The sequence below is a fragment of the Ischnura elegans genome, chromosome 6 (genome assembly GCF_921293095.1).
Source record: "Ischnura elegans chromosome 6, ioIscEleg1.1, whole genome shotgun sequence".
NCBI lineage: Eukaryota > Metazoa > Arthropoda > Insecta > Odonata > Coenagrionidae > Ischnura > Ischnura elegans.
In genome coordinates this window covers 50788966-50933144 of record NC_060251.1, presented here as the reverse complement: position 1 = coordinate 50933144, position 144179 = coordinate 50788966, and the positions used below count along the sequence as shown (strand labels likewise).

General features: G+C 40.7%; 1 protein-coding gene across 1 annotated transcript; it reads left to right on the top strand.

Moving 5' to 3' along the window:
- The first annotated feature begins 30516 nt into the window (after window positions 1-30516).
- On the top strand, window positions 30517-138999 carry LOC124160646 (zinc finger protein ZIC 1-like). Its single transcript, XM_046536564.1, has 3 exons — window positions 30517-31350; window positions 31667-32873; window positions 136507-138999. The coding sequence occupies exons 1-3, from the start codon at window positions 31333-31335 to the stop codon at window positions 137271-137273; spliced, it is 1992 nt and encodes a 663-aa protein (XP_046392520.1). The 5' UTR covers window positions 30517-31332; the 3' UTR covers window positions 137274-138999.
- The last annotated feature ends 5180 nt before the right edge of the window (window positions 139000-144179 follow it).

Genomic DNA, 144179 nt, shown 5'->3' with positions numbered 1-144179 from the left:
TTCGAACTTTTGTTGGTTTTCTCATTTTCATTTAAGCACATGTATTTATTACACACATTCGTTCCCTCATTAATGACCTTGAAGATTTCCTCATAACCTTTCTATTCTCGTAAGGAGAAGTTTTAAAAAACTTTCTCTTACCGATGACATGAAGTTTCATACCCATAAGGCATATGGTTAGGCGTTAGAGCACTTCATTTTTTTTTTTAGTTGTATACGGCTGGTGTCCTAACACCCCCTGCCACACGCCTTTTAGGCGGCTTGCGGGTTATTGTGTAGATGTAGATGGTTAACAACAAAATGCATATGAATAATATTTTTAAAATATAAATTATCAAACCGGTGAATATGAGGGTTATTATATATTTATAGAGGTAATGCCTGAAAATATTGAAGCCCTGATAATACCACACAAAAAATACTCTACAAACAGAAAAATAAAGAACCAAAATTTGTAAAATATTGGCAAAATTTCGATTAGATGCACAAAATAAAACAAACTAACAAATAAGTGATAATCCATGACGTAATTAAGAGCCATTAATTTGTACAGATACGGGGATCGTACCGCTGCCACGAAAGAAACCGTAAGTTTTATTTTTTCCGAATTTTTTCAGCATTGATAACAGGTTTTTTTTCTTTGGCAGATATTTTTTTGAAACTCAAGTAATAGGTATATAGCAAAAAATAGTACTTAGCAATTACCACAATTAGACTGAAATAAAATGACTTTTTCCCGAGATATGATTCCAAAGTGGTGCTTCGCTTGAATATCGTCCAAAACGGTTTTTTCTTAAAACGGAGATAAAATCATGACGCTGCGGTAATCACAATTAAATTTCAATCTAACCTAATTCAGAACTGAAAAATTAAAACTTTCGTGTAATTGAGTGTTTGAAATCTTTGTTATCGATTTTGAATCCCCACAGGAGTTTCGCTATTCTTCTGTAGAACCAAATAAGTCAAAATTTGACACTGCCCAACTCATTGCGGTACCTCAGGCATTCAGTCAACTGTAAAACGTCTGATAGAATGGTTGTATCCGAGAGTTCTTCCTTTTGTTTCGTTATAAAGCAACATTCTGAAGTCTGTGTTTTAATTATCGTGATCCGCCTCGTCCTTCGGAATTGAATTTAGTATCTTTCGCGTGCAGTAAGTTTCCTGAATACCTTTCACTTACAGGGTACGTAATTTCTGCGCCGAGTGTATTAGGAGCGATGCTACAACCCTCACTACAATACTCATGAGGTCTGCACTCAGTGTTGCGTTGATAAGACCCTTAGCACGCGCGCTAAAGGGCGGCGCGAGAGGACCTAGCCTAACCCGTCCCTCGGCATCTCCAGCCTCGCCCGCCTCTATCTCCAACCCCGCCACCACAGGGGGTCAGACAAGAGTCCACCTTTCAGCCTCACGAAGAGAATGAAGGACTTGACTGCCCCACAGGGTCATGTATTTCAAGAAGAAAAAAAAAACATAAGGGAAACGGCACACACACGCACGCATATCTACTTTTTTCCGCAGCCTAACCAACCAACCTACTTTGCATCACTCTCCTGGGCCATCATTTGTTACTTTTCCTTCACGCGCCGAAAAAAAAGAGAGGAAAAACCTTTCTAGAAGGTTTATAGGAAACCATTAGGTTCAAGTTCAGGGGTTAACAATAAAAATGCGTTCTTTTTTTTCCTCCACCATCCCCGTTCAGGGCGGCAGAATTATTTTTTCCACTTGTAGGAGGGAGGGGGATATATAGGAAGGGTTGGGAGAGTGGGAAATTCCTTTGTAGGCTTTGACTGGAATATAAAAGGGACAAGATGAAAAATAAAATGCGAGAAAGGTGGCAAAGGGAAATGGAAGTATCTAGGGACGGTGGTGAACTGAGAATGAGGCTCTGTATGGGAGGTTAGATATTATTCTTGAGCATTCATATTTTTTTAGAGATGAGACAAAGATAAACATCGTGGTCAAGATTTGATGAGGGATACAGATAAGCGAGGGATAAATTGCAAGAAAAATTGGGGTGTCAGACACTCCCTGCAAGTCGTTATATAGTCAGGTCATTGTTATAGAATTAGTTTGTTATTCAGGCAGAGAATAGATGGAGAGACAGTCGAAGTATCGTCGGAATTCAATTCTAGGCAGGCGTATATCTCAAGTTTGGGAGATGCCACTATCCATAGCCACGTTTAAATAACCGAGAGGATACCCATCAGTTTGGGCTATTTTGACATGAAGAGATGATATTTATTTGAAGATAGGTAAAGATGAACTGTGCAATGGAAAATATTTTACAAGCTCATTACACTCACGAGTCTCGCAAAAGTAATATTTACAAGAATCATGAAGTAATCAATTTATACCTACTAATTAAGCTTAAATCTACAGCTTTGAAAATGGATGTGCATGGTTTGATTCACTGAGTAGGTGAAATGTTTCAAGAAATGACTGGGTCCCTGTTTTTCACCCATCGTAACTTTATATCATATAAACAAACATTAAAAATGTATGGTACTTATTTAGGTAAGTTTTCCTCACATTATGGAATTTCCTTTTCATTTCATAATAAGGCCAAGGTATCAAGTAAGGACTTTTATGTTTGTATTTATGAAAAATTGTCGAAAGAGAACTAGTACGCATAAGAACTACACTATTTTATATATTATGGCTCCATCTCCGCAGGTGGATGCACCATACACTGGTTTCCGAAAATACGTAATTGCAGATAATATTGATAAGGTATTTTCTCCATAAATGGCACTTGAATTAAATTTCTCTAGAAGCGTGACGGAAAAGACTTCACTCTTGAGAACCAACGCTTGCGATACTCTCATTAGGTTAATGATATATTCGTAATGAAGGAAAGGCAATGCTTTCGCATTTATTGCCTCCATAATATAACGAATAACGACACAACAGGAGGCCTATCCCACCCTTCCACATACCGGACTCGTTGCCGGCTGAGTTAAATGCGATACTTTGACATAAAAGTTGTCTTAGCTCACCCCAGCGAGTCATGCATCTAATCCTTAAGCACGCTCGCTACATAAATAAACTAATCCTCTCCATTCCAACTGAACTCCCACAGAGACGGCCGAATAGCTTCAAAACCTCTCTCTACACATTAAAGTAATGCGTGTGGAAGAAGATGGGTCCAAAGGCTTCCTCATTGAGGTAGGATTGAGTATCATCCCTTATCTTTTTTCATTTTAATAGAGCGTCGCATACCACGCCTCCCCCACACTCCGGCCACCAGCCTGCCTCCTCTCCACCACCTTGGCTCCTGGTATTATCCGGCGGAAACCCGGGGAGATGCCAATTAGGCTACCGTGGAGGAAGACTCAGGAGGTACTCTCCTCATTGGCTCACCAACGCACGGAGATAGTGACGGGGAGGGATGTGGCAGAGTTTGAAGACGTTGAGTGAGTGGGGGTGGTACGCGGTAGCGTTGGTTCGTTCCGGGTGGATTCGTTCGAAAAACGAATCAAATTGATGAACGAGAATGAACGAATCCAGCAGCGTGGACAGAAATTTAAAATTAGCTTGAAGGTGAAATATTTCCAAGTATGTAAGAGTACTTAAGATAGCGCGCCCTATTTATTTCTTCTGTGAAATAATAACTCATTGATTCAACACAAATGTTTGCTTTGACAAGAGAAGTTAGAGCTCACTCCGGACGTTTCACACATTTAGGGTTGGGTGACCAATCCCTTATCAGGCCAGTCAGAAGCCATTCGCTCTAAGCAGTAGGCTACGGAGCTTTCCTACTAATGAATGGTGATAGTAATTAAGGAATTGTTATCCATAAACTTCAGTATGAATATTATTGATATTATATCATATTAATGGAGAAAAAAGTGTAGTTTTCTAGGTGCGTAATAAAGGCTTAATTGGGAGGAGATAATTGAATTTATACTAAGCACGAAGTGTATCAATTTTTCCGTAACCTACGTAAATCCGATACAAGAAACCCAGCTACAAACTCATTTATGATGTTCATTATAATTTTTTTCTTTAAGTAAATCACATTGCTTCCTAGCACTATGATGGCACACCTGAAACCTGGGGTATATAAAAAAATAACTTCTATGATCAAAGATCTATCTAGTTCCGTATGATTGCAGAATTACCTAATTAGGTTGAAGTGGTTACCCAGATAATTATCAAAGACAGATAAGGCCATATAATTTTTTCCGAAAATATTGTAAATGAGGGCCAATATCTCTTGCGTACGGGAGGATTAAAATTTTAAAATTAAAACTGTAGAAATTAATAATTAAAAAGTAAAAATTGATAACGTTAGGTCGAAGCGAGCGGGAGTAGATTTCGGGGGGTTCGGATCTCTTACCCCCCGAAATGTTTGGGGGATACAATCTTAAGTCCACTTTCGCCATAAGATTTCCCCCGCGAAACTTTTATTGGGTATTGCCTTGTGATGTGTTGACGTCTCGCGGAAGAGACCTAAAAGAACGAAATCGAACATTTAGAACCGAACAATTAGACATCAAGTCGTTCGCGTAAAGGTATCGTGTATCCATACCTTTACAATCATTGATTTTGGTAAAAAGATCTAAAAGAACGAAACCGAACAATTATACATTAACTCATACGTGTAAATGTACTTGTACGTGTACGCCGCCCTCGGAGGCGGTGGGGTAAAGTCCTCGACTGCCAAACCGTGGATCGCGGGTTCGAATCCCACCTTGGTGGGTGGTCCCTATCCAGGGCATGGATGTTTGTACCATAATTTGTTAATTCCTCCGTTGTAGAGGCCTCTATGTGCTGTTTACGGGAAAGTTGAAAATAAATAAATGAATCGTGTAATCAAGCCTTTACACTCATTCCTTTGGTGAACGAGACCTAAAAGAACGAAACCAAAAAATGAATGAAACTAGCCATCTTTTGTTCAGAGATACCAGGGTGTATGCATGGAGGGGGTGAGCTTCAAAAACAGGCAGGTGCCCTGGAGATGGAAGGTGAGTACTGGACGGGGGTTGAAATGAGGTATATTGGGGAGGTAAGAACACGGGGGAGGGGAGAGGGGGAGGGAGAGATACGGAGCCGAACCCGCGTGCCTATTTAAGAGACTCAGATATATAGCGAGCCCATGGACCGCTGTGAGACTGACAAGGATCTTCATTACTCATTTTTTCCCATTTCCCTAGAGGCTGCCTACCCGCCCCTCCATCTTCCAACCCTTTCCACTCCAGACGTCTTCCCTGAGTCGGAGTTGGAGGGAAGAAGGCATTCCAAAAGTAAGTGAGTCGAACTCATAAAATATAACTATCATGCGATTCGATTTCGTGAGCGTAATGCGGAGCTCATGACAGCAGCGATTCAGGCAGGGATTATTATTCATCTCAATTTCCGGACGATGGGTTTTAAATTATCTCAAACGGGAGGTTTAATTTGCATGGAATATTCCATTACATTTCGCTGGAATGCTTAAAGACTGATTAGAGAATTTGAGTACCGACCGCACTCACATTTACAGTGGCGTGGCTACAAAAAGACTCATGGAATCTAGGGTGTGGGGGGTTGAAAGGGTTCCACTATCATAAACGCTTCTCAGCAAAAGAAACTACTGCCGCTTCGTGCCAAAAATTTTAAACGAATAGAGGAAATACTTTCAACACCATTTTGATATGGAGTTTAAATCATTAGCTCGTTTTCTCTTGGTTTTACCCCAACTTTAATGAGACCAAACCCAGCTTTTTCCTACCACCTTGCTACGACGCTGGAATTCAAACGCCTAAATGACATTTCTACATCTATATAGTGACCTCCGAGCCACCGCTCGGGTGTTTGGCAGCATAAATCAACAGCATGCAATATGCAAGCAGATTTCAACATACACACTACACATAAAATGTTACACATAATAACAAATTATACTTCCACATTCATGCAAAGGCAAAACTTGCCTACAACTTGTAAGACAATCTGCTATGGAAAAATGATACACGGTAAAACTGTGGACGTTTTTAAATCATCTTAGTAAGTCATGAAGTAAACCAGTTAGCTAATTCAAGAACTGGCTTCTCAGAAGAGTTTTAATGAAGCATAGGTCTAGGATATACATATTTAAGTCGATGATACAACAAGAAAGAAAACCGTAATTGAGACCCAACGCAAAAGCAAAAGCTATCTTTTAAGGGATCATGCTCACAACGTATCGTGAAACAAGAAGTTTACTATTCCAAATTATTTCTACACTACAGGTATTTTTGCGGAACTTCCTCTATGTCACTCATTTCCCGAGTATTTTAAGTGAAATAAAATTAATTTTCCTTGCGCAAAATAAAATTATTGTTCCCGCGAAATTTAGGATATTCCACTCTACCTTGTCCACCCATATCGAATAAAACGCCTACCCCGGAAATAACTAATCTTTACTTCTACGTTTTGGAACAATGGTACACATCTGAGAACAAAATCGTGAAGAGAGAGAATGGCCATGGAAAATGCAAAAGTGAGGGGAATAGGATCCGATCGGTCAAAAATTATGCATGAGAAAAGAATTTCAAAAGTCCTACGGGATGAGTAGCTACCACCTAGCGAAAAATGCATGAGAATGACTTATTCGCGACGTGAAGACGGAAAGGGTAGTCATGCGGAAAACACCCAATATTTAGCTAAAATATAAAATATTTACTTCACACGTATTTTCCGCAAATTTTTCTCATAACACTTGCAGCAAACTTGTATTTCGAAATAGTTTTTATGAGGTCGATTCTGATACTGGAGAAAGAATAACTACTGGGGCCCTAAGATATCAAAACTCTGGTTGTTTTGAGTATTACTTTTGTAAATTTTGCGTATTCTGGTAAAATCTTTTAGTCTTTACTTTTCCACAAAGAGGTTTCGATGACAACAATATTGTCTAAGCCTCGGTCGAGAGGAATAAATTCGGAGTATTTAATACTTTCTATGTACACGTCTCGTGGCGTTCATTCTTTAGTTCAAATAAATCTCATTACATGACATATCATTTAATCATACACAGATAAAAAACGCTGGCATTGCCTAAAAGTAAAATATTACAAGCGTACAACCGAGGTGTGAAAGGATGATGTGAATGAGAGAAGGAAATGTCATCTTGTCTCCATGTTGTAATTCTTCAGTGAAATCCGTAACACTAGAGGCTCAGAATGGTGCGGTGGCTAAAGGAGTTGACTTCTCTCACAGTGGGTCTCGGATCCAATACCGTCAACGGTGATGTTTCCATGTCTTTCCCATCCATTCTTGAGTTTATTTCAGAGAGCTCCGCCAGTACAGCATTACATCCATTGGATGGGAAATTAAGCCGTGGTCCCATAGGCACCTTTCGTTAAGATAAGGCAGCTGCCGACGCTTTTCTTTTTTCTCCACCCGTCCATCCTTACCCTCCCCTGAAGCGCAAAGGCCTACTATAACCTGTGTAGCACCTTCTGAAAATATCTATCTACTTCCCAATTATACGTGTGCTGTATTATTATAAGGTGATTATGAAAATATAAGGGCAAGTTTTATGTCTTGTTAAAATTTTGTTATAAAGCCGAAATAAACGAATCATCCCATCTAAGTGTTTAACAAAAAGTTATCTTGAACTACTTACCGTCGTTAACTTTCAAATGGGAATCGGGTTAGAGTGTTGGCTTTCCACCCTGTGAGTTCAGACTCAAATCCCGGCGGTGAAAGAGAATTTTCAAAGGGTTCCCGATCCCTGCTTGAATTGTGTGCGGAGAACATTTCAAGCGCAACAATCCCTCCGCTGGATGGGACGTAAAGCCATGGTCCCCTTGGCGCCTTTCGTTAAGAGCAGGCTAATGCCGACGCCGCGCCGGGTTCTTCTCTACTCTTCCTTCCATACATACCCTTCCCTCTGGCGCAAATGACCTCAGCTGCAGGCCGCCTCCTCCAAAGACTACTACCAACTTTCAAATACACTTAAGCCCCTATGACACTTCCCAATTTAATGGCCAATCCACTGGATATTGGATTGTGGTCCAACTGACATAAACCAATTTCTAGTCCAATATCCTTTTCACAATATTGGGCACAATTTCTTGCCCAATTTGGAATTTAGAACTGGTTCTATTTTCTCGCATCCAATCTCCAATCAGAAGTCAGTGTTGTTGACTCCTAGTGGCCAAAACTAGAAGCTCTTTGCAAAACATTTGGTTACCGTAAAACATTGTTTATTCCCGAAAATTCGCTTTAAGTTTCTAAAATATGGACGAAAGAAGTTGTTTCACAATTGAATGAAGCGTACAAATCACACGGATGCTTATGCAACGTAAAAAAACATCGAAATACAGTGGCGTCCTCTATCGGGATATTAGAACACTAGTTCGGCCAATATTGGTGCAAATATTGACGCGTGTCGTGCGGTACATAACGCCCAATATTTTGACCAATATTGCGCGCCGATTTATTGGCCAATAAATTGGATAGTGTCATACGGCCTTTGAGCTATGGTTACAGCTGTACCATGTTCCGGTAAACGTTAACCAGAAAATATAAATCCGGCCTTGAGAGACGAAACAGCTCCGGCAAAACGTCTTGCATCCACTCACCCATTCTTGATGCCCTCTACTTCCACTTCTCCAGCTCTTCTCCGCATCATCCCTCTTGAGTGAGGGGAGCACCAACCCCCTTCTCGACGGCCGTATCTCTCTCCACTTGGTCATCACAACATGCATGCCTTTCAAGGGGCAACACCCACAACACTTCTCGTGCGTGGTCGCATTCCATTCCGAAGTCTCAAACATTCCTCTCTCGCCGCAAGGATCCATCTTTTGCCCCACCTGTCTCTCGACTCGGCTTTAATTTTTCACTTCCACGGTCGTGCTTCGCAACCAGAGCCATCTCGCATGCGCTAATCATAAATGTCGACAATGAACGCAAATGGGAGTACCTGATGTAGGAGGGGTGACAACTAATTATCCGTGAAATATCTAGGAGTTAGACTCAATAATGATCTATCGTGGAATAAACATATTCGAGAAATAACCGGTCAAGCTAATCGTATAATGGGTTTTGTTAAAAGAATATTAGGAAAGTGCGACGACAAAGTGAGAGAAATTAGCTACTTTTCCCTCGTTAGACCACATTTGGAATACGCTGCCAGTGTTTGGGACCCTCATGAAAAAGGCTTAATAGCAGAGTTAGAACGCGTGCAAAGAAGAGCTGCCAGGTATGTGAAAGGTCGTAACGATAGTCTTGTTAGTGCAACTGACCTCTGAGATAAACTCGGATGGGAATCTCTGTCGGACCGTAGATTGAAAAATAGACTAAACCTTTTAGATAAATTCAAGAGCAGTGTCTTTTCTGACGAAGTTAACCATATCTTACGGACGCCAACATACTACGGAAGATCAGATGATATAAATAAAATAAGAGAGATAGATTGTAGAACAGACAGATTCCGAATGTCATTTTTTCCACGATCAATAAGAGATTATAACGGCAGCAATAGAACTCGTAAATAGATTGCATGACTTGTAGTGTAGCCTACTAACCTATGTAAAAATTAATGCATGTTTCTTAATTCAATTATTATTTCTAACAGCATATAGTAGTATAGTTTGTTAGTATACGGGACGTTTTTTGGACGGTGTGGTGTGCATGTGGGAGTCCAAATGCATGCTGCATGCTGGTGATTGATCACCCCCTGCCAAACACCCTACAGGTGGCTCACAGGATATTATGTAGATGTAATAAATGCATAAAAGGAGCCCCTACTTTAAACGAAGAACCATTACGTTGCATCGTTGTCGTAAGAGAACTACTAACTTTTCCAAAAGATTAGCATGTCTTATTGAGGAATAGTTTAGAATCTAGCAAATATGTTGATCAAATGAGTGAATATACTTCCGTTGTCAGAGGAACTTACTACCAACTTTACGTAAAAGAATAGCTATCCATACAAATCGAATTTTGAGCATCATTACAAAACATTCAAATTGCAATTCTAAAGGGTTTTTGCAACTTCAATTAAAATACTTGGCAATTTTAAATAATTTATTAGCATTTAATTCCAATAGGAGCAAATTCAAATGGGAAAAGAGACGTCGTTATCCAATTTTCATGACGTGACATAAGTACGTCGTAATTATCACTTTTGGCATCAGTCGTGACAATAGCGTCACCTATAAATTGGGATGTAAATGCTGAGAATTTAAAAATCACACGGAATATACAATCTACTTATAAGGGTCAATTAGATAGTTAAATTAGGCCTTTCTCAGAATTTCAATGTTTTTATATAAAGGCAACAACTAAAATGCCACAACACTAAAAAAACATCCTGGGTATCAGTAAACTTAATACAACGGCAATGGTTAGGATAACACCCTGTCATGCCCACATCTTTTCTATAAGCAAAAATCCTCATAAAAGTACAAGTTTACACTAGTCCTAAATTATACTCGATTCCTAAGATTTTACCTCATATACATTCCTAATGAAATGGCATATTATTCTTATAAAAGTATTCTACCGATTAAGTTAAGTTCCCATGGATAACTTAAGAAAAATTCTGGAGTCTCCCCTTCCTTCAAGCACTTCCCTCTTCAATTCACTATAAAGCCTACTCCCTTTCATTTTGTCTAAAAATCTTATTCACTCCCTTCCTCCCCCTCTTTTACCTAACATTCTATCCTGTAACACTGTTTTCAACATTCCCATCTCGCAAAGTGGTCGCATACATACCTTCTGTCTCCTCCATATCTCATCTAAAAGCTGCCTCTCCTCATCCAGCATGTCCAGCACTTCGTCGTTCTTCCTCCTCTCCGTCCACTTCACCTTCACCAGTCTTCTCCACAACCACATCTCGAATGCCTCCAGTCTTCTCTCGTCCTCCTACCTAAGTTACCACGTTTATGCACCGTAACGCGCTACACTTCAGATCAGACTCTTCACTAACCTTTTCTTTAAATTCTTACATAGCGAACTTCTCATAAGTTCCTCCCTGATCATGAACAGGGGGGAGCTTATGAGGAGAAAAAGGAGGCAAAAGGAAACTCTCTACAAGAAACGCGAAATTGGTTTGAAAAGCAAGATGATACTTGATTCACCAGATTTGCTTCTCAAAGACGGAAGAATAAAATAGTGTCTTACCTCAGTGATATTCGTGGAATTGATACTATCGTAAATGATTAGATATGGAAGACGTCTAGGGGACATATGTGGTCACTATGCAGGTACCCTGTGACCAGATAAGATAAGACATCACTTTCATCGATGACAAATATGCGAAAGTTCCTCATTAAAACAAAGATAAAAGGACTGGGGAGTAACCAAGCTTAAGTCTCGATAAGGCCTGCCTTTGTCAAATTCTACGAATATTATTTCAGGCAAGTAGAAGTGATAAATATGACTTTAACAACAGATAATTATACATTCAAAATGCAATTAGACAATTGGTGAATGCTTCTATATCCCCAAGGATCCTTCTAAACCTCTGAATGAAAAGAGGCCTCGTCAGACATCAAAGCATGTGGGTGAGGTACCAGAAAAATAGAGACTCCGGTCTTCCACAATCAATCCGTTTAGAGTTCATATAAAAAGTATTGGGAGCAAGATTTTCTAAATACATGTACAGTAAATTGTTATGAATTCATACCACTCATGGGGAGAGAGTTTCTATCCTAAGAGTTTCGGAAGTCATTCGGGATTTGAAAGCGGTACCCTTCGGTCAACAGCATAACGCTCTACTCACCGGGATACCATATTCCCCTGGGAAAATATGCAGCGATATGAATAACTATTTGCAGTCAGATATTTTCACTGCTTGACCTACTGAGGTTGATAGAGAAATTAATCCACTTGGCCAGCCAGAATGTACATTACCAAATTCTCTTTTTGCCTACGACCCATCGATCTCCTGCATGGGCGGGTGGTAAGGAATATCATGACTGATTGTGAGCCAAGTACGTGAAAAGGAATGCTAGGAGTGATATTGGACGTATACTTATTATGGTCGTTTTGTAGGTCTATTTCCAGAGAATAAAACGAATTTGCGTAGTACCAATCATGCGTAGAATCTTCTGAGCAGTATAAACTTTTACTGTCAGACCAAGAGACATTATACGTTCCAAAAAAATAACATATCGGAAAAAAGCTATCTTAGGTCGATGATCACCTCGCGAGTGTTTGGCAGAGGGTGAGTACTATCACCTAACATGTCCAAATCTACATTTTACACGGCTACCACAATTATACGTGCACTCTCATGCACTACCTCAATAATAAGTACAGATATGTAGCATTTAGTACTGACATTGCATGCACCAATGGCGCATTGCACCATCTCTTAGTTGTACGAATCGTTGGCATACAGTGACCCACGTGGAGATAGGATAAAGAATGTACAGGCTGGAAACGAGATGAAGAAAATGGAAGCAATATGTATTTGCGCTGCGATGAGGAAGAGGGAGGGAAAGAGAGAGAAACAAAAGAGAGAAAGAGAGAGTGGGAGGAGACGGATAGACCGATGGGAGATACCTGCTTCCCATGACAACTCTTGGACAATGACAAATGAAGAGCGGGCGGGTAAATATGGCGCGCGAGGGAGGGAGCGCGGGAGGACGGGATGGAATTGTGGGAAGGGAATGGCGGGAATGGTTAGGGGAGCGAAGGAGGGGTGTAGACGAGCAAGGAGTAGGGCGGAGGCCTCTGATACAACTATTCCTCCCGTTATATCACACAATTGCAGGAAAAAACGGGGGATGAAGGGATGGAGATGGATTGTGTAGGTACGAACGCAAGAGATCCAATGGAAAGCGTGGACCTATTACATCCTTTTTTCTCTACCCTTCTACTGGATATTGTTTCATTACCACTAAACCATCCAGAGCAGCTCTCAGACTGTGAGGTTTTAAGCGAACGCATCGCTGCCACACGACTGATCGTATTATTTTTTATATTTCATTATGACACAATACTCGTTCAAAAATTAAGGTAGTCTTGAAATATTCAGTATACGTGAAGTAAACCCTTTCCAACATTTAGCTGCACCCAAATTATAAAAAAAACTGTATTTAAGTAAATGCTTTTTAGTAACATTGGGACTGTTAATTAGGACAGACAAATTTTGTCAATGATATATTCTGTATGATCACAAAATTTCAAGATTTTTGAGAATTTTATGAGAACGATAATTTGAGCTTTGGAATGGGTTTGCCACAGGATATCTTCAGGATAACATTACCTAAGGAAATTGATTACGTGGTGGTAAGACTGTGGAATAGAGCTGAATGAAATGAGCAAGAAAAACATTCAAGAATATAAATTCTTATACCAAATACCCTAATGCGACTGAAACCTCTTTTGCTGACCCTTAAAATAAACCATCGAATAGAAATTCTACAGAATAACTCCGTATTAATTAAAACACTCGCAATCGAATCACATAAAACCTATGGACACCCAACCAAAGTCTTCGATTTTCTGGCACTTTTCCTGCATAAATATGTAATTAGTTATGAGTAAGTACATAAATAGCACACAAGATGTGTGTCACACCATAGCATGAAACAATTCATTCTTTCCCAAATCTTTAGCGTACATTACGAAGATCACTTTACTCCGACAACGCGTCGCTAGTGTTATGCCAAAAGGATTAAACTGATCACAAAAAGAATGGAGGAAAAAATAGCAGTCAGTAATTCCACAGATAAAAATTTTTCCGAGATAATCTCATCTTAGACGACTGATTAACTAACGATGTCTTATAACGGTATAAAAAATAACATCATAAGTTATCACTCAATTAGCGACGCGTCACTAGAGAAAAGGGAGGAGAAAATCGAACGACTTTAATGAGCAAATAAATCATCACCAGCCTAAGTCGCTTTTTTTTTCGTTTTCCCACTCCCTGGAAGGAAAAAGTCATCATCCAATTATGCGAGGTAACCCGCATTGGTGACAGTGGCATGTTAATGTATTCCTAGAGCAGAAGCGGTGGGCGTTGGATGACGTCCTCCGGACTGGAGTTGAGGCTTTGGGAGACTGCGGGTGTGACGACGACGTGGGCGGAGCGGGACAGCTATAAACACATGTAGGCACAAAAAACAATTGACGATAGCCTTTCGTATGCCAAATGGAATTCTCGCCCGCCCTGCGAAAGCACAATCTATTTAACAAGAGGCATGGAATTTTTTAAATCTGCAATGAAGTGTTCAGTTAATGAATATCATCAACTATAAACTGAATCATTATCTTACGCGCCGCTAGGCGCGTTAAAGCCGTACCGGTAAACCATGTTCACCACAACCAGCCAGATTACAATAGAATAATTTTTTGCGCATTTGTTTGTGTTGTTTGAGTTCGTGAGTGTTTGCGTTAACAGAAGCTTACATACTAAACATTTGGGTTAAAGAATTTTTTTTAATACATAGATAAAGTGCACAATTATTTATTATTATTATTATTTTTTTTTAATATTTTTTTTGGAATTTGTTTTATTTATCTATTTTTAATATTTTTTAGCATTTTATTATTATTATTTTTTATAAGTTCTTTTTTTTAAACTTATTATCTTTTTTTCTAGTTTTGTCTCTTTTGATTAAATATTTATTAGTTAATATATATTTTCTTTTTGTTTGCAGTCCAGTAACATATCATTTGACACCAGTTTATTTGAATAATAACCATCTAGAAGAAAGAAGGACATAGGATAGACTCATAGAAGAGTAGTTTGTCCTTACTCTTATAATAGCTTATCTCTTTCACCTTTCTCCGGCATTTACTGAGAATTCTTTTTACAAATCCCAGTTTACGGCTTTCCCGCATACTTCGCACATTTATTGACCCCACGAAAGATTCACTAGTAAGTCACCCTTAAGTGTTTTACGAACTCGGCATTCGATAGTTGAATCCCGTTAGCGGCTTAACTCCTTGTCCAAATAAATAACCGATGACCAAATGCCATACCTTTCCGGAGTCAATAGCAAGTGCACGTTAATAGCGGAAATTCCAATGCGAAAAAAAAGTTTCGCCATGACCACAATTCAAATCTTGATCTTACGAATTCGCCACAGGTGTTTTACTGCTTACACTACCAAGGCATCTCCTTCCATCCTGCAATACCGAGTGACATTATATGTCTAGCAGCTTAAAACGCATTGTTCTTTAAAGCCAACAAAACTCTGCAGAGGAATCAATGTGTTTACTGATGTCCATGATTGTAAAACTGACTACAAAAATGTCTAAAGGCCATTGGAAATACATTTATACAGGCATGTTTAAGGGCGTTTATGGAATTTACTGTTGTTGAATGAGTAATCGTGCTTTACGAATATGCATTTCTTCTACGCCTAATACTCTCCATCTAAACTTGACTCTTAAATTAGAATGGGAGATCAACAGGATGTAAGATCGCGGTTCGTCAAAAACCGCAATGCGCGTACAGACAGTGTTACCCAGATGTTAAGCGAATTAGGCTGGGAGCCGCTTGAGACTCGGTGGCTGCGCGCTGGGCTTAGATTGCTCGAAAAATTGAGAATGGATATCTTTAAGAGCGACACAGAGAACATAATATTAGAGCCACACTATATTCCCAAGTCCGATAGAAGCGATAAATTAAGAGAGATGTTTTTCCAAACGGATAGAGGTGGGAATTCGTGTTTCCACCGAACCATAAGCATAAACCATATAATAGCATATAGTTGTTAATTTGCTAGTATACGTGACGTTTTTTGGACGGTGTGGTGTGCATGTGGGAGTCCAATGCATGCTGCATGTGGGAGTCCAATGCATGCTGCATGTGGGAGTCCAATGCATGCTGCATGCTGGTGATTGATCACCCCCTGCCAAACACCCTAGAGGTGGCTCGCAGGGTATTATGTAGATGTAGATAAAGGACTTAATAAACGCTAATCCCAATTTCGTTATATCACTTCATTTTTTTTAAAGCTGTAAACGGCTGGTGTCCTAACACCTCCAGCCACAAGCCTTTTAGGCGGCTTGCGGGGTGTTATGTAGATGTAGATGAAGATGTTTAGTGATTAAAAAATACCCAGTTGACTGACAGACTTTTCGCCACATAAATCTTACAGAGTAGGTACACCCAGCGCTGCACTCTTGCAGCAATTGATTGCAGCTATCAGTCCTACTTCAAAAGAGTTCCACACACTATTTAGCAGCATATTCGAAGTGACGCGTTGAAGATAGCATATCTATTTCACCTTTCTATGGCATTTATCGAGAGTTATTTTTTTAAATCCCAGTTTACGGTTGGCATCCGCGTATACTTCGCATGCGTTTTCTCCACGAACGATCCCGAATAATGCTCACCCTTAAGTATTTTACGAACTCTGCATTCGATAGTTGAATCCTGTTAGCGTTATATGCATCTTCTTCTCGAATAGATATTCTTTTCCCAAAAATTCATTACCATACACTTCTCAAGATTTAAATCTAACTCCATAGTACTGCACCATTAATTTTTGGCAGCGATGTCCTTTTCTATTGCCAGTCTATGACAATGGCCATGAATTTCTCTGTACACTACATACACTAGGCGGATTCTGCTCGTGACCGCAGTGATAATATTATTTATGTAAAGAAGGAAACAAGAGGATCTATTACACCTCCTTGGGGTACACCTGCGGTAGCTTGAATAGTATCCAAGCTAATCTCATCCACATCAACCCTCTTTTCGCGACCGTTTTTAGAAATCCTTGATCCATCCTTTTAAGTGCTCATCTTTACCGTATGCATCCAACTTTTGAATCAGCATTGAATGTGGAACCTCATCAAATGCATATCTGAAGTAAAAAAATATGACTTAATATTGAACATGTCTCTCACCCGCGCCTAAGATATAATAGCCAAAAAGAGCTGTGTTTCACAAAACCTTCCTTTTTCTTAATCCGTGTTGTTCTTCTGTTGATATATTTTGGCTATCTTTATGGTCCATTATCGAACTGAAAATAATACGCTCCAAGATTTTGCAAGAAATGCAATTAAGTGAGATAGGCCTGTAATTACTAGGATTTCCCAATCCTCTCTCTTATAAATGTGTGTGAAGTTCGCGGTTTTCCAATCTTCGGGGATAAGGTTCGCTCAGGAATTTTTGAAAACCAATCTTCAAGTAGGGCGCTATCTCTTGCTGACTACTTATATACTCGAGCTGGAATGAATTCAGTGGCTGGAGATTTCTTTGGATTAATGGATCTGAGTTGTTTTTCGGAAGTATTCGGTGACTACAACGTATATTATACTCCAATTTTACACATACTAGCTATGAGAGTGAGGGCAAATTAGTGTGTCATCCCTTCCCTTACTATCATGAAAGCATGTTGCGTCTACTTAATGCATCATCCGATTAAATTCGGCATTAGAAGTTGGTATGGCCCCTCAGAGTTTTGCGAATCCGAATGAGCAATTTCATATTTTTGTAGATCATACATAAGATGAAGCGGTTCCAAAACCTTTTTCAATCGAATAGAACACCACAAATACCACACCAACACTAAATATCCCGTAAAATAACGCAATTATGCGTGAATAACTGAAACCGTGAAATGATGAGTCCAAGAAATTAGCTATTAGCCATTACGTATCAAGGAACGACATAACCATCAGCGATTTGCGTGGCTAACAAATTATGAGCAATTCCTTCCTTCAAAAGGACCATTTCTGTTCGGCGAGTTCAACAGCAGTCCTTTCCAAGGTTTAAGGCGCCATCTACATCTACTTAATACCCTGCGAGCCACCTCTAGGTTGTTTGGCAGGGGAAGATCAATCACAAGCATGCAGCATGGAATAGGATTTCCACATGCACACCACACGGACAAAAAATGTCGCGAATACTAGCAAATTATACTTCCACATTCATGCAAAGGCATTCTGTAATCTTTAATTTGGCACCCTGAATGTCATAGCTCTATTTTGGGGAGTTATTGTTTTCATAAATTCATTACTACTCATTTTTTCAAATGTAACTCGTAACTCCCAAGCATCGCACCGTACTTGGAGGTCGTTCGTTAGTTCATCCTTATATTTGCTGCAACGGACTTCCCTGTAAAATCCCTGAATAAGAACCCTACCTCAATATGAACAGAAAGAAACTGTCGTTGCATTCGGGCTTGATTAAACTGCTGGCAAGAATCATGAGAGTGCGACAAGTGGGGTATGGCCTGCTAGGAAGAGCCACGAAAGACCAAAGCACGCACGGAAGGAGAGAGGAGGGAATGCGTGCCGTGTTTCTCACGACCTCACAGTGACTTATGCGCCCCGCTATCGTCACATGTTTGTCCCTGTCTCTGTTCCTCCTATCTCTCGACGCGAAAATTGCAGAGTCACCATCGCGTTGAGAGAAGCAGTACTCGGTGAGCTTCCCTCTCTTATTTTTCTCCCGGTTGTTTATACGTATTTTCCAACCCTCCACTATTCCTTTCGGCTTTCTTACGATCCCTATCGTTACGGAGTCGTCATCTTTCGCGTTCGCACGAATTATACGCGTCTGAGCCCTGCAGGATGGGCGAACGGAAGTTTATGCGGCGCCAAAATACTGTTAATCAAGTGAAAGGGAGCTGCGGAGGTTGTAGATCGCTTCGATGGATAAATAAAATTCGAATCCAAAAATGCTCTCCAAAATTTAATCCAGCCCGAGTTCCACGAAGGAAATGATGGTGCGATTAATGGTGCGGACACTGTCATGCCTCACATTAACGTCAAAGCACAATGAGCCTTTGGATTAATTTTTGCGCAATTTTTCCATTAAAATGATAAGATACTATCACAAACGCTCGCGCCTTTTTCGGGTGTCCATCGCCATAGCGGCAAAAATAACGCCGAAATAATTAATTAGAAGCATGACATATCGCATATGCCTACACTCGAAACTAAAAAAACCGCCAAATGACACGAATAAAAGAAGGAAGTGATCATCCATCATCTTCACAGCGCATATCTTAAATTTAAACTTGTGTGAATCATATGGTAAGGATATCGTAAACGTCGATGTGTCAAACAATATATCAAAACAGTCGTTAACTCTAAAGCATGTTTCCTCATTTTTGGAGATCGTACGGTTCTAAAACCTTTCTAAATCGAATAAAAAATTGCAAATAACACGCCAACACTAAACATTGCGTAGAAAACGCAATTATGCGTGAATAACTAAAAAATTGAAATGGGAAGTTCTAGAAATTAGCTATTACATTGTTTTATTAGTTTTGCCCATTTAAAACGCAACGAGGATAAGTCCCCGACTGCCAAACAAAAGGTCGCGGGTTCGAGTCCAGGCTGGGTAGGTTGCCTCTACCCAAGGCACGTGCACGTGTAACTAGCTAGCCGCATACAATGAACGCCCGAATGGTTATAGTCCACGAAACCTGCTGACCACTCCCATACTATTCGGGTACACTCGAGACCTTGAAAACGTATTTGCAGTGAAAGGAGCGTTGTGGTGGTCGACCAAAGTTTGTGTGCCTATATTGCCGTGTGCAGTTTGAGATAAAGAGATACCATCCCCTTGATCGTTTCTTGGAAAGCCGCTCATTTAGCAGAGAACAACCTACAGCAATATACAAACAAAAGAACGTAACAAAAGGTCTCGGTGGGGCTCGGCTGCTTCCACGAGACCCTGAGGGAAGACAGAGCCGGTAATCTTGGTCGTGGGTGACCCTGGGATATGCTGGAATTTGCTCGTCGTTGCAGGCTATGAAGAAAGCGAAGGGGAAGGGATGGACGATAAAGGAAAGTAAGAGGGTTGGTTGAGACGGAGGAAGTGTGGATTACCGACGCCGCGACGGCAAGACGACCGAGACAAGTAAAGGTCAGGAAAGAAAGGATCGCGGATAATATGAATCTTTCCTAACAACAGCCAGGAGCCCAGAACTGAGGATACCGCGAGGAAAATATTTCAGCCGACCAACTCAGGGAAAACCCTTCACCTGAAAAAGCTCCCATAAATGCCTCTCAAGGGTCCTTTGTTTAGGGCGGGAAAACCCCAGCTAATGGTATTTTTGGAAGAAAAAAAACCTCTAGTAGTCGAAATTGGTTTCGCCCATTCAAATAGCAAGGAGGGAAACTGAAAATTCCCACAAGGATCCAATGGTTTCGTTTACTGTAATTTCCTGTGATAATTGCAAACCCCGTAGGTATGTAAAATGCAAAGGTATTGTATATCATTTGTTGAAAATGGATTTTTATTCTTAAAGATAAAAATTCTTCAAAATTTTTGTTTCCGTTGAAATAATGGGTGTAAGTTTTTCAAATGTCTCAATACAGGGAGCGTATTTTACATCTACAGAGTGTCCCATTTATCTTGACCACCCAAAATAACTTTTTTTCCAGATGCAAATTCAAAAATGTGTCAAACAAATGTTCATTAGCTGTCAGGAGGACATTAATCGGCACGATTGTCTTCCTTGTAACTTTGTTATTTGCAAAGATAAGAACAGATGTCTTTTTTAAATGGCACCCTATATTTTTTATTCGGCAATTCATTTCCCCTCCTAAAGAGTTATTAAAAAATGTAGCACAGTGGACCATTAACATAAACACAGTGTTATGAAAAATGACTGACTCTCTAGCACTCAGTGCAGGTACGAGGGGACTACTCCACTTGCTGACGTTGGCAGTGAACAAATGAAAACATAGTAAAGTTATTTCGGGTGGTCACGATAAATGGGACACCCTGTATATCTACATACTATACTTGACACTTTTTGAACCCCCTGCCAAACACCCTAGACGTGGCTCGCAGGGTATTATGTAGATGTAAATACTACCACGCAAGCCGCCTAAAAAAGGCATGTGGCAGGGGGCGTTAGGACACCAGCCGTCAACATATTAAAAGCAAATGCTAAAGCAAAATCATGAACTCAGTAGGTATTCAAGGAAAAATGTCTATCATTAGACACACCAGTATATGCCGCCAATTTTACTTACTAATTATTATAACCGATCGTTACATTTAATGTACGTACCAGTAGCTTATTAGGGGCACACGTGAAATATGTCAGACCATTCTTTCCGCAAGAATGGAGATTTGAGGTTCATATTAATAAAGTTTCTATCGCTTATGATTCATATATTTTAGTCGGAAATCCAAAAAGCTACCAAAAATTGATGACGAATGTACAACAATACAGCTCCCTACTTTAACATATCACTATAGATATCACGCCTTAATCAAAATTATTATCTCTATTTATGTCAGAAATTGTGGAAATGCGTTGAAGATGGGCCAAAGAAAAAACAAACAAAGGGCTTAAATATTAATAAGCAAAAACCTTAAGCAATATGATCTTTCTGTATCCCATTGTGATCGCGAACAAAAGAAATAAATAATGCGGCTCTCCCACAGCTGACGATTAATTAGCGGCTGCTTCGGCATTTAATTTATGCATTCTCCATTCATCAAAGCCCCATTGAGTGCTATGAGGATATGAGTTATCATTACGGCATCATTCCTCGGCACAGTTCCGGGAATTGAGGTCTACAAAGCCCTTTCTTTTTTTTCTTTTTAACAGACTCTCCTCCCCTTGTTTCTCGCAATGGCCATTCCTTTCGTTCTCGATTCGCTACTTTGGGGACCCCTTTGTAATCAATTAGGCCCAAATATTATAATATGCCAAGGTTTACTATCTTCCCGAACTATGTTACCTGTTTTTACTTTAAAATTTTCGCAGACCAAATAGTGAATCTATAAATAACTAATTTCGCCAAAAATAAAGATATAATTTTCCAGCACTTACGTGGCGACACTAAGGCGAATAATAATCTGCTCGCAATAAGTATTAAATGATGAACTTAACTCAAACACTCACGAAGGAAAATGCAAAAACTTTCCTTCTTATCGCACTAAAATGGGAGTAAAAAAGCAATTTCAGAAGAAAAGTCTACAGAGACTAAACTTTCAGTGACAGATAAAAGATAATTTTACTCCGAACAGGATAACTCGCTACCAAACATTAACTGCCAATATGATATGTGTACCATGCCTGCCTTCAAACACTTTTCACGTTAAGCTATCAATCTAAGAAATCTATTATATCGCCTTCCCAACGCAAGTTATTGAAGAAATTAATTTGTAATACAACAATGATAATATTTAAAGCACTATTGTTACTCCAACGATACCTTGTTGCCAATGTTTCAATCTCAGATATCTCAATGATGGACTATGGCCATGGAGAACCCCAGAACATGGTATCCTGAAATTCAATGACAGAAATATAGACTCAAAACTTTTTCGGAAACTAAAAGTGAAGTTAGTAAATTTTCTAGCCGGTAATAGAGGCGTTAACCAGCAATGGAAGGCTTTGCCTACTGAATCTGGGACCATATTATTTGCCACGCTCCATGCAATTACAGGGATGCTTCAGGGGATTATTAAAAAAAAAACAATAAATGATTTCGAGTGCAAGAGGCATGGGTGGGACTTCGTCCTTTGGCGTACTGAAAGGTAGTTTTGTCCCAAAAAACTGACTATACAAAAAAGTCAGCATTCAAACTGACGACTATTCATTGAATCGGCAAAAGTAAGTATTCCCTTGGATAGGCTACTCACCTGATAAGTTCAACGGAGGAATACGAATGTATTAATTTCATTAGAGGGACAAGTACCGTCCATATTGACCTACAAGGCATTAATAAATCAATAAGATAGTGGCGCTGATTTCGCCGTAGCGATAAATTATTTACGACCATGCTTAAACTATTAGAATCCCAAAAAGTTTACTACTGCACGTAATGAACTACTTGTGGGAAACCGAAGTGATAAAATGTCAGCCCCTTCTAAGGAATCAAGCAACAATATTCTAAATAATAAATTCAAAAATATTGTAATAAACCTACCTCTTAAAAGGATAGTCAAGACGTTTCTGCCGGTCTAGGGTACCTAAATATTTGCTGACTAAGCTACCACTACTATTAACTACCTTTACTGTAGAACTAATGTTGCATGCTCAGTTAGACCTTTTACTAGTCACGTATTTTCATGTTATTTTAGTGGCACGTTAAACAATATAATAAGTATCGTAAATAATATTGGGTAATGCAGCTCGTCCCCTGTAATGTATCCAAAACGTGGTTAGCAGGATTGTATATTTTACCTCATTATACTCAATGTGATGGATTCTTAGCAATTTCACATTCAAATACCCATCTCTAAACACTACGCAGAAAGGATTAATGCCTATTTAAAGATACGAAAAAATATACATTCCATTATTCTAGAGAGAAAGGCGATTTATTTCGTACAATTCACAACTTAAAATTTCCCTAATAGTTTGAGAAAATAATGGTAGATAAAAATCACATACTAAAGGTGGTTAATTCATTTTATCTTCTCCAAATTCCATTTTCCACCTTAGTACGACGGATCCTATGGTATGGTCACAATGAATTTCAGTTAGGTGATATCTCTTCCGATTAAAATTACTAAGTTTGAGACGGACACCTAACTGCTTACAATCAGGTTACATCTACATCCTGCAGAGGTGCATGACACGGGGAGAACCATCACCAACGTGCAACAGAGGATTAAAATTTACTTCCATAAATATGCGCTACGCGTCATGGACGCTACATGTGGCACACGATCCACTGTTTCCTACTTACGAAGGCAATCCGCCAATGAGGCTAGAACTAGGAAAATACAGAAACACATATTAAGAAATGAACATGTTAGTAAGCTACACAAATAGTCAACTATTTCAATTATCAACTATATCAATCCCCCTGCCAAACACCCTAGAGGTAGCTCGCCGGGTAATGTGTAGATGTAGATGTATTTCTAAGTCACTTCTGTTATGGCGTTAGAGGTTGCTCGCAGGGTATTATGTAGATATAGATGTAGATGGCCTCATATGGATCTCGAAAAAAAAAACGACCTTCTAAATTTATCTCTTCTACTATCTACCTTTCTTATTTTATTATATTAATAAATTTGAACTGCACTTGATCGTCACTAACGATAGAAACTTCCATTCTTTGACTCAAGCATGAAAAAAGCATAGCCACGGAATTGCATAAACTCTCAGAAAATTTTTCTTGTCTTTCAGCGGGCATTGATTATGAAGCGAACGAAGAGGGCAGCAACCAATTTGGCAACGTGAAAATTACTCACCCACGCAGCTACTCACCCTCAAGCCCCTCAAGCTATATCCGACCCTTTCACTTTCCATTGTCCTCAGCTGAGCCTCCGACCAGTATGCGGTTCCGCGAACCATTCGAATTCTGTAGACAACCGAAGTCCAATACTCTCCCGCTGAGGTTCCCCGCACGGAGGACGAAAGGATTACGAGATGGGCCGCAGTTGTGACGACTTTAAACACATCTTCTTATCAATAAGGACATAAATGCTACGCAGAAATGCGGCGATGAAAGCAAAACCGCTAGCGGCGTATAACGACATATTGATCCTCTCAGGGAAATGAGGAATCTGGATAACGTAATGGTCTGCGTAGTGGCACGGAAAGCCAAAGCTCCGTGGTTCGATCCCCAGTAAAGGGGAATTTTTCATGGCAATTTATGTTGGTTTCACTGCCGTTCACGCGGTAGGATTCGAAATATTACACGATATATTGATGGTGGCCAAGTGGGAATAGCGTTTGGCTTAAAGTCCTGGGTTCAAACCCCGGGTAAATCCTATGAACACCCTCATACCCAGTTTGAAGTTAATCGAGATTGCTCAAGGAATTTGTTGGTAGTGCAGTGCAAGATTTTACAAGGCAGCAATAAGGCTAATGTCATTTTCTTGAAGGCGCTGCATGACCCCTCGTTGGAGAACATTTCCAGCTTGTATTAATATTATACGAGTATGTCATATGAAACCTAAAAACTCACTCGCAGCGCGAGGTGGCTAAGAGGAAGCTGCTAACCTCCTGAATGCGCAGTATTCATATGGACATTACTTAGTTTAAGGCGACCTCTAACTTTACCACCGACTAAGCTAACACACCTACACATAACCTCCCAAAGGGTAGAAACCCTGAGTGAGATGTAAATATTACCAAATCCAGCCTAAAAAATTTTTCAAAGTAATTGGCAACAAAAACAAATTAGAATATAACTGACCATTAAAAGCGAATAGTTTTCAGGAATTCGCTCAAAATATATAATTGAGACACAATAATATAAGCTTAAAATGGGTGATATTACGCAATCGTACTACTTATCAATACTCGCTCAAAGCTATCGTTTAATAAAGCTCAAAGATCAATTGTTACATACAGTTATAATCGCGCATTTATGTCCAACCTTAATTATTTAATGTCCTTAAAAATCCGGAATATTAAATAAAATTTCGAAAAGGCTGGGTACCTAAGAAAAACCGTTTTCATGGTAACTGCAAAGTGGACCAAAGAAAATTTTTGCGTAGCCATAGCTCAGTAACTAAGGAGTTGCGAACCTTAGTTTACAGACAAAAATGCTTATAAATGTTTCCCCTACCACCTTCTGAAGTATTGCAGGTTCCTCCTGTAAAACCCTGTATACCGACACGCTATAGCTCAGGCTGACGCGGCGGTTATTTAGCAAGGCCAGAAGTAGTCTCCGCGCTTACGACTGATTGCAGAATAATCCGTAGAAGTTGGGTTCACCTTATCTGATTAAAAAAGCATGGAACACTTTATTTCTCCCCTATTATAATTATCTCTGTAGCTCAATTTACGCTCTATCCCCATCAGTCTACACATCAACCTTATTCTCAACCACCCTCTACCGATTTGGCCAAACGCCTAACTCCTTCACACGGTTTTTATAATCCTCCCTATAATTCAGTGCATTTGTAATTATATCAAGAAGAGAAAAACATAATGTCCTTTCGAAATGCATGGAAATCAATAACAAGTATTTGAAATAAGACGAGACACGTTGTATAACTTAGTAGTGTATGGAATATACTTACAAACAAATTCAGTAAAAATTCGTCAAAGTACGTACGTTCATGATTATTATGTCTGCACAGTTTAATTGAAAGGTAAAATATTACTAATATTTCGCATAAAGTGAATATTTATCAGCCGATATCTCATGGAATGGATGAGTAGGTATAACAGCCCTGCTAATGTCTGACAGTCGTAAGTTGGCACTTGGGCTTTTAAACCTCCCTCATCCGTTCCAGCAAAGATATAGATGAACTAACGAATGATCTTGCTGCTATCCAAGCTTGGTGCGATGCTTGGCAGTTAGAATTAAATTTGGAAAAATGCGTCGTAATGAATTTCTGGAAGAAGAATAACTCCCTACAACGTAGCTATATCATTCGGGGCACCCAATTAAAGGCAGTTGAATCCGTGAAATATCTAGGAGTTAGACTCAATAATGATCTATGGTGGAATAAACATATTCGAGAAATAGACGGTCAAGCTAATCGTAAAATGGGTTTTGTTAAAAGAATATTAAATGCGATGGTGGTTGGCGTAACATGGTGAAACTCCTTCATGATGCACAAAGGTTAAGAAAACACTTAGCTGTTTCACAAAATAAAATATATTGCGACCGGTTTTGATACAGCGTATCATCATCGATACGCTGTATCGAAACCGGTCGCAATATATTTTATTTTGTGAAACAGCTAAGTGTTTTCTTAACCTTTGTGCATCAGCAAAAGAATATTAGGAAAGTGCTACGACAAAGTGAGAGAAATTAGCTACTTTTCCCTCGTTAGACCACATTTGGAATACGCTGCCAGTGTTTGGGACCCTCATGAAAAAGGCTTAATAACAGAGTTAGAACGCGTGCAAAGAAGAGCTGCCAGGTATGTGAAAGGTCGTCACGATAGTCTTGTTAGTGTAACTGACCTCTTAGATAAACTCGGATGGGAATCTCTGTCGGACCGTAGATTGAAAAATAGACTAAACCTTTTAGATAAATTCAAGAGCAGTGTCTTTTCTGACGAAGTTAACCATATCTTGCGGACGCCAACGTACTACGGAAGATCAGATCATATAAATAAAATAAGAGAGATAGATTGCAGAACAGACAGATTCCGAATGTCATTTTTTCCACGATCAATAAGAGATTATAACGGCAGCAATAGACCTCGTAAATAGATTGCATGACTTGTAGTGTAGCCTACCAACCTATGTAAAAATTAATGCATGTTTCTTAATTCAATTATTATTTCTAACAGCATATAGTAGTATGGTTTTTTAGTATACGGGACGTTTTTTGGACGGTGTGGTGTGCATGTGGGAGTCCAAATGCATGCTGCATGCTGGTGATTGATCACCCCCTGCCAAACACCCTAGATGTGGCTCGCAGGGTATTATGCAGATGTAGATGTAGATGAAAAGGATGCCCGATTTCAATGTATTCGGTTGCGGCAGACGTCTGGTAGCCTCCATCCCAGTGTGGGGTGGGGGTTACTCCAAGTGATTCTAATTTATCATAATTATTATTGTATTTCATCAAGGTCGTGATTATACACGTTTGATTAAAGCAGAACTAAGATTATAACTCAGCATCACACTGGGGTGCCGACTTATAAAAATTATTGGGGGAGGGACATAATGGGGGTCTGGCCCCGGAACATTTTATAAATAGCGAATTTTAATTTTTTTACCATTTTAGAAGAGTCATTTAGTCAACATTAGAACCCTGATAGCTCGAATCTCGATAACTTGACACCCCGGGGAAAATCGAAAAGCTTCACACACCTTTTCCTCCCCCCGATCTCGATTTTTTGAGGGGCCTCGGGCCCCCCCAGGCCCCATGGATTTGGCGCCACTGGCATCACAACATTACAACTACGTCACTATTCTTTCAGGTGTAAAGAAATAACTCTCGCATTACGATTCATGACAAGGTTGACGCCGATCGACACAGTCAAATGATGAATGAGATTTTTAAATATTATGAGATTTTCAATACAATGAGATTTTTAATATAATATCCGATTACCTATTATAGTTTTTGGTATAAAATTATACCGTCAACGAAATAGTGCGCGTCTCGCGAGACATTTTTTTATTATTAAAATTGCGTCGACAATAAGGTTTGACCGTTCCTCACGGTCATTGTCACCCGAATGGGATATTAAAATGTTAACGAGAAATCGTGAAGTAGGGAGTTAGCTCGATAATTTTATAGTTTAATAATTGTTTAATGACTAATGAGCAAATGATTGCAAGGATTAGAATGACCATCGTCTCCGACAAAAGCTCCATCCCAGTGTAAGGTAGGGAGTACTCCAAGTGATTCTAATTTATCATAATTATTATTGTATTTCATCACAGTCATGAACATATACGTTTGATTAAAGCAGAACTAAGATTATAACTCAGCATCACAATCTAAAGGAAGTTTACTATTCTTTGAGGTTTAAATTGCAGGGATTTTAAATTTTGAACAAGAAATCGAGAAGCAGGGAGTTAGCGTAACTCTTTTTATTTCACACACCACCTAAACCTGCACTGTTCGGCCTTTACATCGGTGTTGGTAACATTTAGCAATCAAGTATTCACAAATATCCATGCCCTGGATAAGGGTAACTTACCCAGGCGGGACTCGAACCCGATACCTTTGGTTATAGTATAATAATAGTTTTAAGACTAATGAGCGATTGATTGAAAGGACTAGACTGATTATCGTCTCCGACAAAAGCTCAATGACTATAATTTGCGGTCCAAATCACCGTTATTTGTGAAGGAAACAATGCGACGAAAAATCAAACAAAACCTGGTAAAATTGAAATTACTAAACAATGCATAAATATTGAACGGAACATGAGATGTTATTATCTCCAAAGAACATAAGACATCATTGAAATACCACTCAGTGGAAACCTAACGCATCTTTGATGAGAGCTCATTTCCCGCAAAATGTATTGTCATTCCCCAAGCATAAGAGGAAATCAACCTAGAACCATAAAAGTTTCTTCGATATTTAACTTACAATTAGGACTGATTATTTGAAGTTTCATGGAAACTAATTGCAGTGTTTGCTTTATTGGCTGTCGTAATTGCCGAGAAGAAAAACCGACATAAAAGAAATTCAAGTAATTTCTTGCGTTAAAATTTATTATTGACATGTAATTTAAGAGAGAAGAAGAGAAGGGATTATTAGTAATGCAAGCTGAAATCCAGTCGTCTGCATTGCCTACGCGTAAATACGTCCGTCACCACGTTATTGCAGACATGTAGGCGATGTAAGTAAGCAGTTTCTTTTCAAAGCAATAAAGATAAAACAGCTACATTGTGACGGAACAGTATTGTTTCCTCAATTACGTAAGGGAAACTATGAACATAACGTTGACACTATCAACTGAAGTAAAATAAAACTGCCATATTTGCTACCAATGGTACCTCACTCTACAGTTATGAAAAGCTTTAACTAATTAGTTGACTGTCAAATTCCGTACGACGGTTTGGCAACAATAGACATGTTTTCAAGTTTCTCATCAGACAGGTTTCTAGAATTTGAACACACCAAATACAATGGCTGGGGAAATAATGCAAATTGATGTTACTTAGTCATGAATAGTTGAGGTTGCTTCGTGTAACTCGAAAAAAGCCAACTAAAAATTGCGTTTATTAGGTGTCGTGAAAGTTCAGCAAAGTTAAAAATAAATCCTCAAAATATGATGGATGTAGTAGAAACTATAGTTCTGATCCGTCAAGTATACTCATGCGAATCTTATTGCATGGGGCATCATAAACTCAAAGGACGATACACCCAATAATGAATCAATGGGTGAGAACTGAGTCCTCAATCATCAAAGCGATGTATAAAATAGGAGATGATATTAAGAATCAATATTTCAGAGAGGTAATTGGCAATCTCCTTATGCTCAAAACCACATACAGCCTTCTTGTCGTGAGTTCATCGAGCAAAACGAAGACCGGAACGTACGTAACATCCACACCCTGAGGCAATCTCTACTAGACTGAGATTCTGGTGGGAGGGGTCCAGACACGAATCCGACAGCACCGAGACCACGCCCCTTACCCCGAGCCCGCTTCTCTATTGGCGAAGGACCACCCCGATACGAACCAACCACGCGCCGGGCATCTCGCCCCGCGGACGAATCCAATGGCGGGAAGCACGGCGACTGGGCGAAGACCGCCAGGAGGCGTCATCGCAACGGCTTCGAGTGGGGGAAACCAGATGGCGTTGGCGAACGCGTGCTGAGGTTCGCTACCTCTTCGAAGGCGTGCCTCACGATCGGGGAAGGAGGGGAAAGATTCAGAGCTGGAGAAGAAGATGAGAAAAAAGAGATCGAAGTGGGAGGGGGAACAAACAATTGACTCACGCCACGCCGAAGGAGCTTGGAAGCTCTTACCCTGGCCTTGAGGGGGTGTGGGCAACTGAGCGACCGTGCATGGAAGGCGGAGCCCCGAAGGGACGGGAGGGGAGGCACCGCATAAGGGGATCTAAAAAGGATGGGGGTACGTAGAACACGAGAGTGTATTCGGGGGGAGTGGGGGTGGGGAGTGCCGGCTTTCGGGAAGGGATGAGGGGTAGGGGTTGAAAACGCTCATGGGGTTGTCGGTGTGGGCCCGTGCGGGGAAGGGGAGGTAGGCAGGGGGCCTGCGGTATCCCGTAGTGGCGTACCAGCAAGCAGTCTGGGCCAAAGGGTCGCACGGGTACTACCATACTCTCCCTTGGAGCGCAGAATATTCACACACGATTTCTTCCTCCGATTTATACACACACGACACAGCTGGGGGGCCGGACATCCAGTACGGGCCGGTGCATGAGCTTCCACTTCGAGGACTGCCGTAATAATTTTTTTTCATCTCGACCCGCCTCCGAAGTTGCACGATTTCTGCTACAGTTGTGGACCTTATTTTTGTGACCCGCGCGTTAAGATTTTTCGCGACCCGGTGTGATCGCCCGCATCAACAGGCCTGGATATTGGTAAAACAATCCCCATCGATTCGCGGCGACTTGTCTGGACATCAGGGGAGACACTTGCCTAGGATTTTTGACTTCGAGCCTCGAAGAAAGTGTGTTGATCGAGAGTTGACGAAGTGGAAGGACGGAACACGTGAGGATTCTCAGCCGAGAATCAAAACGGACTACTTCGAATAGCCCTGTCGTCAAAATACTCCCGCGCACGGGGAGGTGATTTCCTCGGCAAAGGACGGCCCCACCTGCCGGCGGAGGGAAGCGTTGGACCTCGGGAAAGTGGCGCACAGCTGGGAATGAGGAAGGGCTGCAAAATTAATCCTCACCCGTGAGTCACATTGTGTCTGACTAATTCGACGACGTCGTGGGGTAGGTAGTGAACGTTGGAAAATACTCGATCCACGGACACCACTCAGTGATATCCATATCAGTGCCGCTTTACAATGTGTTGAATCGATTTCTTTAAAAGTTGCTTTGCCTATTTCTCTCTAGAAATAATTTTGAACCCCTGACGAAGATTTATAATAATTTAAAAATATGGACTCACAGGACAAGGTATGTAAACAATATTCTCCCTCCTTTTGACTCAACCTAGTGTTTAGAAGGTGCTAGATATACGAAGTAAATGAACCGCTACCTTAGTTTCAATAACAATACATATTATGGTTCATGAGGACGTGGTAGTTCGATGTAAAAATAACGCTGGACTGCGACGAGTATCTGAATGAGATATCATGTGAGAGATTCCGGGAAACTGGTGCTCGATCAGAAATGTGCCCGCATCTTTGAGACCGCGTTAGGTTTCAAACATTCTCCAAAATAACAGACTGACGCCCACTTACCTTTTCCCGGTTATCTCCCCTTCCGCAAGAGATTTCAACGGATCAAGACCGAAGTGGGTGCGGAGATGCTCAACGCGTTTATGGACTCGGGCCCCCACCATCCGAGTCACCACCACCACGTTCACCCCATTGGCATCAAGCTGAGCCCCACCTCGGCGCAGACCGGGGGCGGAGGCGGCGGAGGACCCGGGGGCGGCACCGCGGGGACACCGTCCATGATGGGGGCCTCCGGCGGAGGCGGCGACCAACACTCGCACTTTGTCGCGGCCGCCATGGGCCACCACCATCACCACCACCACCCCGGGATGCACCCGCACCACGCCGCCTACGCCGCAAGGGACTTCCTACTCCGAAGGGAACACGCCGAGCACGGCGCCTTCATGGCCGCCGCGGCGGCCGCTGCCCCCGGCGGTGCCCCAGCTTCAGGCGCCGCCGTCCCGCCTTCCTCCTCGCCCACCTCCGCATCCGACCCTCATCATCCCTCGGCCCTCTCCGCCATCTCCGCCCAGCTCCTCTTCCCCGGCTTGCAGCAGTCGGACCAGACGGTGCCGACGGCCGCGGGCGCCGCCAACCCGCTCTCCGCATCCCCCGCCGGCTCTCCCGCCAACCCCCACATGCGCCTCTCGGGCATGGACGTCTACTCCCGCGAACACCACCCGCACCACCACTTCGCCGCCGCCAACCCCATGGGCCACCACACCTACCATCACCACCATCAACAGTTCCACCACCCGCACCACGCTGGGGTGATGGCTGCGGCGGCGGCAGCCATGGGGCACCACGCGCCTCAACCTCCGCCACCGCACCATCCGTACCACCCGCACGGCGCCTTCTTCCGCTACATGCGCCCGCCCATCAAGACGGAGATGACGTGCATGTGGATCGACCAGGAGGGTTCGCCCCTGGGCATGGGGTTCCCGCACCACCATCACCATAGGCTGCACCACCACCAGCCCCTGCCGCCGTCCAACAAGCCGTGCGGCAAGTCGTTCACGTCCATGCACGAGATAGTGACACACCTGACGGTGGAGCACGTAGGGGGCCCTGAGTGCACGACGCACGCGTGCTTCTGGCAGGGGTGCCCGCGGAACGGTAGGCCGTTCAAGGCCAAGTACAAGCTAGTCAACCACATCCGAGTGCACACGGGAGAGAAGCCGTTTCCCTGTCCCTTCCCCGGCTGCGGCAAGGTGTTCGCTCGCTCCGAGAACCTCAAGATCCACAAGAGGACGCATACCGGTGAGTCCTAATTGCTGAGCCAATTTTTTCTGTCTCACTAGTGGGGGAGGTGTATGGACTCCTTATCATAGTTTTATATACCCAGTCGTGATCTGCAAATCACAATCAATTTAGAGTCTGATTTCCATGTCTGGTTGCCAGAGGTAATTACGTGCTCTTGTATTTCCTGAAAGTCTTCCTCATTATGTGTCTGTTAGACGTTGCTTTCCATGATGAGATTCGAAAGCATTAAAGACATTGCGATTTATCAAATCTTAGTAGTAAGTTTTTCAGTCGTTCAAAGCAGTAAAAGGCATTCATGAAACAATTACGGCGGTGTTAGATTCCTTGGGGAGAGGTGAACTGTTTACCTATGTAGAATCCTAGGCATAGTTCTAAAATCCTAATCATAAACCGCGTTCTATTACGCGTTCAAAAGAGTAAATATAACCCATTTGGCATCAGCGACAGTGGCGAAGGGGATAGCATTGTTTTTTATCCCTTTTTATATAAACCAAACTTCTCGTGTCTCCAAATTCTTTAAGGTTTTCATAAAAAGACATAAATATAGGTCTTACGTGGAAGGTTAACGAAAAGAAAATGTGGAATGTGTGCGTGAGTCATAATGTTTACCATGACATTTGTTTTCACTTCATTCCCGACCTATGAAGCTTAGTTTAAGAGTTAAAAGCAGCAGAAAGAAATCAAATCGTTCGATTGCATTTTTTCATCTGTACGAAACTGATGGCCGAATGTTTACAGGTAGCCAAAAGTGGTTAACTTTCTTTCATGAATATTAGCTATTTCAAAACGTTGAAATATTATTTTTTATCTCAGAATTTCCAAGGTTGTCAATCAAACCTATGTGATTACGACACTTGTGTTAGCTTTGCAGTAGTGTTTTAATTATATTACCGATTCAGTCAACAGCGATATGGTTGCATTTTCAAAAGAAAGGGCAAATGAATGGTATTAGTACTACGACCACGACGTATTAATACGTTCAAGTTTGTACGAGATTTTGTCAGTAAAAAAAGTGTTAGAGTTGAAAGCGCCGCAGGAGCCAAAAATTTTATTTAGGGTAATGTGCCGAATTTAGAAAAAGTGGACGAGAAGCCTTTAAAAAAGTAAATAAATCAGATTGCTCGGGTTTTAAATTTCCTATACAGATTCCCCATTTCATCTCAGCTTTGTTTTATGGTTGCGCCATTTGATACGCAAGAAGTGATGTTTATGCTGGTCGAGATCTGAGCGGCTGCTAAGACTTTAGTTACAGTCCTATTTTGCTTCAGGCATCAGTTCGATTCGGTGCACTAAAAAAATTAAACGATGACAAATTCTCATTGGATGCGCGCCTCTAAAACCATTTTTCATCCATCCCATCCATCAGGTTCTGATGATGAGATAAGCAATAGAACATCTATCACGAACCGAAATCGATCAGGTTTTCTCTCAGTTTTGGCAGTCTTTGAATTTGAATAAGTATACAGAAACAATAGAATGTATCATTTTCCCTTATTAACTAACATACCGATTTTGTCATACTCCTCTGCTGTACGTGGTATCCTAATCTTGAATAGGGTGACGCTATCAACACCAACAGCACCCTCGACATGACACCACGAAACTGTCACGCGATAGGCCAGAATATAGTTTAGGCTTAGAAGGTATTTTATAGCTTTTCTGACGAAGTTAACCATATCTTGCGGACGCCAACGTACTACGGAAGATCAGATCATATAAATAAAATAAGAGAGATAGATTGCAGAACAGACAGATTCCGAATGTCATTTTTTCCACGATCAATAAGAGATTATAACGGCAGCAATAGAACGCGTAAATAGATTGCATGACTTGTAGTGTAGCCTACTAACCTATGTAAAACTTACTGCATGTTTCTGAATTTCTATTCTATATTCTATTTCTAACAGCATATAGTAGTATAGTTTGTTATTATACGGGACGTTTCTTGGACGGTGTGGTGTGCATGTGGGAGTCCAAATGCATGCTGCATGCTGGTGATTGATCACCCCCTGCCAAACACCCTAGAGGTGGCTCGCAGGGTAATTTGTAGATGTAGATGTAGATGTATCTACTTCCGAGATGATACCGAGAAGCATGTAAACTTGGAGAGAATGGTTTATGCAATGGCATGAATGGAATTAATGGAGAAAAAGTAATTTCTGTTACCGTTAGGTATGATTCCAAACATCTGAACCGTAGTCGTCAAGTATTGCTCAAATAAAGTGACATCCGATTTGAGTCTAGTGCTGAGTTAGCAGGATTAGAATATGGGCGCACACAACATGTAAACTACTGGTGCCGGTAGAACTATAGTAATGATTGCCCAACGGCATGAGAAAGAAAAAAAAAGTATTTTCCCCCTAATGAAAGTGAGAGCAACGAGAAAGTGTTCGATGCATCGCACGTCATGTGGGCGTAATTTGCGCGGCCGTCGATGATTGACAGGTCGCTAATGACGATGGCACACAAGGACTGAGTCGGGGGCGCTTCAAATGAAAATTGCGTCGGCCAATGCTTCTTCATCTAGGGCGAGCGGTTGCGGTGCCTAATCAGGCGCCGCAAGTTCTACGGGATCAGTGATTACCGCGTCCCACACTCAGCCTTGGCGAAATCCCTTTTTTCCTCCCATGCATGCGCGAACGAGTCTGGATAATCGAAATGTCATATGATAAGAAACAGACTCGCCGGAATTGAGCGTCGCTAACTCTTCACGTAGCAGCCCATCAATGAGGTCAATCTAAGAGACAAATAGCGTTCACAATCGCAGCAACAAGCACAGAATTCTATCCCTTAGTTGGTATAATAATAGTGACATTTATTCCGTCTTGTGCCTCCAAACAGACTTCTATTTTAAGTGTGCCGGCTAGTTTCCCTTGATAAATACTACGCGGAAGTATCATCCATCTCTTAGCCACTCTCAATCGGCATTCCTTGCTTGTAATTTCTCCGCAGAAGAAAGGTTTCAGAATTGGCACATCAAAATCTGCAATTTCTCACTTTGGAGTACCTACCGCCTGAGTTGAAAACAGCATGCAAAAGAGAGTTCGTTCGGTGAAATGTCAGGGGTTTAGAATGGTGGCGGATAATTGAGAACTTCATTATACGAGTGAGGAATACATCAAAATCTTCTACTACTTCTACATACTTCAAAATCACCTACACTAAAGACTGCTGCAATCGAAATTCAATCCATTGAAATGCCACGAATGTTCCACAATTTGTTTACCTTTTGGCAAAAACTGCCATTTACATCTACGTATTACCATGCAAGCCACCTACAGAGGTGTTTGTCAGGGAGTGAACTATCACCAGCATCCATCATACACAGAGACATCCATGAGGATTAAAATTTAGATGCACGAATTTTCACAACATTCACGAACATGTCAGTCTTACTTATTGCATACGAGATGCATTGAATAAACGCTGTTCACTACAGCTTTGTCTTCCTTCTAGAGTGTAATGGATAAATGCAATCTTAATGATCATTCGGAAGTGCATTATTGTTCTGTATTCTTCTGATACGAGAAACGGACGATTTATTAGTTTGGTAGCTACTCTTTGCTATTAAGTAGCCAATGTATAAGGGGGAAACAAGGGACGCGTGGGGTTTTTATGGCTCCCGCGGCGGTGGTTTCAAGTCCCTGGCAGAGGGTGAAAGATTTGAGGTGCTGATAAGAGGTGGCCGGACGCGCGCCTGTATTGGGTTTGCCAGCGCTGTGACGAACCGGAACGGATAAGTTGGCCGTGACAGCGCGCCGAGCGGGGACCAGTGTCACGTCCAATGAAGAACCGAAATTGATCCGACTAAATGCGTTCGGCGTCGTTAACATATTTGCTCAGCCAGATCCCTTTCAGGGAATATGATCCACATCGTCCACGCTTTTATGTCGCCTTCATTCCTCTCCAAAATTAAAAGGTTGCCCCTCCGTCCTTCCGTGCGAATTTATTTTATGGCCAATTTTCCACAGTTGGTATTTTTGTGTTAGGTCTGCACACAGTAGTAGTGTCGTATTCTCATAAGCATCATACATTATACTTCATTAGGAAGAAGCATGCGCTTCTTAAGGTTAGAAATAATTAATATTGACCGAATTATGCCGATTAAAAGAACGGACACTTCCTCTAGACCGTATTTGTCTCTTATACGCTAAATACTTATGATAGCATTTGGTAATTTTCGTGGTACAGAGAGTGGACTTAATGTCAATATTTGCCTGTACCTAAAGCATAAAAATTTGTCTCATGAAACTGGGGTAAAATTTTCTAATATCAAATACAGGAAAATATTGACATTGATCCACCCTGTACACCCTGAACATCAAAGTTAACAACAGTAGTGTTAAACGATTAATGTGTCTCGACAATTGACCGGTCGAATGGGAGGTATGCGTCTTCTTCAATTTTTGTCCAAGTCTTTTGCGGTAGGCGTATAACTCTCATATGGCTCTATAAACTCTATCAATATCGCATTCTTGTAGGTAACACCAGCAACGCTGCAGCACACCAATACCAGTAGGTAGAACCCTCGCCTCATAAGGTTGAGGATGATTAACATTTGATTAAAAATAGCAGTTAATGCAAATTGGTGGAATCGAAGAACAAGCACAACTCGACAGCCTTCACGAGGACTACACACGGGCGCAATATTTTGATCCACTCGAAAACATTTTAATTTTTAAGGAAATATTCAATGTATTCCCGTTACCTAATTTACGGTAGGACAATAGTATAGTACTTTCGGTACTCCTAATGACACGGGTTTCCATAAATCCAAGTTCTATCAATATAGCGGTAATATGCTGAGGGCTCTCGATTCCTGTCATAGGGCAAATATTACCTCTCTCTCTGTCTAAAATAAATTGTTTTCGGTTACTTTAAGCAGAGAAGACTAAAACCCAGCAGTTTATCATGAATATTTGCATTCCACTTCAATGATGTCGATTTTGAGCTATTTTCAACGAGTAAAAGGAGGAATTCGCCGAATAAGCCAAGTGACGTGCTTAGAATCCGATGATTTTATTTGAAAGCTTTTTGCCGCCACAAAAATTATTTTCTTATAATTCATTAAAATTTAATTAACAGTTTTTTGCAGTATTCAAGCATTGAGTTAATAATTTCGATTAGTTTTCTACTCATTTTATCAGTCATATGTACTTAGGTATTTTCTTCTCACAAATCACTGGACAGGAGAACAGTCTCAAAGATAAGTGAAAGAATCATTGTAGTGCAATGCATCCGGGAGTGTACAAAAATTTAGCGTCAAATCTGCCTATAGAAGAGGGAAATTCGAAGACGGGTAGGTAGAACTTAAAGTTATGGAATGGAAAAATAACCTATTTCACTATTGGGGATCTAGGAGCCATATTTCATTTTGTCTAGTGAGAAAGAATTCTTTTTTACGATTTTCATTCTTTCTCAGTACACGCTGTCTAACGAAAAATGTTAGTTATTCACGAATGGAAGGTAGTCTGGCGCCATTACAAAATAATGTCATTTATATCCTGTTCGCGTGCTCCGCGGTTATATGTCATTTCAGCCAGAAGTTCATATTTTAGTCTTTTCTTACTTAGTCCTTTATACCGGCGTTGACGTTTCAAAAGGCCCGTCCGAATATCTTATATTTCCTCAGTATTTATTAACACCTCAAGTATTTTGCTTAGAAATAGTTGCTGTGGCAACTATGGCGTTTATTCGAAATTTAACCGATTTAAGGTATAACGAAACTCGTCCAGGACTTTTTTCCCTAAAACAAAAATCCGCATTAGTAAATCATGAAAATAATATTTTTGTCAGTTCATTCATTCCATCCCTAGGGACTAAAAGTTGTATTCCTCAGGTGTCTTTCACTTTTGGGATAATTCACATCCTGATCTCTTCAACGTTCTAATATATTTGAAGGAATAATAATCTTCAGCCATTTTTAACTAACAGGAATAACCCCAATTTTGGGCTCCGTTCGCTTAAAATTAATGTTAATGTCCGTAGTGATTCCGCTAATTATTTGTATGACCACCGAGCGACTGAATAAAAAATATCTCTGAACACTAGCCTTGAATCTGATCACTTTACTACAGCTTTCCCATCCAACGCGAACCTATCCAAGTCAGGTCTCTCGAAGGCTAATGAGAGCGGATGTAAGCGTGAGAGGATATCCGATTAAACTTCACTGAGATTTCATTAAGGTGTTAAGAGCGTATAAAATGCCGTAAGAATCAACAGCATCAGCTCGACGCGGTGTAAATGCCGATCGCGAGAGCAATCGCGTGATGTTTTTTTTTTTTTACGTTTCCCGGGCGCGATCTTCCCGTCGAGAGCGATGCCAATGATGTCACCTCTCGAATGCAAAAGGGGATTTCGCGGTTCGTTTCCCTTACAGATGCGCTGCGGAGGCGGTGTTAGTGTAGGGGTGCCAATCAAAAGCAGTTCGGTCAGTCAAATGCGCGGCCCCGCCTAATTACCACGGCATAGCGTATGCCCAACGCACCGTGTCTCCCGCGCTTCGGGGGGTAGCTGGGAGTGCAGAAGGGGTCTTATCACCTTCACTCTCCCCCGCGGGGCAATTAAACCACTGCGAACAGTAAACATCGAGCTTCCCCTGAAATGCGAGCTCGCTGGTGTGACTGAAAACGAATGGAAGGTGTTGGTTGCCCTTTGAGTTTTCAAGAGCGAAAAAGATAAGTAACGTTTTGACTCATAATCTGGACGTAATTGCGTTTTTCGGTTCTCAAAATTGGAACGGTATTTCTACAATGTACTTATTTTTTGTAAAATTTGTAGATGCTATGGGTTTTAATTTTAAACTTATTGAACTGGATAATGCTGCCCGTATCTTTAGTGTAATAAAGGGGTATATCACATTGATTATTGTTAAGCAATTATTTGGCATACGTCGGTGTCAAATTAGCGTAAATGTACAGGAACTAGATAATCACACCCAATTAAAAACTTTGTATTAGAGAAGTAATGAGCTCACTCACTGGAACAAATGAACAGGAAAATGTGCAGTAATAAAACAAAGAAGCAGTTCTGTAAAGATCATAAAAAATATAAACCTACTCCCTTGCACCGCAAAGCTGTTAGATTGCACTATAGAAGCAGCCAATTTAGCAATAGTTACAACGTTTTTAACAAAAGGAAAATGGCTTTAAATATAATAGTTAGCTCTAATAATAATTTCGCGCAAGTTTATTGATAAAGGAAACTAAGGCTAACGAGGTACTTTAAAAGATGCTATAAGGATGTTTTTTCTAAATAATGCAAGACGCCCTTCAAAAGCATGAAAATACCTGATGATACGTCCAATACTGATCGCGTTTCATGGTTTTACAAAAAAGGCGATACCAATGCCACACAGGAGAGTTTTTATGACCCAGTTATTCCCGTTTCTCTGCATGTTGAGATTAGGTATATCCACATTCACTATCCCGCAGCGCATTTCGAATTATCTGAATTCGCTTCCACGGAAACACCTATTTATCACCTGATTGCCACTAGTTCATTTGTATCACATTCCAAGTCATATTTTAACACATCCACGTGCGTGGAAATTAATGCGTGTTTTTTCGACGAAATTTTCGGCGCACACAATTCGTTCTCCAGAGAGGCAATAGTGCCCACTGTAATAATACTTACAGTTTGTTGAGTCCTCCTTTTCGATGGCGCAGTACCAAAAGATTTGGAAGAACGCGGGCTGGACGTGTGCTTGAAACGGAACAGGGTAGCCAGTCTTAGTCAGCTAGAGAGACTTCACATGGTCTGAGGAATGCCGTAAGTGCCCATTTACCTATCCGTTTGGGTCCTTCAAGAAAAAAATTCCAAAGTGAAAATCAAGCATAGTTTTCCCAATGTATGTGAGTCTAAGAATTGCATTTGAAAAAACGCAGCACACACACTCTAAAAATATTACATGTCACATATTGCTTATTTTGAAGCACGGGACCATCGAAAAAATCGCAGTAGATGCCTACTTAGTTGCAGGACACACAATTAATGGTTAAAAGAAGAATGTCTTCAATTTTACCGATATGTGCTTCCTCAAAAACAAATCTCAACCGGATTACACCTACTAATATATCATATTTCGTCTCTTCACACGAATTGATTCGTTACTTATCTACAGTAGTAAAATCAGCTATTTGCGCATGCCAAAAAATATGAAGAAATAAGAGACATTAATTTGAAAAAAATATTTGGAAGGAATCCATTGGTATAATGATTCTTACCTTCTATTTGATTTAGATTGTAAAAATTATGTTTTGATGCATGTTACTGTAGCTAGTTTCTTGTTACATGTTTGCATCCTCAGGAAGTAGAATAAATATAGTAAGTTTCTCTATTCAAGTAGCTTATTTTTATTGTATTTTGGTTTACAAGACATTATTTGGTCGGAATCTTTTGCCTCATGATGGAACATAATTCAGTAAAATTTCACTCTTTATTTTGAACGAACTGACTCAAGTTTTGGCTACACATGCCACCGTCAACGCAATGTGGTAAGAGAGTAAAAATCAGAATAAGTGTTTTTAATGAAGTGAAATGCAGATTATTCGTACTAATACATATGATGAACGACTCAGGTAACGAGGGCATTTGAGCAATATTGAGATAGTAAATTTTCTTAGCTGGCGTACAAACAAAAAGTAATATTACTACCTTGAACTTGGAAAGTATTCCAATACAGCTAATATTACACTAGCAGAAAAATATTGGGCACAAAATATCTTAAATACAAAATTAAATTGGAAATGTTGTATGAAGTTATGAAATTTAAACTCATAGGTGTTTAAATTGTTTGATACTGGTGCAAGTGAGTTTGTTTCCTTTTCCTTGATGGGGTATTTTCCCTTGATAATTAATTAATCCCAGTGTTGCATTCTTACCACTATAAACTGCGTGAAAATGCAAAGTTCAATTTTGTATTTCCGTGTGAACTCAGATTTCCACGAATTAAACTTGCAAACTATTGAAACGTTGAGTTCCAAGAGTGTCATTGTGAAGCAAATAAAAATTTACTCTAGCGTCTTGCACTTTCATAGCCTCCTTTTTGCCTGGACAAAAACGTTTTGCGCATTGCAACACGGAACAGGGGTAGGTCAAAATCGAACCGATCCCAATGCAGTTCTCTTTCCCAGGACACGGTGCGGTGCTCTTCAAAACAGACGTATCAGGCTGCGGTTCCGCACTTAACCGCTCACCCTCTGTAGTCCCACCCAAGTCGTGGAGTAATATGAGAGGCTGTGCGAGATGAACTGGTGCAGTTTTCCCGATAGACCCTCCCCTTCCTCACCTTCCTTTTTGCCACAGACCCGACACAAAGAATATCATCCACTTTCGAGCGCACCTTTCTCCATACACAGCACCGTGTGTAAACTCCGCGGCTTACTCTGAAAAGGGACGCAGACTCTCGGCTCCTTAACGTTAAAGAACCCACTCCTACGCACGGTACCCTTGCAGGAGGAAATTACCACTTCTTCTCACCCGACATGTAGTTGCAAACACACGAGATCTTTTTTTATATTTTCTTTCTTCCCTTGGCTACTCTCTCGAGTAGGCAGTCCCTCATATCTCCTCTCAAGGGCCTCTGGAGGATACCTGTTGCCTTTATTTGTCCCCACTCTCCCAGCCGCAACAAAGAAATCGTTTGGGGAAGACCCAGGGTATACACGACGTGGAGAGGACGAGATCCTCTTCTGGTTTCATCTTTTGGGGAGTTTGGTTTATTTTTTTTCTTGTGGAGAACCGAAAAAAATTGAGCCGGTGGAAGGGAGGAGCACTTCTCAAGTAAAGACTATTGAGGAGCCGTAGCGTCGGCGAGAGATCTCTGGATCATGTTTTCTCAGCAGTTAAAGGAGAACTTTGATGAACGTGGTGGCCCAGTGGGTAAAGGGGTTTGCTGCTGATCGTATGGCTCCGGGTTCAAGTCCCGTGTGAAGCCATATGACGACTCCAAGCAATCGAAGGAACAGGGCCCCGTACCTATACTGTAAGAAATTCACACGCCTTTGGTGAGCTCTACACTTACCTACCGAAACCAAACTTCGGATTATGATATGAGAGGCTAAAAGACTCTTCCTCGTCCCTTGATGGGGTATTTTCCCTTGATAATCAATCAGACTTGATGCGTTCTAACCACTATAAACTACGCTAGTGCCAAGTTCACCTTTCTTTTTCACTATGAACTAGGATTTCCACAGATCGAACGAGCAAACCATTGAACCGTGCTGATCGACTCGTTGCTTTTCGATTATTCTACATAATATCATGCTGATTTTTATTCAAATCTTATTTCTGCGAATGGAGCGACTACCTCCTAGCACTCGGTCGCTGGACTACTGTATGCTGTGGCTTGGACCGGGTTGAGCACCACCCTAATCTATCTAAACCACCGTAATCTATCAGTGAATCACTGAGGGAGCGAAAAGAACACTTGTGCCTTACAATGCCCACCGCAAAACCATCATCTATTATTTTTTTCGATCCGTTTATGAGTTCTGTTGGCCATACATGGAGACCTGTATGGATGGTCTTCCATGGCGAAGTGGGATGGGATGAGATCTAGTGGAGAATACTGGAACGAACTTAATGAGGGATTGGGAAAGCGAGGGATAAAAAAAATAATGGGAAACTATGTTTTCTTTCGTGCTCAAGAAGCGGGATGGCCTTTCTTTATTATTTTTTTATGCGATGCGGGTGGAGACGGTGATAGATTGCGCCGTGACTGACTTGTTATGGGATTTGTCGATTGACTGATAGCCGGTAACCTGTTTACTGACATAGACGTAGTGTGTTATACATGCTCCCACTCACTGTTTCCCATTTTTTTGAGTTGCTCCCACAAAAATTGTTTCAATTCGCACGTCTGACCATTTCAGAGTAACTCGATCCGGAGCATAGCACACACTATAATCGGCACTTATTTCCCAACTCTGGTGTTGTTATCCCTTTTTGTCTCGGCCTAATTGTGAAAGGAATAACAGATTTCGAGGCCATACAGCGCGCAACATTTAGGCTGAAACCAACGTACATATTGCACTGCCATATCGATATGTTTGCTTGGCTTCAATAATAGCACAAAAGGAAGCCAACAGAACAGCGTCAGATAATGTTCATTTCGAAAAGGACATGAAGAAAGTAAGCCTAAGTCAACTCTAAACTACCCAAACCCCATTAAGTTTTATTTTTTTATTTCTCATTACGGTTACTGCTTGCATTTAATTGTTTGAATGCTTGCACAACAAAGAGGTGGATTAAAAGTATGCTTTCAGACCAGCTAAGATAATATTAAGTTCTAAAAGAAAATGTCACCCGATAAATAGACTATATCTCGAAGTGAAGTGCCGAAGGCTATAGCATAAAAATGATTCAGTATAAAGATATAAACGTAAATGAAAATCAAGTGTCTTTCACGCATGGCTATAGTCGTTCTCGTGTCCACCAGCACAGGGTCGTATTCCTTTTGATAACGTCGCAAACTTACATCGTTGTATCTCGTCGTGGGGTCAAACTTTACTCGAAAAGAAATTTTTACCATTCACCGATGAAGTTTAATGCACGCGGTACTTTGCTTCTTAAAGAGGGAAAATGAAGATAAATCCTCTGAGGTTTTTTTTCAGATTATCATTCGGTTATCATCAATCTTACATCGTTATAATGCTCACACGTGTTGTGGAAAACATTTTTCCCTTTGTTTTTCAGCAATATTGTCAAAGCTTTTTGCAGTAATCTCCTTAATATTTCCCATCCATAAGATTTTAAGGCTGTAAGGAACTCGTTGGGTGAAGTAGAAAATGAAATTGTGTAGAAATGTACCGTAGATAAGACATTTCACTAAAAAGCGTCTCTTACATTTGAGCCCCTGTTAACCCATGATTCAGAAGGAATAACTATGGTTAATTACGGCAGGAATGGCAGGCGATTTCAATTGCTAGCATTCGTACTTTCGGAAAACTTGTTACACGACTGACGAATAGAAAGGAGTTGACTGTTTTTATTTCGCATCTCTGGGGGTTCCCTGACTGCAGATTTTAATCGGAAACTCAATGCTACTGACGGGTAAGACACGATATATATCATAAGTAGAACGTACTTTACCACGGAATCGCTGAACTTTATCTCGAACGTCATTAAAAACGGAGGGCATGCACTCGAAAGCGTATTTCGCGCGAACGCGATTGGTGACATAAACCCAGGACATGCAGGCACAGAAAAGAAACTGCATTCTATAACGAGATTACTTCAGTCATTACTATGAGAAGCATTTCCATCGTCGTTAATAAGTAATTGCATTTGTAAAGTTCAATTGTGATATTTAATGGGAACGACCCAGGTTTCGATTCGCAGTTACATCTTTAGGTTGCCGTTGTGATCACTATGGTTACTCCTGAAGATATGCTTATGTTACAAAACCTGGGCCGCCCCCATTAAATACCGCAAGTGATCCTTGCAAAGAGTGTTCCGTTTGTTTTATTTTGAAGGAATCTGAAAACAAGCTTTGAGTCCTTTTTTGTATACCGCAGGCCGAGCGATAGAAACTTGGCAAAGGTGAAAAAATGGATTGTACTCCCTGTGCTTGTATCGCACCTCCCCGTTCCCGATCCATAACGATCGCTAAATCACAAGCACGGGAAACGACATACGACCCGAGTTTATTTCACAGCCCTGGCTTATAACAAACACAAACAACTCACACGCGCCCCGTGCAGAGAATGGCAGAGGTAGAGAAAGAAAGGGCACCCACTTACGAAAGGAACGCAAAACCCTTTCGTTGAGCATTTCGATGTTTGAAGAGATGTGTGTGCGGTTTGTGTGTGAGAGAGGCCAAGAGTTTTGTGCGTTTGGCGGCACGTAAAAGTGGGCGGGGAACGATCGTAAACAAAGAGTGAATAATCCTTTCAAGAAAACTCCGCTCGCCACTTGCCTCGGGGTTTGTTGGCTGGGGAAGTTGGGTTCGAGTGGCCGAGAGCAAAGAGGTCTGCGCCGGGCACTCTGCCGTGAGGAGGGCTTGAAAATGATTTGACTGTTTTTGTATTGGATCGCGAGGTCCTCCGCGGAGTCTTAATGAAAGGGCATGATATCGCTCAATGCATCGTCACGAACTCTTTTGGTTTCGCGCTGAAAAACCTTTCGTTTGAATTGCGATTGAAGGAGGGAGCAGTTTAAAAGGCACGCTGAAAGGTTCTCGGCCTTTGAGCTTAGGGTGGATCAAAAAAATGCAAAAATATATTGCTTCACACCCCTTTCTTTGATGAATTTAGCATTGATCTTAGAATTTCGAGAATCATCTTCGATTATTAGCGCATCTAGTACAAATATTTCAGATTTCTTAATCCATTTCTAAATACTTTTCAATCTGCACTGTAATTTTCATCTAAAAAAATTTATTTCAATCCTGATAGAGGATGCATCGTCACGAGCTCTTTTGGCTTTTCGCTGAAAAACCTTTCGTTTTGAGTTCCGATTGAAGAAGGGAGCCATTTAAAAGACACGCCGAAAGGTTCTCGGCCTCTGTGCGCGGGGTTATAAAAAAACGATAAAGTATATTGCATCACACCCCTTTATTTGCTGAATTTAGAGTTGATCTTCGGAGCGCGAGAATTAGCTTCAATAATTAGCGCGCCTAGTACAATTTTAGCAGATAGTTTCATCCATCGCTAAATACTTTCTGTGCGAAGTTTGTAAAAAAATGTGTAAATCTGCGCAGTAATTTTTACTGAAAAATTTTATTCCAATCTTTATCGATGAAATGAATGATATCAGTCAATGCATCGTCACGAGCTATTTTGGCTTTGCGCTGAAAAAGCTTTCGTTTGAGTTCCGATTGAAGAAGGGAGCCGTTTAAAAGGCATGCTGAAAGGTTCTCAGCCTTTGAGCGCGGGGTAGATCCTAAAAATTCATAAGTATATTGCCTCACGCCCGTTTCTTTGATGAATTTAGCATTGATCTTCGAATCTCGAGAATCAGCTGCGATTATCAGCGCGTCTAGTGCAAATATAACAGATTGTTTCATCCATTTCTAAGTAATTTTCAATCAACAATTTAATTTTCACTGAAAATTTTCATTCAAATCCTGATCCATAAAATGAATGATATCACTCAATGCTCTCTTGGGAGCTCTCTTGGATACGAGTTGGAAAACCTTTCGCTTGGATTCCGATTGAAGAAGGGAGCTATACATATAAAAGATATGGTGAAAAATGCTTAGCCTTTGAGCGTGAGGTAGATCCACAACATACCAAAATATATTGCCTAACACCCGTTTCTTTGATGACTTTATCATTTATGTTGAAAGCTAGTCAATTCAACTTGAAAACCTGTGTCCAACACAAATATTGAAATTTTTTTTCACAGCCTCTAAGTGCTTTTCAATTACATCCATTGCTCGATAAAAACCATTTATTTGAATTCAGATGGAGGAAAGACGCCATTTAAAACACATGCTTGCAGGAGTGACTTACTTAGTAGGTTCACAAATGCAATAAAATATTGCTTTAATCCGTTTCATTGACGAGTTTTACCCTTATCTTCACCACAAGGGTAACCCAAATATCACGAACGCCTAATGAGTACAGATAATGTGTGTTGTTATCACCTTGTTCTTACCTGCTCTTATTGCTCTTTGATTAATTAATTTTTATCAAAATGGTTACAGTAAATCCAGGACGTATTAAAATCGAATCATGTTTATTTATCTGTGCAAGTGAAGTACATGCTGGATTACTAAGAATTTAAATGGCTCGTTTATGTCTAAATGCAAAATATTATTATAATATGCTACTCCCATTGCAACCTCATTATTCCACCAGGTTTTTTAAGTAACGATTTGAGTCCGCGCTCGTATATAAGTCGCGTAGGGCAATAATATATAATCAGTGACATGGTATACTCGCAGGGCGATTTCGCGGTCATTCCGCTTTGCTCGCGTTCGCTGCCGTGTCTTCTCGCCGTATCTCATTTAGATATTTCGTTTCCTTCCTCACTCCCGAGTATTCCTCTCCGTTGCAACTGGCTGCACACCCTGAGTACTATTCCTGGCCCTTTAGATACCCCATCTTGGTTTCACTAGACAGGGACTTTTCCTCTCCAGAGAAAATAGCCTCTCGTATTTCTCCACGAAGCAAACCCACCTTGGAGCGGTTAATGCGCCTTTGCGTTGTTGGGGACCCAGTAATTCTTCTCGGTGCGTTGGTAGTGATATAAACTTGCTTTATGCATGTTGAATAATTTAATTCTTTTCCATAGAGAGAGGTTTTTTTGTGATTGCCAAGATTTCAGTTTCCTGCTTCCCGGTTTAATGTCACGCGGTGATGGTCTTTGTCACGAGGTTTCATGTTCCGTTGAATTATTTATGCTTCCAAGTAATCTTTTGTGTGTTTGCGAACGAATGTGCCTGCTATGTGGGCTAAAAAGCGTTTAAATGAACCATTTTATTTCCCCGTTCGAGGGCTGAGTGTGATAAGCCTCCGGAATTCGTTCCTGCGGAGTTCTCTCTGATCCTTCTCACCTTGTTTAGCCCTCAAGTTTTCCCCTTTCTGAATCCTGCATGAGGGAAACACAAAGCCCCTCTGTTGACAACCTTCATTCAAATCTCGGGAAGTGAGAATTTGTCTTGCTTTTAAGCTAGGTAGGCCAGGACAGGATTAACTTATGCTATTACTGCATAGAGAGAATATTCCATTTTTAGAATACAATCGCGACGCGCGTAGAAACTGTCATACATTCGAATGCAAAATTTATAGCTCAAAGCGTATTATTCCATCCCAGTTTTTCATCATTAGTTAGTTACTATCATTAGCTTTCCTAGCAAACTTGAATTACACCGAATGAGAAAGTTCCTTTATAAGCTATATTTATGTTCCTCTAACTTTACATATTTGTATTCACTTTAGCTTATATAATTTCGACTTATGGTACTCTTATTGGTAACATTTGAGTAAAGCCAAATAATGTAAAATGCAAAAGCTAATCCGCACAATAGAGGAAATTGGCCACAAATAAGCATATTATACCAATGTCGCCTGAAATGGGATGTTGTGCTGTTGGTTGTAAATCGCTGAACCTTTGGAAAAAAACCCTGTTGCAACATAATTAAATATTGCATAAAGAAAATTTTAAGCAATCAGCACACAAGAAATACGACACGCAATATGACAGGCAGTCCTCCCGAGAAAAAATGAAAAGGCTTATCTTCATAACTAATCTTTAAAGAGCGGTTTCCAACAAAATTGTGATATTTTACAACCACGAGTTAATACTGACGACAAGAAAATTATGTCCACGCAGGAAACTTACACTTTTGAAATATTGTTGGATTTAGTAGAAATATTTCTCTTTAGATTAATCAAAATAATGTAAATATGTCTACTCTTGATCCACGGTTGTACACCTCTCGCTGCTTATTCAATTCTGACCTTAGAAAAATAAACATTAGCATCAGTATTTTATTTTGCGTTCACATTATTTTGTCTGACAAGTAAATGAATAATCGTGGGCTGAAAACAATTTAGAAAACCTATTTTCTTCTCAGTTTTTTTTTACGGGATCGGTCGTGATATAGAGCAAGAGTGATACGGTGCAGGCTTCATAATTTTGAGTAAAGAATTTATTGAAAGCCTCTGACTATAAATAAGATAATGAAGGCTTCGAAATTTCAGCAATTCTCTCCAGCTTACAAGTGAAACAATTTTCTGTCATGTGTCCGCTGTGTGGCGGTAATCACTTCTCTATTCCTTTACTATCTTCCCCAAGGGTCACCCGATATTCCAATTTCGGACCCGCCCTCAGTACCCCTACATTTCCCCCGGGGCTAGAAGCCTTGTTTTCGCACCAAGTGCATTTCCACCCCAAGGGAACACTCTTGCCCCCCGGTAACATTGATTTCGGAGATTATTCAACACTCCCTTTGCGGGAAACGTTTAATAGAGTTGGCGGAACCTTGGCCCGCCACCGGAATAGTGCTTAAGGGGTTAGGATAGTGGGGGATTGCCTTTCTTCATATTTACCTCGATCATCAGCATGAGAAACGAATCACCTCCTGTTAGCATACTGAAAATATTTACGCACACGTCATCACGCAAGAAAAAAACATAGATCTAAAAAGGGAATAAAGGATTTTTACCCAGCCAGCTCTCTCACAAAAATATCGTTTAATTTTTCATTCGCGATGTTAAGATTCGTCGCTGAAATTTTTTATTTAACACTCTGGTCGCAATGCAAACAGTTACATCTAACTAATAAAATACAGGTGCTAGGAAATTTTTCTTATGTTCACTCTTTTTGTCCTTTTTCAACACGGAAAATAACATTATTTCATTGTAAAAGTGCACACATTAGCATGTTGTTTTGTGATATTTCTCGAAATGTTTAACACTTGGCTAGAACCAATATCTAATCAATTGAATGCGTAAATATAGTGTGTAAAATTCCTATAAATATGGCCTTTATGTTCAGAATGACTTCAAGTCATCTTTTAAAAACATGCACGACTCGACACGCATGAAAGAAAGCTGTAATTTGACTATTGCTGTAACAAAAATTTAAACCACAAATTTTATTATTAAATTTGGAAAACAACCATTTCCAGTCATGGTTACATTCTATGTGCACACTTCGCAGCTCGTCCAAGGTAAAACTATTTGATAGTTTTCCGATACGTTGCATGGTAGGCAATATATCGGCGACGGAACTGCTTCACCGTAATAAGCATGACATTTAAGGATTCCAAAATGATACAGTATGGGTGAAAAGAATTTATAGGATGCTGAAACAAGAAGTATATGCAGTTACACAATAAATGCTAACTAAGGCAGCCTTGATGAATGTATCCGTGGTAGAGACACACTGAGAAATATTGGACAGATTTTGGAATAAATTATCAAATGTGTTCGAGAGGGAGACATTATAAGACCCACAGTTCTCAAGCAAAAAGGTAATTGAGATTTTTGCCGCACAGTTAACTTTTTTCCTCCAATCTGTCAAAGTGCTATACCGAGAGTAAGATTAATGTTTAGAAAACCGGACAGCGTTGCCATGGAAAGCAAACCGAATACCTATTTATGAAATAACTTCATTTTTTTCGGATGACTCCACAATGAGTAATCCATAATGGAATCATGACTCCGCAATACCCATTTAAGATAGCATAGCACTCTCCCTGCCACTATTTCATGAAAACCAACGAGTTAGGTTCGTGAGCAATCAATGAATGGCAATGGTGGAGACGTTGAGAATGGCAAGAGAGGCTCAAAACGACCGCCATTTGTCTCCCGCTAGGCACGAGGGCAGCATGGTAACAAAGACTTAATGGTTACTGGAACACCGATCGCTACTTGGTATTGACATGTTACCACTTCCCTCACCACCGTCTCAAAGACTTCCATGTTCAGAGGCCGCATGAGATGAAAAAATGCTGTATTGAGAAAATTTTCTTCTTCGTTGTTTTTTCTCACTACCGCCATGCCGTAGCATGAAAACGTGCTTCTTTTTAAGTTGACAGTGAGCTCGTATCTGTCGCTATTTTTTTCCTGCGAGACTTAAACTGCCAGATTAAGGTGAGAGCGAGCCGGTATTACATTCAGAGTGAGTTCCCATCGTTTAAAAAACCACGCCCGCATAGCCAAGGTGCTTTCCATTGTCCTTTTTCCAAGGAAAGAGGCTGGATTTCAAGTTTCTTGGAATATTTCACCACTCGTGAGGCAGGATGTATACATTTGAAACTCATTCTGGAAATTCAATTCAGTATGGAAGAGGGGTCGCCGATATTTCTTTCAGGATGTAACGTCCGTTCTGGTGAAAATGTGACGATGACAATTAACAAATTACTTAGGAATGTCCGAGTAATGGTGCTTCAAAAATGGCGACAGCTTTCGTTTTTGATTGCATTTTATTCAGAAGAATCGGAAGCGTTTCATGTTTTTATAATGTGTATAGAAATCTCGCATTTATAAATGAGATAAGAAATAAACGTCCTTCGTATAAAGCGATAACATCGTCTGTGAAGAAGACATTAATTACTGGTAAGATTTTTTCTGTTTCGCTTAAGAATCAAAGGAATTTGATAATGATTAAAAATATCTAGATATTTTATTCCAAAGAAAAATTTTAGGTTTCTTGGAAAGGGTACTTTTGAATCTAATTCTAATTTCAAATCTATTTTTTAAAGAATTATGTTCAGAGTGCATAATATCCGAGATCAGTTGGATAAATATTAGTCAAATGAAGGAGAATAAATGAAATCTACGGTATTGACATTAATAATATGAATTCCACACACTTTCGAAGAGGAAATTTTTCTTATTTCATTAAAATGACTTTTCAATTGAAATGAAGAAGTTGAGTGGGATTAATTACAGGAATTGAAGTAACATTATAGTACACCATTTCGAAAAAATTAATAGTTTAACTCCAGGTAAATACTATGCTGGCCAACATGGTCTCTTTTTCTTAAATAATGCAGCTGTACTTGACTTCATATTTTTCACTATTTGCGGCATTTCACTTAGACGCTTAAATACCCAGAAAAAGGAATTGTTTTTTTCCTGGATACTACGGCATTATGCAAACAATATATCATCCGCGCGTTCCATAAAGCCGGTGAAATGTTAGAAATATTTAGACGGAGAAAAATGTTGGTAAGACACCAATTTTGGTAACCACAAGTTGGTAAGACTTAGTCGCGTAACAACCGAGAGAAAAGAGGAATTGCTTGCTGTACATATCACAATATTATGCACACATTACATCTTTCGCGCATTCCATTAAGCCGGTGAAATGGTAGAAATATTGAAACGAAGAAATATTTCGGGTACGAAACCCATCCTCGATTTCCTCCATATTCACAACCGAAATTTACGACGCAATAAAAACCTTTCTAAAGAGTAAACATTAAAAACCGCAAAGTGTGAAGTGGGCGGAAGATCTTCCGGAAAAAGCCCTCTGCGCACCCTCCCGCTCCCCACATTCAAAACGGCACCCCGCCTACCACCATGATTCTCTCCCTCTCCCCATCAACTCAACCGGACGTGAAGCTCATCATAGCCCATGCTCTCTCTCCGGCCCAATACCGTTCGCACGTCTACTCTCATGGTTCCGCCTACCGGAGTTTCCCTTCCTGCATGGGAACACCCTTCATCCCCACCACACATCACCCCACCGCGATGGTATAACAGTTTCGCCCTCTCCAGACGGGTCTTAATCGCCTCGATAACCCAACCATGAGCCTTCTCCGTCCCAGGACAAAAACAGCAGTGCACTCATGGTCGACTCCCCTGTTCCCCTTTTTCGGATTCATACGCTCTTTTTCGCTCCCTTCTCTTTAAGGTCTCAACCCCTACGGTCCCTTTACCATTCGCACCCTATGGCGGGATGAATAAAATTCCCTCTCTCTCTCTCTCTCTCTCTGCGTATCCAGCCGTCTCCCCATCCCTAAGCCAGAAAACCCGCTTCCGGGCCAGACTCCATCCAGACTTCCGCGCCACCCAATATTCATTCCCTTTTCTCGGTCTCCTTCCGCTTTGCCTACGTCGCATTCTATCCATTCCGCTCCTTTCCTTGCATCCATGTTTCAGGGTTATTTCGCATTTTCCAAACTGACCACCGTGTGTCTATTGTTTCCGGGTTTATACAGTGTTAATTAATTAATTGATTAATTTTAGAGGACAAATCAACGCGGCCTTAACCTGGAAAACATTTATCCATTTAATCACTGCGGAAGCCTACGAACCAAGTAGGCCTTTATTTGATATTAAGTTTGAGGATTGGTGGCCATTGATTTTTATTTGAATTAAATTTACGATTTCTTTTAATCGTGACAGACATAATCTCCGGGTAATAGATCGTCATAGTCGAACGGTATACATTTTTCCGCCTTTCGCTCATCTCCTTTCATTTTGTCCATGTTTCCAAACTGACCATCGTGTAGCTTAAAAAAAATCAAGTAGGCTGGACAAATGTTTTCCGGGTAAAAGCCGCGTTGATTCGTCCGCTAAAATGGATCAACGCGGCCTTAACCCGGAAAACATTTTCCATTTAATTGTGGCATTTTTTTAAGTACCTTCCGAAATTTTTTAAGTACCCCCACCCCAAAAATTTTCTTCCCGACTAGGCGTGAAAGATACAAGCCAGACAAAAAATTCTTAAACTTGTCTCCCCTATCACCTCCTGAAGTAATGCAGATTTCTCCTAAAACACCCTGTATTTATCTCCATGCCAATTACCAGCTACACATCCTCCGCGTTTTGGTTTCTCCTCACCTCTCCTTACTGCCAAAAGATGCAGGAAACGAAATTATACGGAACGTTTGTAATATGGAGATTCTAACTCGGTGTAAAACTCGAAAATAATTGACAAATGTTTTAATACTTATATCTTATAACTTTTACGTCTTATTTCCTTCTCATAGTTACCAGCGTAGTGCTGGAAACTCAATTCTAATAAACTTAGGAAAATATGGAGACTCTGATTCGTTCTAAAACGCGAAGAGAATTGTCAAATGACTTAGCCGGCCTCGGTGGCGGCGAGGTCAAGTCTTCGACTGTCAAACCGATTGACGCGGGTTATACTGCCGCCTGGGCATGGGTATTATTAATGTGCAGTTCAAATATATTAAAATGACCATCATTAGGGAAACCTGTGAACATTGCCGACATTATTATTATCATCATCTCTTTCTCATAGTTACCTCCATACGAATTCCTAGCAAGGTGTCCACAACGTTTCGAATTCTCTTCCCCCCCCCCTCCTCGTCGCCATTCACGGCAGTCCCCCCCCCCCCCCCCCCCCCGTCTCCCTTTAGGCCACCGTTGCGTCTGCCCCACCCTACCCCCGCCCCATTGCCGTTATTTTCCCTCAAACGAAAGAAAGAGTTTCCACCTATAGTGAGCGTGAGTCGGTAAACCCTAAGAACTACCCCCTTGTCTCTCAACTCGTCGAAGCATTTTGAAAGACCCGAACTCAGAGACTCCTAGACCCAGTCATTTGGCCGGCGCGTCTTCGTCTGGACCTGGACCGAACATTCGTCTATGGAGATGCTGGTGCCTTCAGAACCTACGCAGCACACGATCAGAGGTACAGGTTCAAATTCTTGGAGCTAGTTCTTTATTTGGATGCATTTGACTTTTAATTCTATTGTTATATTTTACGAAAAAACTCATTTATGGTGACCATATTTATGTTTATGCGTAGTACTCCACGATTTGCCATAGACGCTGCTACACAATAATTTTATTGTTCCGCCTAGACCCAGATATTCGGAAAATATGGAGACTTTGATTCGTTCTAATATGCGAAGAGAATTGTCAAATGACTTAGCCGGCCTCGGTGGCGGCGAATCAGGAATAGATTCGAATGCCAAAGAGTTCTTTCGCGATTACAAGATGTTTGCTCTCAGCTTCGTGAAAGATTGTATGATTTATATTTCATGTATTGCTTCTTTACGGGATTAATGCAATTAGTGTTGCGTACTTATTTCTCTTGTTCAGCCTTGGTTCTGCTTAGGCTAGAGTTTCTAGTTTGATTGGTATCTCAATGTTTATTTAATCTGCAAAAGAATTTATAAGATAGTGGATACTAATGTGATTTTGCTCATTTCTTATTTCACTTACTTACTGTCAAGTAAAAACATTATGCACATCATTCTATCGAGAAATGTTTGCAGTTGTGCAGTCAGACGACTCATTTACTTTACATAGTTTCCGAATTTGTTTTTTATACCTTTGAATCCATCCTACCGTGAGGAAATATAATTTGTTCTAGATGGTATTCATTCAAATAGCTAGCCACGTTTGAATGAATCTTAAATGCTAATTGATGATAGAGCGCAACAGGTTGAACGCCAAATTCAAGAATATAGGAGGAATTCGTACGTATACTATATTCGTTTATCGTATAAAAACTATTTTTATATATTGACCAATCCAATCACAGTCACACCACGTAGGAAATGTGCAAATATGTATTTAACTGTGATGAACTAGGTGTTCTCAATGAATGGTGTCATAAATACAGTTCATTGGAAACATGCCTTAATGTAAAAATGGATCAAAATTTGGCTATTAAATTTAAAACTGTGTAGCGCAAATGCTCTGAGATATTGTCAAATTATTTTCTTTTCTCAATTTTCAAATGGCTCAATCAATTAGTAAAATTGAGAAGGTAGTAGGTTAAGCTAAGAAAAAATGGCTCGTTTTACTCGGCAAGGCAATTTGACGGTAGATACTGCGTGAGAGAGAATTGATCACAGCACAAACTCTCCGTGATAAGTACGGGGATCTACGAAAAAAAAAATTCATTCGGCACCAAAGTATTCCCTCATATTTTCAATAAAAGGGCTGACTTTGAAGAAATTAATCGCGGCGAATTTTTTATAAGCCGCTTCACGTCAACAAGGAGAACGCATTCCCATTCTTCGTGTGACAGAAAATGTACTGTTGGACAGGGACGGAGCCTCTTGTCCGTTTGGGATCATAACTAAGGAGTCCACCATTTTGAGTGTCGCGCTTAATTTTTATCACCGTCGTAAAGTAAGCCTTTCGGGTGTGGCCTCTCTTGAGGATTAGTGAAATATACCGACGGTCCTTCATTTTTCCCCGGCGATTAGGCCTCCGCTGCCGCGTTGTTTGCGCTGACACGTACGCAGGCCAGCACTCACTCACCCGGGAGTTTTCACCTGGCATTCCCCCGCCGGACGGACCTCCACTCGCCGATTAGTCTCTCCTCCCGAGTCGCGCTCGGAGAAAGGGCTACCAGCCGCGTTACGTTGGCGATCTTGTCGAGGGCGGGGTCCAGTAATAGCATCGTGGGCCTGTAATCCTCGCGAACAATGTGGAAACACGGATATCCTCGGCAGGAACATATACAACTGGGAAGCGAGTGAAAAGTGGGGGGATTTTTATAGGGACAAACTCAACTTTCTTCATTTATTACCACGGCCCGCATTCTTCATGCACTGGGTCCCGGTCAATGTAAGATCGGAGAGTAGTGACTCTAATGGGAATGGATGCAAGTCGTTGGGGGAACGCATTGCAGGTTAGAATCAAAGGGAGGAGGGTATAAATAAGTGGAAGTAACAAGTGTGCGAGGCTCGTAGGTTAGGTAATGGGAGTGGCGCAGTAATTTTTCACGCCCTCGCGTCGAACGCCTTTCTGATGGTCGTTGATAACTTACTTCGGGAAGTATGCGACCGTCCAGCCAAACCGGTAACTTATCATGTAACGCAAGATGGTCTTTGTACCATGATCTGTTTTTCCAACGCGTAGATTTGAGAAAAAAGGCGATGGCTATACATTCCATCACTTAGCAAATTATATTCCCTTATCTTCCTTTCGAATGCAAGTGTTCCATTTATTTACTACCAACAGCCCCGTTTTCCTCATGGCAAGTTATGAACCTCAGTTGTGATACAGCATATTTCAACAGCGCCTTAAGATTAGCCATTAGTCGTAAACAACACTTCAGAGCAGAGCTTGGATCTGGTTGGCGATTCTTGTCGAATAGTTACAGGTTTACAAGCCTAACGCGTTACCACGAGCCTGTTCAAACACACGAATAAACAGCGGTTGTCTCTAGCTGAAGTTACCATTTTTTCCTAGGGAAGGAATTATTTTTTTCTGGTGCATCATTCTAGTAACTAATGTTTACTGAAGTCATAATATTACACGTTTTAAATAACGCTCTATACCAAAGCGATGTAGAGAAAATCTAGGAAGAGTGATCGTATCATTTCCTTTATAATTCAACTTGTACATGGCCATATTTTTCTATACAACTAAAAAAATATTCATTGCTTGCAATTGAAACCTGAAACAGGGACAACTCTTCTAAATTAAAAAGTAATGGTAACATTTAAAGTCACTTCCCACCGCGGTAAATGGTTTGAGCGATAGCAAGTGATAGACAAAATAAAAATAGTTTATATCTGACGAAGAAACCTATTATTTTATTGAAACGCCGGTCAAAAATCAGGATCATCCCCTTAATTTGTCACCCTTGGCTAGAGGAATAATATTTTCACGCTTAAACTACGCCAAAATTCTGAAGAGCATGAAAAACCAAAATTCCATCTTTAATTGCAAATCTGTCCACATTTTTGGCTCACAACGTACAGCGGACTCGCTCATGAAATGTCCTGTTTCATAGCCGTTTCCTGTCTCAAACTTAGGGCCGGAGCTGCAGGATGGGCGCGCTGAAAAGCTGCAAAGGGAGGGAAAGGCATTGAAAAAGTGCTGCACTTTTCCAATGCCTTTTCCAATAAAGGGATCACAAATGTGGGACAGTGGAATGAATCCCGTCCAACTAAGACACCCTTAGCCGGCTCGAGTTAATGGCTAACCCATAGGACCAAGACTTTAACCGATACTGATTCACCCTTTGCATGGGAAGTCAACATTAGAGCTAAGGGTGAAAGAAGTAGAAAAAATGGGGGATTGATATTAAAACATTGGCACATTTTATTTCATAGAAATGTGAATAAATATCGAAGAAAGATGCTTCACGGTTAATGTACAGCAGTATAACGAACAAAGCAAATAATTTAACTTGCAAAAATTAAAATTCAGCAGTTCGTGAAAAAATCATTTTTGCCCGATCCTTAATCTTTCTCGCAGTTTTTTTTTATTTACAGTATTACATCGAATTAAGCAAATTATTAAACTTTTAGTGATTATAAATATTTACTTCTTTCGTTATACTGCTGTGAATTAACCGTTAAACATCTATCATGGATACCTATGTGTTCACAATTTTATGAAGTAAAATATACCAATGTTTTCAACCTCAAACCCCAATTTTTCCTATTATTTTCACCTTAAGCTCTTATGGCGACTGCGCAATGCAACTGGCGAATGAGTTTTGGTGAAAGCGTTGGTCTCAAGTATTAGGCTGACTTTTTGCATTTCTCCTTAATAATACCGAAGTTTGGAATCTCAATGTAGTCTTCTGCTTTTACCTGCTTTGCAGCCACATTGATCTTTCTTGAGTATATTTACTGAGAGTGTCTACCGCAATTTGTCTTTGCTGAAGTGAAGAGAAAAATGCCGTGACACCAATCACCTATCGACGCACCTCGTTTTCGCGAGTATTCGCAATACCACCCGGATTTTGCCTATGACAGTTTTTAAAATTCAAATGGACTATTTTGAAAATTCCATTAAAAAGTGCCCTTTGTACGATGGAATAATTTACAGAAATTACGTAACATCCCCGAACCTTATCATCTTTTTTTTCTGAGACGAGAAGGTAATTTTCTGTACTCAGTACTGTAATCTGGTCAACCGTGATGAATTTTTTCTCATATCCTTGAAAAACGAATTACTCCCCTCAAGTTATGAGTCATTGAGGGTAATGTTTAATGCAGGAAACCACTGGAAATCTTTTTATGTTAGTTTTCACTGGGAAAAAAGCAACGTGTTTCCTCGCGCGAGATATCAATTATCTGTTTAACACTTGCAGTAAATATCAGCTAATGAGTTTCCTGCGGGAAATAATAGTGTACTCACGAGTATATCTGCCGACATTTTATTTCGAGCGCTCCAGAAAGGGAATACATAACGGCGTTTCTTTTGAAATGAGGGAAATTCATGCTTCCTGGCAAGCTAATATTTAACCTTCCCACCCCCCCCCCCAAGCTGAGAGCTTTGCTTTACCGCATGGAATTCAGGTGATACATTTATAAGAATAAAAACGTGGTTGCCAACTGTTACAATGTAACCTCGCTGGATTTTAAGGCATGAGATATTATAAAACTGTTATGAAAAACATTAAAATCGCTACAATCAACGTCTTTTTGTACAGAGTGTAATTTAAGGCAGTATTTGTTTTTGGAATCAATCAAATTTCCTTAGAAGTGTATATCACTTGATTAAAGGCTTGAGAGTATTATCTGTATAAACAAGTTTTATTTAAATTACTTACTGGAAATCTTTACCTAATCAGACACGCGAACCTCTGGTTGAAATGATTTTATTTTTCAATGGAAATAGAAAATCATATTCTGCCTAACACATTTTAAAGCAAACACAACTAAATTTCTGAAATGGCATATTTAGGAGATTAACCTGAATTTACTGCCAGGTAAAAAACATACGGCACTTCTCTTTATTTACATTGTCAACTAATTAACTAACAGGCTCACAACTACATTATGAAGGGAATCAGACTAACTGGATGCTTTTAAATGTTTTCCCTAAATAGGATTAAAACATGATCACGAGATTTTGCGGATTACACCTATTGTTTGACTGTTTCTGAGTATTTCCCATTATGAATACTCAGGTGGTACATCCCGTGTATTAGGAGTAGCTGCATAATATTTTTAATTTTTAATTATTCACGTACCACCGCAAACATCATCATTGGCCTTTTCGGGGTTTTAAACTAAACAGTCAAATTCACACGAACATCCATGCCCTGGATAGCGGAACCTACCCAGGCTGGACTCCTTGAGTCTCCAACCCACGACCTGTTGTGCGGCAGGCAAGGACTTTACCCTGCCGCTACCGAGTCCGGCAATATGAAGCTTTACTCTCTGTTGCAAAATATGATAGCAAAAATAGGTACTGAATCTCAGCTTCAGTGTTACAACTAAATGGTAGCAACTTTGTAGTCTGACTTTTTCCTACGCAATCCATTCGAATGCAGCGAGGCGAAACCTTAAGCCCTTTGGTCGTGTCACTGCCTTCGGACCTTCTGTCACTCCCTCGCTGTTCCCCCTTGTCCTATCCTCCCCACCTCGAAAAACTTTCCGATGCTTATCTGCCCGCCATGCTGCAAGCACACGCACAATTTAAGCCGAACCCCCTTTGGCCGCCGTCAGCGTCGCAGACTCATCCTCAAACACCCACGCCTTCAAGCGCCCGGAGGGCAGCCGTCGTTATTCAGACTAGGCGGGAGGAATCTAACAAATGAAGGGCGATAAAAGTAGCGCAGGGAAATAAGAAAATGGCAGGATGGGGAGATGGTTCGTCGGAAGGAGCTGGTCGTAGTAAATATGTGAAGGTCTTGCTAAGGTTTCATGCAGGTCCTCACATTGAAATCGCTTATGATATGATTCCGATATTCCAGTGTAAAGTGGAACATATGGGTATAAAATCGTTAAATCTAAACTCGGTTCAAAATGTTTTATTCTCATTTATAGTGAATTGTTCAGTGCAGGAAAAGGGACCAACAGAGGCGACGCGAAAATAAACCTTTAACCGGTGTAATACTACAATAAAAATTAACCTTATAATTATTGTCAATGCAAGAACTAAATTTTTTCCAAAGATTTATTTCTCACACGATACGTTTCGTTGCAGCTGTTTCTTATTTAGCATTTTAAAAGTATATTCGTTGAACATGAGAGACTAGGATTTTTCTTTACGATGGAAAATGGCGATTATAAATATTTCAATATTTTTTTATTTGAAAGTTATTTCTCTTGTGAAATAAGTCGGATTATTTATCGGATGGTTGAATATAAGACATTTTTGTCCTTCAATCCACTGCATAAGGCAAAATTTTCACAGAACGAAAAGTGTTGTGCGCTACATAAATACAGTGAAAAATGTTGCTAATTCTTATTTAAACGATAATGATAAAATAATTCCTATACTCCATATATATGTCCTATACTCCAGGAATTATTTAATCATTAATTAAATGAGGTAAAGATAAGAGGAAAAAGAAAAACTAATTAAACAATAATAGTAATATCCATCGTACCGTGCTGCAAACCATACACAATATGGTTATCCAATGTATTTTTAACACAGAATACGTTTTTAACCTCCCCCGTCCTGCCAATACGTGCTTGCATTCGCATGTTGAAGGAAGGGAACGCAGTCTGGACATGAAAGCGGGAAAGTGCAGGAGAACGAGTGGGAGGCGTCTCGGGCGCCTATTCCCACAAACTCCACAACCAATGTGTCTTCCTTGACTTCCGTCCGTAACGCTTACGGCGCGATAACCTTCCGTTTTCCCCCGAGATCTGGCCACGGTCGAGAGGATAAAAGAGCCCCAGCCGTATCTTCTCCACGCTTGGTGCAAGCCGATCTCTACCGTTGACCGTGCCCATTTATTCCTATTCCGTTCAGTATGGATGTTAGGGGAGGCGATGGTTTGATAACCGGGAAGGTAAACGAGGTGTGAGGGATGCCAGACTGATCGCCGTCAGCATGTCAGGCAGCACACAGTATTTTCTCTTATCCGCAGTCCCCCTGAGGCTGACCCTTGTGTATTATCCTTAGCCCCCCCCCCCTCCCCCCCAAGTGTAAGTGGTGGTTAATCTTTTGGTCCCGAGGTTAGCAAGATTTGGATCGTTTTTACAGCGTAGATCAAGTACCTACAAGAAATCCAGAATCTAAGATATAAAGCAGGATATGTATAAACAAAAGCGTCGGCCTCGGTGGAGTAGGAGTAGGAGTCCTCGCCTGCCAAAGCGAAGGTCGCCAGTTCGAGTCCCGCCCGAGTAGGTAGCCCATATACAGGACGTGGGTGTTTGTGATCGTTCATTGTTAATTGCTGCATATTCCCCGTCGTAAAAGGCCAGAGTTGAGCCCATTTATCCATTATCTAGTTGCTCCGAAAACTAGAGCTGTTTTTGGGGCAACTGGATAATGAATAAATGAAATTAGAGTTGACAATTTATTTTTGAAAAAGATGAACAAACGAAGGCTATTGTGTAGTAATATTGTATCAGTATTGGTAGAGAAAGTAAATTTCTTCTACGTCCTCTGGGTGAATTCTTTTATTGAGAATTTAAAAGAAATGCAGCATCTATGGAGTAAGTAGATGGAGTAGTAATCCATCGTAAGATATTTCTTTTGGCAGAATGTGCATAGCTAAGATGTCTTGGAATAGCAATATATAGCAATCATTGTAAGAAATTAGTAGGAAAGTATGTAGCCTATCTCCAAGGTATACCACTTCAATCCAGAAACAGGAACTTTTCTGAATTGCAAATCTTAATTTTGATCCCCAGAATGAAAAAATGATTGTTGAATGGTCATACTAAAAGCATTTCTCCCGAGCTCTCAAGCTTGTCTAGATCGCTATACCAATATCAGTATGATACTCAATGTATTTATCCCCCATAACCTTCAACTGCTACCTTCCACCTGTCTTTCCTGGTAGCCCATACTAACAATACGTATTGGGGGCAGAAGTACAGTTTCTTCTTTTGCATTTTAAAAGTTTTTAGTTTGAAGTTGGGAGGCATTTCGTTAGGATGGCAATGGTGATTCTTAAAATTTCAATCTATTTCATCCATTTCTGAAATTTCACTCGTGAAAGAGTTATATTATCGGATGGTTGAATGAATGAACTTTTTAGTTTTTTCAATCTATGGTCATTTGCGCTTCTTGTTTGGGTGAAAATTGGGTTTGGGTGAAATTTGGGTGTCCAGCCAAAATAAATCTCAATATTATCAGTAATCAGTAACATCATACCTCCGTCACAACACTTAATAAGAATAAAAAATAATAATAAGAATAAAAATAATAATAAATAGTGATTTTAGCTATGATTGGTTACCGGCGAGGGAGGTTGAAATCTAATGCCATTAACATTCGGATTTTAAACGTGGGTAACTATTCCGCTTTCCATTAATGCTTTTACGCATACCGAAATGAAAATACACATCAGAAAAACGTCGGCCTGACTTTCTAGTATCATGCAAAAGAGCACAAAATGATCCGAAGATCCAAGCGTGCTAAGTGGAATTGAAATAAAAACTTGCAATTCCCCACGATTGTAATATTTATTGCGACCTAGTTTTCGATGTTTCTAGATCACTTTGAAGATGATGTACTAACATCGAAACCTAGGTCGTAATAAACTTCATAATCGCTGAAAATAATAACTGTCTCTTTCAATATGAGAACAAAATAGAAAAAAATGATAAAAAAGTAATAAAAACATTTTCGAACGAGCTCGTATGGTATTTTTTTTAATTTAACGAAGTCCGACGTTTGCATGAGAGCCACTTAATCTATTCATGGGGTTTTCGAGCGATGCGTTTGTGTAGCACCACTCATTAAAACATTGGCTCTCAATGGGTTCGAGATAAAATTTCTACGACCGCCATTCAATGGCCCGCATTCATTCCCCTCCGCATCTCTCAATGGTGCATCAAGGGCCGCCGCTTGAATCGCGTCGACAAATGACTGCTCAAGTGTCGTCATGACGACGGCATTTCCTTCCACATCCCCCCGCCCCTCTAGTTCCCTTTTTTCCGCTCGGGTGCTCTGCCGGCCACTCCTCCGTGTCACTCTTTCCAATCGTCATTTGTCACCCGCGGATGGAGTGAAAAAAATAATGGAAATTGGGAGCTTCACTCCGCCTCCTCCCCTGTTTCTCTCGCATGCAGAAGGAATTCGTTTCCGCCGACACGGACCACAAAAATCAACCTGGTCCAGTGATTGCGGAGTCATCCTCCCCCCTCACCTTAAAAACGTCTTCGCTCCGACCATAGACGTATATCCGGGATGCAATAATTCGGTTCCTTCCGTTCAATACCTCGTTTTTTGTGTGTGGTAAGGTAATGAGGTTTCAATAATTGGCGGGTAAGGTCGCCCTGTAATCATTCTTGCCACATCGAATAATTTGCCCTTAAAATGAAACGAAATAATTGGTTTGGTTTAGTGGCTGGAGCATTAACTTTTTATCTCATGGCCCAGGTTCAAATCCAGGCGGAGAAAAGGATTTTACAGAGGCGCCCTGAATCCTGCTTGATTGCTAAGCTCTGCATACACAGTGTTCCAATGGGTGGGACCAGAGAGGAGAACATGGAGACAAAGGCTGAGCGTCCTCGGTGGGACGTTTAGCTCTCGTCACCATGGCGTCTTTCGTTGAGAGCAAAAATCTCATTGTTTTTGCCACAGTGCGATTCCCATTCCGGTTCTCACTCCATGATTAGCTTATCCTATCCTAATATTGCTAAATCCTTTTTTTAGAGAAAAGTGTAACTTCCAGAAGAATTTTGGAAATATCTTATTCCGAAATTCGCGCCATCAATTTATTTCAAGTATGCACATCATTTCAAGGCTTTCTTTACAGTGATGAAGAATTTACGGTGAGGAATTAGAAAATAAAGTTTGTTAAATATATTATTTAAGAAGAATAAATAATTCTTTAGTTTTGTCTCAGCCTGGGGCCACATTCAAAAATTTTAATCGGTTTTTTTAGTGCATCATTGAAGCATTACTGCATCGAAAACCAGTTAAAGACTCCATTCCTACCATTGTGATACAGGAGATTATGAAAATGGAGATTTTTGACTGAATGCCGAACATAAAATTTGCTTGCGTGAGCAAAACCGTTTAATTGAGACTCTTTTGGCCTGTCGATATTGTAACACTGCTTCGACCGAACTTGGATGTCTGAGACAACTTGAAAATTCCTCGATTTCCTCGGCCATTGGATTTTTTTTCCTCGCCACCGCAGCCTTGCCAGCCGAAGAGAAGAATCTGCCGCTGAAAGCTTTTTAACGAAGCGGAAGGATCGTATCTTTCCCGGGCAGCGAGACTAATGGGTTACTTAATTTTCTAATCCTGTTCACGAGAGAGATGGGAGAGGAGGGAAGCATAGAGGAAAGAAAGGAGCCCCTTACTTCACCTCAGCGTCTTTGACCTTTCCAGAGACGCAAGCAATATATACGATTACATTTTGATAATTAAGAAAAAATATATGTCCAACGACTCCCTCTCAGTCACGAAGGGGTCACTTGCGGGGGTTCCACCCAGAAACGAGGTGTCATTTTCCTGAGTATACCCTCCTAATTGTTATCTATCGATTATCGTTCAAAAAATTGGTCTTTTCACTTTAACTTTTTTTATAATTGCCTATCAAAATTCAAGCGTTTCTCATGATTCTTAAGGCTATTCTTGTAGACAAGTTGATGAAATTTAAAAAGCAATTAGAATAAAAATGAGCCGTGAGGAAAATAAAAAAATATGCATTTTTCAAATCATTACCGAATAAATCCAAAGATAAGAATTATTTAGTCTAATGAAAATGGTACAACAGTTGGCTCATGCTGCTGCTAAGGTAATGAAAGTTATTTTATTGGTTGATGCACAGTGCACACCCTTGTACTATTTTGAGCGTTTTGCACACTAATTATTCGATTTTGCATCATCCAGTTTCCCCAACGAAAGCGATATTTTCAAAAAATAATTCATACGTTAAGTAGATGTAAGCTTGATTGAATCCTTAGTTGTCTAAAATCGGAAATCGAGCTATAGAGTAGCAGTAAGACAAGGGCAGTTGTCTATACTTTGCTATGAACTCATGAATCCAGTCACTTATTACACTTATAATACCTCGTTAACTATCCCATACACCTATACATCCACCTTACTACATTCCGTTACATATTTCCCTTTCGGATGTAGAAATCTCAGCTGAATGTATTCTATGAGGTTCTATATCTAGCTATCTCACGCAAGCTGGAGAATGATATTCGTTATTTATTTTGAATAAAAAAACAGCCAGCGTCTGTTTCCTGGTGCCGTGGATCGATCCCATTTGATAGAAGACCCATACATAATTGTATTTGTTTTATTTTTTGCGCCATCTCAAAATGCAAATGACATTTTCTCTCGTCCATTTCTCAGCACGTGAGCCATTCTTCTCATTTATATACATCGTAACGCTACTTGGAGAAAGGAGCTTTGCATAATGTTATTGGTGGTGCAGACCTCTGTGATGAGCGGCTTCCAAGGAGCGCATAATTTTGATCGTTTGTCATATAAAAGGGAGTCACAAACATTTCTCTTAAAGGCACTTGGAATTCATCAATTAGATTCGGAAAGATAAAGTGCTTCAAATAATTGTAATTCATAAGTTAGCTTAATCTAATGTAACCACTCTTCACAAGCGCATAAGCAAAGCCTAGTTTATCAATGAGCTATTTTTCTACGATAAGAATCAGCATTTTTAGAACGTGTAGCCGTCTTCTGGTGTCGTGGTAAATAATTATATTGGAAGAAGCAAAATATTTGCGTAACTAAAATTAAGACAATCTTGAGCTCTACTTCGAATAACGCATCAAACGGGTGCATAAGAGAAACATTTATTTTTTTACCCTGCAATAAAATACTCAGTATTAGCATTTAACCAGCAGTATTTTCACCCATGATAATATTGATATTAGAAATTTGACGAGTACCATCACGGATAAAAATACAAAGCGCATTCTTGAAGGCCGATTGGGTTATTTGTAAACAGGTGGGATTGCTAGAGTATTATTTAGCTACGTAACTCGCGCGTAATATGTATGAGTAAATAGGCTTTTAATTATAGAAATGTTCTATGATTGGAAACTGTTAAGATTTATCATCCATCTCAATCCTCGACAAAGCGCATAAACTCCCTATGGCGAAGAAACTATGTACTTGGATAAAGGAGGAAACACAGATTGGAATTCGAAAGAATTGGTTTAAAGGCTCCTCTTTCTATTTCATTTCATCCCCAGCTGCGAGCTTATCATTCTCGGAAATAAAAAAATCTAGTCATACAAGGCAGGAAAACACGGGAGACAAATTCCTGGCTACATTTCGTCTTCCTCTACAGACCCTTTCGCAGAACGATGCAACTGCTGTTCCCTGTGCAATACAAATCAATTAGGAAGGATAGGGGACGGACCGACTCAATGGGGACGAAGAGGAGGGTGCGGGTCCCGTAGGTCTTTTTTTTGTAAGCGGAGGTTAATGAAACATCAAAAAGGAAGCCCGACACTCGACTTGTAACTCTCGGTCCACGAGTCGTGTGGGCCGGTGATAGAGGACCTCGCCTCCTCTGGTCATCCCGACACCCACGTTCTGTCCGAGACTTGAGGGAGAAGTCATGGAAAGCAAGTCTCCATGTTCCTTTTGGGATCTCCCGGTAAACATCTTCACCTCTTCCGCCGCTGATTTTTTTCGAGCCATAGCCCATCGGAACTGCTAGCCCAGGTTTTATCAAAAACTTCGTGTGGGCGTGTATTTGTCTCGAGGTAATAAAAACAGGTGGGCCTGCGCTCAGCAGCGTCCCTCGAAAGGAACAATCTGCTGATAATCAATAAATTAACATGGGGAGTACTCTCAAATGGAAGGAAATGCTAGCATTCGATGTTGTCGTAGTAGTCAACTTCTGCGGGTTTCAATTCTAAATCGGCGTCGGTTACCGTATAATTCATAAGGTTTTTTTCGTGTCCTTTCCTCGTGATTGTATCTTCCTTTTTCATTACACGCCAACGCGTTGGTACATCCACGTGCTTCAGCTACCTTTTCTCCCAACTCCCTAAAACCTGATAAACCGGTATATTTTATTCTCCCTCATCTTCCAATATGATTTATTCACGTGAAACTTAAATTGACATTATCAATCACGGAGTCTTCGCCATGACTATCGTAAATTACACAATTGTTACAACCGAAATTATCTTTAGCAGCGGAAATGTATTTTTCATTGTGTGCGAATCCAAACGGTAAATCTTGACTGGCGAAATGCATAGGACCACTCATTCGGTAAATCGGGGTTTATTAAGAAAATATCAAACAGTCCTTATTTGTGTCCTATGCCCAACTATTAAACCTTTTATAAAAATTTATGTGCAAAAGAGGTAACTGAAATCCTAAAATTCTAGCTTTCTGTTAAGAACGTTTTCTTCAAAGAGAGGAGGAGCGATTTACCTTCTGTAAGCTTCAATTTTACGTAGGAGGAGTGTCAGCCAAAATATATCGCGTTTACCTCATTCATAGGGGGAGGCTATTATTTAAAATTGGCCTTACGCGTAATCTCTAACTACACGCTCTCCAACAAGGGTAACTGGACACCCTCACCCAAAGTAACAGATTTTTAACGAGTTTCACTAATGTGAAGTTATGATACCTGCTGATTATGAAACCGACTGAAAAAAAAATTTTTTAGAAGAAAAACGACATTGTGTACTTGTATGCGAGTTTACATATCGTACATAATTACGTACGTACTTTCACCACATGAAAGTTAAAAAGTAATTAAAGTTGGAAAACGGAGGAGGGATGCTGTATTGGAGGCAACTACGTCAATCATACTTCTCTAGATTACCTGAAGAAGAAAAGGAAAGAACCCTCCCGTAAAAGATTGGTACTACACACCACTAAATACCAATTTCTTTTCCTTTTTCAACTTTTATGACCGACGACTTTTCTCACCCGATTCGTTATTTTTTTTTACTCCGAGGAGAAGGAAGAGGTCTTCTAATGAAAGCGATTCTCTCTCCCCCTCGTCCTCGCTTCACCTGGGACCTTTGCCTTAAAGGCCAAACGTGAAGGCAGATTCGGGAGGAATGAAATATATTTGATGTTATTTTTCCCCCATCCCATTTTTATCCCCTGACTCCTCACGTAGTCCCCTCATTCTCTCGCCTACTTCCTCAACAGGCAGGCTTCCCGACCATCCAACCAACACCCACCCCACGTCCGCTTTAACCATGCGCGCTTTTAAATTAGGCACATTGCGTGCCGGCGAAATTGCGTCACTCATAACTCACTCATATAATATTCCCCGCACCACTCATCCAAAAAGAAAAATATTTTTTAAAAAATAATCGCCCACCCGACCAAACTCCACTACCAGCACCACCTATATACGTGGGGAAAACACTCCAAACTTTGAAACATCTCTCCTCTTTCCCCCATTCTCCACCGCTTCCATTTTGCAGCTTTCTCTCACACCACCGATTCGGCTACACCTCTATTCGTTTTATTTCTTTTTTCTCTCCCTTCCGTTGCTCTTCAACCTCACTCCACGGTCGTCCGAACCACGCTTGCCGAGACGAGTAATTTCCCCTCCCACTGGATCCTCTTTAGAATCCCCCCAAGCCTACCGCCCCTTGGTTGAATGGGGGCGGAACAGCGCGGAGGGGGCGGTGGGGGCATGCGGGGGCGCGCACCTGATGAGGAAGTCGGCGGCTACTCTGGCAGTCGCTTTTGCCCGCGGGGGAGAAGCTGCGGGAGATGTGGATGGCGGTCCTTGAGCGGATATCATAGCAAAAGCCGGTATATATGGAAATCCAGGGAATAATTGCCTGAAATACCTGATTTTAGAAAAATTAGCGCCATAGCCACGGGGTGTTTATGAAAAAATTAACATGGGCATTCTTCATTGACTATTTCGCGGTTTGTGGTCGATAAAAATATATGTAAACTTTTTCGGGTCTTCCGTTTTCGTCAAAACGTTTTCGGTCAGAGGTGATAATCGATCAACCGAGAAGAAGATTATTACGCGACCAGAAGCGGTCGCGAAATGTCGAGATATAATCTGAACTACGCGGTAAGACGCGAAAAAGTTTTTTTTATTTCTATCAACATGGAAATTGTTGATATCCCCGATATAGAGGCCTCATCCCCCATATAGAGGCTGTTTCCAGTGGTTAATGAGATGAATAAATAAAAATTACTTCATCTATTTCAAACAGGGGAGTGGGTGCGATTTTCCTCTAAGCTTCAATATTTACATTGGAGGAGTATTAGCCAAATATTTAGCAATACTCTCGCGTTGAATAGCTCTACGCGAGAGAGTCTATTCCTGTAGTAAAACCAGGTTGCACCAAGCATCAGCACATGCGAGTTTATGCGTGTGAATGCACACGACTGATTCTGTAGTAAGGAGTATGCACGAACTTATATTATCGTTGCATCCTCGCCCACCGTGCCTTCAACTTCGTCGCAGCAATTTCTCTCTGAATTGGGATGGTTTAGTTTTTGGTTATGAAATAAATATTTGAAACTTCCACCAAATGAAGTCGAGCATAAATACATACGTTCAGTATTTAATTCAGTATACGTTCAGAACCAGTTTAATAAATGGTTATTTTTATTCTCTTGACTAAAAGAGAAATATATTAATATTATTCCATACCCTTCCTCCTATCTTCGACATTCGTGATACATAGAGTAGCTCAAATTCACTCGCTTCATTGCTGAGATTTTCGTCACTTCTCGTGGAGAATAAAGGGAGGACAAATTTTGAATGTATTTTTAGGGGATGAAAATGCATACGAAATACATAAGAGTATAAGGTATTTTTTCTTTATAATATGTTTCTTAATTTATGCAAAGGGAAAACTTTTTTCAAACAAAAGTAACGTGGGAGACAAGTTAGAAGCATATTTTTTATCTCATTCTTGAAATGAATGGAAGAAAAAATATCACAGCAGGGAACGGAAAAATAAGTGAGAAACCTTTGATAAAACTTCACGAGGGTCTTCCTTCCTTTTAATTACAACTTATCTCTTTTCCACTATCTCGCGTAAAGTATCACTCGCTGCGGAGCAGCGAGTAAAAGTACCTTTTACTCAACTCATTAAATAAATCCGGAGTTGATATTACGATTGCGAGGGAGAGATGAAGAGGAATAAGTGTACATGATAAAGGAAGAGCTGGGCGAAGGGTTTCGTTCGACCCTTTTTTTGTTCCTTTTGTAAACTTGAAGTATTCACTCCGTTCGGCGTTATCCCTCGTTAACCAGGAGGGAAAAAAAGTATTAAATACAGCGGGGAAGGGAAGCAGTTCTCATAAGTATTAAGAGTAAAGTGAGGGGTGCTGGCATGCATTCTGTGGGCAAATCACCTTGAGGTTCAATGAAGGCAATGGGGTTTATCGCGCCCCGAGGAAACTTCACCTGCAGTTGCGAGTCATTTATGTTGGGAGGACGGAGCCACTCCCCTGTAATGAGACTACTCCGTCACGTCAAAGGAAAGGGTTTTCATTTTGCTTCTTTAGAAAGAGATGCGCACCGAAACAGAGTGTAACAATGTTCCTTAATTTTGAGTTTCGTAATTTTACTTTCAAAATAAGAGAAGGCTCGAAAACTCTTCGTAAAAAATCTAATTTTATAGAGCTAAAGTGATTCCCTCAGTACTATGGAGTTAAAATTCCTATGAATCCTCTAGTAGTATTTATGCTACGTTGAGTATAATCCTAAATGCTGTGATGAGTTACCCTGAAGTATCAAAAATATAGAATGATACACAATAATCGAAAAAACGTATTTCAGAATCTTCTATACATCACACTTGACGTTATTGTGTCTCGTCTTTCCCGATGAGGCTCTTTCTAGTCGACGTTTTCTTTTCGTCGAAATCGATCAAATGACTCCGACCGACAAACTTCAGAAAACTTCGTTCAAGGTTCTACAAATACGACTTGGAACTCCATAACCACATCGACTTCTATTGGCTCAGCTTCTTTATTTGTATTTTTTCTTGCGACAAAACCGACCGGTTGACTCTGACTAAAACCGCGGTTGTCCACAAATTCCCTTCCAATGATTTTAAAGGATGTGAAAGAAATTGGTACCCCGTATCCTATCTCATTCTCCGATGTTATTCGCCCTTTTAACGGTACAAGGGGTCTCGACGACCAGGCAATAGCGCAGCCTTAATCACTTTACAAATAAAAACAACCCACGAATACAGGGTAGCATTTTTTGCCATGTTCACACACTCTCCGCGGTAAATCATTTCGTCATCCATCACTCAACAACCTCCAACGTCTGTCCCCTCGCAGTCAATCCACCTAGACGAGCAACGCTGGGGAAAAAAATGTGAACCTCGATCCAGGATACTAATTTTCACATAGCAGCCGTCCGTATCTTTTCACGATCCCCTCCAAAAAAATCAAGTAGTGTAGAAAAACAGGAAAAAATGAACACGGCCGAGACCGAGCACGTATACGGGCTATCCTCGGCGAGTCCCTCATAATCGTTGACTTCTCACCTTCCTCTCGAAATATATATTCTCCCCACCCAGGACCTAATCTCCTCCTCGCTCGGGCATCACGTTCGTCTTTTGTCTTTGGAACCTTTTTTCCGCCCCCCCCCCCCCCCCGCTACCTCATTGGGCCGGGGTTTGTAATTTGTGGCGTCTCAAGACGGGGAGGCATCTCTTTGTGCGTGACGTCACCGTGCAGCGATTACCAGAACCAATCAGCTTCCCCCACCACACGCCTCCGAAACCAACCCAAACTCCCCCTCCTCAACCCTACAATCCACGCTCCTCCCACCCTCTCCGAATGGGCGCGTTATTTCCCATCCCTCCGCTTCCAGGACTTCTCCAGCAGCTCTTGAGCTCTTGCTCTCAGCTATCGCTCGCCCAACACGCAAACGGTTTCAGCCGGGCACGTCCCACCTTACCTTTTTACCCAGGAAGGTTCCACTGTGATTACGCTATACACAGCATATTTTATATATTACAATATATGTGCGGCAGCAGCTACAACGGGATGAAATATGAAAGAATTGTAAAAAAAAGGCAACATTTCCTTGTTTAAAAGATAAGTTATTTGGCTCTTGAAAAATATATTTTCCAATCCTAAATTATTTATCTCTATTGTCTAATGCATTTTGTAACCCTAAATTTGAACTGAAGTAAAAAAGCTGAACCCTAAATTTTCCTCATATATATTTCATCATAAAGTTAGCATCATTTAGAATTGATCTTAAATTTCTTAACTCTAGGTAACTTTTTTCAAATAGCTATTTCTCGTATGTTCTCGCGTTACATTTCTGCCCAGGAAGGTTCCACTGTGATTACGCAATTCACAACATAAGCTGAACCCCAAATTTTCCTCATCATCCATATGTAACGAATATGATCATATAGATAACATCATAGAGTAAGTATATACTTACTCTATGATAACATGCTTTAGAATTGTCATTTATATTTCTCAGAGCCAGATAATTCGACTTTAAAACAAGTAAATATAGCCTTTTATCCAATGATTTTATATTTCATCCCATTGTACCTGCCACCACATTATATTGGTGTAGCTGGCCCAAACTGGGTTGACTATTTCAAGATAAGCATTAGTTACAATTGGAAATGAATCATCTGAATGTCTCCTATTCGAATGGATTACGTTCCTCTTCGGTTGGAACTGCCTTCGGGTATAGACCTCCATACTGACGCTCCACTGGGATTCATTGTAAGACTCTCCTCGCCCGGATAGGCTTCGCTCGCACGGAGGTTCACTCAATCACGCGATGTCGGGCCGGGAAAAACTTTCGGCCCGAACTAATCCACCGGTCCATGCCTCTCCAGCAGCCCGCTTCCCCACCCATCACTTTCATCTACTCCCCTTTCTGCTCCCGCCGCACCCAAACTTCCGAAACCTCGACCCAACGTACGAATGAGCTCCTACCCGTAATCGTCCCTTGATTTCTTAAAGTTCCGAAATAGAATCAGCGCAAGTGGAAACTTTACCATCCTATTTTAATTTATCATTGACAAAACCATGGCGGGAACCAGGATCAAGCTCAAATCAACCAGCCAAAAATACACGCCCTAGAATTCAGATATAGAAAATATACAGCGGCGTTTCCGTACGTAATCATCTAGGCTCATTCAAAAAAAAGGCGTGGTCACTATTGTAGATATTTTCATGATAATATTCTAATAATTCAAAACATTACTACTATTAAGGGAAAATGATAAGGAATCACTTCCAAAAAATTAAATTTTATTAATCTTGCCTCTCAGTTGCGTCAGCTAAATACAACTTAAAATTCATCTCTTTCCCTTCGTGCACCAGGTCGGAAATTTTTGGCGTTCTCTTTTAAATGCCGGCAACTTACGAAGTGGCACTCGTTTTGGTAAAGCACCTTACACAACAGATGCTTTCTTTCAGCATGGCACCTTGAAGATGAGTGCCATGCTGAAACCATGTTCCGTATGTATTCAAATCCTAAAAGGAACCGTGGAATTATTACCTATGAGTGACATTATAGATTTAAACAGGCTGAATCTTAGGTGCATGCCGCTTTGTTGACTCCGATGGACTTCCTAGTCAGAATAAGCTCTTATAAAAATTTTTTTTTTTTAAACCAGCCTTTATATTTAGATTACAGGGGATGAGCAACGTTTATATATGACACAAAGCAAAAAAACTCAGTGACCCCGAAAAACCAAAAGTGACGTATTAAAAAAGTCACTATATTTATTAAATTTTCAGTGAATGGTAAGCCCCCTATGTTTCAAAATGCCACCCCTATGCTTTTAAATGCCTACCCCTATGTTAAAAATGCCACGAAACACGAAAATCGACCATTTGGAACTTCTTAGATCAAAAACATGTTTTGGGGGGGTTGACTGGGGGGTGGTTAAAGGGGGGTTGGAGAGAAAAAGTTATATTTTCATGTATTGTCATCGGAAATGAAGAAGTGTGCAAAATTTCAGCGTTTTTGCTTCACAGGAAGTGAGTCAAATTTGAGTTACAAGATTTGTACCAGACAAACAAACAGACAAACAAACAGACAGGTTGGTGAGTTGATATAAAGGCTGGAAAAAGTGATGATGAAGTGAGCCACTGCATCAGACGCGTTTGACGTGAGAGAGATAGAGAAGTCTGAATATTAACGTCCGGTGTCCGTGTCTGGTCCGATGAAACATCCAATACAATGTTCCTAAGTCTATTTGAAAACAAATTACCCTAAGTTAGAAAACACTGAGGAAGAATTAGTATGAAAACAAGTAGGTAAATCACGTTTTTGAACGCGTAATTTAATCACCTGCGACTGGATTAGCAATTAACGCAAAAAGAGTAAAACATTGAGAGTATTAGTACCAGTAAAGATCCAATCTTGTGCATAATTTTCTCTCAATACTATACCGGTAGTATTTACCTTACAAACTTCGGGTGTAATTACTAAAGAAGATTTTGAAAGTAAAATAAAATTAACGAAAATGTTTGTGGAGATTCCTTCACATGATTTAACGAAGAAACATTTCATACTGATAAATTATCGAAAAGAATAGGGCGGGAGGAGATTTGTGAAAAAACCGGGTGCATGAAAGAGGGTGAGAGAGAAAGAGAAAAAAGCAGAGTGATAGAGAGTATAGAGGTTGAAGGTCAGTAACTGGTCAAGGTGGATTCCCATTCCCCTTGTCCCAAGGCAATTTGAGGCCTTTTTCATGCTTACCAGTCGCGGAGAAGAAAATACGAACATAACTCCAACCTCATAACCTTTGGTGTTTCCTCACTTCCTAAGAGAAAAAAACGAGTGTAGAGTTGTGATAGGACTGGTATTTCTGTTTCACGGGTATTAGTTGGAGGTAATTGCTTCGGCAGGAGACGGAAAATTGGTGTGCGCAGGTTACACGGCGTACGTTTATGAGCCTATCTGAGTACTTGTTGAGGGTTTTGAATCTTCGTGAGAAACAGGTGGTTGTTTTGATTCAATGAGTCTTCGAAGTCATCTCCTTACTGGCTAATATGCTACAAAGTGCAGACGTGTGTTTGCAAGCAGATTAATTTTTATTTACCCTTTTTTAAATAATATGACCTAAATCCATGCATTAAACGACTTCCAATCCTTCAAATAGAAGAACCGGCTCTTTTACGCAGTAGTAGAGATATCGTGTGAAGAAATATCGAACAATCTTTAAACGATGGAAATATTCAAATATAACCTGTGATGTCGTAATATGTCAATTAATCTTTATGATTCAGATAAAACACGCCCTCATAAAAAGTAACAATAATATATAATATACATTACAGAGAAACCACAGGAGATTAAATACCGAAAACCGGAGAAAAATACTTTAGCTAAAACATAATTTGCCTTCATGATGAATTACAAATGACTTTTAATATTCATTATAATATTATTTAAACATAGGCAATTACCTTCGATCGCATTTAATTACCATAGATCAATATCTGTAGCGAAAAAACAATAATTGACTATTTAATGACCAACAAATATTTAACAAGATGCACTGAAAACGGGTCTATTCAAGGAAGTAGAGTTTTCCCTCCTGATAATTAATTGCTGAGTGAAAAAGTGAACTATGTTTCCTAAACAAATACAATACTCCCTCCATAAATTGGCACTTCACTTCTACGGCCCTGCCAGTAATCCGGCGTTTTTATACAAGCAGATACCAAGCGGGTTGCTCTAAAATTTCGATTAATCTACTTCGTTGGTGAGCCTAGTGCAACTCAGAAAATAGGGGAAGCAGTGCTTACTGAGTGGGGAGCCTTCTAATTCAATGGGATAATGTGGACAATTGATATGAAAACAATACAGTACTTTAATGTCAGTTTAATTTTTCTTAATTGTAGTTTTACTTTACGTTAACAATTCAATTGCTGGTACTAACTAATTTAGTGTATAATGCAATATATTATATCCATGTATGTATACAATAAACATAACAAGTTTTTACCGTTTAATGGCGACATTAATAGTAATTTCCACTACTACGTCGTTTTCGGCAATCCAGCAGTGCTCTGGTCCATTATCTGCCGGATTACCGAGAGTCACTGTACCGAGCAATTACTCAGGTATCCATGAGCTCCCTCGTTTCGAAGTCCGAGATGTTATGGTGGGCTCTCTCATTCCTACAACGATGTCCAAACAAAACTATCGTGGACACCGCCAAAAAATTTGCGCTTACAATTCCCGATGCGGATTCCTCCCCTTACCATGCTGTCACTGCCTCACAAAAGAGCCTGGTTGGAAAACATCGGCCATAAACATTGAGGAGGGATCGTGGATGAGAGAGAGAGAAAAAGGGAAACTATGGTTACAGATCACGGAACGGGGTGGATGGAGACAAATAGGATAAAAAAATAAAGGGAGAGTGCAGCATGGACCTGGTTAGGAACCGCTGAAAAAAATAAAAATGAAAAGAGAAACGGAGTGGTGGGAAGAGGATGGCGGTGCAAAAGGTCTCCATGAGCAAGTCCATAGCCGTGAGCGAGCGAGCGGGAGGCATGTGATTCATGTCCCGGCGTTGGTCGAAGCGGCCCGGGAGTGGTTTGGTCGTCGTGCCCGCGAAGCACGGGAGACGTAGAGGAAGAACTGGATGGGCGAGCGAAGGATGAAATGTGGGAAGTAAGAAGGGAATTGTTTGGCACGGCGAAGAATTCGCCAGGCAATTCAATTCCGTCAACCAATAACGAAGTGTTGAAGAGGGTGGAGCGATTTTCGGCACAGTCACCTGCATTGGTTTTATATGTGACGGTACAGCAAGCGGCTTTTACTTGCGCTTATCGACGTTATATTCAATTTTCCGCCATGTCCAACTTCTTTTTTCCTCGTATGAGGCTACCTTTGCCTAAATGTTTGGACACCAATCCGTCTTTTTTATCCATCCCAAATGTTGGTTTTGGGGATAGATAAGTCTTCGATGATTAATTCCTCTTCCATTTCTGGGTTCTCGGAATATTTTTCATTCCATTGGTATTCGTTATCTCTGGCAAAATTTAAGCTCAGATAAATTTGAGTTAATATAAAGTTTAACTCGCAATAAAAACTGATATCAACGGTAGTTTTGTCAATCAATCAAGGTGGCACTTTTCCACAAAGTTTTACTTGCATGCAAAGTGTTACGATCATTAAGTCATTATATAGATAGCTTTATGAAATGAAATGTTTAAAAATACATGAAGAAGAAACACGAATTAACTCTTATAAAAAAATAAAAATCCTCAGCCCTCCACTGTCCCAAATATGTCTCTCACCGTTCAAACACTTCTGAAAAGAGATTATTTAAACATGACGTTGATATTTCTGATACGCCCAACACTGAACGCGCACACCTCTTTTTCAGCCTCTCAAAATGAAATGGGATATTATTTTTCCCCCTATTTCGAATATGGCGTTACCCTTTCTTAAATCACCAAAACAAACGCTGATTTAAGAAGCGATCCGATAAATCAATACACCTGTCGAGATAACCGACCCAAAAGACTGTCGCAATTTCACGCCTCGAATGAATAAGCACTTGAGCCCCACCAAGTCCTCACCGAGGCAGGGACACGAATAGCTCCTCCCTCTGACCCGCCCCCGCTCGACTCCCTTGTCACATTGTCCTCGTCCACCCTCTTGGATAATCTCCTCGACTCACACCCCCCGACACCCTCGGCTCCCCTCATTAATCAGCGCTACACCCACGCCCAACGAACTTCACCCGGCCTTCCTGGCACCTCTGCGGCCCGACTCCCCAGCTTACATTCCGAATAAACCTATAGCTGCCCCTCTTACCGATCGAAATAAAAGCGAGGACTCTCGATACGCAACCTTGTACCATTCGGGATGAGGTACTCCCTACCTATAAATCCCTTGCGCTGAAATGACGAGACTAGCTCGTCATGAACTTCCGATGTCAAATCGCGCAATTACTAGCGTAGCTAGTCATTACTTTTCATAATTTTAGCGCTATTTAAATATAAATATTTTGAAATTTTAACTATGTTAAAATATCCATTTTATACATACAGAAATTATATTTCTTGAAATATGATGCATTGGAAGCATTAAAACGATTTTAAACGAGCCAGCTGCGTTCTCGATGTATTTAACTTGATACTTTACAATGTAAAATAATGATCACTTTTTATTTTATTGCTATACGTTGATTACATACTACAAAATATCATTTCAATACCTGCCGATCCATTCAAAAAGAACCACAGAAAATATAAATACAGGATAGGAGCACGATAACCGTGAAATAAATTGTAGTGGAAGAGGATAATATTACGCCTTCCACTCTCATTATGCGTAAAGCTCTAAAGTTCTTCTTTTCACCCGTTCTTGTTTGCTCTTATTCCCCGCCTCAACTGTCGCGAAGTTTTGCTTCCGGACTTACGTACACTTCCGCTGGTCTTAAACTCATCCCATACCCATACAAATTTGTGGTATTACTCGATACAACCTATCTTCGTTTTTGTATAATGTCATTGATTTTATAATTCTCCACCATGCTTTTCATCTCATATCTTATCGTCCTGCAGTCAGTAACCTCTTCCACCCCCTATAAATGCCTTCGTCATCTCAGTCGCCATGTCTTGAATTTTCCCGACCAGTCATTTGATACATTTAACATTTAAGTGTCTCACTTTTTAATAGTTATCACTTAACTTTTATGGAACTACTTGCTACCGGTTCCTCTATTAAATTATTCTTATATTCACGAGAATATTTCTGGAGGAATTGTATAGGTTACTTGTTGCGCTGCCCATTTGAAACCAACAGAATGAGGAAGCAACCCGATACTTTCTTAAGGTAGCTATTTAACCTGTTGTTACCTCATTGCGTGCGGGAGGAGAAGAATTGCATGCAAACCTTGTCCGCTTTCCTGGGATGTATGACGGGTTGAAACTTACACAGCGACAAACAACACTTTGAAACGAGCTTCTTCCCACCCAATCCAACCTAGATTTGAATCCTGAAACATCCTTCCCAGCTATCCCGAAGCCTTACAAACCAAAATCTTCTTCAGCTCTGAGAGAGGAGCTCAAGGTTTTTGTTTCCAATGGCGACTGATAGAGGGAGTAACAGTGTGACACAGAGCACCGCGAAGATTCCGTGCGGAGATTAACCCGGGCATAAATTTTCTCGCTCAGGTATGGAGCGCCAGAACTGCCAGTCGGGTTAAACGGTCAACGGGAAACCTTGCCGCCGTTGGTATTATGTTTCATTGTGCGTTTAATAGCGGCAGGAAATTCAGTTTCCGTTCCATGTATACGATTCCGTATCCCGAAATTAGAATTAATAAGAATGCCATTCGCCTTACAAGGGCCGCATCAGTAAGCCCGTCCGTAATTCACCATATATTAAGGCTAAATAAGTTCAATTTTTTGTTTGTTGCTGTTTTTTATGTATGATATTTTTCGTTAATGACACACCGTCGAAAAATGCTGTATTTGGTCTTTGCATTAGGGTTTTCATCACACGGATCTCAAACCCGCGACTTTAGCTTAAACAGGCAAGGACTTTTCCCCGCCGTCACCGAAAGCGACAAAAAAAATGTTGAGCGATTCACGATTTTGAGTTTCATTTATTAATTGATGATATAAATCAGCGCACTCGATTTCTACATGTGAAAACTTTTTTTCACCCAAAAGATAAATTTGAAAATAAAGGGATTTTATTTTGAGAAAGACTTAATGTATTGGGGAAGAACTGTTTCTTAATTAATTCGTTTCAGCCATGTTGGTCATGGTCTCCAAGCAGCTCCGTATATATTATTTTATATTATGTTGACATTATGAAGGAATGAAAAAAGTACGGCCAATGTATATGGTATAAAATTCCACTTTTTTCCTTCGTATTAAGTTTGAATATAAAATGGCTGTGATCACGTAACTGAATTTTACCCTATCTAATTTTAGATCTTGAGAGAAAAAATAGCATACATTTTCGCAATTACGATTGTTAGCGTAATTTGTGATCCGTTCATTAAACTAGCTTGTATTCGCAAATTTTTCCTGCACGGGTCATAAGTCATAAAATGCTATTTCACTACCTTCATAAGTGCGTTAACAAGTACGAAAGCTAAAAAAAGGCTAGAACACCTCGAATCGATCATAATTATGGGCAATTAACAGAAATAAAGACTAGGGTTGGTGGAGACAAACTACTAAAACTCGGGCGAAAAACTCATAACTAAAAAACGGGCGAAAATCGGAAAACAATTTGATTATTTCTATTCAGGTAGCCTGCAAGGTGATAATTGTTTAATTAGGCTAACTGCAAAAGAGAAAAAAAACATAAGACCCAAAGATACTCATTACCTGAAGAAACACATGGAAAGGAATTTTGTACATAAAATAAAAATAAATTCAAAACTGTAGTGACTGAAAAATGAATTAAATATAGAATATACAACACACATGTGGTTAACCATGACATAAGAAATGCTCATACAGACCTTATAGAATGACGTTTTAATATCATCAAAAGTTAGCATCATTTTTTTATATTATCCTAAAATCTTAAAAGGAGTACATCATTTTAAAATATTTTAATTGTTTAAATAATTCAGTTGGTTTTAATTTGTGGTAAATTATTTTAAAATAATATATCTAACATTCTTTAAATTTTAATTATTTTAAAAATTTAAAATAATGTATCAATAGCCATCCGCTCGTGAATGTGCATGTAAGGGCAAAAGAAGAGAGAGTGCCGGGTAAAAATGAAAATAAACGAATTCCAACGTATGAAATATCTTCGGATTCCGTCGCGATAAGATGAGACGGCAACGGTAGGATGGGGTATGAGGGCACGAGGTCCCAACACAAGATGACAATGAACTACGGTGGCGCTCCGGCGACTGGAAGGGGAAGTAAGAGATACGACATTCGGGAGGGAGGGAATGGAATGCGCCGGGTTGGGGGAGGTTTTTCACGGACAAGAGACGCTGTGTGTGTGTGTGTGTAGGCAGGGAGTTTCGATGCGAAAGGAAAAAAAGAAATATTAAATTCTCCCCCACTTCTTCGTTTTCCCATGAGCCCTTCAGATGGACTGAGAACAGATAGGAACACATCGTGCACGGGTTTCTGTGAGGTGGTAGAAAGAGAGGGGTTTGAATGTGGAATGTGCCTGGATTGAGTTGCGTGCTTTATGGGATGCGGGATGGAATGCTTGCTCGGGCCTTTTTTTTATATTTTGATCGAGTGCCTTTCTTTCGTGCACAACGCGCGGGTTATTGCTTAATAAATCGGAGTCTGAAGTTTGGTGTGCCGCAAATCGAGATTAAATTGGGGGCGGAATTTATCGCCCGAGGCCTTGCACTTGTAGAAAGTGAGTAGATAAAAAAGGAATTAAATGACTGGAGTACCGTCCGTGAGGGCGTCAGGCAGAGAGAAAATTGACTGTAAATCGTTCTAGCTGTCAATGATTGCAGTTTTTTCGAACATATGACGGCATATAAATTAAGCAGTTTGAGACAAAACTACAAGTCTTGAGTATGGTTTAACTTGAATATTTAATAAATAAATTGGAAACAATTTAAACGTTGTTATTCATCAGGTACATACGTATGCATGTTCATCTGTTTAAAATGAAACGAAAGTTCGCGAATATAATAAATTAGTCTTGCATTCGTATGGAAAATTCTCAACGGAAAACAGTTCACCATTCATGAATCGCGATGACCCATAAGAAAGACAAATACAGATAAATAATGCTGAATCGTTTTTCAAACCGCGAAAATGTATGGAATTCTATGCGTAAAAGAGATCTTTATGATACGAAGATGTCAGAGTCCTGGGGGCTTTTCTCGTTCATTACCTATTATAGTGTGGTATCGGAGGGTATCGGTATGTCTTTTTCTCTTTTTAAGTATTAGAATGAATATATCTTCAAAACTTCAAGACAGCATCAAATTACTAGAACTTTCGCGGTCCATTTTTGTCAATATTATTGGATGATGTGGGTGACCCGCGTCAAGGTATTAAAATGGCCATCGTTTCCTCTCCTATGCCGGACACCTCATCAGGGCTAATTACGTGCCTATTCCATTTGCCCTGATGACATCTCCAGCTATCAATAATAGCAGTTCTTTTTATTTATACCACAGCATTTGAATTGAGCAGGTTGAGAGTAAAATAAAAGCATGGTTTAACTTAAATATTTAACTAATAAATCGGAATTATCGATTGGTAGGATAATTTAAGTGCTAGTATTCACCAAGTATGCCAATACCTCATGAGGACAAATGATGTGCCCGGATCATTCGTCCTGATGAGGTCTCCGGCATAGGGAGAGGAAACGATGGCCATTTTAAAGTCGTGACGCAGGTTACCCCGAAATCCATAAATATTCAATCTTCCCAATCTCTTCAATATTCCCTATGCATCTTCTTCCCAATATTTCGGGGGGGGGGGGGGTGGATCTGAACCCCTTGATCCCCGCATTCCCCGTCCGCTACGGCCTTGGTGGCGTTATGAAACGAGAATCAGGCCTCCAGCTTCTGTTCAGGCCGCAAAGGTTTGTGGCATGAATCGAGAGGAACGGGAGCAGGAAGGAGATGCGGAGAGGAGGCCGACCTCCTCCCGACGCTCGTGATGAACGGTCCCGAAACCAGAGACGTGGGCCGCTGGTCTCTCTCTCTCCTGCCGCTCGGCGGATTTGTCAGCGCCCCGACCCCGCGCTCTTTCACGCGCCAAACGGAGGGAGGTGGGGAGAGAGGGGCCAGCGCATTGCGAGGAGGAAGGGGAAAGTGGGCGAGAATGGAAGGCTGAGACGGAATGAAAGGCTGAGATGGGGTGTAGGGCGATAAATGGCAGAGCGGCTTGGGACGGATTTATTTTTTTACGATTTTATTTATTAATGAGACTCGCCTCCCAACCACCCAGCGTCGAGTTTGGAATAGTTGGTGGGGAACAAAGGGGGTCGATCCATATTTTTATTGCCGTCTTTTTTATTGTTTTTCTAAAGAAATATGGATATGAATGAGGGTTCGGTGGTATTGAGGAGGTCAGAATGATATGTGTGTCGCGTCGACGGTTTAAGGACAGAGTTGTATGCACTTGCTAGGGTGGTTATAGAGCGTAATGTCTCTACGGTTGTGAGGTATGAGAAAGCATGTCAGGCTAATGAAGGCAAGAAATTCTGTCATTATAGCTACTTACTTTCGTTTAATTTGAACTACTTATTTTTGGTATAATTTAACCAACTTTCCGATAGGTAGAAAATCAGGCAACAAAAAAAAGAAAAAACTAATTAACATCTTATTAGCATCAAGTATGCGGACTTACTTGAACCATGTTAGAATTACAACTGCTACGGGCGACAGTAATTTTCGAGTTCTTTGAGTTTTAGTGAATCAGTGCCACAACTTGTCTATGTTCCGGGTTTTAGTTCGCAAATCCATTTCCCTCCTCCAAATCATTCAATGAAACTAACAGATACTTCGATAGCTACTTCCACGTAAAAATTATTTCTTTGCTAGAATAAAAATAGTTTCATTAAGGAACTGGATGCTTACAGTTACCCTTTCAGGTAATTTTAAGTCAGTGTTTTGATTTTTTTGCATTAAATCCAAGGTAAACTTTTTCTTTGAACTTTATTTATTTTATGCTCGTTAACACGTTTCAAACGATTTATATAATAGTCATTTAAATAACGGAATATTTGAAAAATTGTGCCGAAAATCTAGTGGAAATTTTAGGAAAGATGTGTGATATTACGGAATCCACTTCATTAAAAAGTATGTCGCGTAGTGGGAGATTCATTCGCAAAAGTTATGATAAAAAGTTTTCGTCATTCATATTTGCAAGCAATGAAAGTTAATCGAAGTAGTGCATACTTCGAGTAGGCACTCAACTATTTTTAGCTCCGAGAAACTTTTGCTCCAATCCAATTCCTCTTTCCGAATCCATATTTCCTGCCGCGTCGAATAAGTGAGAAATACTGCTCCATGTCAATCAGAACGTTTCCGGAGAAACACGACACCAAACTACGTCCATCACACAAATTAATTGATAGATACAAACCTCTTAACTCTCCCTCGCTGTTCGTCGCGAGGTATAAAATGGAAAGAAAAACCTCACGCAGACACTTCTCAGTGCAAAAAAAATGGCGTTGAACTTTTTTATGTCTCCACTGCGACGCTTTTTATGAGCTTCAAGGGGAGAATATGTAGGGGGTAAGGACGAACGTCGTAGGGTGGGAAGCAACGTCCTTTGCAGGACGCGATGGGCGGGGTTTAACCACGAGTCCCTTCTTCTTCCACTCACACCCCTCGCGATCCGCCCTTTCAGTCTATCGCGCACGCGCACAAGGGGGTCCCGCAACACAGCGCGTCCTCGCATTTTTTTAAAAGACTGTTAAGTTTTGTTGCCCCCGCTTGGTGGGATGCTGGGAAAGAGGAACCAGGGGGAAGGTGAATAGGGGGTGAGCTAGAAAAGACTGCTGTGCGTGAGACGATATTCACCCGTGGGGGTTGTTGCTACCTATCAAATCAATGCTTCGCGAGTTCACTTCTCGGAATGGTGACATGGTAGATTCAAAAATAAAGTTTGTTAAATTCCACATAGTATTTATTAAAAACTCTACCGGTTTCGTCCATTTGAGATCATTATCGATAGGTAACGGATAACTTGAAAAAGAGAAGAAATACGTAGATGTGTAAAGGCCGCTTTACACGGGGCACGGAATTGCGCAGGTTAGAGCTGCATTTATTTATAAAATGGCGTGGAATTGCGCGAATTCATGAACGAAATTAGAACAGGGGCTATTTTGCCGTCTCGCATCCACGCATTCTCGCATGTGTTCTAGCAATTCACCGCTTTACACGACGCATTTTTGATTGCGCCTTCGCACGTACGTCAGATTGCGCAATTCCGCGTACCATGTAAAACGGCCTTAAGGATTAGTTCATAGGAGGATGGAGTGGAGAGCTGCGTCAAACCAATCTTGGGATTGTTGACGAGTAATGAGGACGATGAATAGATAGCTAGAAGTGACCTCTTGATAATGACTTGCAATTGTTGAAACAGGTAGAGTTTTAATAATCGTCTTAATGCTGTCAATTTTCTGCGTCTAAAACACGTTGAAAACTTTCGCTGTTGTTTTGAATTTTCAAGAAATTACAAATAAATCCCTGTCAATCGTTTTCATAATCTCTAATTTTTTTAAATACATCTGAGAAAATATTTTCAAATTTGAGATGCAAGCAGATATTTAATGTACCATGTACTGTTAACTTAATTCAACTGTGTTCAACTTAATGTACCATGAATATTTCAAGATTATAGCCTAAGTTATACGAGTCCATGATATTACTAACGCAAAATGGGAATTAAGTTAGTATATTGCTCAAGAAAGGCCTTTAAACATTAAAAAAATCAAAGTTGCTCCTTTCCAACATTTTGTTGGTGGATACCCATGTATTACAGTAGCTTTGTAAAACCACGCCTGGAGGTTGCGCTCGTAGCTACAGGCGTTGCGTGAAAGAGGCAGTAGATTTTTGAGAGGGGCAGAAAATTGTAGGGGGGTAGTGGAGTGGGTTCCAGGGATTTACCCAAGAGGGTTCAGGGGTGGGAGTAAGGGAGGGTTCTGATTGGAGGAGAGGGGCGTCGCACCCCTTCACAAGGGGTGGCCGAGGGTGAACGAGCGAGAGGGGGGTTTCAGCTTCAGGAGGGGAGGTGGTGAGAAACCAGCCCGTGGGGACGGAGTATCTTTTTACATAGCTCGTACAACAAGAGGGCTTCTGAAAGTGTAATACGGAAAAGGCCTCCATGAGGGGTTGGGAACGGTGAAGATTCGAACCGAGTTTATGAAAAGGGCAAACGGTCATTATGAGACCTCCGGATATATCGGTTTCATTTGTTTTCATTACGTCCATCTCTCTCTTTTAAAAGATCCATGCCCAAATGAGATATATAAATGGCCTCTCGACGAGGTGGACCTTCCAGAGCTGTTCATTAATTCACGAGTTTTTCATTCAAGCTCGTCCTGAATCGGGGCGATAATAATGTAAACATGATTATTTTAATTGTGTAAAGGCTTCTTTTGCCTGCCCAACGCACTGAGTAGAGGGGATGTTTGAGTAGCGTGGGGCAAAGCGTGAATCATTAGTGCTATCATTCATTATTTCTGAGAATGGTGTGTTATGCTACTGGGATATTATGAATTTAGTGCTAACTCCAGAATGGTGAAAACACTCCTGTTTAGAGGATGTGGTGATCCTTCAATTAATTCAAAGAAGACTTTGATACGATAGATGCTCCCAACTCCTGAAAATTATTTTTATCATTAATCATGGCCTAGTTTGAGTGAGACTACTCCGCTTTCTCTAATTAATCCAAATTTATATTAAGGCTCCAGTTCAAGGATTCTACGGTACTGCTGAAAAAAGTACATATCGCCACGCCCATTACTTGAAGATTGGGCCGTTAAAATACCTAGTAAATCATAGAAGTTGGCCTTTAAGGATGATTCACTAGTCACCTCAAATGAAATTCTAATTACTGCGATGAAAACTCATACTCAGGGTTCACAGAGCTTTCACCGTCAAAATGTCACACTATTTTCGGAGGATTAATAAAGCGCAGGCCTTATTCAAGGAACTTCATTGTGTATACCGCATGTTACTCGGGAGTAACTAGCTTTGTTCGCGAATCCCCGTCTCCACAAAAAAATGCTAACTTTTGAGAAGATAAGGAAAAATTCCATTTAGTGCCCGTTTATGGCACATTATTAATAAACCAAGTGGTCAACGTAGCCTAGACAATTATTCCACAACATTAAACTCACACTATCCACCCATCTCACTCAAATAACCAATTTACACGGTACTATTTTCCTATGTTCCCAAGAATGATGATGGACTTCATCATCATGATTTAATTTTTTCCATTGCTCAATCTGAATTCAAATTTTTCATCAATGGGTTTTCAGGATATGTAACACAACCACACGTAAGCTACCAGAAAAAAACAAATAATAAAAGAAATCGTTATGATCGTACCTTATTTTTTGCTTATCATTGCATGATTTCATTTACCTAGGCCACATACCTACTATTACTTTGGAGAAAGTATGCTTAGGTGATTCGGAGAAAAAGAGATTAGGTGATTGATGGCAAACACCGAATTTTACCGAAGAATTGCTAGAATAATGGCTTTAGTCATCGAGGCCTACGAGACTAAACTATTAGCAGTAAGTAGCTAATGTAGCTTTAGTAATATAAATCGATATTAGTAATATAAGACATTGGAAGATTTCCACTGATTTTCAATTGCCAAGTCTTATTTTACTAATATTAAGAACTTCCACCATATCGTGCCCAACATCATACAAGATATATAATATAAATCGATTTATTAATTCATCTACATTTACATAATACCCTGCGAGCAACCTCTAGGGTGTAGCACTTGCCACCACTCCAGATGATGGTGATGAAACACCAACATACAAGAGGATTCCTACATGGAAACCACGCAATTTAATTAATAAATGCGAGATAGTTAAAAATTAAGGAATACGAAAATAAGAGAGACTACATAATTAAAATAAATGGAGGAATAAGGGAATAAAACACAACGTAATTAAAATAAATAAAGGAATAAAAGCGTCGATTTCCGCCATGCCGTCAGCTAGCGAATGAGAGTAAAACAGTCCTACCAACCTCCGATCGAAAATGCACGCGCATAACGTGTAATGGCTCAAATGGTGTGTGGCAGGGAGTGAACCAGGAAGTAAAGCAAAGGGGAGGGGAGAGGTTGGATGATGCGTGTTTGTGGCGTATGCCAACGTAGTCGGATGATGTACGGCGTTGTGCGCGGAGAAGGGGGTGGGGGGAGGCGAGAGAACAGGAGGGGGTGTGTCCAGGCCGGAGAGGGAGGGGGGAGGTTGGGCGGATGTAGGGGGCGTTTTGGAAGGGGGCGGTGTCAGCGACGTATGCTACACATCGTCACCCGCTCCAGTGAGCTCCAATGCATGTGATGCGGACGTGAATATGCTTGGTGGGACGGTTTTGGGGGGGGCGTGGGGTGAGGGTCATGTTTTAAGGGTGAAGGGGGAAAATTTGGGGGGGGGGGGGGTGGATTCGACCGTATTCAGGGCCATACAAAAATGTAGGGGGTGGCTGGTCGGTCCGTGGTTCGTTACTCCCCCCCCTTCATCAGAGCATTCCCGGCCACGCACCCCTCCGGGACTCTTCACAACACCATCCCCCGCCCCCGAACCGTAATGAGGCGAAGAGGGCACCAGTAACAAAAAAACCAACCCACCGAAGCATTGAAATGAATTCACTAAAGAGTGTTGTATGCGAGTGCGGTATTAAAATTGGCAATATGTCCCCATATAGTATGAATAAATCTCGGAATAAATAATCGGTCCCCGAACGAGGGTTTAATTTTTATTTCATTTGGGGTTTTTTAATTAAAATGAATCCGGCCATTTTCTTTATTATGTGGTCGAGACTGCGGTTGGTAGTGCGATGAGCACGCTCCGTCCTCCCCAATTAGAAAATGGCTCGGCTGCGGCACGGCGTCGTGAAATCATTGTGTCACGTGATGAGAGAATCATTTCCGTGCTGTAATATACCTCCATACTCTCTTTATCACACACAGGGGATGCATTCACTTGGGCAATAAATTGATGATTCCACTGGTTTAACGCGCGTCTTCATTACCTAACAAGGCCGTCTCTAAAAAAGTGGTTCATATCATTGTAAGGCAAGATGCATTCGGTGCCAAAAAATATCTAAATATCGTATTTCGCAGTTCTTCGAATAGTACTGAAAAAATACACATGAAAGCCTTGAATGCGTGGATTTAGTATATCGAATTCCCTAAGCGCAGTAGTTCCACTGGAAAAGGATTATAATATAATTTCTATCTTAATGATACACGTGTAAATTCGAGAATTTTAATAAAAATGAATATTTCTCGTCGAATTTATCTGACATAAGATTTTGGACGAAGAAATGGCAATTAACATTGTTTATATCGAAAATGCTATATTTTGCGAATAAACATCTTAGAAATAAATTATTTCCTACCTATTAATTTACAGAATTAATTTTCACATACTTTGGTAATCAATCAATAACCAAAATTAAGTCGAATTGCATTTGTTCGAATAAACCTCTGAAGAAAGCTCATCTCCTAACATAGGAAAATACAATAAGCATTTAGTAGGTAAATAGGGTTCGCTCAAAGGTTGTGTGGAATAGATGGAGTACTTCATTCATCAATTCGCAGGAAATGGAGGATTTTCACGAATGCTGTGACTTATTTCGTAATGACTTATGTAACCAGTAATTCCCTTATATGCCTTAGTGTTCTCTAGTGTCCCATCTTTAAGACCGCAATAAGACCATAACGAACTCCTAGCCAAGACAATAGGTTCAGGAGAGGGATGAAGGTCTACTGGTCGTTTTAGATGGGGCACGTAATTGCACAATTTGACGTGTGTACGATGGCGCAGTGCATCGTGTAAAGCGGTGAATAGATTGAACGGATGCGAGAATGTATGGACGTGAGATGAAAAAATAGCCCCTCTTAAAATTTTGTTCGTGAATTCGCGCTAATGTGCGCCATAATGAGAGAAAAATGCAGTTCAAACCTGCACCATTGCGTGCCCCGTGTAAATCGGCCTTGAGTGTTGGTCGATTTTTAAAAAAAACGTCAGAACGCAATACTGAGTTTTGAAAATTGTCAATATATGACGAATGAAATCAACTGATTTGGGCGTTACTTGGTGGAACGATGAAATGTTTATGGTGAAACAAAACCCAGTACTGTTCCACAAACTTTTCATTATTAGCTGTCAACTAGTTTCGACGTCTATACCGTCATTATCAAGACTAACAGTCTATCTATCAAAACTTGATAATGACGGTATAGACGTCGAAACTAGTTGACGGCTAATAATGAAAAGTTTGTGGAACACTACTGGGTTTTGTTTCACCATAAACTTGTCGATATATTGCTTAGTTGCGATTGTCAGGATGTATTTTTGTCCATTTCTCTATAAATAAATCGGGTGTAATGTTTCGCAAATATCGTGTGTATCAAAATTACCACATCTCGATGTCCAATTTGAGGTATCTCCCAGGCATAGGGTGACCGGCTGACCCGAGCCTGGCCCAACCCTCCCGCGACTGGCCGACTTGTTGGATAAAGTGGTGGGAGGAGCGATGGGTGTGGGACGGACCAATCGGTCGGGATGGATGAATGACAGATGGCCCGCAGGAGGAAGAGTGGCCTCTCACTCAGTCAGTCCCAACCGCTCGAAAGGGTTTAAGATTTCGTGTGCATCTTGTTTTCATTTCGGCCAAAACCACCACCACCCGCCACGACAGAGGACTACACTCGCCTCCTCCTTCAGACTTTTGCTCGTTTTGGTGCTTCGAGACTGATGGATGAGGACGGCCCAATCAATGGGTGCCTTCTCCTCCCCAGCCCAAGCGCCTGATGACCTCAGTTGCTCTCCCTGACGAGAGCATGGCTGTGTTCCCCGAAACTAAATTCGACTCGAGAACTCACAGGACAGGTTTTAGCGCGTCAGTTACGACGCTAGCAGGACTCTCGTTCCAACCTAAGCGTAGGCTACGATTTAAAAAAAATTAACTTTTCAATCCCATCATGATCATCATTATCATCACTGTACAGCAATCCTAAATCGGTTTGACGCATCTCACCACTCAATTATCCTATCTGATAATCTTTTCACACGTACATGTTTCTTCTCTTTCAAATCCTCCTCTACCTGTTCCAATAACTACATTCGTGGTCTTCCTTCTCACTTCTTGCCATCTACTTGTCCCCGGACGATTGTATTCATCATAAATACGGAATATAAACAGTTTTACGCACCCTCACTGAAAAGTACATGATTGCTCCGTAATACCACCGTAAAAGTACTCCTCCCAGATATAATAACCGAGTAAAAAATAACTTACTGTGGCGTTTACAGCGTGACTAATCTTGAATAATATTTTAATATATTAAATTTTAAAGGCAACATTTAGTTTTGACCATTCGTTTTTTGTTTACGTAAGAACGCATTTGAAAACTAGCAATGCCATCTTTTTTGGCCGAAATGTCGCACTCCCTTGATAAAGTACCCACTAACGTACCTCTAGTTTTTTTTCGAAGTTTCCAGGAGAGGAAAGCCTCCAGGTGATTACGTTTCATTCAGGCTGTCCCGTGGCCCGAGTCCAAATTACTTCGTGGTTATCAATCTAAGGCTGGGCCTTAACGGTTGAGTAGATTCAAACATTTGCATGTGAAAGGATGCTTGTTATTCCCTATATTTTGGGTCACGAAATGAACGATGGAAAGACAAAGCGTATCGAACAAACCAGTTGCATTTGTTCCAGCATGTTAAGGACGAAAAATCATTTTTCCATGTTTGGGTTTCGAATTGATAAATTGTACCCATCAATAACTGTGTAACGTGATAGTGCGTCTCAGTCGGTGAGCACTCGCCTGTTTTCACTACATTCGCAGTCATTCGATTTCTGGACAAAGACAAAAAAAAAGCTGTCACGCTTGCAACATCAAAATGTTAAGAAGCGCAGACGACTGAGAGCGATTGTCTACCTCATGTGTGATCATTGGCAAGTTAACTTTGAGTCAATTTCGTCGTAAATAAAACCAAACCTGAATTTTACAAACTAATTTCCTTCACATTTACCAGGTCAGCGCGTTCGCTGGCTGAAGTCAAAAATTTTCGAAAAGGCAAAAATAGGTCGAGGACAATTAAAAAGTTTGAAAACGACGAAGTCGGTGCTTTATTCTTTATGTCTACATGATTTTCGAGTTCCCAGAACGGTGGTGCGATTTTTCAGCATATTTCCAATGGTACGTAACAACCATAGGATATATTCTTCATACAGTATATAAGTACCACGTCGTTCGAATTTCCTGAGAATGACGATAAGGTGTTAGGATGAGATTCATATATCTTCGTGTCAAAGTCAAACATTAGGTTTCACGGGCCATATTCTGTTCTTTATAAATATTTTGCCCTTACTTCTGGTCCCTTGCGAGCGACACTAACAAGTAAGTATTAAGTTTCATAACAACGACGCCGACAATAGGCTTTCGAACTACCAAGGGTGAACGAATTCCTCCCCCTTGCATTGGGTCCACATCCCAACTTAACCATTGGGTCCCACCCAATCACTCTCTCATTGGCATTAAAAGGCATGAAAGATTGAAAGGAATAGGTACCGAACTACCACACCCGGATACAGTTACCCTCCACGTATTCAACTTATACAGCAGATGGTATGGTCGCTCGTTTAACGAAGTTCGGGGATGAATGATTTGCAGGGTAAAGGACTACGGGCTATGGTTCCATTGCCCTGCGGCAAGATGGTTTTAGTGCTTAATTGAGTTATTTCAATGGATTCCCCCCATCTTTCATAGTGTTTCTACATTAAAAACAATCACCTGCGAATTATTTTATTACACAGAGCCACACGGAGGTGATTATTAATTGTTGCAGTGATTGGTTTCCCAAGGCACACTACTAACACAGATTTGCAACAGACAGCACTCGACAGCTGAAAGCGATAGCCAAACTCTAGTTCATGAATATTCCCCGAAGAGATAACTGGTAATAAACAAACCATGCATATTGGCATTGTCGGTGGATGTAATATACGGACGTGAAAAGCGTGTGATGTCCCGTTAAATTACAAATAACAAAAGGTTATGTGAAATGTCCACACGTAAGGTTTAGTTCAAAATACTTATTATTAACTAAAGCCGTCACTTTTGGATGGATATATTTTGGCCCATTGCAGGGGAATACAGTTTTTCTGTGTGAGGAGGGAATCGTGTATGAAGTTTCGGATTCTTTTTATCAATAATTTTCCCGAACAATGCGGGAATAAAACTTTCTTTTTTTAAACTTTCTTTTGCAAAAATATGTTGTAAAGGGGTTTCGTGAAACAGTAAATTATACATGCATTTGGGTATTACATTTCTTTTATTTTTACAATAAAATATCATGATTCGTAATATTATATTTATGAACGCATTAGCACTTTAACCCTATACTGATAACTAATTTTGCCGGATCAGGAAATACCAAAACAAAATCACGGAAATGTAGAGCTTGCACAATGCATTAAACGTTGTTGTAAAACAAGATCATGCCAAATAGTCGTAAGTCACCACATTTTGACTTGGTTTTATTCTTAAGTACAGAATGTGTTGTGAATAGTAGTGAAAATGAGGCACTTAAGAAGCATATAGTCCCGACAACGAAAGTAAAAGGGAATGCACAAAAGATACTGGAAGGGGAGAGGATGAGAAATATATACGGGGGATATAGGGTAGGGAGGGAAGGTAATTTCCACCCCAGCTGCCTTTTGTTTGGCAGGGAAATGAGGTTATACACAGTCTTCAAGGGGGGCTCTCAAGCTTTCTCAATGCACCATCCTTAGCTCCTCTTTCCAAACTTTATATTGAGCTCATGTATGTGGACGTAGCTTGCGAGGGGATCTCTTAAGGTGGAGGGGTCGTTGGAGTGGCCGTGTGATTCACATGCGGGGTTTTCCACGCGCAGATCCGAGTAAATTAATGGAATTGGACAGGAGAAGGTGAGAGCCACTAGCCGAAATCAAAATTCCAAGTCATTGATGAGTTATACAGTACTTTCTGTCATTGACACGGTTTATTCTCTATTCCTCCAGCAATTATTGGTTTAAAATACATTTTCAAAGATAAATAAAATTCATAACTATTTTTGACTCTTATCACTTGACCCTTCGGTTTGCTTTCTATACATCACTCACAATATCCTGTAATACCGCAAGCTGTAAATTGTGCGCAGGCATGTACAGTAAAAATTTGCAAAATTCTTTACGACTTTATTTATTTCGTCTTATTTTACTTTTTCAACAATTACTATACGGATAACTGACCTGTTCATAAATTTCGATTAACACAAAACACACAGTCTGGCCTCACTCCGTAAGCGAACTGAATCTAGTTCTAACCAACAGGACTTCATTTTACTAATATCGTGTCTCTTTCTACTCTATCTCACATACGTCACTAAAATTTTGGGAATTTTATCCGGAATTGCCGATTCAAGAATAGTTAAAGAAGTTTCCTAGTCCGGAATACGGTGAATAGGCAATGCCATAAACATATCTCTTGAAATTATAGTATAAGCAAGACATGAGGAAATCAGAAACGACTTCTACTATTATCACGTGGGTTTACTACCAATAGCGGTAAACCCTTAAAAGATCACTTCGAAGTGCGTTCTGAAAATTTATAGAACACTCGGGAACTCTTGCTGAAAAAAGTATTCCAGCAACGCTCAACTTATCAACTTCAATAAGCACCCCACTAGCCTCTTAGCAATAGTGATACCTCCGCCATTGACGAGCAGGATGAAATGGCGGTGTTGATTTCAGTACTGCACTCGACCCCGTAGCTCGGTTACTCATCTATGGACTCTTGAAAATTAGGGCGCAGCAAATAATGCCGCCGGGGGATATTCACGCGTGCACACATCCCTTTTGCCGGGCGCACACGAATAAAGCGGCAACGTTCGAGCGACTGATATTGTCACAGCGGGACCATGACCCTGCCCCTTACCAAGACGCCGCGGGAGGCATCGGTTTATTAGAGCTTGGACCAGAGGAGAGAGAGATAATACCAGCGTCTCAGCTGAGCCGATGCCGGAATAAATTACCCCCCCCCCTGTTTTTGACCCTACGCACGAGGTTTTTTTAAAATACCTTTCGGAGCATTCAGAAACTCTCGGATAGTTATTTGAACTCGTGTGGCCCGCACCCCTTCCAACCCCTTGTCTCGCGAGCTGGGTCGGATGCTTGTGATGGGCCAAGTAGTATAATGTCCCAATAAATCCACGCGGCAGGCATTCTCTATCCCCAGATTCGTCCTTCCCCGCCTCCTCATTCATTCATGCGGGAGGTATAGGACGCGGCGTGTCCCTCACCTGGGCGACGGTAGTGGGAGTTAAGGATAGAAAGGGAGAGGTATTGGCGAATGCCGAGGTGGAAATGACGCGAGCCAAGTTGGGGACGGGTAAACGAAGGGGGTGTATGAGAAGTGAGCAGTGCTGTCATGGAGGCGTATGGACCGCGTTCGACAAATTGATAGGCCCTAGGAGCAGTAGAGCAGTCGAGCGCGTGCACTACCGATTAGATAAAAATAATATAAAGCCCAGTGCTACTGTAACATGAAGTACTAGCAATATCACAATAACGACTTGTACATTTCCACTGTAAATTTTATCAAAACGATTTTATTATTTTATTTACTCCCATGCCATAAATTCATATTGGCATTTAAATCGGGGTATTTCAACAAGTTAAAAATTACTCATGCACGATCAATAATGCCCTGCAAAAGAGCAACCTAACCAGGCAAGACTCGAACCCATGACCTCTTATTCAGCAGGCGAGGATTTTACACCGTCGCTAATGAGAAAGGCGAATTTGGTAAATTAATACCATTTTTAAAGCTAGTGAAAATAAGAAAGGCTTACTGCAACCGTGGACTAAGAATTGACGAAAAATTTAAATATTTTTTCTGGTAGCGATAGTCAAGTATTTCCACAAGTTATCTCCTAATAATTGGAAAACATAATAGTCCACAGTACTTGTCGCCATATTGCCAAGGTAAAAATAGATCAATTAATTACGAAAAAATGTATAAAAATGAGAGGTTTTAATTTGTTTAAACAGTTCAGAATTAAAAAAATGGAAAGCCTCCGTACAAAATTATAATTAATTAAAAGCCGACCAGGATTTCAGCACCTATTGCCATCGTCAAGGTAGATAATGATGGCACATAATTAGTGCAGTAGCCATGGAAGGTCAATAAGCTATGAACATTTTGTGAGGAAGATTGTCTTTGTGTTTCATTTTGAAAATGAAAAGAAATACTTCTACATAGTTAAACCCGAGATTTTTATATCGTAAATATTTTGCCTACAAATCGGACGCATTAGATATTGATAGGCAGGATTCGGTGCAAGACCAAGAAAAATAATTACCTTGAAAGCCGTGGAGGTGAGGTAGGTTGTATTCAGAGTGGAGAATTGATAGTTAATAAAGAACAGCGGTTTGGATCTACAGAGGAATGGAAGGGATGAGAGAGAGCAAAGCAGCAATTACGCACGACCTAGAGGTCGTGTGAATAACGGGTGCTTTGGTTTTTGTTATCATGGACGCGACGGTGAGGGTACAAAGATGGCGGACCAAAGGAGAAGCGACGATTTGCCGCCGACGACAATGGCGCGGGGTGGTGCGCGGCGGCCAGGAGGGGAAGGTGATTTGGGGTGCATCCCATACACGCCGCCAGGTGGCGTTGAAGGCAGATGCGAGTCTCTCTCTCTCTTACCGCCATGCACACCCTCATCCCTCTTCATCCCTTTATATTATTCCGTTGTTCCAAGAGACGGCGGCGGGGACTGAGAAATGGCCGCGTCGGCGTTGTCATGACAATGGAGGCGAGAGTGAGGGGTGCGCCTCTCCCTCGAGTCCTAGACGAGTAAATGGGAAGTGAAGGTGCATATCACGGATGAGAGTGAGGAAAGTGCAACTTTTTTCCGACGCTATTTTTTATGGAAGAAAATCAAATCAGTACAAGGAAGAAGTAGGCACATCTAGGATTAGCTAATGGAAAACCCATTATTTTAGTTATTAAAAATTTCTAGTGAGTGCTATACTTACTCACTCACATATATTGAGATATTTTAGAACTATTTTTCCACGTGGAAATTTAGTAAAATAATAATTTGAGTCAATGGAAAAAAATCCATGATAAAAAAAGCAAGTTTGCAAATTTTCAACCGTATCCGACGATGAGAAGTGGGATAAAAACCAATTACTAAATATTCCATCGATGAAATAGAAAAACGTACGAAGCAAGTTAAGAAAAAGCGTGTATAAAAGCTCGGAAGACCAGCTAATCAAAATCAAGGTCGAGCCGCTCGTTCACGTGTTCTCCTCGCCACTTTTTTTTATCCTCGCCACGAAGTGACATCACCATAGGAACCAAACCTCAACTCACCTCGAGAGTCTATAAGCGAGAATGGGGCCAATTGGAAATTTTTCACTCGCGCACACACACACAACAACACGCCTGCGGACACGCTCGTCCAACGTACACAAGGTGGAGAGGGTCAGCATTCGGCGTGGATGAGAGCCTGAGGGGCCGGGAAAGAAAACCACTCCACACCTTGTGGGTATTTGTGCGAATAGCTCCAGAGAGTCCACTCCTCCCTCCTCTTTATGCACTCATCGCTCCCTTGAAGAATGAACGGACCTCGGGCATAGAGGACCGAGCTTCGAGTGGGGAAGAGAGAAAGGCCACTTCCACGCCGAGAGATCAGAATGCGAGTGAGAAGAGGACACAGAGGGGTAAAGTTGTGGGGAAGGAAAATTTTGAGTATAGAAATGAAAAACAAGGTCTAAAGTGAGGATTTTCGGTGGAGAAAAAGAAGCGTAAGATTTTCCAATATAAACCCAATAGTTATTGTTGCAATAGAGGGCCTCTGTTTTAAAAGACACAGTCTAAAAGACTCGTACGATTTTAAATTTTCGCCGGCATTACCACCTTACTCAGAGTTAGGAACATGAGACGAAAGCATTTTTTGGATGCGCTTTGCTGTTACTATGGGAACGGTTTTTCTTGGGTGTCAAACCTTTTCGACATTTTATTTAATACTCTGGATTTTTCAGGATTTTAAATAGTTAAGGTTGGGCAAAAATGTGCGATTATAATTGTCTGGAACAACTAACAATTGACCTTAATTAAGCGAGAGCTTTGAGCGAGTATCAACTCTACGATTTCGCAATCTCACCCATTTAGAGATTGTTTCATACAATTATGATCGTACATTTTCGTCCAACGCTAATTTATTCATTTCCACAACAACGGGAACAACACTATTCGGTCTTTTACATCGGAGCTTTTAACAACCAAACGCGCACAAACACTTATGCCCTGGATAGGGTAACTTACCCAGGCGGAACTCGAACCCGCGACCTTTTGTTTGGCAGGCGAGGACTTTAACACGCCGCCACCGAGGCCGGCAATTAATTTTTTTATGTTATGAAAAAATCTATGGTATGCAATGTCGAAAAGGCTTGATATCCAAGAATAACTGTTGTCATGGTATCTTCTAAGCGTATAAAAATGTTTGCATTGCTATAGCTCAGTAACCAAGGAGTTGCGACCCCATGTTTATGAAAAAATTGCTTAAAATTTTCCTCAAACCAACTCCTGAAGTGTTGCAGAATACTTCTGAATTACCCTAAAGCACGGAATGCATTTGTCGAGCGTGCATTTCTCGGTGGAAGGAGGAAGGTTTTTTGCACTTTCATCCCTCTTTACTTGTTGAAGTTGGAGAGTTCGGGGCTAGTTAGAGGAAACCTCAGGGAACGATTGAGGGCGAGAGAGGTGTTGGCTCTTTGGAGGGATGGAGAAAAGAGGATTATTGTCGGTACGAGGATAGAGCCTTAGAGATGAAGGGCTGACCGCGGCGGCCAAGCTAAAAAGGAAGCTGAGGCGAGGAAGGGTTTCCCACTCAACGTGGAGGATGATGAGAGGTGTTTGGTGACGTCGAGAAGTATTGTTGGGAAAGCTGAAGAGGTGGTCGCTCAAAGGGGTTGATTTCAGACGCATAAACACTCTGGGTGCATGTAGCTGCGATGGAGAAATGCGCTATTACGGCTCCCGCGGCGATGATTCCGTAAGATTTTCCCATTTTTCCGATTTGCTCTTTGTTGTTTTCACGAGGTCGATCGTGATTCACGGACGCTTTTGAATGCTCCGAATCCTTGAGTGCATAGAAGTGAATGCAGGCATTTATCTGATCAGTGGTTTTTCTTCATATTTACGTCCTCAGATGGGTTTAAACGGTTGTTAGAATGACTCTCATCTGGTCATTCCTAGCCAAGTATTGCCATGGTTTTTGTTCAAATTTAGTCATAATAGCTTCACTGTTACGAATGTATAATTATTTTGTTTATTTTATCTTTACGATATATACACTCTGTACTATTTATGGAACTTTGGGAATTTTAGGTTATGGAAATTTGGATGTGAAATAAATTCCGTCATTTCGCTGTTGTTCAACTCTTCTCTTAACATCATTGTTCAACATCAACGCCTGCACGGTTAAAATTTTCATGAGGTTTCAATACCGTAGGTAACTGAATATGCTAAAATAAGCGATTTCAGCCACCTTAAAAGGAGCAAAATTAATGAGCAAAATCTCAGAAATGCCTTTATCACTATTATCATTTTTCCTAGAAGCGCGTGATGACTAGATCCTACTCAAATGAAGCATGTATTTCAAGGAATAGAGGCATTCCCACATATCACCACATTCCTGTTTCAAGTATGCATCCCAAATAACGGTGAACTCCTAAAATCCCTCGCGGGTTTCCTCCACGCGGCTAAGGAAAGTGAATTTCATGCAAGGGTTCCTGCCGCACAAACACTGTCCAAGAATTTTAAGAAGGCGCACCCCTTGAGGTAAACCGCGGCGGATACTGTATCGACATACTTTAAGGAAGAAGAACCCTTGGGAAACGAGAAGAAAACCAAAAACTGGAAACGCGACTTAAGCAGGAAGCTGAAAAGATGGAGAAAGAGAGAAAGATGCAGAAAAGCAAAGATGGGGAAACCAACGAAGCAAAAACCGAGTGGTCAGGATGCGACATTTGGCACAAATGTTTCCTTTTACACTCGGTGGAGGTGTAGGGCGTTGAGGACGCGGATGAAGAAGGCGGGGATATACGGAAAATGCCTTGGGTGGGGGAAACACTCGACGTGGATGAAGCTTCCTTGTATAGCACCTTCATCCTTTTCCGAAGCCAAGCGAACCGCGAGAGAGAGAGAATCGGTGTGAAGAGGAGGCGAGTGTACGAGAGAGGCGATAAAGACGAAGGCAGCTTCGAGAGAGGAGAGCTGTTTGCCACCGCCTGGCTTATAATAAGACCTCTCAGGCTTTGGTGCCGCACCGGGAAGGTCTATCTCGGCGAGCGTACGCACAAAGAAGGAAGTGGGCCAAAAAGGATCCGTGGAAGAATGAATGGGAGCAGGGGGGGGGAATCTTTGTACGGGAGTGTTGGAGATGAGGTGGGAAGGAGGCGAATGTGGTGGAAAGATCTTTAAAGGATCTTCCAGTGGCTGCCACCGTGAGATAGGCTCCGTGTTGGGTTTTGCGCTCTGTATGTGTGTGTATTCGCCGCTGGTCCGGAAACGAAGGATTTTCCAAACTCGTGCTCCTCTGTTGCTGCTCCTCCTCATAACACGCCCATCGAAAAGAATCTCCCCTTCCTCCCCTCCTCCTCCTCATGCTGTCTTCTTTTAACCACCACGAGGCTCACAAACGGAGGGATGAGGAAATAACGCAGAGCCGCTCGCGGGAGAAGTTGTAAACATGCGTGTTTAGGATTCGTGTTAGCGCGTCGGGGTCGGGGCGTGTGTGTTTGCCACGCGCACCGCCGTGATGTGCTCTCGCTCCCTCTTCATCGCCGTCCCTTTGACAGGCGAGAGACCTCTTCAGCTGACGAGTTCGCCCCGGATTGACTGCCGAGGGTTTTCTGATTACCTGCGAAAAAACTCCAAGGAACCATGGCCGCCGAACGATTATGCGCAAGCATCGCAGTAATCACACATTTGATGAAATATCTTCTTTATTCTGGAACAACTGAATTATTTTGTGTGTAGTCGTTTTATGCGAAAGAAAACTCATACGATTCGTCTATAGTTCCTCTAGAGTTATCATTCATCAGTAATCATCATTAGTGAGTAATCCTAATATTTGTTTGACGCAGCTTTCCATGCCTCTCTCCTATCCCCTAGACGAAACTTAGTACGGTTTATTTGGTCCCTTCTATTTCTATCTTACTCACTGGGAATTATATATGCACAGAAATGACGCAAATACTAGCGGGTACAGAGTTCGTTCGTCAGATTATTTGGAAATTAAATCGGAACTCGTAGAAAGAGTAGCTTGCCCCCCTATTCTGAATGTGTAACACACACGCGACTGTAGATAAGTCTAGGCTGAACTCTACACTCAACTTTCCAGACGAGCATTTGATTTGGGCAGAATCACTGGGTGAGTGCGCGAAGACTTGTTCTTACTTATTTATGAGCCAACATTTCCCAATTTTCATCAGATATTTATTTGGCTGTCACATCTGTCTCGTCAGTTATTTTTCCTGCCGTTTGGCCGGAATTCAATTGATACGAAAAATACTTTCATCGCTTCGCAGCTTAATTTCTTTTTGGTAATGGCATTCATTTCTCATCCGCTAACGATATTCATTACGCCAATTCACAATCAAACTACTTGCTGGCCTTGTTCCACGCATTGCTTGCATAGTATACTGATTCGCCATTCGTCATCTTGAGCAATGATCTTGACGGCTCTTTCCCATTAAATAAAACGGATTGAATCGGCAAAACTAATTGGCGAAGCGTCATGACATCGAGAAACATGTGTGTACACGGAACGACTAATGGTACTTCAACAAGATTTGTTGGATTCAACAAGCTGTTGGGACAAATACAGACTTTATGAGAAGAATGATATATTTATGAAGAAGTGATAAAGAATTATGACCCTAAAATACATTTCTGACGGATAAATTGCTAGCAGAACTCAGCCAATAATGCTGTTAAAATGTTATTCCTATTTGCTACCAGGACAATCGCGTTTTTACACTTCACGATACTTGTAGTCACTTAAATAAATGGAATTTTCTATTTCCAACACTCAATCTCATAAGCTATCACATATTAATGATTTTTTTTATTGCCTGATTCTATGGTGTCAAATGTCATATTTCTAGCGAAAGATATCATTTACGATTACTTAGTTCTTCTGCGGACTACCACGAAACCTGTTAGCGATAGTAACACGAGCAGATATATAGAAGGCAATCCTAACTCAATCATTTGAACTTCTTATTTCACATATTCTGAAACGGATAATTGGAGTTGTCCGAAGATAAATGTAGACGAAAAGCTTGGCATCAATTCAATATTCTAATTCACATTTAAGTTATTTATAAAACCCTTGGTGAAATTCCATTAATAACCCAAAGAAATATTATTATAGACCTAACTTTTTGTCAAATTTATATATTTCTATTGATGTTGTTTTTTTCAAAGGTGATTTTCATTTTTCTTTCTCGATATTATCAATAAAAATCTGACAATCGAGGGGTCTCCCCACGAGAAAAATTCTTCACGTCGAAAAGAAGTATAGGTGCTGAAGTGGAATATTCCGTTTAGTTAAGCGGCATATCCCCACATAATGCATCGGAGGGTTGGGGACCGGACTCTGTGGTGTCGCTAATTCCATGAGAGGTGGCTGGGGAATGAGTTTCCAAGATTCTGGAGAGCCTCATCGATTATAAACCGCTGAAGCGTTCTAACCTTCACTGGAATGGTTCTCGGGAAGAAAAGACTTTATCTTGGAGAAGCCTTATTTTTTTAACGTTTTCAGCGACGATTGGCGAACATCCGGCACACTACTTTTTCAGTACTTGTGTTATTCTGAATCACTCAGGTAGCTTGCTCCCACCAACCTTCTCAATCGATCCGGAAATACGAGAAAATCTTCGGCCTAGAATGCCTCTGAATAACTACGATGAATCTTATGTCACATGTCTTCGTTGCGTATCACAACTCATGCACTGAGGATGAAATTAAAGGGGGTAAATAAGGTGTCAAGGCTGCATATTAATGTTTTAAAAGGTACACTTGGGTTCTTGACCAAATGATATAGATTGAAGAATCTACTAATTTTAATGAAAAAAGTAATAGTACTTAGCAGTGTGATTACCTCTGATTGTGTACGGGAATTATTTTCGACCATCAAAGATATGTCTAATCTCACCATTTGGTGAAAATGTAGTAATAATTATGTTTCTACACTGTGATATGTCATGCTTGTGAATGCGAATAATATACAATCTCTGATTTATGTTTGATGAAACCTCAATGGATAAAATTTTGTGATCAATTTTTTTCTTCTTTTTAGGTGAGTATCCGCTAAGGTGCAGAAATGCGAAGGTCTATGCCAAGGTTATGTAATTTTAAGGCCGCATCAGTCAGTAAGTAGATATGTATTTATTTTAAAGTCCTTGGAAGAACATACCTACTACTTCAGCAGTTCACCTTCAATGAATTTTTTTGAATAATTTGAGGAGCACTAAGTCAATCATTTTAAGAATGGTTTAATGGGTAGTGAAGAGTTCCTCTTGGAAAATACTTTTTTTATATAATAACATACTTCGTCCAGTAGATATTTTATCATAGAAAAAGAAAATACAATTAGAATGCAGAGTCAATGCGGTGGTTTTCTGGCATTTTTTGAGTTTCAAGGTAACATGAAATACAAGCGCGTCTTCACCTAATTTTAACCGAAAAGGCACAATAACTTTAACACTAGCCCTTCCGAAGGACAGCGAGGTTCACTTCCTGAAGCGTGCCTGCAATTGGCTGAGAGATTTATTGCGGGGGAGCAAACATTGTGACTTTTATATTGCCCCTATATTTTGCTTTGGTCGCTAAAAGCGTGGGAAAGAGTCGGAGAAAAGAAAGCTTAGCGGAGGAAGTTTCCTGACCTTGCTTACAATCTGAAAATAGCCTCAATATTTACTTAGCTGTATTTTAAACTATTCAAACAAAGAGAATACCGCTCCTTATAGTTAAATTATGGCATTATGATGTTTGCGGGAAAGTAACTCGTGCCAATAGTTAGTAATAAGATAGTCTCGCATAAAACGATAATTCAGAAGAATGATAACAGGGTCGGCAACAGCAGTCACTTATATTAAGAAACGATGGCCGATAGTGGACAGAAATAATGTATTCGTGGTGTTAGGAGCATAATGGAATCTTCTGACAAGCCATATAGCTTAGAAGGACCAAGTTTGTATATTCTAATCAAGGCAATCTAAATGTTTATACTAATATCCATTTAATTGCGGTTGATATGCCGCTTTAGACGGTAGTACGATGCAAATATTCGATTCTGGCAACTGCTCTGCCTCACCCCAATCGCGTGTTTGGAATTCATTCATTTCTCTAAGAGATTGGTGAATTGACCTTAAGCTTATTCCGATTTATCGAAAATAAGAATTTCCATGACATTTTCTCAAAAAGTCTTCAAAATTTACTGTTTTATAGCAACATACTCTCCTTTAATAATCATTCATTTATAGTTATTTTATCCTCTATATTATTTCTACTGTATAGATACCTTTTTCTCAACTTATACGCAACCAAACTCTACAAATGAGGTACCCAAAATACACAGAATTTATCAGAGAACATGCGACGGCATATCTTTCATCCTAAATATTGCTATTGTTTCCTAAAATTGGTTTTAAAAAATGAAAAAATTATAGATTAAAAAAATCGATTCCGGCAAGATTGTCCTCATCCCAAGAATACAGTTAACGCCGTCGGATCCCAACATGCCTTTTAATTTGACTCGCAGACAATCTCCCATTAAGGTTTCCTATACGATGACTATTAACAAGGCTCAGAGTCAGACTTTGCAAAGAGCTGGCTTATTCCTGCCTGACCCTGTATTCTCTCATGGCCAACTTTAAGTAGCATTCTCTAGGGTAAGATCTTTTCAAAATATTTTTGTAAATATTAAGGAAAACGCTAAACAAGTATTAACAGAGGATAGTGTAATTACTTCCAATGTTGTGTTTAAAGAGGTCCTCTGACCTCAATTTGTACATGAACATTCCGATTAAATTTGTACATAAGACTCTGCCTTTTTTTTCTACATTTTAAAATTAGAAACGCGCCTATCCCTCTGTGGACCTGCATTGAAAAGAGCGGGGGAAGCCCGCTGGGAGCGGACGCATCACGCTCGTTTTACTTATTTCATCATTCAATGACCTCTCCAGTAATTGTTGAAAAATTTTTACGGCTATTTCGTGATCAAAGTTTTATGCTCGCGTTTTTATTAATCATTGAAGTTTAGCTATTAATCAAGAATTAGTGGAAGGTCATTGCTATTGGAGCAGTATTTCTTAATGAACACCTAATAACGATGTCACCTACGAAACCAGCTTGTCCGAAAGCGGAACAACAATTTTGTATCGTTGTTTTCAATGCCCTATTATTTCGAAAAAAAAATGAAATGACTACCAATAACACACATTCTGAAAGAGTTACCTTGGAGATACCATAACTAATATGTGTAATAGACAAATTTTTCTTTTTACTCACGCGTAAGAAGCTAAAGAGATTATTATAACATTAGAAAATCCATTTGGTGCATTCCTCGTTGATGATTTCAAATTTTACTTGAAAATGATTGCACCAAATATTTTTTTTTAAATAGCGGAACCACATCATTATTTGAGATGAAGTCCCTCACTCATTTATGTGTCACCAAAGAGCAATGCCTCTCCATACTACGCTCACTAAGAATAAGTATCCCTCAGTCCCCAACACCCGCTGAAAGTGGTTCTGCAAACCCTTACGTTGGGATCAGAGCACCAGGAAAACTTAAGCGGAAAAGGAGATGCCATTGATATAGCCGGGATAAATATCAAAGAATGCCCAGGTGCTCAGGGTGGGCATGATCTGACGTCCGGGGGACCCTTCTCCAATTCTTTTCCTTTCCCGGAGAATCTAAGATATGAGAGATCTCTGCTCGGCCGCGTGGGCGGACCGGGCACGGTATGGGTGGAATTTTTCCTGAGGGAGGTCTGCAGGATGGTTTCCCGCGTATGAGGGCGGCAGGGTCCAAGCTGTCTACCGCTAGCTTCCTCATCCTCCCTCGTCCCTTAAATATCCTCGGGGGCGAGCAGCCACCGTCCTTCCGCCGGGCTCATAAACCAGGCGTGACCCAACAACATCCCTCGCACGCCTCCTTCCGAAAAGGGACCATATACCAAAGAGACCTCAGGGCCAACAAAAATCATGGTGCCCTGTTCACAACAACTTAACTTGGTGTAACCTGGCCCACTAAGTTTGGGAGTTTGTCAAATGCACTCGAGTAAAGGTATTCGTTCACACACTAATTACTCAATCCCGATAAGAATTCTAGTTCGTAGATAGGAACTCGCGTACTTGTACGATACATCTACATCTACGTAATACCATAGCCAATACCATGCGAGCCACCTCCAGGGTGTTTGGTGGGGAAAATAATGTGGTTTACTTAAGTATACCGGGTCCAGGCACGGTGATAACTTTTACAGAGTCACCCGCAATGCACAAATTGTGCGAAAAATCCACAGAGGAGAAATCATTCGCCTTGACCGGGATTCGAAACCGGATCCCTCGATTTCCGGCCGAGTGCTTTAGCCAGTTAAGCTACCGAGGCGTCATTCTCCCCTGTGGAAATTTGTGGACTATACCGGACAATACTTAATATTGTGTGATATAAAATATGTTGTGGACTTAATATAAAACAATATTGTGGACTATACTTGTCCGGTATAGTCCACCAATTTCCACAGGGGAGAATAACGCCTCGGTAGCTTAACTGGCTAAAGCACTCGGCCGGAAATCGAGGGATCCGGGTTCGAATCCCGGTCAAGGCGAATGATTTTTCCTCTGTGGATTTTTCGCAAAATAATGTGGGTGAGTGGCTGTAATCACCCAGGCACCCGTGCTGTATTATCGAAGCAATCTAGTGCTTACGATGACATTCAAATCGGGAGGATTTGGTTTCCTTTTCTGGGAATTCATACAGTCGTGTGTGGACTTGGTAGTCAAAAGAATCCTAAGTACTCAAGCAACATCAGAATTCGGGAATACGGGAATATTTGGCACGTTTGTAACCCGTACTAAGAAAGAAATGTTTTACCAATTAAAGTCCACTCTGAAAGATTATAATTACGTCGATTTCAGAGTACTCTCGGTGGTTTTTTTTGGGCTGATGAGAGGAATCGCTATCTCCCTTGATAACGGCTAGTATTTAAAGAACCAGAATTAATTAAAAGAGCTTATGTCATCTAATGATCACACCAATTCGAGTTACGACGTTTTGTTGGAGTAACTTTAAAAAAATGTAAGAACTGGCAGAGTGACCAGAAAAGACTGCAAGTCCTACCTATATAATTCTCAACTCGTAAGTCAAGCCAAGTTAAGTTCTGATGAGCAAAGCTTAAGGCCCTCGCTCGACGCCTATAGCGACAACAATGCCATCCCAGTCAGTGGCATGGGCCTTTGGACGAGCTCGCGTGGTTTTGTCATGTTCGGGAACGCCCATATATCCCCTCGACACTCCACCAAAGCCATACCCCTCTATTTTGCGATCCACCTTCGAACGTTCTCCATCCCCTTGGTCTGCTCTATAATTGGACAGCGGAACAAATTTGCTTATCCCTCCTTCACCTCCATGCCCTGTAAAAAAAAAATGCTTCATGCGAAGCCGAGGTTGTCGCTACAAGCATTAGTCTCATTGCCTCATACCATCGAGTGGCCCCCATGAAGTTAGGCCTTGGGCATTAGCCAGACAATGGAATAAGTAAGTATTAGTTCTGTTTGATGATTTAGTTCGCTTCCAAATGTATCATTTGAATCATTCGACAATGAATAAAATTAAAAGTGTTATTATATATCTAAGTAAATACCTAAAGTAAATATTTTCAAATTGAATGACTCGGAATATCAAATTATGCCGCGAAAGGAAGGCATTGATTTTGGTCGTAAATCCAAACTCGCACAAAAAACTTGTTAGGTACTTGTTATTTGTAGGATAACAGGTATTAGACGCCACATAAACCAGTGTATTCGGGGTCACTAGCCTTAAAAAATCTTTGTGTACTCAATAGTGAGATATCGTATATGATATGATTTTCCAAAAAAATGAAAAACGACTACCTAATACTTAAAGCTATAACAGATTTCAATCCTGCCTCAAGTTCAAGATTAGTTGATATTGTACCAAAACAACCCCATTTAAGTTCGTCTTTGCTTCTTAACGTGTTATGAGCGCCACTTTAGAAGTTTCAGTAAAAAAATTGAACAGTAATTAGTGCTTCTACCAATAATTCTCACCTATGATTCCAAATTATGTTCAGAGCATTTTGGGAATGTTTGCAATTCATTAGCTTTGTGGAATTCAACTAGTAAGTTGTAGATATGTATGAGAAAAATATCATCTTAATTTGGAATGAGAGTAAACGTTTCTTAACATATGTAGGTACTATCAACGGATTCTGGAAAAAAACCCAGAAGAAATGCTTTGTTACCTCGTAGTGCGTTGTTCGGACATCTGTTTAACTTCAGCAGTGCCGTTAAAGCTTCGCAGAGTATCTCCGTCGGCTAGAACCACACCCTTAAGGTTCCTTGTGAACTAATCTACCGATTTAGATAACGCATATCGTATTAAAAGCTGTCAACACTCATTATCATGTAAGCGATTTCAACAATGCCCAAAGATATGCCGCGTCAAGTCATTTCATTCCATGAGAATCCGTCTTGCTACGTTGTAATTATTTTTCCACTCATGCCTGGATACGATAAAAAGTATGGAAATTTAATAGGTTTCTTATAGATTATCTGACTCTTTTGATGCCACTCGTATTATCGCCAGACCCGCATTGCAGAGGGCGCTTTCTTTTACAAATCATGAACCCTCAGATGAACCATCCTCCATACCTACGTTCCAATATAAAAAGCACGGAATGACTTGGCAGAAAGATGTGAAAAGACTCTTCGGGGTTTTTATACATCGAGCTCACGTGTAGCCATGGATAGCACGGTGGACCCTCCTCTAATAGATCCCAGCGATTTGTTTAGTCCTCAATCTTTCTTTTTTAAACATCCCTATTGAGATTTTTTCCTTCGTGGATTAGCCCAGGTGGCCAGAATAAATGCGTTAACACCTGACCAACCAGGAAATGTGTGGGTGCTCGGCATTCAACCGTGACAAAGGCCCTTATTAGACGAGGTAGCCAGGCGACGTCGCCAGCGACGAAACTGGCTACTCAGCTTGTCGCGGGTCATTGATTCTTATGGGCCTTATTACACGAGGGTAGCCAGCGACGTAGCCACACTTTGGCGACTGACTGGCTACCGAGCCCCGTCGCCACTCCGGTCGCCACTGGCTACCCATACTGGCGACGCTGCGTTGTAGCATACGGAGCTTATTACACGAGGTCGCCAGGCTACTCGGTCAGTACACCTCGCTTGGTACTGCTCACTGTTGTGTTGTGTTCTGTTGTGAGTGGGTGAGTTGTTCAGTATGTCCACGCCAGTTGAGAAAATGCCTACATCTTCTGATTCAGTGGAAGGGATACGCGGAGAGAAGAAGAAAAAAGAAGAGCCGCAGAAAGACGACCAAAAGAAAAAGCATGAAGAGCTCGTGAAAAAGTGCCAGAAGTTGGCCGACACAAAATTAAGATAACGTTACCACTCACACAACGCAGTCCACTATAGTTCACAGCAAACTGAGAGAAAACGGAAAAATTCTGGCTACTAAAATGGCTACATAACTGGCTACTAGGTTTGGTAGCCAGCGACGTCGCCAGCTACCGTCGCTGGCGACGTCGCCTGGCTACCTCGTCTAATAAGGGCCAAAGGGCTCCCATGGAAGAAACGATTGGGCGATAAGATATATAAAGGCGCTAGGCGGTCACTTTTTAAGTGAAGGAAATGTAAGAGAGTCCAAGGCAAAAGGCGCTTATTACATGACTGTAAAATATGTACACTATGTATTGTGCATGACAGTATAGAGACACAAAAAACCTATATATAAATTGATATTTATACCAATTACTTTGTTATACATTTCCTCTTCGATGTCAAAATTTTCATTTGTATACTTATTTGATATTTATGTATCTATTGTTTTAGTTAGCAAGGAGTACAATATGTATGGGACAATGGTGTGGTATAGGATTGGCGTAGCGACTAATGCTTCGGTTGCCTATTCTGGAGTCTGGGATGAAATCTCCCCGCAGTGGATATTAGCAGAGGAAACTCATACTTAGACGGCATTTGACATTCTGGTCCTTCTGGTGGGGCAATATACCGCGATTCATTTGCGCTAATAATGAAGAACAATCTTAAGACGACGGTTAATTCCTTCCCTTCCTCTCTCTTGATGGTACCAAGTGGTTTAATTTACCTAAGGTCCGCATTTTCATGCCATGATGCAAGAGGAATCCGCGCAGTGCCAGAGGAGACCTTACCGATCAGTAGCTATTCCGTATTTTTCCGTAGAAGAACTTTTGCGTTCGCTGTTACGTATTGGTTGAAGAAAACAAGATAACACTCTTTCCACAAGTTTTACTCTGGTACTACGCGTTTCAACCGCTAGGTCATAAAATTATAGGTCGGAATAATTAGGATGAGGGATCGGGAACTACTTCATCCCTCCCCCATTATAATTATAATCCTCCATTCCTTCCCCCCACTTCCTCCTACGAGTGGTATATATGCGGCTCGCAGACCTTTCATAGATGTAAGTGCCTGATGATGGCCGAGCAGTTAAAATGCAGAGTACCAAAGTAAAACTTATGGAAAAAGCGCTATCTTGTTTTCTTCAACCAAAATGTACTTTTCATTGTAGCTCCTCGGGAAAAGCGGCTTTTAGGGGTGGGTTGCCGATGGGTATCCTCGTTCCCTCACGGTGGCTTAACGGGTGACACGATAAAAAGGCGTGCACGATGGGATTTGAGAGATTTCCTCGCTTCAAATCCCTTCTCGGAGTACACGCCATCTTGAAGAAATTTTTTCTTTACGACCAACCGCAGCCCTACTCTATATCGGAGCCTTTCTCACCTCCCTGCCTATCCTTCGCTCTACCCTCACCACGGTCCGGTCCCTCCCAAGACCTTATCTATTTCCTCCTCCGCCCTCGCCAACGGAATGGAATGCTCGGAATCCCCTCTAACTTCTCTTCTCCCCGGTCCTTCCACTCCACCACTTGTGAGACTGCAAAAAACAAATTAGGTCGAAATTGGGTTGGAGGGTGCGTCTCGGGAAGCAAAAAATGTGCACCCCGCAAAATTGTTTTCCTACCGGAAGAGAAATGAAATAAATAAAGGTGGTTTCAACGGTGTTATTACTACTGTTCTGTCACGTTCGGAAATTTTTGGGGTTACATGGAAGATGGTACTTCCTAGTCCCAATTTCGCCCATTAAAGACTTATAATTTTTTCCACGGCTTTATTTCTCGTTTTGGGCGAGGTAAGGGTTACCCGAAGAACTCTCGAATTTTTATTCTGTAGCAACATACAGTTATAGTTACGCATACATTCGAAATTCATTATTTTGCTATAGAACGCGAACTTGAATGAATTTATGTCGAACGAGTTATTTCATCGACTTCAAAGTAGAATATTATGAACGTGGGAGGTGGATAGTGAACCGGAATCCTTAAGATGATAGTACGATTGATTCTGAACCGAAGAGAGAAAAACAATATCAAGGATAGGAATCCTCTTAAAGACATAACCTCTCATAAGTAACATTGAAATCAAAGGACGTCGGAAGTATTCAGCTAATGTGTAAACGCAATGTTAAATGCGTTTAATAATTTTAGTATATATTACATATTTTAGTTTTGTCTTCCTAAAAATGAAAAAACTTAAACATTATGCCGTGAACCTATGCAAATTTTGTAATGCCTAACAAGACTCCAGCATATAAAGTTAGAGACGATGGAACGCCTCCAAAAGCACACACATACACTTTTCACGCAGAAAAAAATTCGGCCCACAAACACAACCACACATCAACAAAATCCGTATACCAAGAGCCCGATCACACAAATTCCTCGGCGTCTATCTGGACAGCAAACTCACCTTCCTACCCCACTTAAAATACAGTACTGCTAAAGCCATCAAGGCACGGCAAGCGGTTTATTCCCTTTGCTCCTCATCCTCCCCGCTACCGCATTCTTCTAGAATCCGGCTTTATACTGCAATAGTCCGTCCTTCATTACTCTACGGCTGCGAGATTTTCGCTAACAATAAATCCATCAGAGATAAACTGGAATCCTTCCAAAATAAATCCCTCCGCCTTCTACTTAACCTCTCCCGACTCACAAGGACCAAAGATATTCGCTGCGCTCACGGTGTTCCGTCCATTGGAGAATTTATCAACAAACTAGTAAAAAACTTTAAGTCCAGGCTCAGGGAAACAAACAACACTCTCCTTACAGACATCTGGAATTACGATCCTACAATCCCAACAACATACAGACTGCCTCAACAAGCTACTCTTCTATGAGTCTATCCTATATCTTTCCTTCTTCTAGATATTAGTATTGCTAGGTTAGCATTGTTTTGTGTGTCCACAGTAAAAAAGAAAGAAAAAAATATATATATAAAAAAGAACAAAAAGAAAAAAATAAAATAAATAATAATAATAACAAAGCAACAAAACCAATATGAAAAAAAAAAAAAAAAAAAATTAACTAAAAAGAAAAATAAAGGGGCCAATAAAAAAAAATATATATAAAAACTATTAAAAACAATGAAAAAATAAAACGTATTCAACAGAGGAGGAAAAAAAAAAAATCAAAAGAGCCCATTACAAATGTGGACGTTCTTTCCAACTCCGTTTTAATTACCTTGTACTCATCATTCTTCTGTAAAAGAAATTGCAAGATGTATATAGCTTAGTGTATTTTGATGTTTAATATGTAAGTTTCTGCTAACACAAACAACACACTACCCTGACAACATATACAACTGCGCCCAAAATTATTGTATTGTAAACTGGCTGGTAGGGGTAAACATCGCTTTACCGGAACGGCTTTAAACGCGCCTTCGGCGCGCAATCTAGTGAAAAGAACACTCAACCACCAGATGCGAACATGCTGTAAGCATGAAATTCCAGGCCGTCACTTAAAACCAATAAATCTTTCCTTTTTGAAAGTGTAAGGAAATCTCCCCTCAGTGGGATGACGTTTGTTTAGGAGAGCCCAGGTCGAATAAACCTATACAGGGCAGACGCTTTGGAACCGCCAATGAAACGGTAAAGTACGCCGGGTGAGAGATAAGGCAATCTTCTTTTTGACTACGAAAGAATGAGGTTGGGAGCGGATAAGATCTTCAGGACGAGAGGGAAAAGAGGGAAGCAGCATATTCCTCGAGAGATAGTGATCTTGAGGAAGGTCAACATCCCATCTCGCTTTGAGGTGGGCCAATAGGGTGACGTTCGGAGGGGAGAAAAAAAGGTGAGGATGGGATATAGGATAAGTCGGAGCTTTTTTCTCTCTTTCCTTTTTCCGAGAAGGATAACACGTCATACACGGTCGTCCTCGGCCTTAACCCACCGAATCATTCTCCCATTCCGAGGGTTTCTGTAATCCATCTCATCCGAAGTCGATTCTGGGTGTCAAACCTTTTTAACAAACGTCCCGAAGGCTTGTCAAAATGTACCGACCCAGCCCCTTGTTCCGTCGAGCGGACTAATCTCGTTAGACTTACACCGAAGCTTAGTTTCCATTTATGCTTCTCACACCATTCTCGATTCTTCTGGGCCAAATAATTGCGTGGCCTGCCACGATATGCTCGCGCATGACGCTTATCAGGTGGCCTGCCAGATGCGGCGTAAAATTCAAGCGTTTACGAAATATTTCACTCGTTCTTGGCGATAAGGAATGATCTTATTATGACCATGAATTGTTGTCGAGAGAGAAAAGGAAAAGTATTTCACACAGCTTCCTAAAGCTATTAAGAGAATCACAGAAAACTATGTTGAAGTTTAAAAGTCTGAGACTGGTTTCCATGATAACGCTGTTCGCTTAGTAACTTTTACTCACGTCTTACAAATTGCATTGAACATGCTGAGCATCGAAATTAAATTAAATCCAATTTTTTTAACATTAAAAGTTTAAAGAAATCGAAATAAAACGTACTTATCCAATAAAAAATGTATAAAGTGATTGCACAAGGAAAACTCGTAAATCGAACAATTTCTACCAGATTGTTCCGTAAAGGTCTAAACTAACTTCGTCATATTCCAAGTAACAATTGTAACTTCGCCAAAATAAGACGAAGGAGTAGGGACATTCACGTATAAAACAAGGCAATAATACTCAAACTCCCTAGTGTATATATTTAAGTCAAATGATGAACATGTTATTTAACACCAATATTTTCCATTGTCCACAACGGATTGAAATAGCTACGCAGTTCTTTGTTCTCAGGTTGTATCAAATTTGTCCCTGGATGATAGCACTACCTTTTATCCAACACCTTTTATGCTCCAACTCTTTCAAAGGCCACATCATTTTTCACTCCATCACTGCCCATGAGCTACACAAAGCCTCGCATCTGAGAGCGCCTCAAAGGATCTCTTAAACCAACAGAAAGCGGCTACGGAATTCCCAAGTCTAAACATTACTTCTGGCTTTTACATCTCTTTTAGGTGATCATGTTCGAATAGGAATAGCACCAAGGTACCAATGAAAATGGGAACAGAAATAGGTCGATTGTAAGGATTATTAATTGTATAGTGATTTCATATATTTTAATAGATGTATCATAATCCATTGTCCACTACGTTATTTCAATATTTAAAACATAACAGTTACATCGCAGTATTTACTCCCATAAACATATCCATCAAAGAGAAGCTATCCAGTGGTATTTCCTCCAATCTTATAATTCTGATCTGCAGTGCAATGTTCATCATTATTGCTTTCAAAGCGGATGGAGTTTTTTTTCATAGCTACCTAGGCGTCATTCTCCCTAGTGGAAATTTGTAGGCTATACGGGACAAGACGGTCCGGACTTAAGACCATATTATGCGACTAGCAGTCCAAGTCGTGCGCACTGCACCACAGCCCGGACTTTGAACACTATAAGTTATATCAACACTATAATTTAGATAGTTGCCCTCTCTTGACTAATTTAAGAGTACCGGGACTAGCCACGGTGATAATTTTATGGAGTCACTTGCAATGCACAAATTGCGTGAAAATTCCGCAGAGAAAAGAATTATTCGCCTCGACCGGGATTCGAACCCCAGTCAGTGAGAATGATATTTTTTTCTGTGGACTTTTCGTACCTATCTAGCCTTTTCTTCCCCCTCTTTCTTGCGCTATTTTTTTGCAAGGACCCCTTCTCGGTCTTCCCGGTCCACCAGAGGCAACTGATCCTCCCCCGCCAAACACATGCGAGATTTCCTAAGCCCGCTCACCTCACTTCTCCCCCATTCTGCGACCCATTCCGGGGGAGGAGTGGTAGGCGCGTGGTGGTGCTCAGGTTCGTCTCCGCGCCGCATTCCATCGTGCCATTGTGAACCAACTTCCACAAAGGTGGAGTGAGAGAAAAAGAACACCACGTCTCCGCGCCCCCACTCCCAGCCTGGAAGGACGAGTGGTGTTTTTCGGGCGGGGGAGGGTGAGGACTGAGGAGGACCAGTTCACGGAATCCGAGTGCCTCCCCCACACTCCTAGCGGGAGGGAGAAAATCGCAGCCTCTCCTCAGCCGGCCTCTTACCCGTAACCACGACACAGGAGAGCAGTCCCGCGAGAGCAATCGGAGTAAACCTGCGTGTGCGATAAAAGATACGTTTTTCGTAATTCGGTAGAAATCTTTTATATTAAACGTAATGGAAGCACTGGTCTATCTCTACACTTCTTTATTTCTACCGACCCAGGTTTCGGCACACAATTAATATTAACAATGATAACAATGAGGTTCCATGGTGAAAATGGCATTATGTGCCGACATCTGGGTCTGTAGAAATAAAGACGTATGAAAATATGCAAGAGCTTTCATTATGTTGAACCGCATGTACGATGTACACCGGCTAGGCAACTTCAACAATCCATCTATTTGGGCGTGCCCAGTCCCTTTCTTATATTAACGTAAAGCACAGCTAATAGTTATAAAGCCACACGGATTCTCGATTAATTGGGTTTAATTTTGGCGTATTAAAATAATAATCAATACCTTACTCCATAGTGAGACGATTTTAAAATAAATACAAAACAAATCAGAAGATGAGGCAAATCATTTACTCTTCCGCACACATGGTAGGTGAATGCCTCCATGCATCCATGCTGAGAGGTAAGCAATTCGAGAATGATAATAGCACGCTATTTTCCCAAAAATCAGATGTATTGGACCCAAATTTCAATTTTAATTAACCGATGATTGTTCATCAATACAGAATCCCAGGTTGACTATAATTGAATTTTGTAAAATAAATCATGTAGCCATTATATCATTAGCTAGCACTTCTTTAAATCGCATAGTTGATTTTTAGCAATGATATCGGTAATCAATCGGTAATCACCCATGCTTTCCTGGAAAATAACCGCAAAGCATTTTTCTTGAGCATCTCAGCTCCATCCGTTTCAGGTGACCACTCATCTTATTTCACAGACCACATGAACGTTCCTAGTCGAAATTTTTTCCTCCATAGAACACCCGCCCTGCGAGACCTGTGGAGCGTGTACAGGACGAAACTTAAAGGGTAAATGCAGTATCCGGTTACCATAGAGTTGCCCTTTCGCTATGAGTTGCATTATATTTCTACGATTTTTCGGTACTGCCTATCTTAATCAATCTTCTGATGTATGATTCCACGGGGGATGGATCGAAGAACTTTCCGCTTTTCGAAACTTCACGTCAATCCATTTGCAAAGAATGACCTCTCAGTGACCTGAGGAAATGTGTAGGATAGAGGGCGAAATACTGTTTAAGAAAATAGAACGATGCGGAGGAAACCCCAGAAAAGCGGAAAGTGTCATACTTGTTTCTTATGAAAGATTCTTAACCTAGTACGAAAAGATGATGTAGGCAAGACGATGTAGGTGGGTCGCTCGCTAAATCAAAATTCATCCCCCCACCATTAGAAAGGAAAGTTGTGATGTATCGCTCCACACCACCTTTGATGCACTATCAGTCAATCAGCGAATAAGTGAAAAAAAATGATTTAGACAACGCCGAGAGGAGGCCTCATCACAGAGGTTTGGCTCGGCCTTCTAACAAAAAATTGCGGCAACCTCAGTGCAGCGCGCTTGTTAGGCAGGGGAAAGGGGAGCAAACGCCTGTGATGTGAAGAGGTGCCGAAAGCATACGTAAAGGGTTAAGGTACCAGGTACGAAAGTGGGGGGGCCTTATGGGTATCATCAACCGTGAATGCCTTCGTCTCTCAACTACTCTCCCCCTTTTCGCTTCCCTCCCCCCTTTAAGCTAATCGTTTTCATAGCCGTGGCCACTTCCAGATCTCTCGGCTACTCAAGCGTAAAAGGCTGGTGTTGGAGTAAATATTTGCATGAGCGAGACGCGGAAGGCGGCAGAGGAGTGCTTTTCCGGGAGGGGGAGCTGTTGCGTGTGGTGGGGTGAGGGGGAGAGGGTTTCCCCCGAGGGAATATAGGAGAACGCAGTTGCGGTCTAAATCGAGGAACTCGGTAATGGAGTGGGTGGACAATAACCGCTTGCTCCGTTTGAATTGCTGGGATGAAAATTTGCATAGTCTTTCCATGCAGGGCTCTTTAGTCCCTACAGAACTTGAACTCGCATCAGGTCCACTTCAAAGAAATTTGATTAAAAATGCTTAGCAATATTCCATCAAACAGAGCAAAAAATCCTCCGGTTGATTAGGGGAAAGAACTGGGCCCCTTACCTGAATTGATTAAAATTCGATTATAATTAAATTAAAATTAATAAAAAAATAAAAATATTAAAAGAGGATCAAAAAAGAAAAGATTTTTCTACGTCCACTTAGACTTTTAATTGAGTACAACGCGTTTCAACGCTACTGCGTTATCATCAGATACAAAGACACCGTTGACTCTAAAATTCGCTCGCCTGTGGCTTAGTTTGGGTTGAGCTCGGCCCTCCCCTACCCCCACCAGCCTTCAGTTTTACTCCGTGAGGGAGTGGAAATTCCGTGCGATAATATGGGCAATATTTATATGCCCAACACCAGCCACACGGATATGCTTACGATATCATTAAAATGTTGGAACTACAGGGAAACGAGGTCAAAAATAATACAGTCATCTCGGTGGCCATTCGTGGAGAAAAGTTATGGACTTGCTATGGAAAATATGAGCTGGAGAACACTTGGGTGTCCTCTCCATTGAAATTAAATTAAGCCAACATTTAAACCTCAACTTTAACTCGTATCAGTGTCTTGCTTCTGATATATTTCCTCGGGTTATTCGAAACGAAATGTGCTACTCATGACTGTAGATGACAACTAAGATGACAAGTTGGTGTTCATTTTCCGTTGAATAAAGCACAGTTAAATTTTTATGGTAAATATGTTGTTTTTCAGATCAAAAATAACTAATTTTCAGCTCATTTTATTGCTTTTATCAATTATCTCGTTGATTTTGTACATGCTACTACCGAAACACGGCCACAAACATCACCTGCACGCAAAACATACTCGTGAATGCAAAAAAATTAATTGTTCTAGCTAGTCGTAGAAATAAAATTTAAAAATATAAGTTCATTTTCCACACTAGATTAACCAGCGTAAATCAATAGTTTTTCAACCATAGGAGAAAAAAATATATTAATTAATGTCCCAGGATTTTATCCACAGTGAATAAAACGGTAAATGTTGCAATGGAGCAATAGGGTCATCCGACGTATTAATGAAACTAAATTAATAATGTAAATCTGTCAATTAAATTGATTGAATTGTACTTCAGGTCTAGTAGGAGCATAATTCCAACGTTATCTACCCTGATACTTGAAATCACGATCACGCGGAGTGAGGTTGAGCTTGTAGGCGGAACAGAATGAACGAAAAAAAACTGGCTTGAAGAAGTGGTGATGCCCTCGTGGCTGCGAAGTGATCGGAGTTTGGGGAAGAGAGGGGGCTGATGCGGGGGAGGATGGCAGGAGAATAAAAGGAATGATTTGAATGCTATTCACGGTTGAATACAACAGGCAAAGTCCATCGATGTAAGATGGGGGCGTGTAGGTAGCAGGTAGTGGGCTAGTTAGCTGAGCATGTACGTGGTCCAGCAACAAGGTTGCCCACTTAGCCGGTTAAGAGCGGGGAATGCAGTGGTGTAAACAGTAAGAGGAAGGAGCTTAGGTAATGTCGAATGCTGATTAGAAGCAAACACAGGTAGCACGAGAACATAGTATGGTTCTGAGGAGTTCAATTCAAACAGACTTACAAAAAACAGATAGATATTGGGTCATAACCACTCTTAAGGAAACTCTATACGCTCATTCTCATCCAACAATCACACATGGGTTGATAGGCGAACTGAAAAACGTAAAATTCTACGGTAAGCAATAAGAACCATCTGAAAAAGCTACTAAAATTCGCCACAGCAGTGTCCAAGACCCTCAAGGGCATTACAGTGTCTTGGAAAATATAATATTAAATACTAGTAGTTCGATTCAATACTGTAACCACAGGACAGAATCTATTTTGAATAATGCAGCACACAAATCTGGCTGACGTTTCGGTGTATTAAGATTGCCATATTTTTTATCGCCCCCTTATTTCAAAGCGAATTTTCGAATTCATATAATGTTTAGATTATGCCGGGGTAAGAACTGGAAATAACAAAAGAGTTTGTGGTAGCGTTATGACGGCTTTTCGATTGGCTAGTTTAGGGAGAACCTTGGTATTAGGTGAAGCAAGGTGCATCTATTTTTATCTCAAGGTTAAGAATACCGGCATGACAGGATTCTCTATCGTTTTATTGTGGACATGTGCTTTCAACCTCAGTACGCCGTTGTTCTCTTCGAAGACGTTTATTAAATTATGGATGGAGGTGACTGAAATTAATAATGGTGATTAATTTAAAATTCTGTAAAACTGAAAAACGTGAATCGGGGTGAAATTAAAAAAAATTAACATTTATCGCTAAGATTAGGGAGTAGAACCATAGAAGACACCCGGTCACCATATTGCATGATGACTCGTAAGTTTATCACTCCGCCACGCGAGAGCGTATTCCATAGACCAATCGACATCGTGCATAGACGCAATGGGCTTAGCCCATCCCACGCGACCCGACCTGGGGCACATCCAGCGTGCTGCCCCGTCCTTGGGGCCGCGGGTGGCGACATTCGAGGTGAACCGACTCCTTGTCACCCACCAATCATCACGCCCGACGGCCCTTGGGAGAGAACACGGAGAGCCATATAGATCCGAGAAGGCAAGGGGAAGGGAGGAAAGAGGAGACAAGTACGAGACGGAGTGGCGATAGAGAGTGAAAGGCAATGGGAGTAGGGTTAGGCACGAAGGATCTCTGCAAGAACAAACGATGGCATTTCTTTATTCCCATCCCTTGCCTCTTCCACGACGCTTTATAATGGATGGAGGCTGCCTGTCCGAGGCCTCGAACTTTTACGTACACATCCACATTTCCGGTCATGGATTTTGAGTGTGCCCCTCTTCATTGTGGATGCGCGACAGGATTACGACTAACCGTGACCCTGGGTGCAAAGATGGGCGAACAAGGAAGGGATAGCGAAGGATGGATTAATGTGAATTTGAGGAGAGTCTAGTATAGGATGGATTGGCGAAAGCTTGCGAAAAGTGAGATTACACATGATGCATAAGCAAATAATAGTTTTCTACCAATAAAGCTTCGTATTTATCATATGCCAATATAGCAAGTGGGACGTGGAAATGATCGTCTAGATGAAAAAAGCGAATATTTGTCTACTGGGTATTTCAGGAGGAATCTGCAATACCTACTTAAGGAGGTGGTAGGGTAGATAATTTTAAGCATATTTTTTGGGGTCGCAACTCCTTAGTTACTGAGATATGGCAACGCAAACATTTTTTGGGTGCACTTTGCAGGTACCATGAAAACTTTTTTCCTAAGTACCAAGCCTTTTCGACATTTCTTTTAATATTCTGGATTTTGAGGGAATTAAAAAAATAGGTTGATTATGATTATTAGAAACAATCTTTGAGATCAATTTAACAAGAGCTTAGAGCGAGTATCAACAATACGACTCACGCGCAGTTTCACGCATTTTGGGACTAATTGTACGTAATTAGCTATTCAAGGTCATATTGCTACCATTCCTATACCTCTCATTATACCTGAGAAGAGATAATGCCTATTTTGCGATGTATGGATTAAAAATTAAAGACTCGGTAATAAGAGTTCAAAGTTGAAATTCTCTGAAAATAGCTATAAAAATATTTTTCTTATGGAGTAGTGCTCTCCGCTTAAGAGATGAAATCGGCAGTGCACGAGGTGTCGAATGCCAAAAAACTCAAGACGCTTTTAAAACGGAAGCACTTGTTCGCGGAAGATTTATTACACTTCCGCCGATTCCTCGAAGTGTACAAGAAATGAAATATGAAGGGGGGAGTGAGGATGTCCCTTTTCCCACTTCCCTTCCGAGATGCACGCATGTGATCCAAAGTGTGATTTAATACTGCCTCCATTCCACGTATCAGCTGAAAGATTGTACGCTCCTTGGGTTGGTGGGATATGGCCTCTGAAGAGGAGAGAGAAGAGTCTACGGCGTTGTTTCAAGTAAAATGATAGCGTGGGAAGGAATCATTCGAAATAGCAGACCAGAAACGGATTGTATAAGCACGTAAGGATAGGAACGAAGAATAATAATAATTCATTGCAGTGGACTCATTGGTCCTTTAGATATTGGTAAATGAGCAACCAAAAAATACAATAACATAATCAAGAAATAAATGAAACATAATAAAATATATAACTCAAGGTACGAAATATATGTGTTGATAATATTACACAGAGTGAATGAGAATGTGTACGTAGTATCCCATGGTTGATAATAATGCAAAAACTAGCAATACAAATCAATTTCTCTTTTTATTTCATCATGTTGGAATTTTTCAAATCAAAAACCTTTCTTTTAAAACTTGCAATGGATTTTCATTTTTTAACATCTTCAGGCAGTGAATTCCATCTGATCGCAAGGAGGGGTTTAGCGTTGGTGTAAGGGCAACCCTATGGTAACCGGATACCGCATTTACCCTAAAAAAGGAGACAGGCTTCGTCTTGTACACGCTTCACAGTTCTTGCGGGGCGGGTATTCTAAGGAGGGAAAAATTCGACTAGGAACGGTCATGTGGTCTGTGGATGAATGGTCGCCCGAAACGGATGGCGTTGAAATACTCAAGAATTATGGTCTCCGTTTATTTTCCCAGACAGCATTAATGAAATACGGCATTGCAAAAAGAAGTACCTTAACTGTGAAAATGTATAAAGAAAAAGAATGGTTAAATATATAAACTCATGTTTTCATTTACCACTTCATTTTCACGACACATTTTTACATTAAAAATCAATGTATCGCACACGAAATTTCAGCAAGTTGAAATGAATTTAAATTTAGCGTGTTTCATTGAAATAACTAGTACTTTTAACAGTTTTTGCAAATGCATTATATCATTCGTGGCGAACAGATGCGACCAATGACGTTAATGCCACGTAAAGCAGCACGTACGAATCACAAATGTCCCTCATTCATTGGCGAATGATGAATTAAGCAAGGGCAGGACTATTGTACTGTCATAGTGAGCTGCTGCTTTTTATAGAACCTATTTACGCATTCATCACTGTTATGGTTAACAATTTCGATCGTTATTTTAATGCTATCTGCAGTACCGTTTTTCTCTTCCGCTAAGTTAAAATTCATAAATACTTTTAAAGGCCATAAAATGCTTTGAGAAAACAGTGGTCTCACTTTTAAAAATGGTATTAAAAATCAATCGCTCTCTGTGATATACTGACTCGCATTAATCAGAGTTTCGATGATATCGTGATGAAAACATGGCGAGACCAATGCTGACACGACGTGACTGGAGGTTTGATGGGCCCGGATGAAAAAGGACGACAACCGACGAGTCTCGCGATTTGATTGGCTGGAAAGCAACTGCAAACTCGCGTGAGAGATGTGTGCAGGAGATAAGCGCCAGGCGAATCGAAACGCCACGTGCGAGAGCAGAGATATACATATTGTATCTCGACAACTTTTTTTGAGTAAGTATGTATGAGGGTGTCTAAAATGGCCCTCGAATACATTTTAGAGAATCGATTACGCAAAAAAAACAGCCTCTACGTCAGAGGATTAGAACCATAAAGTACATTGGCGATATTTCGAAAGATTTTCTCAACATGCAGAAGAAAAGAACAAAAAGAACAACTTCTTCACCTGCTGCTCAGTGGCGGATCTATTGGGGGTTGGGGGGGTTAAGGTGGCTACAGCAGCTTATAACGTATCGATGAGAACATTATCCCACCCCTTGGTATCCAATTTACACTAGATAGAATGGTAACTTTGTTTGGACCCCCACTACTGCTGGGAGATTACCTCCACTTAACCCCCTTGTTCCTATGCTGGATCCACCACTGCTGTTGCCTGTAGTCCACTTACTTTGTTTCACTAGGTCTCTACCACCAACTTGCAGTGCACATTCTCCCCTAATTTTTAACGATAAATATTTTTCCATGAACTCAATGCACTAATATCCTCCAGGACATCACAGCAAGCTATCTCGCACCTTAATTTGCTGATACTAACAACCTGCATATATCTTCCTTTTATATTTTTCTTATTTTTTGAATTACGGCCGTCGACGATGATAATGTTCTCATCAATACGTTATAAGGGACCTATCTATCCTGAATCTAACTATACGTAGAATAAATAATACAATACGCCACAATGACGAACTACATTCCCTCTCGTTCCTACTCATTTTCACCATTTTAACGCTGGAGGTCTAAAGTAAACCATACATCTATTGAATTTATGCGAGGAATAACTCTTCCCGCAAGAAAATGTGCGGTTAAGGTTTTTATCGACATTCGAACCTCACGACTTCAACATAATTTTGGTCAACAAAACATTCCCGTTCGTCACTGAAGTTGTTGACACCCAACAACCCTTCGATATCTTCATGTCTTTACTTTTTTTATCATTTTCCCATCCGCGGCACACGATTGTGAGGATTTCACAACTCAATACCTGATCGGGGAGCCATCTCTCTCTCCATTGGTAGAAATAAAATGAACGTTTCCTCCCATCGTATTTCTCGGAAGATCGTGGGGAGGTAAGGGGAGGGGGAAAGCGAAACTTGCATGACATTTCGATCTCGCGTGTAGGGTCGTGACTTTTCACAAGGGGCAGAGAACCCTCTTCCACAATCATATTTACGCACACACGAGTACCGCGCGAGCGCATTGGGTCCTCACATGCGAGTTCCACACCCCGCCCCAACGGCGATTGCTTCGCCGATGAGCATCCTGGAGCTGACACTTTGGAGCGTTCGAGGGGGGAGGAGGGGGAGGAAAGAGTTCAAAACCGTGGACTGACGGGCAATGAATGAGGATGAGACGTCGATGGAAGTGGGGAAAACTGCCTCGGCTCCCCAGGCCAATGACGTTCCCGGGATTTTCGATGCTGCGACGGCAGAGACTATGGAGAGGATAGGCGAATCCCTCTTAGAGGCCACGAAATGTTGTTCAAAAGTGAGTTGCTGAGTGAGATAGATTAAAGCAATAATTGCACAGGTGAAAAGTTATTCCTGAAATTCCGCACGTTTACGAAGAAGGAACAGACAGAACAACAAACGGTGTAATTTCGTGGAATACAATTATAAAGGCCGTTTTACACGGGGCACGTACTTGTACAATCTGACGTGTGTACGAAGGCGCAGTCAAAATTGCGTCGAGTAAAGCGGTGAATCGCTAGAACACATTCGAGAATGCGTGGATGCGAGACGGCAAAATAGCCCCTGTTCTAATATCGTTCATGCATTCGCGCAATTCCACGCCATTTTAGAAATTAATGCAGTTCTAACCTGCCCAATTCCGTGCCCCGTGTAAAACGGCCTTAAAGGATGTTTTAGGAGGAATCTCCCATACTTCATGAGGCGGTAGGGGGGACAATTTTAAACATTTTTTGTTCTTAAACATGAAGTTCCAACTCCTTATTTACTGATCTATGGCAACGCAAACATTTTTTGACTGCACTTTGCAGTAAACTTGAAAACGGTTTTTCTTGGGTATCAGGCCTTCTCGACATATTATTAAATACTCTGAATTTCTAAGGACATTAAATAATTTAGGTGGGGCGAAAATATGCGTTTGTGATTTTCTGGAACAAATAATCTTTGAGCTTAATTTAACGAGAGATTTGAGCGATTACCGACAATACGATTTCCCAATATCACCCATTATGATGCTTCGAAACACATTTAAATAAAAAGTATTTGCACTCTTCCTCAATAATTGTGGAAAAGAGCAAGTACTTTATTTTAGTTATTTTACTCACTTTAATTCATCAAAATGATTGAGATTGGGCAATGGCATTGTTATTAATAATTATAGAAAAGGGCAACTACCCTTTAGTTCAATGCGTCGAATTTCCACAATATCTCACCCGATCTGGTTGAATTTTCTAAGGAACACACTAAATCTATGGCAGATAGCGAAGCAGAGTTCTTCCTTCCCATGATACTATTCTTCGGTGATAGGGTCGCTGTTTTTCACCACTGTTCGCCATCACGTACTGTTCGGTAGCGGAAAGGAGTGAGAGCACGTGAATTACGGCGTGTTGCAGGATTGCGTGACGTGGCTTGTAAATGCAAAAATGTGGGGTGAAGAGAGAGAGAGACCAGTGAAAAAAGCAAGGTCGAAAAAATTCACCCTCCGTGCATAGAATCACGGTTCACACCTTAAAATGGGACTATTTATTCAGAGCAAAGGAGAAAATTAATCCACTTGAGTCCGTAATGAAAATTGTCTACTTCCTCTAGAATAAATACACGTATGGGTGACATCAAACCCATGAGCGGACCCTCCTTTTCATGAAAACATATTACACTAGTTAAAAACATCTAGAGATTGCTCAATCAAAAATTTTAACCATTGTGCAATATTTAAATACTAGTTGATTAGAACGAAATGATGGATAGTGGTAGAAGAATAAGGAAGAAGAATAGGAAAATATAAATTGTACTATTTACAGGTCTTTTCTCGTGTTATATTCTCAAATACAATGAAGAAAAGCTAATAAATATTTATCATGCATAATGCGGAATGGAGGAAGATCCGTACGCTCATTATACGTATTATTTTGATTTGATGGGATTTTTATTTCTTTAAAATGGCGAATTTTACCTAGTTCACTCTAAAGGGACAGTAATTCCTTTATTAAAATCAACGGCTCAAATCAAGGAGACTAGCGATAAATACTGTGGAAATTTTAATATAATTTAGCAGCTAGGGAAACAAAAGCATAATAAACACATATTTTAGTGTATTCATACGGGACATTTTTTAAATTATTAGCGATGAACTAGTTAATAATGATAAATAAATTGAATTGTTTGCATATTCAGTGCAAATATTGTCGTTTACTGTGAATTATTGTTGTCTTACGACACTGAAACAAAAGCCACGATGGGCATGTGAAAGGATAAGTTCAGGAGAAGAGAAGTAGACAAACAAAAGGACGTATAGGAGCTAGGGAATACGGAGAAAGAGCAGAGAGGAGGAGGAGATGGGAGAAGTTAAGGAGGAGAGACAAGCATGGTGAACACGAAGCTCAAGGGAGTTGACAGCTTGGATGGTGTGGGGTCTGCGAGGAGTCGTGAGTAGGGTGGGGGGATGTGGAGGAGGAAATGACCAGGGGGAGGGGGAGAGGGCTTCAGATCGGTTAAACTTTGGGAGGGAAGGGGTAGAAGGAGGAGGAGGAGGTAGGCTATTTGAAGCAGTAGTTGTAGGAGAAATGCTCGACCTTTGACCAAAGAGCAGCATCTCTCTACTACGTGACTGAGTTATCTTTGACTGGCGTCTCGAGACCACGCTCTCCAGTTTGTACATAATTCGTTCCCTTCCATGTGTCTCCACACACTCATATACCAGCGCCCGCGAAAATAAGAAGAGACTGACGAGAAATATCGTTTGATGGAGGTTAAGAGGGGCTAACTCGGACTTCCTTTCCCACCTCGTTCCTCATACCTACCGTTATATTTTCGTACCCATGAAAATTAAATACCTGATTTAAATTATAAGGTTGAAATTCCAGGATATTTGATTATGTCATTTCTGAGATGCGTTTGCAGTTTTGTTGGAAATATATTTGGGACAAACAGATTTTGTTTTTATTTTGGCCGCAGACAATTATACTTCTTCATTAATTGGCATTAGTAATGTGGATATAAAATTCATTATATATGCATGAAATAAGCGTTCGCAAGTTCATATTATCTATTTCATCTAAGTTTCTTCATGGTGTCAATATTATATCGGCTTATGTAGAAATCTTGTCTCCGAAAAAATTGGAGCATTTTAGGTTCGTGGTTGATTCTCAATTAGTATTTGCGGATCTGAGTGATGTGTTTCGATATCATGTTCAAGAAAAAAAGTTTTCAGGCATGGTATTAGAGACTATTGTAGACTATGAAGATAAAATTAATTTGATGAGATTATTTTACCCGTAAACATCGCTTAAGATCATATTTTAGACAGCGAATTATACGTTCGAGGCAAAAAATAGAGCTTTATTTAGGAAAGAAAGTGCTACAAAGGATAATGATACTAAGAAATATTTTTTTTCTCTTTATGTCTGAATAATTTCTGTTACTCAAATACTAGGAATCGCTTTTCAGGTCAACCACTCATGGCTCCTTGTCTAGGGTAATGCGTCATTCATTAGCCTAGTTAGCCGCGCCATACCAAGCAAGCGACGCTGTGATGTACAGAGGTACTACTGCATTTTACCCCCATGAATACCACCCTATTTCTAAAACGTCCTTGTCTCTCTCCTTCTCTCTTGTATACACTCCACTAATCCACACCCGTAGTCGAATGCACATGATTCTTCGGAGCAGTTCCCGAGAGAAGGTGGGGAAAGTTGGGTTGATACTACCGGTATGTGGGACCATTGAAGGACATTCGGACGGCACATCCGCAGTGCCGGTGGACAGAAATGGAGGGAAAGAATAGGAAAGGGTGAAAAAAACAAACAAACGTTTCCGACGACGGCAGTGCATTACGTACGAGCTGGAGGAAGCGAATGACTCAGATATAGAAGGCTGAATGACCGCCCTGACGTCATTTATCGTGATAACTAAAGCAACCCCCTTCGGCTTCACAGAGGAAGAATCGTGTTAACTGAGCACACCACTTCGGTGAAAAGCGTCGCTTCTTACGATTAAGATTTCTCATTTCGTTACTTTACCTTGACCGTGGTGAACTTTAATTATTCAGTGTTCTCTAAGATAAGATACCGCACTTGAAAAATCCAAGGCAGATTTAATTTACAAATATACTTTTTTAAACATATACAGCCCACCTGACGATGATGTAAAAAGCGAAAGCGGTCGTATTAAATATTTTTATTGGTGGACTTAGTTTTTATAAGTGCCTACAAATTTTCTAGTGCAATCATACCTAATTTGTACACCATATCGCCTTAAGTCTCAAATAACGTTCTATTATAAGGATGATATTCTACGGTCATAAACAGACATTGAATATTGAAGTATTGATATTGAGGAAATATATAATTTAAAATTACGTTTTTTCAAGGTTTTTAATATTTTTGTTGTTTCCACCCGAAAAATGGAGATCTCACATTATCAAGGAATAAAACACGACCTAATAATTAATGGTTACGATTATTTCTAGATGTTTCACTAATTTTTGTTCGGTGTTATCGATAAAATCTCATCATATGCATTGGTATATTTTGATCGTATGATTAATTATATAAAGTGTTAAATAGGATTTTCTTGCATGAATAGAGTACCGATCTCTCCTGTTAAATTTCGAGCCGTTACCCTTTCCGCTAAGGAAGTGTGCCTCCTTAAGGTCTCGCCAAGCCGTCGCGAGGGAAATGCATTGAGTTGGGACGGGGTAATGCAAGAAACATGATTCGGCCGAGTCGATGTCAAACCTCCCACTACCTCATCGGTCAAAGGGGACGCGAACGTGTTGGAGACGCTGAAAGGAGGTCATTTATAAACGTATATCCTCTCCTCAATCGCAACGGATGCATTTCGGAGAATTCGTGAAGTTGTAGACAAGTGATATGCCGAATATGGAGGTGGATTTCGTGTCCAATGCATATGTCACACGCGGGTGCAAATTATATCATTATAAGTGCAAATTATATCATTATAAGTCAGAGAATTAAAAACTAAAGTGAAGGAATGCTTATCATTTTAGGTAATTACTATTTACAGTACGTATGTGTGGGGTACGGAGGAAAATCAAATAATTTATTTATAATATAAGAGGAATTTTATGATGGTAGGAACGAAAATGTTTTGTTTCAGGATACGTATTTCAGTTTTTGTTGAGCAGCATGAATATCTCAGAACACCCTCATCATCGCCCTTATACGGTACCAGGAAGTTAAAAGTGATTAATTTACATATGATGTGATATCAGTTGGAGGTTCTCGTTCTTTCTTATTCATACTATTGATACTTATTCGAGAAATCCAACAAACTTTCATTATTGCGGTGACCGCATTTCAATATTTACAGAAGTATACTAAGATCAACAATAAAGCTATTATTTTCCTAACGAAATATTTTGGCAGTTAAGTGCCAAAAATATTGTAAATATTGTTATGGGGGAGCAAAAGTTATTGTTTTTATTGATTAGAATGACTTAGTTCTATTTAGGACCGAGAACACTTCCCGTACGTCGAGGTGTATAACTTGGGTTAACACCTAATGTTCAACTTTTGTTTTCCTTTGAATTTGCTGATACAAATAATAAATGCATGTGAAGAAGTGGAAATTATCCAGACTCATTTCTCAATTTAAATGTCACAAAAAGTATCATGAACAAGAGAGGCCACCGGTGAACTGTAAATATAGTAGAATAGCACGATTGTGAAAGAAAATCCCTTTTGCCGCCGTCCTCTTTTGAGCCATCGCAGAAGAGGAGATGGGAAAGAGGATGAGAAACTTTTCGGAGCGAAGGACCAAATAACTGACTTGGCCATATCTTTTGACCTTCCTTTTGGTCACCTGGTCACGGCTCTTTGGAATAGAAGTCAACCCCGAGTTTGGAGTGGAAAGTGGAAAGATTATTTTTTCCTGGAAAGCGTAGGCGTCTTAAAAAAAAAGTAGGCGGGACTCTCTCAGGGGGGAGACGGACGTTTCTCAAAGGAATGTTCCTTTGCATCCCACTCCAAATATCGTGGATTGTTCTCTTTCCGTGAACAGAACGCATGCGAGAACCGTCTCTATATATCGGGCAGCCCGAGAGCACTCTTTGCCGGGACGGTTGGAAATACTCTGCGGCTCCTAGCCTGGCAGTTCATTATTCTTGAATTTAAGGACAGGGCCGAGACAGCATGGCCATTGACTCTGGGCAAAATGGGAGGAAAAGAAGTGAATGGTAAGGGAAAAGGGCACATGTCCCGTGCAGTCACTTGAAGTGCCTTGAGGAATAATATTAGGTATGGGGCACAGCTGTGGCGTTCACACTTCTTGCGACGCTAACACGATACTATGTTATCGAGGAATAATTCTGAGGAATAAATCTGGAAATTTAATAGCGGTGACCGGTGAAATACCCTGAATTTACCTCCACGATGTCTTCTCGCGATTCTTGATCCGTCCTAAATGATAAAAATTCGTCATTCGGTGGGAATCTTTGATAAGTAACATAATGAAAGCACTTGTCTATTTCCACACTTCTTTATTTCTACCAACCCAAGTTTGGGCACACCTTGAAATTGGCATTATGTACCGGAACCTGTTTCGGTAGAAAATAAGAAGTGTAAAATAGTCAAGTACTTTCATTTTGTTAAATATCGTCCTAAATGGGTTGACAAAGAAAAGTAAACGGTAAACCATCGTTTATGTAATAGGTTAATGTAATATACAAGGTAACTGAAGTAAGGTGACCCAATGATGTATGTCTTATTACAAAGGAAATACCTAATTAATAATAAACATTCCAAACTTATGACGCTCGTTTATGCTTATGAGTCGACAAGGTATAATTGTGGAGGGGTAGGAGTCGGTCGAAAGGGCCCTGGGGGATGTCAGTGTCTTCAGAATGCAGAAACCGAACTGTGAGCATTCAAACTACAGAAATAGCACCCTCAAAAATCTTTAATGAGATTATTTAATCATTTCGAGAGAGCGTTGCGATGGTTTGATTGATTGCGATGGAAAGATTGAAATAATATTCGAGTATGTACCAATATCACTCATAGAATTCACACAGGCTCTCACACCGAAAATCATTACTTATGCAAAGAAAGCCCACACAAGTGCACATTCCATACGGTGTAAAATGTTTATATTCAAAATTATCTTACTTTAGCTAATTCAAATGATAATCAACAGATTTTTGTGCATGTAAAAGGAAAATTTCTTCGAATATTAACTGATGGAACTTGGTTATAAAAACTATGATCGATATAATTCTGAATACCGATTCCGAACGAGGACTTAAGTTCAACTTCGTGAGGAAAAACTTATCGATTATTTTCTTTTTTGTAAAACCATAAGGTCCAGGTTTTTACTATTAAAAGGCGACACTAGGAAAATATAGTAATAAAAAACAATTGGATATAATAGTAATTTATTTAAAATATATGCTATTCTTTTTTCCTGTAAGTTCATCCATTTTGTGTTGGTAATTACGGGACTTCATAACTGCCATTATCATTACCACCACGAAAGCTTACTTCATTATGAAAACCTTTCGCTTCGGCTTTTCAAGACCTTGCGAACCACGCACTAAGATTCTCACGCATTAGTAACTCAGAATGCGATCTGAACGGTTCAAATTGCACCCATGATTGCTTAGGGCCAAGTTTACCCATTCAATACCATTTCCACTCTTTCATCGTATCCATAGGTTTCTGAGCGAAAGAGTTTGTTCAGACAGAAAATTTTACTTCTACCTCATTCCAACAATTCCTCCTCAATTTCTACCTCTTTTGCCTCTCAGAACAACAATGATCTTTTCTCTTCTCTCACCTTGGAAGTAATAATTCATCAACTTCATCAAGTATAAAATAACACCAAAGGGATACCTACCGTGCTCAAAGAGATGGATAAATACAATAGGAGATTTCGAACGGAAAGAAAACGGACCTTGCGTGGCGCAGCCTCTAGGTATTCATGGGACCTCGCATATGGCCTGAAAGCATTGGTCGTTGCCGTTGATGCATTATAGTTGGGAGCAAGAGGTCAAAGCTGACCCGCGGATGAATGGCAGGTTAAGCTTTTGATGGTGTGGGTGGGGCCAAGTTGGGCGGGATCTTCACGGTGTGGCCAACTCTTGACCCGCAATGACCATCCGATGGAGTCTGCAGACCAGGGCGGAAAAACGAAAGCCAGCACCAAATGCGCCGCTCCACCAAGGTGTGAATAATTGATTACCCCACGCTGTGTTGAACCCGTGGGATGGTGGGGAGCCAAAAGGTGGGTGAGAGAGGGGAGGGATATAATGTGCAGTCTATTGAAGGTCTTTATAGTTCGAAGAGAGGACGATAGGGCGTGCCGTTTCACACCTATTAAACCTTTTAACCCATTAGTTCACCGGCTTGGAAGGGCGATATTCGTGTCACGAAATGGTTCCGCGCGAGCAGGGATCGTGGATTTTTCCATAGCGTTTTCCTTTTAACATTTATTGCCATTTTTCCCTTTCTTTAGGAGGGTCAGCATTGGTCAAAAAAGAAATATTTCACCTTGTAAAGAGAATTTTTCACTCAATGAGAATTCAAGAAATTCCAGGTTATTGAATTTTAATGGATATAAATGGGCTCCCAGTCCATAATAGGGTTTAAATGATATACTCATTAAATAAGTGATAAGAACGTTTTCATAAGCAGTGCTTCGCTAAATATTCGTATCTGGATTTTATGACAACACCTTATAGATATATAGGTAGATTCTAAGGATACAGACGAGGAGCCCGCTCGTAAGAAAGCACAACATGTGTATACGTAGAAATACAATCTGTTTTTTCAAGACACTATGAATTCCGAAGGATGTATAAAATGCATTATATTGAGAGAGACAACTGCCCATACAAAGAGTGAGATACTCGAGTGTTGAAGAGTTGCACCATATCCATCGATAGCCATAGGTGAATTTATGATGAAAGAGAATATGAAAGGTGTTTTAGGAGAAATCTGCAATACTATAGGATGTGGTTAGGGAGACAATTTTAAGCACATTTTTGTCCATATTTATGGGCTCGCAACTCCTTAGTTACTGAGCTAAGGCAATTCAAACATTTTTTTTGGGTGCACTTTGCAGTTACCATGAAAACGATTTTTCTAGAGTATCCAGCCTTCGCGACATTTTACGTTATACTCTGGATTTCTTAGGATAAAAAATGATTACGGTTGGACGAAAATGTGCGATTATTATTGGCTGAAACAATTAGCCACAAAATGGGTGAGATTGCGCAATCGTATTGTTGATACTCACTCAAATCTCTCGTATAATTAAGATCAAAGGTTAATTTTTTTGTTTATTATTTATAAGAACATCGTTGTGAACGCATATAGTCCACAAGAACTTGGTAATATTAACCAGGGCCGTTTTAAGGTCATCGTAGGCCCTAGGCACTTTCAAAGTCGTAGGCCCTCCCCGACTTCATATTCACAAAAACGTATCTTCGGTCAACGATGGGACAAACACGACTATCCTTCCTGGCATTGCTTTCAATTGAAAAGGATTTGATGAGGGAAATGAATTTTGAGGACGCCATATGTGACTTTGCTAAGACAAAGAGCCGAAAAGTTAAGATACTGTAATTTATAGATCTACAGCACTGCAGCTTGACTTGCTCAGGTGCTCATCTCACACGGTTATATATAGTTGCATTAATACAAACATTATTAAATTTTACTGACATTCTGAACTTGTTTTCACTTTATGTTCTGGCTTTCGTAGGCCCTTGAAAAGTCCGTAGGCTCTAGGCACAGTGCCTACTGTGCCTGATTGATGAAGCGGCCCTGATATTAACAGTAGTGACGGAATCCGAGACCTTGGAGTGGGTCAGTCTTGAGGATGACCGGTGTCCGGCGAGTGGTGGGGAGTAAGTAGAATGGGTGCTTGCGACGGGTGTCTGTCGGCGAGGTGGATGGGTGGGTGAGTATTCTTTCCGTGGGTGACCGGTGCGAGCGGTCACCTCCTCCGCTTTTGGAACGATCCAAACGGGCACCTGGACGGCGGAGCTCCAAGAGCGGAGAAGACAATGGAAGATGAACGGCCGCGCTTGGCCGACTTTCTGCCACTAGGTCCGTCCGTTCGCCCGCACGGCGGAACGGGCCCTCTGCGTTTTGCGGCGGGCGGCTAGGGCGACATTAATCGTGAGGGGTAGGTTTGCACATCTGGGCCGAATCGCACGATGAGATAAGGAGTAGTTGTCGGTACCTGATTCGGGGGAATATATACGGAGCGGATGAATGTCAATCGCTTTCAGGGAGGCGAGTGCGTTCGTAGTTTCCCCCTTTCGCCGGTCATTTTCGTGAATTGGCTCATTCAATTGTTTCTGTTTCGTTTCAATAATATAATCGTTCATATAAATTGCGTGTGTTTTAACATTTTTTGTTGTGCTTTGAATGAAAAATTATTATTTTTGGCGACATGTTAACGATAGCTGTACTTCGAACACTAATTTTCCAAGAAAGCGTGAGGGTATTTTTTTATAAGAACATTGTTCTAAAACTTTTGGTATGGTGTGGTATTTGGAGGAGGCGAGTGACAGTTGAGGGAAGCGTCATTTGCACCGTGAGGGAAGGGCATGGAAGGAAGAATGGAGAAAAACACGGCGTCGGTATTAGCCTGCACTTAACGATAGGCGCCAAGGGGACCACAGCTTAACGTCCCATCCCACAGACGGAATGTTGAACTTGAATTGTCCCCCAAACAGCACTCACGTAACCTAAAGCACTCACAACCAAGGACACAAATTTCCTCACCCTTTACTTTATACGTACCTAACTAATGTTGTAATTAACATGTCTTGATTTTGGGAAAATACATTGTTCCCGAAAAATGATTGAATTCGATAAATTGGTTAACCAAAAGTGTAGAAAGCTCGAGTAAAATGAAAAAACAAAGTTAATCGTGGGGCCGTTCTTTAATGGCCGTAAGGAAGTAAAGTATTCTAACAATAAGCTTGTCAAAGGCAACGATTGCTTTTTACGATTATATGCCACATGTGTCTGTTTGAGTGTTAATATGATTTTTAGTTAATTCTGATGGCGAGAATGAATCTTCGCTTTTTTTCTTCCATTCATCAACTGTTATAGTCTACCCATGTCAAATTACAAGCTAATAGTAAATGTCCACTGTAATAAATTTTCTTCATCGACCAAGGTTTCCACATCTAGTGTCATTGTTGTCATTAATGTTGATATGTGTGTGGAAAGTTACCATTGGTATTAATTTGATGTGGGTGTAAACAAACTCAAGCCTGATCCGATTACATATCCGTATTGACGAAATTTTCTCTTTCCTTCCAGGCGAAAAGCCGTTCAAATGTGAGTTCCAAGGATGTGACCGACGATTCGCCAACAGCTCGGACCGCAAGAAGCACTCCCACGTCCACACCTCCGACAAGCCCTACAACTGCAAGATCCGGGGCTGCGATAAGTCCTACACGCACCCCTCCTCTCTCCGCAAGCACATGAAGGTGCACGGCAAGAGCCCACCGCCCCCAGGATTCGAAGATTCCGACGACTCCGACTCGGAGAGCAACCACAGCAGCTCCGCAGTCTCCCCATCACCGACGTCCTCGGCCGCGGCCCCGGCCGGAGGCGGCGCCGGCAGCCGGGCGCTCACGCCGCAGCTCACCCCGGGGAGCGCCGTGATAAACCCGACCTCTTCGGCACCCTCCTCCACCAACACGCCCACCATCTCGACCTCAACGTCCATCACAGCGACCACGAACCTGTCCGAGTGGTACGTGTGCCAGAGTGCGGCCGGGATGCCGACGCCGCCCTCAGCGGAGCACTCCCCCGTGTCGACCGCACCGCCGCACCACGGTTTGCCGCTCCACGGCCTGGCCAACACACAGCCGGACATGACCAACCTGGGGGGTCAGATGCTGGGGGGCGGTCACGGGGCGGGGCCCCTCCAGGGTCTCTTGCCCCCACCCCCACCCCATCACCACCATCCTCATCATCACCCGCACCTGAACCACCACCATCACCCCCCAACACCGCACCACCATCATCACCACCACCACCACCCGCACCTCCTGCACCCTGCGTCGGCGGCGGCCTACTGAGACCCGCCCGTGGGGGAGGGTGCGGCAGCAGCGGCAAGTCTGCCCGGCGTCTTCGAGGAGGAACGCTCATTCTTCCCCTCGCCCTCGTCCACGGATGGTTACAGGTCGGACGCGTGGACTTTCTGAAGCCAGTGCTACCCTGGGCAGTGACCCTCCCTGCTGTGTAAGCCCTCCCCACAGCGAGTTACAATAAAAAACCAAAGTGCAAACGCTTGGAGAACACGTGCAATGTGTGAACGATTGTGCACCAGGCTGATTCCGTCAAAATAGCTCGTGCGGACTCATTATTTCTGAGACGCGAGCCGTAAGGAGATAGGAGTTATGAGTATGGGAGTGACTATGAATTGTTGCATCGGTACGGTGAAGGCAATTCCGAAGGTTTCATTGTCCTCATTCTTCAGGATAAGGTTTAAGTAGCACTATTGATTTTTTAACACCAGCGGTGATTTTTTGTTTCTGTTATAAATCGTGCGCATGCAAAAGTTTTCCCGGTCATTTTCAATCCTAGAGGAAGGAATTTGATTTATACAACAATCAGTTGGCAGAATTATTTTGTTTTGGTCTTATAAAATTTCTCATTTGGTTCGGAGGAATTGTATTGACGTCAATTTTTTTACGAGAAAAACACTTTCAGCATAAACTTGATGTTTTGACAGTGAAAACAAGTGCGTACATTGATAGGCAGGCGCAAATTCACTGACAAATATACCATGCCTTAACTGTGTTCAGTTAAGTCAAATAAATTGTTTGAAATTTCAACGCAGAACAATTGGTGTCACAAGTTGGAGCCTTGGGGACAGAGGACTTAAATAATCGCTAAATATAGCGGGCGGAATCGCGATTTGGGTCTTAAAGAATCAATTATTTTTTCGCTTCTCCAAGTATTGTGTATAATTCTAAGATTAAATTATTAATGAAGCTTTAATTTAAAAATGCGTTAATCTACGCTATATTGATTACATAGTATGAGATTTTTGTAAATTTATATAAATTGTATAAAGCCTTGGGGAACGAGAGAGATAAAAAATTATTCATTCTTCAAAGAAGAAAGCAACAAATATGCACAGCTGTCAGATTTCGGTTGTATGCATTTAGTTTTATTCCAAATATCAAGGCCATACTGTGGGAAATGCAAGGCCAGTGAACATTATTGAGTATGATATTATTTATGAAAATTTAAAAGCCAGGACAAGGCAGTCTCCTGACTGTATTGCTACTTTCCTTTAATCATTTAACGAGGTCTTTCTTCTTTCACGCAAGAGGAATGATAATTTAGAAGGATGACTCAAAAACTTCATTTAAACCTGGTGAGATGGACAATTAAAAGATCCCATATTGACACGGGAATCGACAGAACCTCAGATTATTTTGATTTGTGAAAAGACTTGTGTGTTTAATATATACATATATATAAATATCAACAAGGAATGGATTTTGTATTTTTCTGTGGGGTTGAAGAAGTGTGTGTATGTTCTTATGGAAGAAAATAATGGCACCTGTCTGTGCTGGAACTTTAATACCCGGACTCTCAAGAAATTCTTGGGAGCGGGAAATATATGTGTACATGTGTATAAATGACAAAACGATCCTTTACAATTTGAAAGGCTGACTGATAAACGATTACGTAAAAATTCTATGTACGGAGGGAAATATTTTTTCTCACGTAACATCTGTGTAATGATACAGTGATGAATGAATAAATAACCGCCCACCTATGCCAAACAAAGTATGTCTCGAAATTATTTGTTACTCCTTTGCCCGGTATTATCTCTAATTGTAAGAATAAATTGACATGCTTTCCTTACCTCCTTTTCCACTGGATTTCTTGCTCAAAATGGAAACACCCATGTATCCAGCTCCTGAGACGTTAGATGAGTTCATTCTTCTCCATCCACGTAAGTGATGCCAAGAAAAAGCGTCTGAGGGAAATGCTGTAAGTACCTAAGATATAAATTAATTCCTTGTAAAATACCCCCTCATAAGAATTATCAGTAAAAAACTAACATTAGACTGTTATTCTAGGAAAATGTTCAGTATAACAATAAAAACTTATACTTATGTCAAAGTAAAAAGCACTCTAATTGAAGAGGTCTAATTGAAGCCTTCAAAAAGCATCGCACATATAACTTTTCTGGATTAATGGAAATTCCATGCCCAAATACCGTTCATCCATCACAGTTGGAAAGGAGTTTCGGAATTGCAATTGGCTTGTTTTAGCCAAATGTCAGCAAAAAATGTAACCCAGAAAAACAGAATGGAATGATCATGAAGGCTATTAAGTTTATCTCTAATAGACACTTCTTTCACAATTACATATTTCAGGAAAAGGAAATTTATGTGTTCGTATTAAAACGTAAAAGAATCACTACAAATTCAATCCAAATTTTTTCAATAAAATTATTATATTCAATTATTCTTGGCAAAGAGTGATGGAATAACCAAGAGTAGAATAATATTTCCAGTCTCCTATAAGTGTAGCACCATTGCTGGAATTGTTGGCCTCGCCGAAGGCAAGGGCTCCGGTTCGAATTTAACGGATTTCCTGTTCCATTTGGGTAGGTTTCCCCACTCAGATGTGTAATTGATCACATTTTGTCACACTGTTACAAAAACGATGCAAAAGGTCCACAATTGATGAGTTTTCGGAGGATTCACACCAAAATTATATTAATTCATAGTAAGAGCGAAAAAAAGGGGTCAATGAGTCGTAATATGAAAAATAATTATAAATTTAGGGAGCGTGTAATAAAGAAAATTTTTTTCATTCACATTTTTTAAATAAAAGTATTGTTTGTACTTATTCTTGGCAAAGAGAGGTGGAATAACCAAGAGTACCTATGCCTATATACAAGAGGATGTCTATCTGTCCGCTATACGTTTCCATACAGCTGCACGGATTGCGACCACTGTATATAGATGCATCTCATGATACTAAACCCCGTATTGTTTCGGAATTCGGTTAAGGTAACTTTTCGTTGCGTTCGATGCGTCCTTCGCGTCATTTTCTTGTTACAATTCGTTACATCATGTCATTCAAATTCCGTGGTTGGACATCCTGCCAAGTAGGTAAACCTCTTCATTCGATCATAGGGAAAACGGAACTCAATGGATACTACACTTACTTATTAATCCAGTCGGCGCAAACCTTTTTACTGTGGTATGAGTTCACAGGACGTTTTTCGTCCACACACAGACACACATAGCGATCAATGTTGTGGATCAGGTTTTAGCCGATCCCGTGCGCGTTAAACGGAAATATTTTTTTTCCATTTTTTGCAGTTCAGCATGCCTAAAACCACTACAGTGCGACCATGAATTCTAAGTTAGAAAGTTCCCACTTGGGCACTATCTTTCCCAAGCAACGCCGGGTGGCCTGCTAGTAGAATAATATTACCAGTTTCCATCCACCCCCCGCATCACAATGTTGTTACGAACAGCACATTCACTCGCAGTAGCCGGATGATTTAGGAAATGCATGAAATGATTCCTTGATTTACTCCTGCAGTTTGCGTTGGGAGTTGAGCCACTGGGCTTGGTGGATTGGGTAGAGTGTGACAGTGTCACACTGATCCAGAAAAAAAGAAAAGTTAAGAATGAGAAAAGAAAAGAATTTGAGATTTAGATACGCAACAGATGTGCATGAAAACAATGATGGAAGGCATGGAGTTTGATAAAACGTTACGCGTAAAAAGTGAAAGGAGACATAAGCTGTCAATAACCACCATTCAAGCAGGTGAATACCTAAGCCGAAGAAAACTTACAAGGAGAGTAAAAATAAAGTCATTGCGGTGTTAAACGGAGCTGAGGTCCGATTCGATGGGCAATCACTTGCAATTGACTTCACTTCAGTTCACATCCATAAAAATAAAACAAAATATGATAAATAAATACTTAAGCGTAGTATAAGGAGGTTGAGGCATGTTCCACATACGGTATGGTCTAGCACTAGTCATTTTTAAAACTATATGACATAAGTCAGGCTATCGTAATGCTGTTTCTTCTTAAAAAAAAGTTTCGAAAATAATAGAAAAAATACAAAAATCCGCGTTAAGTGAGCACCCGCTTGTCCCACCAATATGTATAGTTCAATATTTTAAGGTGGATGCTAATGACAGTTTGCCGGACGCTATTATTTCAGGGGGCAATACACCGATGACATAGCCGTTATAGCAGAAACAGAGAAGGATTTGAAAAATATTCTGGTTAATATGGGTAGGGTAATGGGTAGATATCAACTGAAAATAAGCACGAAGAAAACCAAGATCTTGGTATGCAGCAGAAGAGAAGAAGTCAAGACTAACATTAAAATAGGGAAGCAAAAACTGATAGAGGTGGATGAATTCTGTTATTTGGGAAGCAAGATAACTAGTGACGGGAGAAGTAAGAAAGAAATTATCAGCAGAATAGCCCAGGCGAAGAGAGCATTCCACCAAAAGAGAGACCTGCTTACAGCGGGAAACTTAAATATGGAAGTAAAGAAACAATTTATAAGAACCTACATCTGGAGTATGCTCCTATACGGAAGTGAGGCATGGACAATGACCGCAGCGGAGAAAGCAAGGATAGAGGCCTTTGAAATGTGGTGCTACAGAAGAATGATGAAAATCAAATGGATCGACCGAGTTAGTAACGAGGAAGTCCTAAGAAGGGTAGGAGAGAAGAGAATCCTCATGAAAACCTTAATAAGAAGACGGAACAACCTTATAGGCCACATCTTGAGACATGATGGCCTGATGAAGACAATCGTCGAAGGACAAGTGGAAGGCAAGAATGGAAAAGGAAGACCCCGAACAAAATATATGGAACAAGTAAAGAGAGATGTGAAAGAGAAGAAATACTTAGGTGTGAATAGATTAGCTGATAGGAGAACTGAGTGGAGAGCTGCGTCAAACCAATCCTAGGATTGTTGACCAGTGATGATGATGATGATGGCAATACACATGAAATAGTTTTAATCTAGAAATGCAGAGGTAATGACTCTGAGACTAGTACGAGAAATATTTCAAAATGAGGGCGATCTAGCAAGGGAATATGCGTTGAGCGGGAAAAAAAGAAATTTAAACTGCACTTTTAAAAGGGTGGTAATGTGAGCTGAGAGTTAGAATACTGTAGTTTCACTAATATATCCGAATATTTAAAAATATATTTCCGAATTTTTTTCCAATGTGGCTTAGTCATCACTTCAAATTTTAATTTTTAATAATAAATATTATATTAAACACATTTAAAAGGAAATAGGAGGAGTTGAAATTTTATCTTCTTGTCTTCTTCCAAGTGTTTTTTTAATCCGGCTGTGGTTTCGTCAGTTAATCAACATAATGGAACAAAGGATGATATTTTCAAACATTATAAGTGCATGGCCATTGTCGATATAAAACTACTTATTCTAGAAATGGCACAGTTGACATTACATATGAAGGCGTGGAAGCTAAGGGATGCAAGTGATATTTTTTCTAAAAAGAATCAGATATTATATATCAGGCATAAATTAAGTAAAGAAAACAAACGAGGTCAACTAGATATTTTGAAGTGTATTTCATTTTCCACTCGATGTCAGCATAGAACAGAGACTTACTCGTATCCCTAGGCCACCTAAATGATATTTTCAAACATTATAAATGAATGGCAATTGTCGATATAAAATTACTTATTCTAAAAATGGCACAGTTGACATTACATATGAAGGGTTGAGAAGCTAAGGGATACAAGTGATATTTTTTTCTAAAAAGAATCTGATATTATATATCAGGCATAAATTAAGTAAAGAAAACAAACGAGATCAACTAGATATTTTGTAGTGCATTTGATTTTCCACTCGATGTCAGCATAGAACAGAGACTTACCTACTCGTATCCCTTGGCCGCCTAGTTTTTGTATATTTATTCTATCAATTTCTTTAACTAACTGTGTTTATTAAAAAAAAAACACTTGTATCCCTTGGCTTCTCGCTTCTATATCAAACGCTAATTATTAAGGACATGTACTTCGGCCCTAAAAGTTTACCAGTGTAATCGACTGTTGACCGGTCGTAATCTACTAAATGGAGATAAATGTGATTTCTGCGCGAAATATATTCATATCAGACTGCTTTCATCGAGGAGTATAGAAGTGTGAACGCTGAGATAGGAGCGCAGAAGATTTCAAAGGGGAGGAAATATGCTTCGAGCGGAAAACAGGGTATTTAAACGATGCATTTAAAAGGGTGGTGCGACTTCATTTCCTTCCTCAGACAGTCCTGACGTGCAGTGCACGGGATCACTCCCGCTAAGTGTCATTTTGAAATGTTTTGCCGGCGTAAAGCGGGGCCGGAAGTGACGTAACTAGTGTGCGTGAGAGTGTGTGGCAGCCAAAATAAAACGGAATAACAGTGCTGGACGGATGGAGTGAAGACGTGGCATGGAACGAAAAGAGATCGACACGTTAAAATGAAAAGAAAGAATCCCATGGATCAGAAGGGTTTCATAGGGAGTAAGCAGTTATCAACGATGCCATACGAATAATATTGCATCAGCATCATGATCATAAGTAAAAATGATAAAATGAAAGAAAAAAATGGATTAAAAAACACTTGTTTTCCGAAAACTGCTGATTAGGTTTATTAAGACCGCTATACATGGTGAATGATCATGCCATCATTCACGGGATCATGCGAGCAAAAATAGAGCATATTCTAATTTTCATTGAATGATCATGCGCATGACGGTTCATTCGCGAATTTTGCCGTTTAACACGACGTATAATTTTATTCGCATGATGATTCACTGTATATAGCGGCCTTTAGAAATGTGTGTAGAAGAGCCTGATGGGTGATTATGGTCCTAGTGATAAAAAGCCAATGTTTTACTATTTAGTTCATTTTATACTGTTTTTGGAAAACCCGTGATTTTTATCTTTTATAGTTTCTTA

Excerpts from the sequence above, each read along its gene's own strand:
- LOC124160646 (XM_046536564.1), top strand. Across the intron at positions 32,874-136,506 it reads CCACAAGAGGACGCATACCG|GCGAAAAGCCGTTCAAATGT; the intron begins GTGAGTCCTAAT and ends CTTTCCTTCCAG.